The sequence below is a fragment of the Xenopus laevis genome, chromosome 7S, assembly GCF_017654675.1.
Source record: "Xenopus laevis strain J_2021 chromosome 7S, Xenopus_laevis_v10.1, whole genome shotgun sequence".
In the NCBI taxonomy this organism is placed as follows: domain Eukaryota; kingdom Metazoa; phylum Chordata; class Amphibia; order Anura; family Pipidae; genus Xenopus; species Xenopus laevis.
The window spans coordinates 13,268,858-13,413,036 of record NC_054384.1 but is presented as its reverse complement, the minus strand read 5'-3'; the positions used below and the strand labels follow the sequence as shown (position 1 = coordinate 13,413,036).

Here is a 144,179-nt window from a genome sequence, read left to right as displayed (position 1 = left end):
CGGCCGGGTTGCCTAGGGCATCAAGGAGAGTGGCAAAAAACAAATAATCTTTCTTTTGACATCTCCGAGTGCAAACAACACAGCTCTATGGCACAGATCACCACTTAAATTTCAGTGAAAAATTTGCGATAATGACAATATTTTTAAATGGAGTAACATGGTAGTACTTGTGAGCCAAGATCTTTAGATAATGTTTTTCCATCTGTTAAGGGGAAGCAAAATCCCTGGCCAGTCACTTTTATGATAATGTTAAAGCATGCATTCAGTCAAACTACTGGAGTTACTTGGCACAGTTAGGGCCCTAGGAACAAATACTTTCACAGAAGAACTCCTAGTGATTTATTTACAGATATTGGGCAGGTTTATAGGACCTTATTGCAGCAGGATTACATAGTTGGCCAGCACTTGTGAGTTAGCACTTATTTGTATTGTACTTATACATATTGTAGTGAATCTATTAGTAGTTGCTGTGTATGTGTAAATATTATGAATCTTTGGAAACATAATAGACCTGCATTAAGAGGAGTGAAGAGGTGGGAATCATAAATCAGTTGTTGAAAAATCTTTGGCCAAAGAATCAGAATGGTCGTAGGTGGACGAGGGGACCCTTCCAATTGCCTTTCTACTGCCTGCTTAAATGAGAGCTAGAGGATTCAGACGATCCCCTTTCTTTTTTTCTTTTTTTGTGGTAGTTATTTGGCTTGAAATAAGGAAAATATATTATGGGGAAATGTTCCTAAGAGGAGTTAGAGGTTTGTGCTTGCAGAGATGGAATTAAGTAAGAGATATAAGAGTAAGTTGTGGCTGGGTATAAAGTTCTCATATTTATTATTTTATGGCTATTTTTGTCTAGTGGTGTATTGACTTGCCATCTTATATACTTGGGTATCTTCTGCTATCATACAAAGTATGTGCCTGATAGGTAATCACCAAGCTCAGTTTCTGGCAGACCTTAGGACATTTTGCTTGATATAGCAATTATTACACAGAATGGGATGGTTATGAGTGTCCATGAATATGTATAAGTGTATCTATTTCATGGGTATCATATGTGAACATGCTTAGGGTGACTCATACAACACAGACAAAGAACAAATGCTAAAAGCACAATTATAGTGAATATATTAAGGGAGGGATATACACCTGAGGGTAAATGGCAGTAAATCAAAATACAAAAAGGGGTTGCTCCTCGCCCCGAAGAGCTTATATTTGAATTGATAGAAAGGAAATTGCTTCTTACCAGTTGACAAAAAAAGGTCTCATTTACATGTCAGTCATAATTTGTGGCATAATAATAAGTATTGTGCTACTGTGTCACAACAATTACCATAGAAATATAACTCTACTGTTGTATGAATGCTACAAATATATAAAATAATTCAGTATCTTCAGTAATACAATACTTCCCAGATATTTTTTACAACAGGGAGAACATTGCCCAATGTGATTGTTTTGCAATCAACATAGATGCATTACATTACTGTATTTAAAAGTGTTCTGGATAATGAGATTCTGAAAAATTGTCACATAATCTTCAGCATATTTATAAACTTGTGTAAAAATGTTTTTTTGCCACTTACATTTTTCTCATTGACTCGAAGGGGCAAATTCATCAAGGGTCGAATTTCGAGGGGTTAAATCCCTCAAAATTCGACTGGGCAATAGAATCGAATAGGCAATTTGGGCGAATTTACACGCTGGCAAATAGTCGAATTGGCGAATATTCGCCAGGCGAATAGGCGCTCGATCGAATATTCGCTCGAAGGATTTTCATTCGATCGAATGCCTTTTTATTCAATCAAAAACTTGGAAAACAAGCCTATGGGACTTTCCCATAGGCTTTTAAAGCAATTTGGTAGGTTTTAGGTGGCAAAGTAGGCAGTCAAAGTATTTTTAAAAGAGACAGTACTTCGACTATCGAATGGGCGAATAGTCGCAGCGTTTTTGATCTATTCGAATCATTCTACTCAGGCGAATTTACGCCAATTCGATAGTCGAGGAGCACAAAAAACTACTCGAAATTCGAGCTTTTTTTCCCCTCTATTTATTCACCCGAGCTTGGTGAATGGGCCCGAATTGTTAACCCAGGTTTAAAATGATTTAAAATAATTGCGTAAACTATACATAAATCAAAGTATAGTGATGGGCGAATCTGACTCCTTTTTTAGAAATTGATATTAGGTTCATGTTTTTTCCTCAAATGCTAGAATATTTTCAAAATGACTTTAATATGAACAATTTACAATTTCAGTAATCTAAAAATGAACTCTTCCGCAAAAATCAAATTGTTAAATTTTCAAAAAAATAAACATATTATAAAATAGCTTTATTACTGAAATACTGAAAGCTGACCAGTTTTTATTTAATTGTGTTTGTATTAGAAATGTTGAAATTTTTTTGATTGATAAATTTACTTTTGACAAAAAGTCTAGCATTTCATACATTTTGCAGCTTAGTGTTTGATGTAAATCATTTTTTGGTTAACAAGAATCCCTGTGCAAATAAAAATATTCAAGCACACCGACAAATTTGTTAATGGCTGCTTGGGAAAATACCACTACGACTGGCTTTTGCATTGTGCTTTCTTTTGTGTTTTCGTTTATTTTCAGCCCTTATTATTACATAGTCCTTCGAAAATCAGCAAGACTTGATACTTTTATTTCTTGGTAAAAAATGCCAAGAGTTTCTAGCGTGACGCTGATCAGATGTGAAACTTCATACTTTCTTAATTTAATCCGTTATTGACAGTAATATATTTTAACTGGAGAATGTGTTCTTTCCGTGCATATTGACTGGGCTTGTTAAAATTTCCACTGTACACGCTAACATTGGATGTTCTGTCACAGTAACTTAAGACATGGGGACAGCAATGACTGATTCCTGCCAGTCAATGAACTTTCACTGGAACCCTACTTGAATGGTAATAATCTGCTCCAGTAATTGCTGTGGAAAAGAACAAAATCTCTGGGGATTTTACATCTAATAATTTATTTATAAATCTGTAGATAGCAGTCTACAGAATGCACAGGGGTCAACTTTGTGCTCAAAACCGTTGCCTGGTGTTTACATTTCACAATGTTTTTTTTTTCCTTCTTCCCCCCTTACTGTAGTTTCAGCCTACACGAACAGTCAAGCACTTTGGTTCACTGCATAGATACTCTGCAAATCATTGTGTCGGACCAACTACTTCATTACCAATGCCTCAGTTGAGTCCATTCCCTCCTGTATTAGCTGATATATGCATGTTTTTCCATCTCATTAATTCAGTCTACATACAATTGATTTTCGCCTATTAATAAACCCCTCGGTGTTAGTGACAGCTATCTAAATCTTTCTACCTTATGTTGAGCGTAATAAATATGCCTGATAGAATTGAGTTAGGCGTGTGTCATACACTTTTGTAACAATGCAACTGTTGCTGTCTTTGTGTGATATATATTTTTTTTCCTACTAGACACTGCCTCACAGGGCAGAACACTGATGGCTCTTATTGTTTGTGGAATAGATACAAGGGGATAATTTATGAAGGTGTGATTTTTTTGTGGCATCCATTTTAACGCGGAAAAAGATGTGGCAAAAAAAGATTTTATTTAAATAAAATGTATTATGCCCCAAAGCTGCTCCAAGTCCAAATCCGAAAATACTCCATCCAAAACCTGACAAATTCATGTAATATGCAATGGCAGATGTTCCCTTAACCACTTGAAGATGTTTTAACCCTCAAGAAATGTTTGGAGTTTTTGGGGTCTGATGCTGGTTTTCCGTGGCTAATCGAATTCTTCGTGGTTTTCTGGTGTCAAACTTGAAAAATGTTTTTTTCCCCAGATTTTTATTAATAAATAAGGGCAAATAATGAATTCTAGTATGGTCAAACTATTTTTATTTAAAAAATCAGAAAAATTTGAATTTTGATAAACAACCCCCCAAATGTAACATTCATTGTCAGATGATGTTTTTCCATAGGGAAGAATTTATAGTACAGGTATAGGATCCCTTATCCGAAAGCTCAGAATTACGGAATGGCTTTCTCCCATAGACTCCATTTTATCCAAATAATTAAAATTTTTTAAAAATTATTTAATTTTTGTCTGTAATAATAAAACAGTAGCTTGTACTTGATCCCAACTAAGATATAATTAATCCCTATTGGAAGCAAAACTAGCCTATTGGGTTTATTTAATGTTTAAATTAATTTCTAGTAGACTTAAGGCATGAATACCCAAATTACAGAAAGATCCGTTGTCCGGAAAACCCCAGGTCGTGAGCATTCTGGATAACAGGTCCCATACCTGTATATGAAACTGGAGTTTTACTGTTCATATATTTACTTACAATACTTTTCTAGAGAGCGGTTCCTTTTTAGAGAAGTAGATTTGATTTTATGCTAAGTAGGCAGTGGCTGGCTTAAAATATGTGGGTTCATTAAAAAACAATTTATCAGGCTGCCCATGTAACAGGAGTAAATGTTAAATTAAGCCTCGTACTCGCAATCGACTTGGTTAACCAATAGTATTACAACATTTTAAACATATTCAGTTTTGGTCAGTTTTGATCCATTATTATTGAAAATACAGCAAATATTTTGATAATGAAATAACATGCTGCAATTTGCTTTATCGTGAATCCTTACTCTGTATCCTACTTAAGTGCAAGTAGAGAGCTCCTCAAAATTGTCTTCCCTTTGTTCTTCTATGTCATCTTGGGCCATCCCCTCCTCTTCTCTTCCTGTATTCCTACCCTTTCTCTCTCTTACCTTTACTTCCCTTTCCCAATGCTCCAAACTCCATTTTTTCTTTTCCTTATGAATGACCTTTCCCTCCTCTACTCCATTTACTTTCCCTTTTCCTATTTCACAATTTGGCAATTTATAATATTTTTACTGCCATTTTTATTTTTCTTGGCCTTCTCTTCAAAGATTTTTTTGCACTGGCTCTCCTGCTTTTTTGCTTCCTGCTCAACCTCTAGCTATGCCTTGGCCATTTTTGTACCTTCCCTTCTTTTGTGATCTTCTTTCTCGTTGTCTCATGTCTTCATTTATATTTACCTGTATTATTGTTTTACTTTTTCCCTGCTTATCTTTTCTGTTCTCTTATTTGTCAAATGTTACATTTCCTTTTCCCTCTTTTCTCTTAATTCCCAACCACATACTCCTAAAAAGGAAGCAAATAACAATGAGGGAGACTTGACTTTGGAACTTACAACCATAGATCAGGTAATATTCACTGGCCATGTAAAAAAAGTGGGTAATTATAGGCCCTTAGGGCCCCAAGAAAACAATCTGTAAAAAAAAGGCCACTGAGCACATAGACCTGTGTGCTTCTTATGAATACAACTTGTTTTTGCACTGCGGTATACATGAGTGATGGATTAAAGGGACAGGAAACTAGACTTCCCTTGGAGCACCAACATGTGCAAGGAAAGGAGTGCACTGTATATGTCTATGGCAGGTATTGAGTAACAGAGCACTAAGGGAATGAAGGAGCCATAAAGGTATGTTTTATCCTTTAATTAGAGTGTGATACATATTTAACTTAATAGTTTATGCTTACACATGTTTTGCTGTAATTCCCTAATACTTATAACTGAAAATATAGTTAGGCTGTAGCACATTGTAATTTACTGGCAATACATCTGCCTTTCTATCTATATAATGACCATGTTTTTAAGGAGCTCATTAAAATTGTATACAGTGCTTATTTTATGCATGTATTGTAATAAACCTATTTCTGTATTCTTACTTGCCTATTTGACTGCTGTGCTGTGCACGTTCCCAAACTCATTCTTATTCTTCCTTTAATGAGAAGTTTCAAAAACTTGATCATCTAGCTTTGGTGAACTAACGTACCAAAGCCCTGCAAATTTAGTCAGGATTAATCATGGAAGAGTAGACAACTTGTTTCATGAGTCAAAAGAAGGTTGTAGGAAAATTTGCGCAAAAACCTTCAACTTCAATATTCGAAGGATTTTCATTCCCCAGTCGAATATCGAGGGTTAATTAACCCTCGATATTCGACCCTTGATGAATTTGCCCCTAAGTGTTAAGAATACCTTAATTTGAGAGGAAATAAAAAGCCAGTGCAGAGTTGTATATATATATACAACTCTGCTGTGACAACTCTAATTTACAAAAATGCAAAGTTTTGCTAGCGTTACTTTTGGCAATGCGAGCAGATCAAAGTGAAGATGCACTAGCGTTCAATTCTGCCTAGCAAAAATTCGTTAGAGGTCTTTACATGTACACTGATAAGTAATGTCCAGGGAAATATCTCCTAAATAAAGACAATAGAGTTGTTATAATGTCCTAAACATGAGCCCACTGTAAAATAATGTTCCATATGTTAGGGGAGAATGTAAGGGGAAAACCAGTTACACAAAAACATTTTTTTAGGACTTTTGCAGCCTCTCACCCTGATCAAAGGTTGTGTGACAGAGTTTTTTTTGCCTCAAATTGAACTTGAATGTCCTCGAAACTCGTTTGGCATCTTATTTAAGAAAAATGACGTGCCCGTTTCGCGAATTTTTCCACCCGCGGCGAATTGCACAAATTTGCCACGAATTTGCGACTGGCGAATAAATTCGCCCATAACTAGTCACTGAACCTCAGCAATTGACTTCTACATAAACTCGGCAGGTTTTAAGTGGCGTACTATCGAATTCGAGTTGTTCCTAGGGTCGAGGTATGATACATCTCAAAATTTGAGTTTGGATTTTTCCCAACTCAAATTTGTACATTTTGACCAAAAATCCAACTCGAAAATGTGAATTCAAATTTACCATTCCAACCCAAATAAATCTGCCCCTAAATGTGACAGTATACAGTTCAATGCACAGTAAAAACTTGTTTGAATAATCCTGGTTAATTCAAAATCCAGATGGTTTACTATTGACAGTCTAGATTTTAAACATACCTACTATTACCAAAGAATAAGGATAATGCCATACAAAGTAGTCCGTGATGTTTCTTAGTGAACGAAAACAGATTCATACATCTATACACATATGGGACCTGTTAACCATAATGCTTGAGACCATGGGTGTTCCATATAAGTAGTGATGGGCGAATTTGCGCTGTTTCTCTTCGCCGGAAAATTCTAGAATTTCGCACGAAATTCGCGAAACGGTGAAAAATTCGCGAAACGGTGCCGGTCTCGTTTTTGACACCAGTGCCCGTTTTGACGCCGGCACCCATTTTTTTGACGGCGGCAAATTTTTTTTTTTGATGCCAGCAAATTTTTCGGGCGAATTTTCGCAGGCGTTTTGCGAATTTATTCGCTGCCAGCGAAACGCGCAAATTCGCCACAAATTCTCGCCTGGCGAATAAATTAGCCCATCACTACATCTTTCTGTAATTTGGATCTCCATGCCTTAAATCTGCTAAAAAATTATTTAAACATTAAATTAACTCAGTAAGATTGTTTTGCCTCTAATTAGGATGTATTATATCATGGCATCACCTACAAGTACTGTTTTATTATTATAATGAAGAAGGAAATCATTTATAAAAATTGTAATTATTTGATTAAAATGGAGTCGATGGGATTTAGCCTTCCTTTAATTCAATGCTTTCTGTATATCAAGTTCTGGATAATGGATCCTACACCAGTACGTGAATTGACAGACCAACATCCTACAATAATGGGTCTAACCTGTGCATTGTAATCTCTATAAACAAATGAACATGTAATTGTTGGAAACAGAGAACTGCTTCCCTCTGAGGATTTTGTTCTGATAACACATATTTTTAACTTGAACCTTACCCTGTGAGAATTATTTGCTCTGCTTTTAATTGTTGTCTATCTCAGTAAGCTCAAGAAAATGTCCTGAGTTTTCTTGTTGAGGTGACAGTTTATTGCGTATACTCAAGAGATCATAGGAATAACTTATTGAAGGACTTGTTTTGCTCACTAAGGACTCTTAGTTAGCAATTTAAATAGAGATAAAATGTGTTTAATATAATGTTATTCCTCTAGAGTAGGGGAAATCCCAAAACATTTTCTCTTATTTAAATGCTTTTATGTTCACTTAACAAAAAAGAAAGTATTACGTTATGTTGGGAAAATGGGATCACAAGAGTTCCAAGTGGGAGAAATTAGTAATCTATTCGTATAGATTAGGGGATTTTACATAACAACCTGAGTATAAATGAATAACAAAAGCCTCTGGTTATTTTAATTTGTAAATCTCCAGTGATATTGTGCATATAGTGTGTATATACAGTATATATATACAGGACTAAATGCATAAATTCTGGTGTTTATTGGAGCAAAAAGCTAACGGTTCCTTTATAAAGATTAAGGGGATTATTTATCAAAGTCTGAATTTATCTCAATATTTTCTGAAAAAAACTCAGACCAAATCCGCACGGGTTTTTTTGGGCTTATTTATTAATACACTTTGGCTAAAATTTTGTTTGCAGGAAAAAATCGTAAAAGATTTGATTTTCACGATTTTTTCAGATTTTTCGCTGAAAACTCCAAAAACTTTGGGGTATTGCCAAAAACCCAGTTTACATCAAAAAAATCATTGAGACTTCTCCTATTGACTTATATGCAACCTCAACAGCTCTGAGATGCCGGATTTTCAGATTCTGAATTTTCCATCCTCAGGGCTTAATAAATTCTGAAAAATTAGTGATTTTTTTTTTAAAAGCCAGATTTTATATAAAAAAAAAAATTCTAAATTTTGCGTAATTTTTGCATTTGGAGTTTAGTAAATAACCCCCTAAGAGTGCTAACTGAAACATTAGCTTTTTGCTCCAATAAACACCAGCATTTTTGCATTAAGTCCTGTGAGTGTGATCCTCTGTCCACATTGTACCCTATTTTCTGGCGATTGCACTCAGGCACGATATACCTACTATAGTGCCTCTCTCTCTCTCTCTCTCTCTCTCTCTCTCTCTCTCTCTCTCTCTCTCTCTCTCTCTCTCTCTCTCTCTATATATATATATATATATATATATATATATCTCAATCTCTCTATCTCTCTCTATCTCTCTCTCTATATCTCTCTCTCTCTATATATTGTATAATAAAAAGGAATTAAGTATTTTTATATATGGCTGTAATGAATAATACTGTTATGATGTTACAATGATTTTTGTGCTATGGTAAATTAACTCATGCGTTACATAGAAAGATAAGACTTTTTCTTATGAGGATATATAGTAGAGAGATGACCTCAAATACAAAGATTCATATTACCAATAATTATTAATGGTCATTTACTATGATCCTAACACTAGTGCCAGTGCACTAAAGGAAATAAATACATGGGGGGACACGTAAACTCTCACAAACTCTAAAACCACGAATATCATTGAATTTATCAAAAGATCCAAATATAAAAAATACGAACAAAAAAATACTGAACAATGCTGAATACCTCAAAAACCTCAAAAAATTTTCAGACAATTCCAAGAGAAAAAAAATCTGGAAACCTTATAAAATCTGTATGGATTAAAAAATTTTATAAGATCAGCACAGCTTCCTTTGACTTCTATAGGACCTCAACAACATTTACTTGGCAAATTTTTAATTTGAATTTTTAGAGCTTTAAAGAAATAGAAAAACCACAAATTTTTCGAGCATTATGGAAAATGTTTTTTTAGTTTGTTATGTAATTAAACAATATTGTGTTTCCAAATGGGAAGCACTGTATTCATAGTTCCCATGCAGGTCTCTGCACAATGTAAATAGTGTAGGGTACAAATATATTTTAGTTCTCTGCCCTGCATTTTGTAATTGACCTGTCTTGAGTTTACTTTGTCCAAACCCACTTGCCATATAAAATCCAGTATGACTGGATCCACAGTAATCATTATCAGTTCATTTGCAGTCAATATCCTGTGCATTCTGTTGACTGTCAGAAACTGGAAGTTTTTTGATTGAAGAGAGTCCAACAACAATGTAGTAGCCATGTAGTCCCACAGACAGTGATGATTAGCTATTTTGTTCCAACACTAAGGGGGTTATTTACTAAACTCCGAATGCAAAAATCATGAAAAATTTGGGAATTTTTGCATATAAAATCAGACTTTTAAAAAATCATGAATTTTTCGGACTTTATTAAACCCTGAGAATGGAACAGTCAGAATCTGAAAATCCAGCATCTCAGACCTGTCGAGGTTGCATATAAGTCAATGGGAGAAGTACCAATGATTTTTTGATGTGCGCTGGGTTTCATGCAATACCCCAAAGTTTTATGGAGTTTTCGGGTGAAAATTCTGAAAAAAACGTGAAAATCGGATGAAATAATTGTGAAAATCTGAATTTTTTCCCGCAAAGCAAATTTTCAGGATAATGTAATAATAAATAAGCGTAAAAAACCCCAGCGGATTTGATTGAAGTTTGTAGCAGAAAATATTGAGATAAATTCGGACTTTGATAAATAACTCCCTAAGTATTTACTAAAACTCAACTTTTTCTTAATATGATAAAAATAAATGTCCAAACCCCCAAACCCAAATACCCTTAATTTACCAATAAAACGTCTCAAAAAAATTGGTGTGAGAAAAAGTCGAAACATACTACTTTTTCGAATAGTCATCCCAAAAACTTGACTCCATCGAATTGTTGCCTCACCAACTCAAATATTGGTGAAAAAAAGCAGTGCAAACAGCCCAAAACTGCAGAGAATCCTGAAGGTAAAAAACATGTTCCAATTGTTAAAGGGACCATCTGCCATTGACTTCTACATGATCTTAACAGGTTTTAGCTGGAGTATTTTTTGGATTTTTTGCAGCTTCAGAGCATAATAAATCTCTAAAAAAAATTTCCCTTTGAAATAATTGACCAGCAAAATTTGAGGTTTAATAATTAATAATTAGAAAATATTATTATTATTTATTATTTCTCAGCAGCACCTTTGATAACATATATGGGAATAGACATCTGTTCAGAGAAGAAGTATTCTAAATTTTGTTTAAGGGCAAATAAATTCCCTATAGTCAATACAGTATATCCAAGACATGGTTTCCTTTATGTCAAGCCTATATGTCCTACATGGACTTTTCAATGAACATATGTACCTAGCAAATTTGTATGAAAAAATCAAAGCGGTTTACTTATCTATTCTGTTTCCTAGATGAAATAGGAGCATAGTCTCATGTCACATGCCATACATAGGTAAAGAAACATCCACCGTAGTTGATAACAGAGAAGTTTGTATTATTTATATGGAACAGTACAAACCAATTTACAAGAAAGGCTCTTAAGTGGTAGGATTATTTATTAATGAAGAAGAACACAAGTTAATGGAACTGCAACACAAATTCACCTAAAACCCTGTGGAGGTCAAATGAAAAATAATACACTTCTCTGGAAATGATTATACCTTTAGAATGTGTTTGATGGCTAAAAAGATTCATTTATATTTATATTTCATGTGATACTCCATCAATATGATCTGACCTGCTTTGGAGTAACTTTCACTCAAGGCTGCAATCCAACCCTTAACCTGCTTTTAGTTATGTGTGTGTTTTACTTATTTAGTGTTATATAGACAGTGAAAAATAATAGCAAATATATATTCTTGCAAAATCTCTGTCTTAAATGCCGTTCTTATTGAATGTTATTGAAATAATACAAATAAAAGTGGCAAGGCATTTATTGTTGCAACAATCCACCATTTTGCCCAGCTAGGATTATGCCTCAAGCATTATTGTTGTGTAGTGTAATTAGTTCTTGTCTAACTTCAGTATAGAGAGTGTCCTATAACCCAGCCCTTCAGGGGCTGGACAAAATCATGTAAACACCATGGTTGCATTTTTTTTATTTTTAGTTTCCTATATAGTCTTGCTAAAGCTTGACTTTTTTTCACTATATTAAAAAGAAAAATTCGGTCCAATGGCAAAAATTTACCCAAAAAAAATTAATGAAGAAACCATGTGCAAGTTGCGACAAAATCGTGCAACTTTTTTGATATGACGGCCGACAAGCACTACTTTTTTGGATTATTGAACAAGCCCAAAACCCTTGAAGATCATGAAGGCAAATTGTTAAAGGGAACATCTGCCATTGACTTTTACATGATTCCGACAGGTTTTAGCTAGAGTATTTTCTGATTCAGATTTTTAGCAGCTTGGGAGCATAACATAAAATCAAAATTAGATAATTTTTCCCCCTCTAAAAAATTAGAGTTTCAGAAAAAAATGGAGGCTTCATAAATAGGCCCCTAAAACTGGTCTTCCAAGAACAAAGTATTCTAACAGTCCACTATGAATTTTTTTTTTTTAAAACATTCAAAACCAACAGGGTCATTTATTAACTGCACATGGCAATCACCACGTTTTTTTTAATCCAAAATGCATAATTGCGCTTACCATGGGGAATGCGGCTTACTCTGTTGTGGCTGGTGTGCTAAAAATGTGCACAATTGTTCTTGCACTTTGACGCATATCAGATGCAATTGTGCTGTAGATGTCATTTCTGGCATTCAGCATGTGCCCAGTTCTTTAGGTGCAACTGACTTTCAATGAGTGATGTAGGCCACAGTAAGAACCCTGGAGCTACCGCCTGGATCCGAGGCAGCAGTGGCTCTAGGGTTCCACAGGGGCCTTTATCAATAAGCGTAACAATGCTCAGTTCCTTCCCCATAGGCTTTTAGGTGGCGAACTAGGGGGCTCAAAGTTTTTTCTTAAAGAGACAGTACTTCGACTATCGAATGGTCGAATAGTCGAACGATTTTTAGTTCGAAACGTTTGATTCGAAGTCGAAGGTCGAAGTAGCCCATTCGATGGTCGAAGTAGCCAAAAAACACTTCGAAATTCGAAGTTTTTTTACTTCGAATACTTCACTTGAGCTTGGTGAATTGGCCCCATACTGTACAAATCATTGGATTTTTTCAGCCTATGCTGTTTTTTTCTTAAATAACACGTGTATTGTAGTTGCCACGTCCAAACAACTGAAAATATCTGGTTCCATTCAGCATACTATTTATGCCCTTTGTGACTCCTCATAATGCAAGATTTCAGATTCACTTGTATCTGGTGTCATTTTACCTGCCCACATATGAAATTACCAATGATACAACACTAGATGGAACATCTGTGTAGACTCAACTGTGTAAGGGGTAATGGGACATTTGTTCTAAATGTCACTCTGTTAAAATGTGTAGGTTAGGCTGCAAATGTCAGCATAGTTCTGGATATTACTTTGTTTATCATTGTTTGGTTCTTGCTTCTGAGTTTTTCCAATATCTCTCTTTTTAATTGCATGGTATAACAATTTGCTTTACAATCTGGCTTCCATTTCTCTACTCCCGCCCTCATATCTCCTTGATAATGTCACTTTTTCTGCCTATGCTTTAAAAATATTGTGCCGTCTCATTTTTTTGATTTACTCAATTCTCAACACTCCTTCCTTGAATGGATTGTCTTTGGGGGTTTTATGTTTTTCATCATGCCCAAGCCATCTGTCTGATCTCCCATCACCACAGTCGCAACTGCATGGCCCTTGTGAAAAAAAGTCCTAATGACTTTAGACCTTGAATGCTACAAGAGCTGAAAGATATGCAAATTGAGGTTTGAAGCATGTATTTGCAAAATCAATCCAGAGTATATTTGTATATTTCATTACTGGATTACTGTATATAAATCTAAACTATGCAAGAATTTAGAAAATTGAAACATGAAAATGAGTTTAAATAAATTCATGGCTCATTGCCAATGTATTCATGATGGGTGTAAAAAATAAATAAATAAAATATGCCGGCTTCAAAAAAAATATTGCGAAAACATTATTTTGAAATAATATTGCCAAAAACAAGAAGAAAAGTCCAATTATAAAGCAAAAAAGAAAAGTACAGTTCAAAGCTATTCAACTAAACTAGAGCCTTAGGGGGTTATTTACTAAACTCCAAATGCAAAAATCACGAAAAATTTGTGATTTTTTTTAAATAAAATCTGACTTTTAAAAAAATCATGAATTTATTTGGAATTTATTAAACCTAGAGGATGAAAAAGTCAGAATCTGAAAATCCGTCATCTCAGACCTGTTGAGGTTGCATATAAGTCAATAGGAGAATTCCCAATGATTTTTTGATGTTTTCAGGTGAGAATTAGATGAAAAAGTCTGAAAAATTAGTGAAAATCAGATTTTTTCCCGCGAAACAAATTTTTGGGAAAATGTAATAATAAATAGTAAAAAAACCCAAGCGGATTTGATTGGAGTTTGTAGCAGAAAATATTGAGATAAATTCTGACTTTGAGAAATAACCCCCTTAATGTTGTCAAAAGGGTTATTTATATCCATAACAATATTGGTATAAAATGAAATATGTTATTCTTTGGAGGATGGTGGATAGGGAAGACTTGTAAGCTTATGTGCTTTAATTATGTAGATGTTCTCACAGACTGACATTTATACTGCATACAGTAGGTGGCTCTAACCTTTGGATATTAGTCACTACCTTCAGCTGAAACCGCCTGGGTTTATTTGTCTCCCTGTGTCTTTACTGAAGGGGAAAAAAATCATACCCACCACTTACGAACCAGTGCTTTTTACTATTTTAGTTTGTGAGCATCCACAACAAATGCACCAATTTGCCCAGCAGCTAAATGATTAATATTTTATGGCATTTTAAGTGGTTCTCACTATTGCTATGGATGACTACAACACATAACCCTTTATTCCAATGTAAAAGCTGAATAGTGATTGCTCAATGCATCATTCCTTATTTAACCACTTCTCTGCTTGCTGGAAAGAGGGCTCCTATTTGAAAATGCCTGAATGCAGGGCACGAATGGGAAAATTGCAGTAACAACCATATGGCACAAACGGATAAACCCTTATGTATGTATGATTTACTGCACAGGACAAATACACCCACTCTTCAGTTATGTATCACGTACATGAAAGATTAATACCTTCACTTGCCTGGAGGACCAGTTATATAATGTGGTGCAATACAGCAGTATACCTTCTACCAGTAATAGATGGCATATACTGATCAAAAAACAAAAAATTTAACTCGCTCTTTTGCATCACTTTCTTGTTCATATAAATAATGATATTCAAATCACACTGACATATTGGGCATCAGATCATTTGCATCAACTGTGGGCTTTTACATATAGTTACATAAAGTTAATTCAGGTTAAAAAAAAACAGTCCATCAAGTTCAACCTCTCCAAAGTAAACCCAGTGCTCATACATACATACACTGACACTGACCCCTCCTTACACTCATAATATGCATATCTATACTAACTATAGATTTTAGTATCACAATAGCCTTGGATATTATGTCCGTCCAAGAAATCATCCAAGCCATTCTTATAGTCATTAACTGAATCAGCATCACAACATCACCCGGCAGTGCATTCCACAACCTCACTGTCCTGACTGTGAAGAACCCCCTACGTTGCTTCAAATGAAAGTTCTTTTCTTCTAGTCTAAAGGGGTGGCCTCTGGTACGGTGATCCACTTTATGGGTAAAAAGGTCCCCTGCTATTTGTCTATAATGTCCTTTAATGTACTTGTAAATTGTTATCATGTATTTGCAGTTCCATTGTTATCTGTAACCCATTACACTTACAAAGTTGACTTAATAATTGACCCAGTGTTCTGTTTCGGCTGTTTGACTTTGGAGTGACGGCACTAGGGGTTGTTAAATGGTAAATTAATTGTTTTGGATGGAACCCATAGGCAATCATGCAGTTTGCTATGACAAATGCCATGCCATGGTTCTTAATTACTAGTGATAAAATGGTACGAATTATATAAACATGTCGGTATCAATTTAATAGGCCATTTGTCAGGTCATGTAAAGAGTCTGTCAAGCCCTTAAACATAATTTAAACATTATCCTGTCTTGCCTTATTTGTAGATGTGACATCAGTATTGTTCAGTGAAGATTGGGGCGGTGGTGGACAATGTATTTTACGCATAATCTATAGCGGGGTTTACGACATTCAATATGTATTTTATCATTACTCAAAGGGAGTAGTGCTACTTACTGTACACTAGCAAAAAAATCCATTGTAAATGACACTACCATCTCTCAGGTTATTTGTAAGACCCAAGGCAATGGTCAGTTGACTTGTTTGATGTGCCTACCAAAACCCATTTGTAAACTGTTTGCACACTTACAATAATTCACTTACATGAAGGTTTACAAAATGTGTTCTCATTCTCCTTGCTGCAATTTAGGTTTGCTGTACATTCAAGGGAAACTAATAATGCAATAAATAAAAAATAAATACATAGTGTTAAGAATATTAGTTGCTAAGTGGCATGAGATGCAGTAGACCCTACAATGTAAGGCTTACAACTTTGGCTGCTTAAGTGTGTAAGTAACTTTCCGGCACAAGTAAAGGAGAATTCAGGGATGGCATTCCAGGGGCAGCAAGAGAGAAAGTTTTAGGTATGTAGGTGGTGGTTGATGTACAGTGTGAAAAGGAGCTGAGAAGAATGGAAAAGATGAGCAGGGTCATATGATGATATTGTGAGGTACAGGATTTTGTATGGTGCATTATGCTTTGCTTAATAGGAAACCATGTTAAACAGTGGAAGAGTTCTCTTTGGGCTTAGAGCATGAGCATTCTCCAAAACAGATAGGGTATTAGAAGAAGGGCTACATAGCAAACACTGAGGCACCCCCACACTAAGGGGCAAATTTACTTATGGTCGAATATCTAGGGTTAATTAACCCTCGATATTCGACTGTCAAAGTTAAATCCTTCGACTTCGAATATCGAATTCGAAGGATTTAGCGCTATTCGATCGAACGATTAAATCCTTCGAATCGTTCGATTTAAAGGATTTCAATCCATCGATCGAACGATTTTTGTTCGACCAAAAAATACTTAGAAAGCCTGGGGAATGAAAATCCTTCGACTTCGAATATCGAAGTCGAAGGATTTTGCGCAAATACTTTGATCAAACGATCGAAGGAATAATCGTTCTATCGAACGATTAAATCCTTCGAATCAAAAATCATCCTTCGACCAAAAAAAGTCAGGCAAGCCTATGGGGACCTTCCCCATAGGCTAACATTGACTCCGGTAGCTTTTAGGTGGCGAACTAGGGGGTCAAAGTTTTTTTTTAAAGAGACAGTTAGTGATGGGCGAATTTGCGAAACGGCGAAAAATTCGTGAAAAAACGGCACCGGCGTCTCATTTTTGATTTGCGAATTTTCTCCAGTGAATTTTGTGGTCGTTTCGCAAATTTATTCACCGGCGGCGAATTGCGCAAATTTGCAGTGAATTCACGCCTGGCGAATAAATTCTCCCATCACTAGAGACAGTACTTCGACTATCGAATGGTCGAATAGTCGAACGATTTTTAGTTCAAATCATTCAATTCGAAGTCGAAGGCGTAGTCGAAGGTCGAAGTAGCCCATTCGATGGTCGAAGTAGCCAAAAAAAACATTCGAAATTCAACGTTTTTTTTCCTCTATTCCTTCACTCGAGCTAAGTAAATGGGCCCCTAAGTTAAACCAGAGAATAGCATTTGTTACCATACGAGACAGAAGTGTTGGAGATTGGAAGAAGAGAACCAAGAGCCAGAGTTATCATGGATACCAATGAAATAGAGAATTTGCCCTTAAATCTCAATCACTAATAAACTTTTTTTTTTTGTGAAGGCTCCTGCTCCTTCACAGTATGTAAATTATCAGAAGGAGGAGAACTCAATAAGGTACACAAGTGAATAAAATTGCTAGAATGAAATTGAATCAAAATACAAAAGTATTCTTTGCTGAAAAATGAATTAGATTGGAAAACAAATCTCCACCAGGGTAAAGAGACATGATTTGCTCTAACAGACATGTATAACTTTTTGATTTATCCTTGTTCTATTCTGTGACTATAATGCTGGTAATGTTAAATTTATACATGAAATTTGAACATCTGACTTTATTAGATGCAGGATAAAAATATTGCTTATTTTATTTCTTTATTTTTTTTCTTTGCCGTCGCTGTGCAATGCCATTTTTAAATTATACATGATGATGCTATGCAAACTAACAACAAAATGTCAATATTCAGCCTCCAATTACTCCACATCGGTAGTAAATATCAAGAAGTACAGGCTAAATAATATTGGAGGTGACAGGTAACCAGTAATAAAATACAGCTTTTCTTTTGTCAACTGACTGTCCAAGGCTTGCCCACTTCAGATTATACACAGCCTTGTCAAGCCTGCCTTGCTGGGGATGTTGACAGCTATGTACATGTTTTCACCTCATATGTTATTAAAATTGAAAAGTGTTCCACCTTATTATTACTGAAAAATGTCATGTCAAGCAGGTAGGAATGAAGCAAACAGATACCAAAGATGAAACAAAATGACTTGTATAGTTGCCCGTTGTTATTCTGCTGTTTGGACTATCATTCATTACAATTTGATCAACTTGATCATACAAGTCTAGAGGCACAAAGGGGCAAATTCACTAACTTTGCCGCACTTCGCCAGGCGTAGTTTCGCCAGCGCTCCGCAAAATCCGAAGTTGCGCTCAGGGGTAGCGTAAGGTTGCGAAGTTGCGCTAGCGTTGATTCGCAATGTAAAGCGAAGTTACGCTAGCGAAGGCTAATTTGCATACGGCGCGAAATTCAAATTGCAATGGAGGAATACATATCAGCACTACAAATGCCTAGAAAACCTTCAAATCAGCAAATAAAAATTTTATTTTGCCCTACACATGTGCCCACTGTCTAGGTAAGTTGCCATGAGTCAGGAAATGTAGGGGGGGAGCCCCAAAAATTTTTTCGATCTTTTTCAGCCTATCACCCATAATGTAGAAAACACGCCAGCGTTTTTTGGGACTTAGAAAAAATTTTGACTTTTTTTCAAACAATCCCTATCTACTCTATTGCGCTTCACCAGGTCTGAGGTGGCGAAGGAAGTCTAGCGTAAAAGGTAGCGTTCAGTACACTGCGCAAGTTAGTGAATTTGCGTAGTTACATCGCTAGCGAAAATTCGCCTGGCGTAAGGGTGCGAAGTAACACTAGCGAAACTACGCCAGCGTTCGTTAGTGAATTTGCGCAGTAACGAAAATGCCAAACGCTAGCGAATTAACGCTAGCGTTCGGCGCTTCGGCGCTTAGTGAATTTGCCCCAAAGTATCCCCCTTCCCTGTAGAAGTTCCAGGGAACCTTTTGGAATAGATGTAAAAAAACTTCAAATTTCAAAGTGTTTTTTTGGCTACTTCGACCATCGAATGGGCTACTTGGACCTTCGACTACTACTTCGACCTCGAATCGAAGGATTCAAACTAAAAATCGTTAGACTATTCGACCCCCTAGTTCGCCACCTAAAAGCTACCGAACTCAATGTTAGCCTATGGGGAAGGTCCCCATAGGCTTGCCTGACTTTTTTTGGTCGAAGGATGATTTTTGATTCGAAGGATTTAATCGTTCGATAGAACGATTATTCCTTCGATCGTTTGATCAAAGTATTTGCGCAAAATCCTTCGACTTCGATATTCGAAGTCGAAGGATTTTCATTCCCCAGTCGAATATCTAGGGTTAATTAACCCTCGATATTCGATCCTTGATGCATCTGCCCCTTAATGTTCTGTTGGCCCAACCTTACTTAATATGGTACCCAAAAAATCTAAGATGCTTCATCTTGCAGGAAATGCCCCAACACTCTCTTTTATTCAACCTCATCTTGTAATAAATACCCCAATCAAACTTTTGCTCCTTTATTAACCTACAGTAAGTTGCATTCACATTTTAGTCCATGTTCCATCGTATGGTATGGAACCGTATTTTCTGTTGGCCCATCCAGAAAAAGCTGCTAAGATGCAATCATGTTTCGTTTGCTCTTTAATACAGCTGCATCTCTAAAATTGTTCAGTAAGTCTTTTTTTTAGATAACTAACCAGCCAATTTGATATTATGAGGATATTGCAGTACATGTTCCAGTCAAGCATTTTCCCTTTTTGAAGAACCACAGTCAGCCTGGTAGCACAGGAACATGCAAACATGCATACAAATGGAACCAAATGTTTCAGTATACCATCTGCTCTGTTACCATAACCAGAATCAATCTGGTAGCAGAAGATCTCGAAAAATTGCTTGTAGATTGCATTAACTGTTCCAATGTGCCATATACTATAGATAACAGTTACACAAAAAGTATGGTAACCTACCAGTAGTTACTTAAAGGAGAAGGAAAGGTCTTTTAACTTGGGGGGGCCAAAAGTTAGGCACCCCCAAGTGATTGCATGTACTTACCTGAAACCCCGGGCCGATGCACCTATTAGGAGAAAGCCGGAAAGAAGCCAGAAGACAATCACTCCGCTGGAAGAATCCCGGACCTGTGCAGTTTTCTCCTAGTAGATGCACTGGGTTTCAGGTAAGTACATGCAATTAGTGATGGGCGAATAAATTCGCGAAACGCCCGCGAAAATTCGCGGCAAAAATTCGCCAGCGTCAAAATTTTTTTCCGAAAAAACGGACGTCGGCGCAAATTCGCCCATCACTACATGCAATCACTTTGGGGTGCATAACTTTTGGCACCCCCAAGTTAAAAGACCTTTCCTTTTCCTTTAATTTCAAATAAAGTTTCTTATTGAACCCTAGTGCTATGGAAAGAACTGTCACATTCGTGCAGAGTGTATAAGAGAGTTGTTGTGTGAAGAAGAAGTATGCTCCAAATCCAATTAGCGATCTTCCATTGAACACTAAACCAAATACCCTTATTTGCCCATTTGTCCATTTTAATCTGAGAAAAAAACGTATTTATTTGTCAACAAAAAGTTGTTATAGTCAGATATCGAGATCTTAAAGTAACTTGGGTTAAAGGGTTTGGATTATGTTTGGCTGAATTCAAATCCTTTTAAAATTACAATCATCTGGTCAAACCCAGAACTGATCATGTATTTGGTGCATTGTTTATTGTTTTGCCCACTACCAAGATGCCAACCAGGATCTGAAGTGATCTGGGGGAATTCTGTTTGTGCCTATCATGCCCATGGCCCCTTTCCACTCTGCTCCTACCATGCCCCCTTCTGTGCTCTTTGCTCCACTGCTACAAATGATATCAGAGGATGATAATGATTCTATTAACTGCAATGGAGCGGGTTAGTTAGGTTTCAGTTGCAAATTTCTGACAGCGGGAGAAAGGCCTTTTACTACTGGAAAGCGGAAAGTTGACAGTTACTAACCTGATAATTCATAGATGTTCAGGCCTCTTGCTGAGCTTGCTGATTATAAAGAAATAGGTAATGACCTGGAGAACTTGTTAGTCAGTGTGAAACAAATTCTGTCTGATTGTAATGGAATATGTTAGCAAACAGGCCTAGAAATAGGTGTCTCATTAAAGATTGCCTGCACCAGTGTGCACTGTATACAAAAAGAATGATACAAAACAATAATTTACTTCCAGTTAGTGTCAGGTGCAATGCTGTATGCTCCACTACCAAAAAATGCAGAGCTTAACACTGTAAGGGGAATAGCTACATGCCTTCTCCCACCCCTCATGAATACACCACTGATAAATGCAGGCAACACTGTATTCATGGAGGTGGCTGCAGGTCTCTGTGTTCTGTTTGGAACAATTTAACTAGTGTGGAAGGCAGGGTGCATTCCATGCTGTAAATACCGCAGTTGTAGTGCAGTTTCCTTTTTATACCTAAAAGACTTTTAATGAACAATGGGTTGGAAATTGTGCTTAATAAAGTGGGAATACCTATAACAACATGATAAACTTGGTCGTCGGCCAAAGCTTTTGGTTTGTATTGCTCAAACTGATGTTATACTGTACTGTAGGTAAAACTAGGCCACTCTCTTTTTAGGGAATTTTAACACCATGTGAAGGCTATGAGGGAAATGAATACAATTTGCAAAGAGCAAAACTTTGCGAATAAATGTAATTAATTTAATTAAGAATAATATAATATTCTTTGTTGGGCTTTTATTGCATTGCAAATCTTAATTGCACATTCCAAACCTTTGACAGCTGCTTTGCAGTTTCAAAATGTTTGCAATCACAATCAAAATGTTACGATAAAATGTATTTTTCACCTTGTCAAGCATGTTTTGTGGAGAGGTGACCCCATTTGAAAACAAAAATTGGGAGAGACTTGGGGGCAAATTTACTAAGGGTCGAAGTGAATTTTCGAATTTAAAAAGTTCGAATTTTCAAACTAATTTTTGGGTACTTCGACCATCGAAAAACGCCTAAATTTGACTTCGATTCAAAGTAAAAAAGTTCGACTTCGAAAATCGAAGTACTGTCTCTTTAAAAAAAGGTTCGACTTCGACACTTCGCCATCTTAAACCTGCCGAATTGCTATGTTAGCCTATGGGGACCTCCTAGAACCCATAGCCAACATTTGGCTAAGTCTTTAGAAGCCGAAGGAAAATCGTTCGATCGGTCGAGGAAATCGTTCGAATAGTTTGATCCGGAGGAAGTCATTGTACGATCGAACGAAAATGGCCAAATTCGATACAAAAAAACTTTGACTTTGACATTCTAATTAATCCAATTTGATGGTCGAATTTTGAAGTTTTTTCCACTTAGAAATTCGAATCTTGATAAATCTGCTCCTTATTAAGTGAAAAAGAGGAGCTCAAATGATATATATATATATATATATATATATATATATATATATATATAAAAGTAGAAAATCTTTATTTAGGACATGCTTAAGCCTGATTCGTTTCGTGCCAAGGGTGGGCTGACCCCATTTGAGTCTTAGAGGTAAAAATAGGTTGAGTCTCTGCCTTCTCCTATATGTGCAGTGGCATAGGCCTACCTTTTATTGTTGTATCTTATTTAAAGCTGACTTCTTCATTCAGTCTCTTTCCAGACAATACCTATCTTACTCCTCATTAACCACTAACCCAGAAACAATCTACTCAATGATTCTGTTCCTAGAGAAAATGTACTTTGTTTCCTTTTAAAGCAATTAAACTCTTTGTTCATTGCTGTGGAACACAACATCGCAATACAATTATTTGAACTCTTGATTTTCTACATTTGCTTTGTTAATACCTTGGCTTCTGAAAGTTGTCACAACGTGCAACTGATCTTCATTCCAAATTGCCTGTTGGGGCCAGGCTGATATGGGATGCCGGCGTTTTTATAAATTCCACTCTCAAGTCATTTTTGTAAATAATTAGCTTCAGTGGAAAAATAAGTTGGCATATTGTATGCATCTAATGTTGCAAATGTACACACAGCAAACTTTCTATTAATCAACAGTCAAGCAATGTACGTTGGGTCTCATACATAATGAATTGTGTTTAAATCTCATGGGTTTCATTGATAGAAAAATAAGAGAAAACACAAGTGCAGTAAGCTTTTGAATAAAATTTAACTAGATTGCTCTGCATCCTGTAATTGTTTTGGAATCGCTGGGGAGCGGATAATTTATCTGCAGTTTGGGTTTTTTTTGTCTTCATCTATCACACAGGGAAGGCTGTTTTAATGATATGTTAAGGTGTTGATAAAAAGTGACTCTTATAATTTCGACATTGTTGACTGTAAAATGCTGTCTGGAAATGTTATTAATAAAACATTAAATAGAAGCAAATGGAGAAGCTCAAATTGAGAAGCCATACATTTATATTTCTCTTCTCTGTTACTCTTGAATATCAGAAAAATAGGCCTTGTTTGTACGTGTTATTTCTCTATATAAAGCAGTGAGTTTTTGTTAAATTTTAAAATACAGAAGACCCTGGTTATTTAATTTATTAGCAGCACTAATGGGTGCTCTTTCATTGTGCCAATTAACCTCTTCCTGCCAGGGTGAAAAGGTTGAGGTACAGAAGTTATATTATCCTAAATAAATTGATGGCGTTCTTTCCCATTGTAGCCTGCTAGAAATATGTCAGAAACATTTCTCTGTTGCATTGATTTTTCTGGGATCTTGAGGTTCTTTGGGGAATAGATTGTTTCCAGGGAGAATGCTGAGTTCAAGGTCTTGGTCAGCACATTAAAAAAACTTTCCATACATCATTTGTGGAACCCTCCTTGTTTTGCACAATCTGGCCACAGAGATAAGGTCAAGCTGTAGGTCAAACTCACAGTCCTAAATGCTTCCTTGCTGGAATTGTGTAAGTCGATCTTTATATTAGGGCCTTCTTTGTGAAAATGTGCTACAGTTAACAGAGCTTGGGTAAGCGGTAAATATATTTATGGGATAATGCCTGAACTTAAAAGCCAAACACAGTGGTTATATTGCTTTCCCAGCTATTCTGGCTTTACATAGAGCTGTACAAAGACTTTCTGCAGTCTATTCCCCATAGATTTTGTAATTGAAATCTTTTTGGGTGCAAATATAAATAATCAGAAAAAGTGCAGATAGTATCAAATTTACAAAAAACAAGGATGACACACCCCCTCTGCAGAAATACCAACTTAGATTTATCCCTTATATGCTACCTTCGCTTGAGTCCTGGGTCCGGATGCCTACAGGTACCAGCGGAATACCCATAAAGTGGTCAGGTTTGAATCAAAAAGTCCCTGGTTCCCTAGCCGTGCAGGCAGTCCATGGGTAACCCGACTGGGTACCGGACAAAGGTACAGACTTGAGCCCTCCCACCCTACCCTATAGTTGTGGCATTTTTTTTCTATATTTGTGCGCCGGAGTGATGTAACTTCCAGTCGAAAATGAAATCAGTTCCAGTTTTGTGTGTCCCGGGTCCGAAGGTAAGTAAGCCTATTGTGGATCAGATTGGGTAGTGGATCGGGGGGGTTGTGGGTTGCGGGTCATGGGTAGCGGGTATGGTTCGGGTACAGATAAAAGAAAATGGACCCGTACAGGACTCTAACCTGCGCAATTGTTTGTGACGGAGATTGGAGAACTTCAGGTGAAGTGCAATTCTATGCAATTCAATGGAGCAAGTAAGATAGGTTTCAGGTGCAAATTCCTTAGTGCAGCTGACGGACGCAGGGTATGAATCAGGGTGACTCATGAAAAATACATGACTGCCTCTGAGTGTACCAATTGTGTTTCTATCACATTTGTAGCTATGCCTTGGAAATGGAAGAGTATTCCCTCTTGTTTTCGTTAAACATAGGATATGGTACCTTTTTCAGTATTGAGATTATATTGAATGAGGGACATCAACACCATAATTGAAATGCAGGTGTTTGCTTTGAATTCCTCAAAACCATCCAGTAATGTAGTTTGTTGGTTCTGAGCAATTTTGAACTGAAAATAAGGGTTCAGAGAAGCTTCAGTATTTGGATGAATTTGCTGTGGAGGGTTTGGCAACATTATGAATGTGTGTACCCTTAGAGAGAGCGAGTTGTTCATTGGTCAAGCCACTGGAGTCAAGTCCAGGGCAGTCTGGATTTATTCCACTTCTAACTAGGCAAGAAGAACATAAAAGATAAAGCACTTTCACTTGTGTGTAAGTTCCTGAAAGTAAATTAGATCCTTGACACCCTAAAATGCCCCTGTGCCTCTTCAAATGTAAGTAGATCTTCCCTGAAGTGATATGTCACTTTTGGTGTGACAGCCACATGCACAGGGCATATACACAAGCCACATACACCGCCGCAGCTCATACTTGGCATCTGCTTGCTGCTGGCACAAGAGACATGGCCGAAATGATGAATAACTTACAAATATCACCCACAAGAGCTATGAGGTGTATTTCTTTCAGAGATAAGAGTAATGTTTGGTTTTAATTATCATTTAATTTCCCTCTGGCTTAGGCACATATGGTTTGATTGTAAGCTTTGTGTGACATCAGAATCATAAACCAGAGAAAATATTATTATTATTATTATTATTATTATTATTATTACAGTTGTTCTATGCTTAGGGGCCTGTGAGAGGGAGTGGTTCACTTGGCAAAGTCAAAAAGCTCTGAATTAGGAAAGCCTTATTGGGTTTCTATGCCAGTTCCTGTAACCTTTTCAATTTTCCAAGATTTTTGTTCCACAGGCAATAAGGTGCCAGTTCTATTTATTGTGCCTACATCACTGTGTAAGATTGGCAGTGCTAGCTACAACTTTATTAGGCCAGGTTTGGAATACAGTAGCATATACTTCTATTCCAGTAACAATCATCTTCTAAAGACAATGGGGCTTTTTTACTAAGCTGATTGAATTGCCCAGATGATCTAGTGATCAGAATGTTTGTGGAAAAGGAGGTGCAGCCATGATGCGGGGATGATTATATAGCACTGTCAATCATTATAACTCACAATAAACTATTTCAGCGGTAACATCTTTTCAGGGGCATTTCATCCCAACCAGATGTTTGCTTTCAAACAGGTAAATTCTGCTTGCTGATTAGTTGGTATAGTTTACTAGACCTACTGCAAACTTTTATAATAGTGCCCCCAAAATGATTAAGGAAAAACCCAATGATTGTAGAATCCCACCCAGGCAAACCTCTTATTGATCTGCCAACTGCTCTTCAGGCAAAATCCTGAATATATTAGTTATTCTCTCTTACTGTGTAAAGAGTTGTATTTTGAAACCTTCCCAACTGCTAAAAAATGCTAATGACAACATGTTCTGCAAATAAATTAAGCAATGATCTTATTCTGTCTGGAGACCGAACCATGAGTGAAGGGCGGGTGTAAAAAATGGATGATTGGAAATAAGTGGAAAAATAATTTGGTAAATACCCAGAGTGAGTTCTACTTATAGACAATATAGATAAAGTCACTGATACCACTGATACCACTGATACAGAAGGCAAAAAGCAGTGTGCTGCAGTTTATGACATGAGGGCCCATTTACTTAGTTCGAGTGAAGGAATAGAGGAAAAATAGTTCGAATTTTGAATGGTTTTTTTTTTGGCTACTTCGACCATTGAATGGGCTACTTCGACCTTCGACTACGACCTTCGACTTCGATTCGAACGATTCGAACTGAACATCGTTCGACTATTCGACCATTCGATAGTCAAAGTACTGTCTCTTTAAAAAATTATTCGACCCCCTAGTTGGCCACCTAAAACCTACCGAGGCCAATGTTAGCCTATGGGGTAGGTCCCCATAGGCTTCCTAACAATGTTCTGATCGAAGGAATATCCTTCGATCGATGGATTAAAATCCTTCGATTCGTTCGATTCAAAGGATTTAATCCTTCGATCGAACGATTATTCCTTCGATCGTAGGAATAGTGCAAAATCCTTCGACTTCGATATTCGAAGTCAAATGATTTTACTTCGACGGTCGAATATCGAGGGTTAATTAACCCTCGATATTCGACCCTAGGTAAATGTTGTGAAATCAAATTTATTTTTCAGAATGAACTCATTACATTAAGCAAAAATGATACTCGAGATTCAGTATGTTTCATGGGGTTTCTTGGCTGCCATGTTGTGTACTGTTGTAACTGAAACAATATTGGTTATTATAATATATGTATTTGTTTTCCTAAGATTTCCTATTTTTCTATGTTTAGACAGTTTGCTAAAATGTTTAACTTCTAAATATTTATGAGCCCGTTTGCATGCGATCTATTTTTCAGAATGCTTAGGACCTTGGATTTTTAGGATTTCTAAAGTTTTTTCCGTGCCTTAAGACTACTAAAAACATACATGTTTTTGATAAGCCCAATATGGTTTTGTCACCGAATTGGATTTATGCATCTTAATTATATCTGTAATATCTGTACTAAAAGGCACAACATGTAATTATTAATTTTATATTGAATATATTTTATATTGGCCAGAAGTTAATAATTTTCAATAACAGCAGAAGTAGTAGATGCAATAGAAAGACTAGTACTTGCATACCAAGGGCTATGAGCATTGATCCACAATTTTCTTCATTCCTTGCAACCAAATGCTCTTGTCCAAGGTAAAAGGAGAATACAAAGCAAACCCAAGGTCCAAAGAATCACAGTTCATTCCATGCCTAGGTAGAACTTTTCTGTAATTAAGCTACAAATAAGAGGCTGCTATGTGATCTAAGAAACAGTACAATTAAGTAAGCCTTAATGTCCCTATAGACGCAACTATCCTGTGGAATGTTAGCAGCCATGTTGTACAACACCAGATCAGTTTCAATATATGATGAGTTTTTGTGATGATGACATTAAGTGGGTAATTCTATAAACTCAGATAAAATCTTCAGTTAAGGTCGCAGTGAGACCTTATAATAGAACTTCCCAAAATGCCCCTTTAAGTTTATAGATTCCAGCTGGAAAAATTCTTTACTGGCGATTAGTTATAGAATAAACCAGTGTTTGACAGAAACAATGAATTTTTCTTTAAGTTTTTCTTTCCATTAATTCTCCCCTGCTGAGGGTGAAGTCAGTAGAATACTGCAATAGTAGATTTTAATTTCTGTACAAAACACACCAGTCCATTGTGCGAATAGCATGTTACTTGACATATGAAAAAGCTTTCAACAGTTACTTTTAACAGGTTAAAGGGATCCTGTCATCGGAAAACATGTTTTTTTCAAAACGCATCAGTTAATAGTGCTACTCCAGCAGAATTCTGCACTGAAATCCATTTCTCAATGGAGCAAACAGATTTTTTTATATTCAATTTTGAAATCTGACATGGGGCTAGACATTTTGTCAATTTCCCAGCTGCCCCTGGTCATGTGACTTGTGCCTGCACTTTAGGAGAGAAATGCTTTCTGGCACGCTGCTGTTTTTCCTTCTCAATGTAACTGAATCTGTCTCAGTGAGACATGGGTTTTTACTATTGAGTGTTGTTCTTAGATCTACCAGGCAGCTGTTATCTTGTGTTAGGGAGCTGCTATCTGGTTACCTTCCCATTGTTCTTTTGTTTGGCTACTGGGGGGGGGAAGGAGGGGGGGTGATATCACTCCAACTTGCAGTACTGCAGTAAAGAGTGATTGAAGTTTACCAGAGCACAAGTCACATGACTTGGGGCAGCTGAGAAATTGACAATATGTCTAGCCCCATGATTAAAAAAAAATCTGCTCTTTTGAGAAATGGATTTCAGTGCAGAATTCTGTTGGAGCAGCACTATTAACTGATTCATTTTGAAAAAAAAAAAATTTTTTAAATACATTTAAAGGGATTTAAATCATTTAATTCAGGGCTTTTTTTTATTTAATTCTCACACAAGTTACAATGACATACAGACTATGCTTAAGTCATAATTATATAAAGATGCCCTACCAGAGGATAAATAGTTTACTCTTGGCACATAATTCAGGTGTGAAAATGTCATCCTCTGGGAGACCAGTGTTACTGTACAGACAAGCAAACTTTATGGGAAAATGAAAGCTTCAGGGGAGTATAGAAAGGGCCCTCACCCATTCATAAGACCAAGAATTCTCCTGAATCACCAACATAATCTTGACTTCCAAAGGGAACCTGCAAAATTAAAATAGGTTGATTACAACAAGTATTATTGGAAACAAGTGAAAGTAAATGGTTCCTATCTAAAAAACTGAAAAGGGCTGGTTCCAAGTAGGCAGTCAAACAGGAAAAAACACTACTTTATTATTGTACAAGTATACCTCAGTGGTACAGGTATTGTATCTGTTATCCGCAAATACGTTATCCAGAAAGCTCTGAATTATGGAAAGGCCATCTCCCATGGACTTCTTTTTATCCAAATCCAAATTTTGTAAAATTATTTATTTTTCTCTGTAATAATAAAACAGTACCTTGTACTTGATCCAAACTAAGATATAATTAATCTTTATTGGATGCAAAACAGCCTATTGGATGTATTTGATATTTAAATGATTTTCTAGTAGCTTTAAGGTATGCAAATTGCAATCAACCAAAATTTTTATCGGGTTTTGCCGTGAAAAAGATGCCCATAGACACCAATGGGTGAAAAAATTGTCAAGTGTCAAAAAATTGTTGCGTGACAAAAAATATTTTTGGATCTGATTCGCTGATTCGCCCATCATTAACAGCACGACGTTGGCTCCCCATGAAGTCACAAGGACATAGAAGCTAGTTCCTTTCAACAGGAATTTTATTTCTTTCTTGCTTCCCTGTAAAACTATTTGCACCCCACATGTTCCACAGATGTATGCACTTACATATCAATTAGTTGACAAAAAAGTTTGTGCATGCTTGCATTAGCTAATGAACAAACTAATTAAGCAGTTATTTCACAACAACGTCTGTTTGCTTAGCAATAACTTTATTGTCAGCAGTTACAACTACTTACAGAAGCTAAGCACTTGGTTTAACAATAGATGCTTCATGATCAAAATGTGTTAAAGGAACAGTTCAGTGTGAAAATAAAAACTGGATAAATAGATAGGCTGTGCAAAATAAAAATGTTTCTAATATAGTTAGTTAGCAAAAAATGTAATAACTTTTCAACCAAGCATCTTGTGTACATCTTCTATTCAATAAGAACAGCCATATAACAATTCTTTGTTGTTTATAATTGTATAACTGGAACATGAATGGCCCGGTAATAACCGTAAACTAATGTCACTAGGATCTTGATTTCCTCCCACTGAGGTTAGTCTACAATACTTATTTGATGCTGGGGCACCATCTCTTTCTGAACATATAGGGGCTGATTCACTAAGGGTCAAATATCAAGGGTTAATTAACCCTTGATATTCGACTAGGAATTAAAATCCTTCGACTTCGAATATCGAAGTCGAAGGATTTAGCGCAGATAGTTCGATTGAACGATCGAAGGATAATTCCTTCGATCGAACGATTAAATCCTTCGAATCGAACGATTCGAAAGATTTTAATCCAACGATCGAAGGAATATCCTTTGATCAAAAAAAGTTAGGCAAGCCTATGGGGACCTTCCCCATAGGCTAACATTGAGTTTGGTAGCTTTTAGATGGCGAACTAGGGGGTCGAAGTTTTTTTTAAAGAGACAGTACTTCGACTATCGAATGGTCGAATAGTCGAACGATTTTTACTTCGAATCCTTCGATTCGAAGTCGTAGTCGAAGGTCGAAGTAGCCCATTCAATGGTCGAAGTAGCCCAAAAAAAACTTCGAAATTCGAAGTTTTTTACCTTTGAATCCTTCACTCGAAGTTAGTGAATCGGCCCCATACTGTATGAGTACTGATTGTAATGATCTTATCTGACCTGTTTTGGTTCACCAAAAATTTGTAAAACAGCAAAAAAATTTGGCAAACGCATTGAAGTCAATAGGCAGTTTTCATGCAGCAATTATTAAAACCACACAACATTTTTTTTAACTATTCTATGTGTGACAGTTTCACAAAGACATTCACAATCGGCGGAATCCGGAAATTTGCCGCAAATCCATGCCTGCCAAATAAATTTGCCCATTACTTTAAATTATACTAATATATAACCAGAATATGCTAAATCCAAATGTGTTAAATGATCTTACAGTGGGCCCAGGTGCACACGCCCCAGACCTTCAGCAAGGGGAGCAGACACTAGGAAACTTGAAAAGAGGCTAGCACAAGCCTGGACCCACGAAATAGTGAAACCGGAGTCAGATTGTAAAAAGGTTAAAAAGCTTACATTTTATTTTCCATAATTAAGAACTATGGCCTGACACATTTTGGGGCTGATTCACTAACTTCGAGTGAAGGATTCGAAGTTAAAAAACTTCGAATTTCGAAGTTTTTTTTGGGCTACTTCGAACATCGAATGGGCTACTTCGACCTTCGACTTCGGATCGAAGGATTCGAAGTAAAAATCATACGACTTTGAATTTCGAAGTTTTTTTGGGTACTTCGACCATCGAATGGGCTACTTCGACCTTCGACCTTCGATAGTCGAAGTACTGTCTCTTTAAAAAAACCTTTGACCCCCTAGTTCGGCAGATAAAAGCTACCAAAGTCAATGTTAGCCTATGGGGAAGGTCCCCATAGGCTTGGCTAACTTTTTTTGATCTAAGGATATTCCTTCGATCGTTGGATTAAAATCCTTCGAAACGTTCGATTCGAAGTTCGATCGAAAAATCCTTCGACTTCGATATTCGAAGGATTTCAATTCCTAGTTGAATATCGACCCTTAGTGAATCGGCCCCTACGTGTCCTTGGTAGACACAAAATGCATCAGGCCATGGTTCTTAATTATGGAAAGTAAAATGTAAGCTTTTTAATTTTCGTGCATAACTAGTTGTAGCTATATGTAAGATTAAAAATAATAATATTAAAAGTCATTTTACAGAGGACTGTTACCATTTCCTTAATTTATTTCTGGTCTGAAAGGCCAGTTTGTTAATGTTCGATATATCATTTTAAAGGCCAAGCATATTTGCAAATCTGTTGCAGCACAAATATTTTGGGAACTAATTCTCTGTGGTAGTTGCCAATTAAACATGTTAATAAGGCTGGATCTTCCCTTCATAGTGGCAGCTTGGCCAAACACAAAACCTCTCTGGACTTCAGACTTCTGTCTGCATATATATAGAGAAGGAAAATGATGAATACCAAATAAAGTCAAAGTAATGCTGCAAAGTATTTTTTATTATTATTGCTTTTTACATGCAAACCGCTGAATTAGTGCAGGGCACTCATTAATAAATGTCAACGTTAACAAGCCCATCTCAGCATGTAATGTTTTTATTTTATTTATATGTTTATTTTCCTGGAATAAATATAATATAGGACCACAATTGATTACCCCTCAAGGCTCAAATACACATTCCTACTCAGTATACTTACAATCTGAAGCATGGTAAGCTTTTACCTCCATCTCATTGTTCTCATTTCATGGTAGAGTAGGGAATGGCAGAAAAAAGTGCAACGCTATTGATGTGAGTGGGTCCAGTTCATAGACACACTATTTATAGGCATTAAAGTTGTGCTATAGTTTCCATCTTCTTGCACTCAGTAGGGAACTTGGTTTGTTTGCATAGAAAATGCAGAATAAAAGCTGCAGGCAGGTGTAGTATTTTCTATGCCCCAAACATCCAGCCTCCATCAAAGGAAAAGCCACTCCATATTGGGCGTTTTTCTGCTGTAGGTTCATCTTTGAGGGATCAAGGAATTTTCACTTTTAAAATGGTGTAAGCATAGATAGCTTCTTAGACAGTAGTCATTTGGTATCATCATCAAACTTTAGACACCCATGTGTCAGTTTATTTTGTGTGTGTGTTCATTTAGATTCGGTTATTTTGTTAATAGCTTATGACAATAAATAGTGATGGGCAAATTTATTCGACAGGCGAGAATTCGCGCGATTCACCGCTGGCGAATAAATTCGCAAAACGCCGGCGTCAAAAAAAATGTTGTAAAAAAAAAAAACTAGGGATGGGCGAATTTGACCCGTTTCGCCAAAAATTCGCCACCAGCGAAATGTCGCAGACGCCCATTAAAGTCTATGGGCGTCAAAAAATTATATTTTTTTTGTGACGCACGCTGCCATACAAGTCTATGGGCGTCAGTTTTTGGCGAAACGAGGCAAAAAATCCCTACCCATCACTAACAATAAACTAATTCAAACATGTCAATATCTCAAACTTCTCTCTCTGTTATAGAGTTAAAGGTACCTCTGTATCGTTTGAGCTTGTTGGAGGCCCTCGGGAAATGATTGCACCACTAAAGCAGTGCACGGCTTGGCTAAAGGCCTACTTTTGTGAACCGTGGTTGACAGAAACGCTCCCCATCCCTGAGTTCCACCATACGCTGTTCGTCAAGGGTAACTAATATGCTGTAATATATCTTTTTCCTCTGGCAATAACTTATTCTATAGTCTTGATTAAAGGACACTGTATGATCTACCCTATTGATATATATTATATTGCTTTTACAGACAAGTGCACGAGCTGATGTATTTACAAGGGTCTTTATTATCTGTATCCCAAATGCTTTTGTTAGTTTTGGCAAGGACTATTTTAATTCTTGGCTCAAGACATTAAAATGACGCTGCTCAACTTTTGACTCTAGGCCGGGGTGGGGGGAAAAACTGGGTTTGAAAAAAGGCAGATCTGATAGCCAATTATAATGTCAATGAGTTTATTGTTCACAGTATCCAATTCCCATCTGAAGTAATGCTCTATCCCAGGGATCCCCAACCTTTTGAACCCGTGAGCAACATTCATAAGTAAAAGGAGTTGGAGAGCAACACTAGCATGAAAAATGTTCTTGTGGTGCCAAATAAGTGCTGTGATTGGCCATTTGGCAGCCCCTATGTGGATTGTCAGCCTACATTGAGGCTCTGTTTGGCAGTACACTGGTTTTTTTACAACCAAAACTTGCCTCCAAGCCTGGAATTTAAAAATAAGCACCTGCTTTGAGGCCACTGGGAGCAACATCAAAGGGGTTGGAGAGCAACATGTTGCTCACGAGCTACTGGTTGGGGATCACTGCTCTATCCTATGATTTAAGCCAATGGGTGGGTATTTTATACCCCTGTCATATGACAAATGAGGCTTACTAATAGTCAGTTAGATAGTTTTATAAACACAGTTGGTTAGAGTAACATCACATTAGGTAGCTGTGGTATAGCCCCTGTAAACAGATTAATGTTCACTATCCAGTAATTATAGGAGCAATTCTATACATTGTTAAAAAAAAATACCAGAGCATTTTCTGTAAGTAACCTAAGATAACAGATTGCCTTAATTTGCGGTTTTACACTTTGATTAAGTGCTATACATTGTTTGTATTCTAATGAAACTGAAAATATGATGTTTATTTATGTTTTAAGTACGTGTCACTGTGCTGATGATAAATACCCAGTTCCCATATGGATAGTTATAGAAGCGGAACAGAGAATTATTCTCAAATTTGACTGTTGTTTATTGTGGAATAAACTGACCTAAAACCATGAAGGAGCAAGATGCAATGCAGAATTCTGTCCGTGGAGTATGTTTGGGGTTAAATAGAAATGCATATTCCATTATTGGGGGTAATGTAAGCACAGCCGCAAAGTTGGTTGCTATAGATTGCCGCAAGTGGCACAAATGGCAGAGATGGTTGATATGCATTAATGCACCTCAATCGAAATTTGCCTGTATTATTGCATTACCCTCTTGTGCTCATTGCCCCATTAATTTGGATAGTACCCCTTTACTAAATTCCCCCCCATGTTATGTAAATGAGGATGCATGGTAGATCTCATTGCCCATTTATTTTGTATATAGTACCACATTGCCCCATTTATTTTGGATAGTACACAGCATATCTCATCTGTTTCTGAAGCAGCCATGACTGAAGGTCAGCATCCAAAACTGTAAAGCAAAAGTGGGGGCTGGGAGCTTGTAGTGTAGTTACAACCGCAATTGTGGGTGTGTTCAAATAAAGGCATATTTGGAAAAATATTGAGGATATCTGTTAAAGGACACTAAGGGGCACATTTACTAAGGGTCGAATATCGAGGGTTTATAAACCCTCGAATTCGACCCTCGAAGTAAAATCCTACGAATTTAAATATCGAATTAGAAGGATTTAACGCAAATCCTGTGATCGAACAATCGAAGGAAAAATCGTCGAACGATTCGAAGGAGTTTAATGATTGATTGAAGTCCAATTTATATATATATTAAAAAAAATGTGATTTTTGCATTCGGAGTCTAGTTAACAGCCCCCTAAGTCATAGGCTTAAATTCATTACATATGGGGGCACATTTACTTAGATTAAGTGAAAGAATTTTCAAAGTATTTTTTTGGCTACTTCGACCTTCGACTACGACTTCGACTTCGAAACGAAAGAATCGAACTAAAAATCGCTCGACTATTCGACTATTTGATAGTCGAAGTATTGTCTCTTTAAAAAAAACTTCGACCTCATACTTCGCCACCTAAAACCTACCGAGTATCTATGTTAGCCTATGGGGAAGCTCCCCATAGGCTTTCCTAGGTTTTTTTGATTGAAGGAAAATCGTTCGATCGATGGATTAAAATCCTTTGAATCGTTCCATTCGAAGGATTTAATTGTTCGATCGAACGTTTTTTCCTTTGATTGTATGAACAAAGGAAATGCGGTAAATTCTTCGACTTCGTTATTCCAGTTGAAGGATTTTACTTCGACTTTCGAATTTCAAGGGTTAATTAACCCTCGTTATTCGACCCTAAGTAAATGTGCCCCATGATGTCAGTATTTAAAGACCCAAACACCAATAGAAAAAAGGGGAGGGAAAAACTGACTGGTAAGTCCAATCAAAAAATGTAAAAGGACACTTCGAAAAACATCAATGAAAATTAAAATACACATTTCTGTACAAAATATGCTTTATAAACAAATGCAGAAAATTCTCCACGATAAATTCTTCAGGATCCCTCACTTCGATATTTGATAGATCAGCCCCATATAAGGTTGAAGAGGCAAAGGTGTCAGTGTGGGTAATATTCAAACAATCTATCTAACCAACACTTATATTAATTCCATGTATATATCTTGAAGGGTGCAGCTATATAACAGATTGAACCTTAGAGATAAAAATTATAGCAATAATTATATTTGCACATTGAACATGCGTAATATTTTTTTTGCTCCAAATGGGCACCACGAATCTCAATCAATTTCCTTTTAAAATACTCCATAGATTCCTCCTTACAACAATATAAATGTGTCTTCTAACCATATTTGACAGCTTGAATTGAGTTGCTCTAAATCACATAAATAAATGTTTTACACCATGAAAACGATCTTTCTATTTCATTGTAATGTTCACTAAATTCTTGGATGTAAAGGCCAAATACCAAATAAAATGTTACGCTGTAAAACTGCAATGCTCTGACAGCCTCCATCAGGGCTTCCTTCTTTGATATGAACTGATATGAGTGGAAAAAGATGGGACAAGCGGGTGGAAATAGATGGGACTAACCCCTACTGAACTTTCGCACTTCATGGGGTAATGCAATAAAATTTGCAAAGAGAGCAAATTTGCGAATAAAATTTGCATGTCACAATTTAATATTCTTCATTAGTAAGCTTGGGCGAATTTGACCCATTTCATTTTGCCAAAAATTCACCACTGGTGAAATGTCGCAGACGCCCAGTGGCAAACTTTTTTTTTGGATGCGCAACGCTATACAAATCTATGGGCGTCAAAAAAAGATTTTGACGTGCGGCGAACTTTTTTTGATGTGCGTCATTTATTTTTGGATGCACAACGCCATACAAATCTACAGGCATCATTTCTGCAGTGAAAAAAGGCAAAAAAATTCACCCATTCCTAATAGGGATGGGCAAATTTGACCCGTTTCGCTTCGCCAAAAATTTGCCGCCGGCGCAATGTCGCAGTCACCGATTAAAGTCTATTGGCGTCAAAAATTTTTTGTCAAGCGGCGAAATTGTTTTGACGCGCGTCTTTGTTTTTTGACGCACGCCGCCATACAAGTCTATGGGGCAAATTCACTAAGCGCCGAAGCGCCGAACGCTAGCGTCAATTCGCTAGCGTTGGGCATTTTCGTTACTTCGCAAATTCACTAACGAACGCTGGCGTAGATTCGCTAGTGTTACTTCGCATCCTTACACCTGGCGAATTTTCGTTACGGACGTAACTACGCAAATTCACTAACACGCGCAGTGTACTGAACACTACCGTTTACGCTAGACTTCCTTCGCCACCTCAGACCAGGTGAAGCGCAATAGAGTAGATAGGGATTGCTTCAAAAAAAGTCAAAAATTTTTCTAAGTCCCAAAAAACGCTGGCGTGTTTTCTACATTATGGGTAAAAAAGATCGAAAAAATTTTTGGGGCTCCCCTCCTTCCCCCCTACATTTCCTGACTCATGGCAACTTAACTATACAGTGGGCACATGTGTAGGGCAAAATAAAATTTTTATTTGATGTTTTGAAGATTTTCTAGGCATTTGTAGTGCTGATACGTATTCCTCCATTGAAATTTGAATTTGGCGCCGTATGCAAATGAACCATCGCTAGAGAAACTTCGCTTCGCTTGGCGAATCAACGCTAGCGCAACTTCGCAAACTTACGCTACCCCTGTACGCAACTTCGGATTTTAGTGAATTTGCGGAGCGCTGGCGAAACTACGCCTGGCGAAGTGCGGCGAAGTGCGGCGAAGCGTGGGCGAAGTTGCCTGGCGCAACTTCGAATCTTAGTGAATTTGCCCCTTTGGGCGTAATTTTTTCAGCGAAACGAGGCGAAAAAATTTGCCCATCCCTAATCCCTATTCATTAGGATTTTATTGAATTGCAAATCTTAATCGCACATTGCGAACCTTTAATACCTGCTTGAAGGTGTAAACTTGTTCATTAAGAAGTTTTATTACATACACTGCACAAACTTTAAAATACACAATCGCTATTCTTCTATTGTATGAGGGGCAAAAGTGTTGTATTATAACCATCTAGCTAGCTATCTACCTACCATATATCATCTGCAAGTATCTATCAATCATCTATCTATGGTTATTAACTTCATTTCATTCCCTCTGCATATATTTTTATAACACTTTGCCACTACATATTTAAAACGTGTGTGTTAAGGTTTGGTTTCCCCACCCATTACCGTTATTAATGTCTTAAAAAAAAACCTTTATTGGTTTTGTGAAAAAACTAATCAACCATTCAGGAATGGAATGGGTGGTACTTATCCAGTCGAATATATATTTATCCACATGGTACAGAATCCAACAAATGGTCCTTTGGCAGTCAGTTGGATGTGACGGTTTGGATGGTTTAGCTTTAAATATACAGGGTCAGCCCAGACCCGCTCCCTATTCGGGCGAAACTAAAAAAAATATGTGTGGTGTGGAGGATTTTGTGCATTCAGGTATGAATTCTTGTTTGCGTGTTGACGTTTCGCACATGCGCACAGAACGCCAGATTTTGTCCATGCACTTGTGGCGTTTGAGGTTTGGAACCCAGTGGACCCCAAATACGCCAGTCCAACCCTGAAAATATATTTTAAAGTGTTTTTCCATTCCTTTTTAAGTCCTTTACTATTTTATGTAACTTTTGTTATTCTTGTTTTATCTAAAAAAGTACCAACCCTGGTGTTGCTTTAGGAACTGTTAATGTACGACGCTTCATTTTGTAGCATGTGTTTTCCTAGAGTTTCAAAGGCAAATACATCTTTAAAAAAAAAAAGACATGACATGACAAAACAGACAAATTACCTTGTCATTTCAATGCTTGCCTTGAATACCTTGCTGTGGTCAGCATTTTGACCTTTGTTTCCACGTCTCAGCCAGTATAATGATTTTGGATGTCTCTATAAAAGCTATTTATCTGCATCCACAAACCATCATGAGTACACTCGTATCCTCTTAATGGTCTTCACTGGGCACAAATAAATGGCAATACACGTACATTCAAATGCATTCGCATGAAAGCTCCTAACCCAGACTCTTAGCATGGAATATTTCATCAAAGTCTGTTCTTGCTCTTTTGCAGTTGTTTTAAGTTTAACCTATACTCACGTAGTCTGCTGTATAACATTAAAAAAACCAATTACATATAGGGGCAGATGCATCAAGGGTCGAATATCGAGGGTTAATTAACCCTCGATATTCGACTGGGAATGAAAATCCTTCGACTTCAGCTTTTTACTTTAGAGGGGTTTCAATCTCCTTTAATTTAATTTCCAAACTGCTATCTGGTGCCGACAGTACTTTAGACCCAGCAACCAGATAGCAGTTGACATTCTAAACTTCAGGAACAAAATTGTAAATGTAAAAAACAAACACATTTCTGAGAACACTGATCCCTACATCATGCTAAAGGTTTATTTTGAGGAGGAATGCAACTGTTAGTTGAAGAAATGTGCCACCCTTTTAATGCCTGGATACACAATGTTCCCATTTTTTGAACAGTACTGTAAGGGCATTGAAATACCCAGAAATAATAAAAGCTAACAATCATAGTACAATGTATTTTTCAAGAAAAGATACAGAGAGAAGGCCACTGACCAAGCTAACTGTCAGGGTAATTCATGTTGCACAAGTGCAGTTGGTAACGCAAGCTGACATTACTGAAGAAAATGTTATCTATGGATGAACTGCTGTTGAACAATTTCAGAGCATTGAGTGCGTTTACTCTCCATTAGCATCAGCCATGCAAACCTTTCCGAACATTTTGTCTACAGTAAACCTGTTTAAAGTATTACACACAATGTAAGAAGCCACCTTCTTTCTCCTGCCATTTGCAGTCATTAGGCAGTTGACAGAATGTTTAGTTTCCGTAATCCTTTTGCTGGCAAATTCATTTCTTCTATTTAATATGTTAATTCGACTTTTTATTCTTCCTTGTTGTTGAACAAGTAATGTTGTCACAAAGAGAATATTAGCTGCTCAGTGGCAGATGAAACAAGAATTTACAGTCTTGGTAATTTCACAGAGTGGGATTCCTTGTAAAATATTTGCATTTGTGTGCAGATAAAGAAAAAGAAAGCCACTTGCGGAGTTTCTTTTACCAGTTTTTGTTTTACATTGCCTTATTTGGACAGATTATACCCATATATATATAGTCCTCAGAGATGCCGGCACTCACGAAAATTAGTTCACAGGCCTGGGAGCAAATTCAGCATATTGTTATCTGCATCCGACAGGAAGGATTCACACTCACAGGTCTCAAATATAGTAAAAAACTTTTATTACAAAATATGGAGACTGACGTTTTGGTATGCTCACAAGCTGAGAAAGGCTTGAGTGGAGGCTGAATTGTTAGTCTCCATATTTTGTAATAAAAGTTCTTTAATAGTGATGGGCGAATTTATTCGCCAGGCGCGAATTCGTGGCGAATATGCGCGTTTCGCCGCCAGCGAATAAAATCGCGAAACGCCTGCGAAAATTCGCGGCAAAATTTTTTTCCGAAAAAACGGACGCCGGCGCCAAAAACGGGCGCCGGCGTCAAAAAGGGGTGCCGGCGTCGAAAAAACGGGCGCCGGCGTCAAAAACGGGTACCGGCGTCAAAAACGAGACGCCGGTGCCGTTTCGCCAATTTTTCGCCGTTTCGCCAAATTCGCCCATCACTATTCTTTAAAATATTTAAGACCTTTGAGTGTGGATCCATCCTGTTGGACGTGGATATAAATATATATATTGAGAAGACTATGGGGCTGATTCACTATGGGTCGAATATTGAGGGTTAATTAACCCTCAATATTCGACTAGCAATTGAAATCCTTCTACTTCGAATATCGAAGTCGAAGGATTTAGCGCAGAAAATTCGATCGAACGATCGAAGGATTATTCGAATCGAACGATTTGAAGGATTTTAATCCAACGATCTAAGGAATATCCTTCGATCAAAAAAACTTAGGCAAGCCTATGGGGACCTTCCCCATAGGCTAACATTGACTTCGGTAGCTTTTATCTGCCGAACTAGGGGGTCGAAGTTTTTTTTAAAGAGACAGTACTTCGACTATCGAATGGTCGAATAGTCGAACGATTTTTAGTTCGAATCCTTCGATTTGAAGTCGTTGTCGTAGTCGAAGGTCGAAGTAGCCCATTCGATGGTCGAAGTAGCCCAAAAAAACCTTCAAAATTCTAAGTTTTTTTACTTCGAATCCTTCACTCGAATTTAGTGAATCAGCCCCTTAATTTTATTTCCAGGTGTACATGAATTGCAAGTAATGACATTGACAAACCTGAGAGTGGCTGCCAGCTGGCTGAGCGTTTGAACAGAGGGCTCTGAATCCTGTAGATGTTTTGACTGGCACAAGTTCCTTGTAAATTGTGCAGTTGGGAGTTTGTCTTGTGAAAACCGTGTCAGATTTTTGTATGGAGACTTTAAAGAGGATAATAAAACATGTTAACAGTTATTAAATAGTTATACTACCCAAATATGCTTAAGGGGAAATCTTTGTGTGAGTTTTTATATTAGTAAGCCACAAAAATATTATTTATTGTCCAGCTGATATGCATAGAAATCCCTCTAAGGACTGTTGGGATTTCTTACCTATCTGGACATTCGATTCACCTACAACAATAACGTTTGGCTCTTATATCCCCTCTACTTTGGCACTGAACATGATACGGGACCATGATTGAAGCAAACACTATATTGATTTTAACAGAGGCATTAGGCAAATCCCTTTCCTTATGCAACACAATCATTCATTTCCTCTAGATTAGACAGGATCTAAGAGTCCAGCAGATCTAGCCAAGGCTAGTTTTTTCATCTCAACACAACATATCACAAGATGAAAGCTATGAGAAGCCATAAGAAAAGCTTTATTTTTGCATAATAACGGTATTGACAGTGCACAAAAAGTATTACTCGTGCATAACCTGCAATGACGAATAATCACACCACCTAGGGAGTTCTTTACTAAACTCCGAATGAAAAAATCAAGAAAAATGTGTGATTTTTCTTTATAAAATTGGACTTTTAAATAATCATGAAACTTTGGAATTTATTAAACCCAAAGAATGTAGAAGTCCCAATGTTTTTTTTTATGTGCGCTAGGTTTTGTGCAAAAATCAGAGTTTTTGGGTTAAAAATCCGAAAAAATCATGAGAATCGGATGACAAATTTGAACAAATTGTGAAAATCTGATTTTTTTTTTCCCGTAAAGCAAATTTTTGTGAAAATTTTATAATAAAGAAGCCTAAAAAACCTGAGCGGATTTGATCGGAGTTTGTAGCAGAAAACATTGAGATAAATTCAGACTTTGATAAATAACCCCACTAATGTTATAACAGGTATCCATGGAAACACGCTGGCATACAAGAATCTTGTTGCTGGTTAAACCATGCACAAATTTTTAATTCGTAAATGCGGTGCAATGTTTTGGGGCTACGCCCCTTTCTCAAGCATCAGGTATCCAGCCCTGAGATCCAGGGGTTACATTTTATTAAGCTACTGTGATAAAATATATTTCATACTGGTGAACTATAATAAGGTGAACAGAGTCTGATTATAAGCTGAAATTTTGGCTGTGCCACAAAATCTATATATATGCAGGGCCACCATACAACAAACTTTTCAGGGCCCCCTGGACCCCCCAAGCGCCACCCCAAATCCCACAGACATCAGCACAAAAACGCTAAACTCCCCCCCACACAAGTTATAAAAAATCCAGGGCCGCCCATAAAAGCTTTTTTTTTAAAAAAATCATTGGCGCCAGGAACCCCACCCTTATTTTTTTTGTTTAACAAAAAATCATTGATGGTCAGGCCCCCCCATAAGTAAATAATCATTGGTGGTTAGGTGCCAGGGCCCGTCTTACAAGTTAAAAAAAAATTGGGGACCCAGAGAATATTTTTTTAAAAAAATATTGGTGGCAGGGGCCTGTAGATTATTAAAATTATACATTGGTGGCTAGGGCTTTAAAAAAACACACACATAGCTGCTCAGTAGAACTGAACTCATGGCTTCAGGACTTCAAGTTCTGCTACTTTCCTGACTTTGGGTCTTTCCGTGGCTTCAGGACTTCGAAAGTTCTTCGGTTCACGACTTTCAAAGAGGTGGCACATTTTTGACGCTGCCAAGGAGCGCCTGGCTATTTCAAAAACTGCAGCACAGCTGGGCCCCCCTTTAGGCTCAGGCCCGGTACACTTGTACCCCCTGTGCACCCCTGATAGCGTCCTGTATATATCATGAGACTGAAAAATATGCTGCTTTGTGAATGAAACTGTAAAATGGCAAAATCCAGCAGTATTATGCATTTTTGAAATAGGTTGAGGCTTAAATGTAAGCCTTGTGTTTCCCTTTTAATTGCCTGTGTATGTTTAAGTACCTTTTATATCAAAATAATTCATTATGTCCATGTAAAATAATGCTAACTCACTATAGGCATATAAATATACAGTAAAGGCTGAACACCTCTGTACTGTATATGCTTTTTAAATGCTGATCGGGCTTGGAAAGGCCAAACGAGAAGAATATTAGAGAAGACACAAAAGAAGGTTTTAAATAAAAATAGGGAATTGTAAACCAGTTGGTAGTTATGACTTGATCTGGTAGTAGACACCTTTATATGAATGTCTCTAATTTTTACCTGATTCAGGCAAATCATTTTCTATACATCTATTAAAAGACTTGAGTCTATAGGCCATGCTGTAAACCAGTAATGAATCCCATTTTGAATTCTCTTGGGGGCTGATTCACTATGGGTCGAATATCGAGGGTTAATTAACCCTCGATATTCGACTCGGAATTGAAATCCTTCGACTTCGAATATCGAAGTCGAAGGATTTAGCGCAAATTCTGCGATCGTACGATCGAAGGATTATTCCTTCGATCGAACGATTAAATCCTTCGAATCGAAGGATTTAAATCCAACGATCGAAGGAATATCCTTCGATCAAAAAAACTTAGGCAAGCCTATGGGGACCTTCCCCACAGGCTAACATTGACTTCGGTAGCTTTTATCTGCCGAACTAGGGGGTCAACGTTTTTTTTAAAGAGACAGTACTTCGACTATCGAATGGTCGAATAGTCGAGCGATTTTTTCTTCGAATCCTTCAATAGTCGTAGTGGAAGGTCGAAGTAGCCCAAAAAATACTTCGAAATTCGAAGTTTTTTTACTTCGAATCCTTCACTCGAATTTACTGAATCGGCCCCTTGATGTGCATTAGACACTTGTGTAGCTTGGGGAAACTATAGTACTTAAATACTGCCAGTGAATTATATGCAAATCGCCCTGGCAATTTTTCTTCTTGTCTCTCTTTTAAGCAACTGAGTCGCCGATTTTGTTTCATGTTCTTTTATCACCTACAACAATGTCTTGTGATCAGCGTAAACAGGTCTCTCTCTAAGAAGACAGAGGGGAAAGAGCCACATTATTATTCAGTGGCTGAAATATGACAGTAGCTTGTAGAACATGTTTGCATTACAGTTTATATTTACCCACTACGGGTATCGACTGAATAATATTAACTGGTTACGGCTCTTGTAGTTGTTCAGTGTTTACTCACATTGACTCCGGCAAATATTTTATCTTCCTAGATTTTGTCATGTACACAGCGTTGGGAAGTAGGGAGTGAATAAATTACTAGGACGTCTACAGAAGCAATCCTTTCTGAAAAAATCCCCACGAGATTGTTTTCCTATTAAAGAATTATTGCATAGTGCTTTAATACAGAAACCAGAGAACGGCAAGGCAATATAAGAAATTCGCCATTTGTTTTTCATTTTACTGGACAGATTCAGCTGTAGCGAGATGACAAGTTATCATATGTCAGTTGGATTCCATATTCCTGCCTTACCATCAAAGTCATAATTAATTGATTGACAGAAAAATAAGCTGTTCTCATGTGAGACTCTGTTTGATTTAAAAAGTGCTCTTGTAAAATCCCAGATAGAAATGTGATATTTTTTTTTTTCAGTGTTTCTTTATTTACTTTTTTTTAATATAAATGGTTTTGGAAATCGAAATATTAATATAAAATATTGAAAGCAATAAATTGTAGTTTTTTTACAGTATCATAAAATACCATATTTTCCGAAAATGTTAGAGTAGCATATCTACCAGAAAACCATTGTTTTACTGTACAGGAATGGGACCTGTTATCCTGAATGCTCAGAACCTGGTGTTTTATAGACAATGGATCTTTCCTTAATTTGGATGGATCTTCATACCTTAAGTCTACTAGAAAATCATGTAGATATTTAATAAACCCAATAGGCTGGTTATATACTAAATATTTATATACTCACCACGTAGACGTTCATGGACAGGCTCACACGTTGAATGCAAAAGTACTCTAAATGCCTTTCTTTACATTGACATCTGTCTCTGTGCATTTTAGATCAACCTCTAGATTCTTCTCCATACCACATACCTCTAGCCATTTAGGATAGTCTATCTTAGAAAAAAAGAATAAATAAATTAAGCAGCCTTCTGTTTCAGAACTATGTTGTAGATACATAGCTAGTCTTCATGTGTCAACTCTAGAATGTGTCTTCCAACATAGAGACAAATTCACTTACCTTGAAAATTTGCCAGCGACAGCTTCGCTCACATCGCAATACTTCGCCAGGCGTAGATTCTCCAGGACAACGCTAACTCACTAAAATCCAAAGTTGCGTCCAGCGCTAGCGTTACTGTGGCAAGTGAAATGAAGTTACGCTAGCGTTGCCTAATTTGCATATGGTGGGAAGTTAAAGTTCAATGGACGTATATGTTTCAGCAAATACATTACACTGCACAAGCCCAGGAAACCTTAATAAAATAAAATAGGGTTGTTATATTGCCCTACACATTAGCCCACTGTATAATTTATGTGACATATGTTAGGAAATGTAGGGGGGGAGCCGGGTACCCCAGAAAAAATTTACGATCTTTTGCAGCCTATCACCCTGAAAAATTAAAAGTCGCCAGCGTTTTTTGGGACTTAGAAAAATGTTCAACTGTTTTTTGAGGAAATTCTATCTACTCTATTGCACTTCGCCTGGTCTGAGGTGGCGAAGGAAAGTCTGGCGCAAGAGGTAACGTTCAGTAAAATCCACATCTTAGTGAATTTGCATAGTTACGTCCATTCGCCAGGCTTAAGGGAGTGAAGTACCACTAGAGTCTATCTCCTTCGCTAGTGAAGTTACGCCATCATTAGTAAATCGGCAAAGTAACGAAATGACGTCACGCTGGCCAATTATCACTAGCGTTAGTCACTTCACCCTTTAGTAAATCTGCCCCTATATAGATTTGTAGTGCGTATAGTATCCTGAAAGTCTGCAACTTGAAGAGTATTTTTAAATAGTGCTGCTTAAACTATTGAACATAATTATCACTTACTGTCCACGTTGTACTTGCCAATGACATATAGATGAAAATGGTCTTTAAACTAACTTATTTCAGCTTGACTAATATCTTTAGATTAAACACGTATTTCTCTTAAAACCACAAAAAAAAAGTATTAATGGCACCTTGGAATGTACGTCTCTCTGAAGTGGTCTTGGTCTTTGATGTTGCTTAAAACCCTATATTGTGTAGCTGTTTCTATAGTAACATCTTTTTTATATATATTTTTTTTACTTTACCCATTTGTTAATTGTTGCCCAAAACACATTACCTCTCATGCTGGCTTTGACACAGGTTAAATTGCTTTTCAAACAAACCGACTATTTACAATAGAGCTTGCCATTTGCCTTGTCCTCTTCTTCTTGTATGTATTTTGCTTCATCTCAACTTTAAAAGAGAGAACTGTCCCTATCAGCATGGAAAGAAAGCAGTTGGTGGGAGAGATCCTGAATTTCAAAGACATATACATTATACTAGAAATTTGCATCTTCCACTCTTTTCAGTGTAAAATATGCAAGGACCTACACAAAAGGAATATTCTTTTTTTTCCTTCCCCTGAATTGGATGTTTGATGTTCAAGAGGCAAAAGTATTAAAGGACATCCCTAGAAGGCTTTAGAAATGGTTCCTATTTATGACAAATGCAAAACAGTACAAATGTAGCAGAATACGATGGTGTCATTAGTTTGTGCATCGCCTCCTTGAAAATAAGAGTGAAGAAGCCAAATCGGTTTAAAATAAGATAACAAAATGGTTTAAGCTACTTAGGTTGAATGCCAATTATATTTTAATATTCAGCTGAGCATATTTTACTGTGAAAAAAGGCAGCGTAGACGCATGCATAACTCATTGGCAGCATCGACCAGCTGTGCCACTCTTCTCTTCAAATCACTTTGTGCATTTTAGTAGCATGGTAATTTAGTAGAGAACTACCTGAGTGATGGCATTTTCAATGAGCAGGTAATCTACAGAGAATTTTTATATGGTTATGAGTTCTGTGCTTTAGCCTGGCAACACAAAAATACATCAAGACCAATTACGGTATCAACTTTCAGTGTGATACCCTTGCCACGCAAGTGCATGTATTTCCGCCCCAGGCATTTCAAATTGCATCTAATTTGAAATCTTTGGGGTTTTAATTACATTTCAGAATATATAGAATTCTTCATTAGTACCTGTTCTGAATAGCAGATTATACCTCTCTCTGTCTCTCGTTAAAGAAGTAGGCTGTGGTAAATAGCATATTCAGGAGCACATCATTTGTGGCGCATGCATATTAGGGAGAGATATAGGGAAATGCAAAATATTATCAAAAAGAGATTATTAGTCCGGCGAGGCACTCTTGATTTGTATTTTAATGGAATTGTACATTTCTCTTAATGATTTGCAAATTGTCCTCTTATTATAAGATGCATTTAGCTTTTCATTTTAATAGTAATACATAGCCATTAGAAGGAATTTTTTTTCAGTCCCCTTTTTAAGAATGATTCCCTGCAGCAGATAAATATTGAAACCTTTATCACTTTTGATGTACATTATCATGCTGTAGCTCGGGCCAAGGCATGAATGAATGTGGTCCTTTCGGTTTTAGCACATTGCTTAAAGCTCATGAGTTCCATCCATGGATGAACCATAGATAAAAAGATCACACTGCCTTTACTGTTAAATCTGAATTTGTGGATGATTATTTAAGAATATGTAATTGCCTCAATACCCATGTATAATATTTTTATATTGATGGATATTTTGTATTCACTTAGGGGCCGATTCACTAACTTCGAGTGAAGGATTCGAAGTAAAAAAACTTCGAATTTCAAAGTTTTTTTTGGGCTACTTTGACCATCGAATGGGCTACTTCGACCTTCGACTACGACTTCGAATCGAACTATTCTAACTAAAAATCGTTCGACTATTCGACCATTCGATAGTCAAAGTACTGTCTCTTTAAGAAAAAACTTCGACCCCCTAGTTCGCATCTAAAACCTACTGAACTCAATGTTAGCCTATGGGGAAGGTCCCCATAGGCTTGCCTAAATTTTTTTGCTCGAAGGATAATCCTTCGATTGTTGGATTAAAATCCTTCGAAACGTTCGGTTCGAAGGATTTAATCGTTCGATCGAAGGATTTAATCGTTCGATCGAAGGATTATTCCTTCGATCGAACGATCAAACTATTTGCGGTAAAATCCTTAGACTTTGACATTCGAAGTCGAAGGATTTTAATTCCCAGTCGAATATCGAGGGTTAATTAACCCTCGATATTCGACCCTTGGTGAATCGGCCCCTTATTGTACCATGTAAACTGTAAATGTGCATTTTTTGTACATATCCTACATAAAAAGACCTCTAATAGTGTATGGGATCTGTTATTCGGAAACTAAGATATGATTAATCCTGATTGGAAGCAAAACCAGCCTATTGGGTTTCATTTATGATTAAATGATTTTCTAGTAGACATGGGTATGAAGATCCAAATTACACAGAGATCCCTTATCCCAAAAACCACAGGTCCTGAGCATTCTGGATAACAGGTCCCATACTTATATTCAGGGCAGTTCCTTGGGCTGCCTGAGGCGTTCCCCCCTGTATCAGCATCGGAGTCGATCAAAGAGAGGCTGCATCGTTAGTGCATGAGCGCAATACCACAATAAAGCTACAAGAGGCTTTTTACCTCCCCTTGTAACTGGCGCCCATTATACTAAAAAAGGGAGGCTTCCTGGATTCCATTACTCAGTGACAGAACAAGACCTATTGTGGACCCAGAACAAATATTAATTATTATTAATTAATCCTTCTCATCACACTTTTGTGCCATGCATTTATATAGCATTATACAGTATGTTTATATTAAAATTATTCAGTCTGCAGTCCTCCAGCCTTATTTCTGCACTATTATTCCTCTTTTTTTATCTGTTAGACGATAGTAGAAGCTAAAGGAGTATAACGTCATATAGTGTATGGGTGATGTCATACTTTTTGTATCATGCTTTCACATAGAATTATGGGGTTTTTACATTAATTATATTTAGCTTGCAGTTCTCCAGTCTAATTTTTGAGCTACAGTTCCTCTGTTTAGCCGTTAGATAATACAAGTTAAACAAACATACTGTAAATGCCTATAGTTAGTGATGGGCGAATTTGGGGGGTTTCAAAATGGCAAAAAATTTGCGAAACGACGGCAGTGTCCGGTTTTGGCAAAATTGTGCCGGCGTCCAAAAAAACAGACACCGGCGTTCATTTTTTTTGACGCCGGCGAGTTTTCGCGCCGGTTTCGCAAATTTATGTGCTGGTGGCGAATCGCGGGAATTCAACGCAAATTCGCGCCTGCCGAATAAATAAATGGGGTCTTTTATATTACCATTATTCAGCCTGCAGTACTGAAGTCTTATTTTTGAACTACAATTCCTCTTTTCAGCTGCCAGATGATAGTAGTATAATCAAGCCCATAATTGTTTTGTGGTTGAGTTTTAAAGGATAAACAAATCTAAATTTTTAGAAGAAAAAAATTGCATTTTTTTTCTAGATTTATTATGCTCCTGAACTGCTAAAAATCTGAAGATACTCCAGCAAAAACCTGTCAAAGTCATTTAGAAGTCAATGGCAAATGGCCCCTTTAACAACTGGAACATATTTTTACCTTCAGGATTCTCGATAGTTTCAGGCTGTTTGTGCTGGTTTTCACTCGAAAATCCATTAAATTTGATATTTGGGGTGACAACTCGATAAATTGAAGTTGGAGTGATAATTGAAAAAGTCGCACGATATGAATTGATAGTTTTGTTGTGACCTTTTTTCACACTGATTTTATTGAGAATAATTATTGGTAAAATAAGGGGATTGGGAGTTTGCCCGAATTTTTTATTTTTATTTTAAAAAGTTGAGTTTTAAAAAAACAACCCTCATAGAGGAACATGAATTCTTATAGTATATGAGTGACATCACAATTGTGCCTGGCATCTGATTTTGCATCATGCTTTTATATAGGCTTATGGAGTTCTTTTATACCAATGTTTCTCTGCATACGAACCTACAGTTACAATTCATTTCTTCAGCTGTGATATGACATACATACATACAGTAAATCCTTATAGTATATGAGTGATGTCACAAATGTGTCTACCAGACAATTTTGCATTAAACTTTCATATAGAATTGTATTTGTTAAATGAGAACTAACCCCTAAAAATGAATGTGGTTGAAAATGCCATATTTTATATACTGAACTTATTGCACCAGCCTAAAGTTTCAGCTTGTCAATAGCAGCAATGATCCAGGACTTCAAACTTGTCACAGGGGGTCACCATCTTGGAACGTGTCTGTGACACGCACATGCTCAGTGGGCTCTGATTGGCTGTTGAGAAGCTAAGCTTAGTGCTCGTCACTAATTATCCAGCAGAAAATGAGCTTCCCCTGTAATATAAGCTGATGCTACAGGGTTGACTATTAAATTCTGATGCTAATTGCACTGGTTTCTGTGCTGCCATGTAGTAATTATCTGTATTAATTACTAATCAGCCTTATATTGTGACATTTCTATTCTATGTGTACTGTATATTGTGAGTGGGCCCCTAAGCTCAGTAAGTGACAGCAGCACAGAGCATGTGCAGTGAATCAGCAGAAAAGAAGATGGGGAGCTATTGGGGCATCTTTGGAGACACAGATCTTTACTGCTAAATGGCTGTGGTTACCTTTGGCTGGAACAGAAGCACAAAACATAATGTACAACATTTCTACTCTACATCTTTAGTTATACTTTAGTTCTCCTTTAACTACAATTCCTCTGTTATATACTTATAAAAATGATACTGTGAGGTGGCGATGAAATGACGCATGCGCCAATGCTATTGCATGTTGTTCTTATGCTCTATAAGTATTGTCCTTAATAAATATTCTGCAATTTTAAAAATTATTTATGAATGGTCATTTTGTGAGCAAATTCATTTATCTATATACGTTGCATGCTATATTCGTCTCCCTGCCTAATCATGACATTTATTTCTTGTATTTGCAATACAAATGTTAAAACAAACCATGTTCCAATCAGCATTAATGCTGCACACAGTGGTGTTTAAATGTTGAACGTAATTGTCATTTCTAAGGTTATATGTAAGAACTAATTGAGAAGCAACACAATGTTATTGGCTGCGTGACTGTTGGAAGCAGTGGTGCATTCTAGCCTTTGATTACTACAAGTGTCTGAAAACAGTTTATTTGCAATAGAACAACAAAGGAATTTAAAAAATGCTTGCTTGTAATACATTTCATGAAATAGCTCTTTCTGATTATAAAACCTTAACCTTACTCTAAGTTCCCCTATACCAACCTCATCCCCCAAAAAACAAAAGAGCCTTTATTTGACCCTAAATTATTTGTTTTGTCATGAAAAGGTTCAATTTTTTTGGCTGAAAGTATGGCATGAAGGAATGTGTTGTAGTTTGTTTAGTGCTTTATTTTCTGAAATGTATATAAAGAGACATTCTTTATTTATTATAAAACTTTTTAAAAAATCTGGTTGAATTTAATGTTTTAATTAGCGATGGGCAAATTTATTTGCCAGGTGTGAATTCACTGCGAATTTGCGCGATTCGCCGCCAGCGAATAAATTCGCGAAACGCCCGCGAAAATTTGCGGAAAAAATTTGCCGGTGTCAAATTTTTTTTTTTTGTTGAAAAAACGGACGCTGGCGCCCGTTTTGGGCGCCAGCGTCAAAAACGGGCGCCGGCGTCAAAAACTAGACGCCTCCGCCGTTTTGTGAATTTTTCGCCGTTTTGCGAAATTCGCGGATTTTTCGGCGAAACGCCGCAAATTCGCCCATCACTAGTTTTAATTTAGTTTTTAAACATTTGAAAACCAGTTTTGATTAGTGATGGGCGAATTTGGGGCATTTCGCATCGCCGAAAAATTAGCGAATTTCCCGAAATGGCAAAAAATTTGCGAAACAGCACAAGCATCTCGTTTTTTCCGCCGGCGTCCGTTTTTTGGAAGCCAGCGCACATTTCGCTGGCGAATTTTTGCAGCAGTTTCACTAGTTTTGATTATTCTTTCTACTCATTCTTAGTTATTAGTGCTATCCAGTTTTGTGTTAGAGATTCAGATCTGCCTTGAATAGAATTAAAGTTGGCCATACATGTGAAGATCCCCTCGTTTGAAGAGGCCAAATGAGCGGATCTTTCACCAATATGCCCAACGTGAGATGGGCAATGTTGGACTCCTCCAATCATTTTTCCCCAACAATTGAATGATTTTGGAGCTATGTAGACCATTGGGACAAGGATCTATCAACAAGCAGCGTGATCCTCAAGTTAACAGTAAAACAAAACATGTCCAGTCAATCAGTCAATATCTGCCTAATTTTGCCCAGGGCAGGCCAAAGGCCAGTAAGCTGCTAACTTCTGCCGAAAATAAGTTGTTTTTTGTATTATCTATATCTTTTCAACCATTTATTTTTTTATACCTTCTCTGTTTTTATTTTTCAGTTTCATATTTGTAACTGATATTTCATACCATGTGCATTTTATGTAAGTATATGGAGGCAGAAGCTGCTGGGATGGTTTTTGTTTCTCTTTTTTATTTTTGAGTTATTTATTTGTACTTTCAGGCCTGAATTTTATTTATTAGTGCAAACTTAAAACTCCTAATTCTGCTTTAAAATGTCCCATCCCTTGTCAGGGAAAGTAAGAGTGGATGTAGAGGGTGTATGTGCTTTGGGTTAATTCTTTCTCTCTGGGGTCGATGACTGAATTTTATTTTATCACTTAGTTGTAAAAATACTAAATAAGTGATATATTATTCTCCTTGCTACAAGCAACAATATTTTTTTTCTTTTTGGAAATTTTTAAAGTGTGTTCAGTTTCTATTTTTCTCTATAAGTTTTATTTTGATTAAAGAAAAAAGTATATTCTTTCAAACTATCTTAATTGGCTCTTTTCAGTACAATTTCCTTTAGGAAACACGGCAAAAAACGCAAAGAATTTCTAGCCGTCTCCTTGGCAGATTTTCCGTCAATCAAAAATCACACATTTCTCCGAAAAAGAAAAAATGAACTTAAGCCCCAAACTAACACATAAATAATAGAAAAAGAACATGGACGCTTAGGGCTAGAGAGCTCAAGCAAGCGTGTCCTTTTCATTTGGCATTCGTTTCTCTTTGGCATTCGTTCCCCCAACAATCCATTGTTTTTCTTGCTTCAGCTGATCAAGTTTGGCAGCAGGACATTTTTATTTATGGTTTTTTTTGTAATACTCTGTGGTAATAAAAGTAACCCTTGGAATTCAGAAAGTTCTCTGTAGAGCTACACAGTAAAGCTCTTTTTGTGTAATTATTTCTAGATGCTGATTGGAAGATCTGTAGGTGCTACTGAGGAGGTCATGAGCCTTCTTCCACATAGTTATAAAACCCCACGACCACTGTAGGTCTCTTTAGCTGCTTTGCCTGCCCTTGGAATCTTCAATGCTGCTCCACTGTTCACTTCCATCTTTATTCACCAGAAGGAATATCATTCACATTCCAGTGTGGCAGCAATGCAGCATCAGACTGGGACTAGTTAATAAGTTGTTGAGCACTGCTACACACAAAAAAGGGCCACTACTATGGCATAGACATTTTTCTAGGACTCTGTAGACTGTAGATGAAAGATGTAGAAAATATCTACCTATATATCAATATGGTCTGTAACAAACATCAGCCTTCTCCATATTTCGTTAGACTCTATGGATGTTAAAGCTGGAAAATGAAAAAGCAGGACAAGAAAAGTATTGAGGTATTTGTGAAGACTTTTATGAATAGTGTCGACGACACAGAAAACAAACAAATTGATTCTTGGCCAAATTAAGCTTTGCCTTCCACTTGAAACACAAATAGCCATATTGGATATTTCTCATGGCATATCTCATTGTGAGAAGACCTTTGTAGTTCATTAAAAAAAGAGAATTATACTTTACGGGGCACATTTACCTAGGGTCGAAGTAAAATCCTTCGTCTTCGAATATCGAAGTCGAAGGATTTACCGCTATTCCTACGATCGAACGATCGAAGGAATAATCGTTACATCGAACGATTCGAAGGATTTTAATCCATCGATCGAAGGATATTCCTTCAATCAGAAAATTGTAAGGAAGAACATGGGGACCTTCCCCATAGGCTAACATTGGCCTTGGTAGGTTTTAGGTGGCAAACTAGGGGGTCGAAGAATTTTTTAAAGAGACAGTACTTCGACTATCGAATAGTCGAACGATTTTTAGTTCGAATCGTTCGATTCAACGTCGAAGGTCGTAGTCGAAGTAGCCCATTCGATGGTCGAAGTAGCCATATTCGAAATTCGAACTATTTTTCCTCTATTCCTTCACTCGAGCTAAGTAAATGGGCCCCTACAAGTTGAATGGAAAGAAAAAAGAGCGTGACATGGATAGATTCAATCATAGCATTCTATCATCATAAAACAACAACAAGTCCCAAACAGAAGGCAGGATAATTTGGATGAACACCATACATATGGTCATCAGGATTCAATTTAATGGCACTTAGTGAGCAACTAGAGTCAAAACCACATCCCAGAACATAAATGTTCTTAAAGGGATCCTGTCATCAGAAAACATGTTTTTTTTTCAAAATGCATCAGTTAATAGTTCTACTCCAGCAGAATTCTGCACTGAAATCCATTTCTCAAAACAGTAAACAGATTTTTTTATATACAATTTTGAAATCTGACATGGGGCTAGGATCTGTGACTTGTGCCTGCACTTTAGAAGAAAAATGCTTTCTGGCAGGCTGCTGTTTTTCCTTCTCAATGTAACTGAATGTGTCTCAGTGGGACATGGGTTTTTACTATTGAGTGTTGTTCTTAGATCTACCAGGCAGCTGTTATCTTGTGTTAGGGAGCTGTTATCTGGTTACCTTCCCATTGTTCTTTTGTTTGGATGCTGGGGGTAAAAAGGGAGGGGGGTGATATCACTCTAACATGCAGTACAGCAGTAAAGAGTGATTGAAGTTTATCAGAGCACAAGTCACATGACTTGGGGCAGCTGGGAAATTGACAATATGTCTAGCCCCATGTCAGATTTCAAAATTGTATATAAAAAAATCTGTTTGCTCTTTTGAGAAATGGATTTCAGTGCAGAATTCTGCTGGAGTAGAACTATTAACTGATGCGTTTTGAAAAAAACATGACAAATTTTTAGTTCGAACCGTTCGTAGTCGAAGGTCAAAGTAGTTTAATCAATGGTCGAAGTACCCCCAAAAAAACTTCGAAATTCTACGTTTTTTTACTTCAAATCCTTCGCTCGAGCTTAGTAAATGTTCCCCAAATTGAAGCATTTTGGGGTGCATGAGGTCCCTGTACATAAAGCTGGTCATCAGAAAGTAGTAAGCCCCACAACATCTAGTTTCTATAGGTAATCCTGCCTCCTGGTTGCATTGAGCAGGGTGGGAACAACTTGTACCCAATGGAGTTACTGGGCTCTACAGCAAGACTATGGCACTATGGTGTAGGTTGCTAAAATGACTTAGTCTATCTGCTATTCCAATGTGTTTTCTAAGTTTGTAAACCATGAATTGTAATGTTGTGCCCTTTGATATGTTTAAACCACCCTGTTGAGTACATTCACTTTTCCAAATAATGAGTAACTGAAAGACTAGTTGGGGGTTTTGCTTCTTCCTACCTTGGTTGGTGTTTATGCTACCCCACTAAGTAGAAAAAAATAATAAAGTAAGAATAAAGTATTAAAGGTACTAAAAGGGAACTAAATAAGTATCAGATAGCTTCATTATAAATTAGTATGTTTTATAATATATACAAATCTTGAATAATGCTTTCTTATAATATAAACGCAAGAAGTGACACAAAATGCTGCCAATATTCAATTGCTCATACCATATAACAAGTCAGCATGATTAAATATTGTGTATTCGATTCTCAGAAACGGTAATATAATGCACATTACCGAAATCTAATAGCACACCCTGTGAAAAGCACATTATTTTACATAACTCATTCTGCGGGTTTTCAAAATTTGTCTGAAATTAGAGTAATTTAAAGCCTGGGTTTTGGTTGGTTTTCTCAAATCTGTCACTTCTCATCTAGCGTGAAACAAGCTGTTAAGTTGAGAATTAAATAAACGGCGGCAACACTGAATCCGTTCTGGCAGAACCCCTTACAAATCATTTTATTTTACTTTTATCTAAATACCAGGTTTTTGTCTTTTAACTATTTTTAAATGTGTGCAGTGGAGTTCAGGGCTTAATATAAGTGGCAGTCGGAGGAAACTTTGCACATTGACGCTGAAGTACAGAGAAAGTAACCGAACATGTTGTACTCTGTGTCAGGAGGCAGTTGTACTGGGGCTGCAACAAAATCCCCACAGATTTAAAATAGGGCACTAAAATGCCCTGCTTTTACTGTAAATGAGATCCATATGTTTAAAGGGATACTGTCATGGGAAAAAACAATTTTTTCAAAATGAATCCATTAATAGCGCTGCTCCAGCAGAATTCTGCACTGAAATCCATTTCTCAAAAGAGCAAACAGATTTTTTTATATTCAATTTTGAAATCTGACATGGGGCTAGACATTTTGTCAATTTCCCAGCTGCCCCTGGTCATGTGACTTGTGCCTGCACTTTAGGAAAGAAATGCTTTTTGGCAGGCTGCTGTTTTTCCTTCTCAATGTAACTGAATGTGTCTCAGTGGGACATGGGTTTTTACTATTGAGTGTTGTTCTTAGATCTACCAGGCAGCTGTTATCTTGTGTTAGGGAGCTGTTATCTGGTTACCTTCCCATTGTTCTTTTGTTTGGCTGCTGGGGGGGAAAAGGGAGGGGTGATATCACTCCAACTTGCAGTACAGCAGTAAAGAGTGATTGAAGTTTATCAGAGCACAAGTCACATAACTTGGGGCAGCTGGGAAATTGACAATATGTCTAGCCCCATGTCAGATTTTAAATTGAATATAACAAAATCTGTTTGCTCTTTTGAGAAATGGATTTCAGTGCAGTATTCTGCTGGAGCAGCACTATTAACTGATTCATTTTGAAAAAAATGTTTTTTTCCCATGACAGTATCCCTTTAAGGATTTCAAAGTTTGGGACTGTTTTGTGGAATAAAGGAATGTAATAAGGGTCTGGTCCATTTTCATGAATTTGCTAATTATGATTACTGTTTATGTAAAAGTCCTGGAGTTATGGTGACAATAGCATTCATATTCATACATAACTTTGGAACATACTTTTAGGTTCTGGCCACACGAGGAGATTCAGGTAGAATTTCCTCTTCTTTGGGGCAACAATCTCCCCGAACTGCCTTCCCCCTGCCCTCCGCCGGTTAAAATGAAAATCGCCTGGGGGAAGGCACACGTGCTGCTTCGTTTTCTGAAGTCACCCAAAGTTGCCTCATGAGGAAACTTTGGGCGTCTTCGGAAAATGAATCGACGTTTGTGCCTTCCCCCAGGTGATTTTAATTTTAGCTGGAGGAGGGCAGGGGGAAGGCAGTTTGGGGAGATTGTTGCTCCGAAGAAGAGGAGATTTGTCGTTGGGGTGACTAAACTCCCCGAATGTGCTTATGTGGTCTGACCCTTAAAAAGAGAACTAAACCCTAAAAATTAATATGGTTAAACATGCCATATTTTAAATACTGTACTTATGAAACCAGCCTAAAGTTTCAGCTAGTCAATAGCAGCAATGATCCAGGACTTCAAACTTGTCACAGGGGGTCACCATCTTGGAAAGTGTCTGTGACACTCACATGCTCAGTGGGATCTGAGCAGCTGTTGAGAAGCTGAGCTTAGGGGTTGTCACAAAATATCAAGCCCAAAATAAGGTTTGTCTGTGATATAAGTCAATGCTACAAGGCTGATTATTAAATTCAGATGCTAATTGCACTGGTTTCTGTGCTGCCATGTAGTAATTATGTGTATTAATTACTAATCAGCCTTATAGTGTGACATTTCTATTCTATGTGTACTGTATATTGTGAGTGGGTCCCTGAGCTCTAAGTGGCGACAATCTCCTCAAACTGCCTTCCGTCTGCCTTCTGTCTGCTTGAATGAAGAATCGCCTGCGCGAATGCACTCTGAAGTCGCCCGAAGTTGCCTCGCGAGGCATTCTAGATAACAGGTCCCATACCTGTCAAGTTACTGTTGTATTATTACAGAGAAAAAAGAAATCATTTTTAAACATTTGGATCATTTGAATAAAATGGAGTTTAAGGGAGACTGGCATTCTGGAATTTGGTGCTTTCTAGTAACACATTCCATACCTGTCTAGCACAAGTGAATGATGGCTGAAATAAATTTTGGTGCAGCCTATGGCACATAATAAGAACTTTTTTACCATCTACAGTACTTAACCCAGTCCCTGAATTGTGTTTTTTAACTCAATGTTCAATGTGACCTGCTTCTCACTGTGGCAACATCTGCAACTTGCCTCTAATGTAATATGGAAGCAATGAAGAGGACCATAAACTTCCATGCTGTGTATTTATTGCAGTGCCGGTGGCGTAGCTACAGAGGAAGCAGACCCTGCAGCGAGTGAGCCGTGATTCTTGCATTGAAGGGGGGGCGGGAATTTTGCGGAGTTGGGACAGGTCCCCTTAGTCATTCCACTGAATTGCACACTTTATTTATAACATTTGGTACAGGTATGGTATCCATTATCCAGAAACCCATTATCCAGAAAGCTCCAAATTACAGAAAGGCTGTCTCCCATAGACTCCATTATAATTAAATAATCCAAATTTTTAAAAATGATTTCCTTTTTCTCTGTAATAATAAAACAGTAGCTTGTACTTGATCCCAACTAAGGTATAATTAATCCTTATTGGAAGAAAAACAGCCTATTGGGTTTATTTAATGTTTACATGATTTTCTAGTAGACTTAAGGTATAAAGATCCAAATTATGGAAAGATCTGTTATCCGGAAAACCCCAGGTCCCGAGCATTCTGGATAACAGATCCTATACCTGTATAATCAAAATTTTAACTTAAAAAATTGCTCCATTTGCATTTAGCTTTATAATTTAGCAATTAGCCATGGCGCATAACGTACTACTTCTTTTTACACCAAAACAATGTTAAAAATGTCCCTCTTAAATGGCATTTTGCCCACAAAATTCTTAAAGACGGGGTGCGGTTAAAAATTTCAGGATACATTTTAGTTAGTGATGGGCGAATTTGGGGCGTTTCACTCCCTCGAAATTCGCGAAACAGTGAAAAATTTGCGAAGCAACGCCAGCGTCCATTTTTTTGATGCCAGCGAATTTTCACAGCATTTTCGCAAATTTAATCGTGGGAATTCGCTGCGAATGAATTCGCCCATCACTAATTTTAGTATTATAGAGCAAAGTGTAACTTAATCTTGGGACTAGATGACAGACAGGAACCAGTTATCATTTTGACATCAATATCTTAAAGTCATATTGATGACCTAACAGACTGATAATTAGAGCAGGGTTCCATCCCTATGTCAATGCTAATTGCCAACAGGGAATCTTAATTCAAACGGATTTTTCCACATTGCATTCACTTCAAAGCTAGCACCAAATGGGCTGCAACTGAGCTGAAAACCTGTATCTTTTAAAGTGTCCTGATTTGGTGTTTAAGGAAAAACTAAACTTGTCACATGGGTTTCCCACCCCGGATTTTGTTAGGAGTGTCTGACTAGCGATGGGTGAATTTGCGCTTTTTACCGGCGGCGAATAAATTCACGAATATACCGCAAAAATTTGCAATGGTTTCAACTCCTGCTTCAAAGTTTTTTCGTCGCTAGCGCCAATTTTGACGCTGGCCATGATTAATGGATGCCCATTGACTTTACTGGGCACCGGCATCAACTTTGACGCTGTTGCCATTTTGACGCCGGCGAATTGTCCCTGCCGTCAAAATTGGCATTACGCGAATTTCCCAGAAAATGTACGAAATTTGTGGCCAAGCAAAACAATTCGCAATCAATATCAGTGACACACACATGCTCAGTGTGCTTTGAACGAGGGATGCACCGAATCCACTATTTCGAACCCTCGAATCCTACGCGAAAGATTCGGCCGAATACCGAACCAAATCCGAATCCTAATTTGCATAAGCAAATTAAGGGTGGAAAGGGGAAAACATTTTTTACTTCCTTGTTTTGTGACAAAAAGTCACGTGATTTCCCTCCCCACCCCTAATTTGCATATGGATTCGGATCCTGCTGAAAAAGGCAGAATCCTGGCCGAATCGTGGATTCGGTGCATCCCTACTTTGAACAGTCATTAAGAAGCTAAGCTTAGGGTTTTTACAAATCATCAAGCAGAAAATGAGGCCGGTCTGTCATACGCTGATGCTGTTAAATTATTCCAATTGTGTTGGTTTCTGAGCTGCAATTTACCAAGGATCTGAATTATTTATTAATCAGCCTTATATTGTGACATGTATATGATATCTATTAAGTATATTGTGAGTGGGTCCCTAAGCTCAGTAAGTGACAGCAGCACAGAGCATGTGCAGTGAATCAGCAGAAAAGAAGATGGGGAGCTACTGGGGCATCTTTGGAGACACAGATATTTATTGCTAAAGGGTTGTGGTTGCCTTGGGCTGGTACAGAAGCCCAAAACGTAATCTACATCATTTCTGCCCTAAATCTTTAGTTGAACTTTAGTTCTCCTTTAAGTAAATACTGGGTGTGTCCTTGTGGGTGTTGGAGTAAATATATAGAGGCATATATTAAAGATCCCTAAAAAAACATTTTAGAGAACCATTAAAGATTTTCAAAAGGTTCTCAATAACACTGTATATAATATAGCTGTCTACTTACTGATTGGCCAAGTTCAGCTCCTTTGTTCTTTGTGATGTTCTACAAGTGGCACAAACATGCTCCTTTGCTCACACTTTTCTATTTTAGAATGAAAAGATGCGTGTAGATGGATGTCCAAAGCTTTTTGCTTTTAGGTATCCAAAGTAGCTTCTGCCTCAGACATACAATCACCCCTCTATCCATTTCACCTTCTGCTCACTGGTTCTCTTGTAGGAAATGACAACTTGATTGAGCAGTGCCCCCAATTAGCATCCCAACAGAAAAACAAAAACATTCCCATTTTCCAGAGAAATAAAGCTGGGCAAATGTTTGTTCTGTGCATAATTACACCTGTTTTGGGGGTGGGGGGAGGGGAGAATAACCTTACTAAGTTATTTTTGAAAATGACTTCTTGCCTTAAAGGAAAACTATACCCCCCAAACAATGTAGGTCTCTATTAAAAGATACTGAGTAAAACAGCTCATGTGTAAAACCCTGCTTTGTGTAAAAGAACCATTATCATGATAATATACTTTTTTAGTAGTATGTGCCATTGGGTAATCATAAATAGAAAATTGCCATTTTAAAAAATAAGGGCCACCCCCTGAGATCGTAAGATTCACTGTGCACACATACAAACCACATGTAAGGTCACATGAGCCAATTAACAGACAGAGTTGTGCCTTTTGCTTCCTCACTTCTTCCTGTTACAGTTAGTGTTGTAGTATTTCTGGTCAGGTGATCTCTGAGACAGCACAGATAGAGTCACGAAATGGTGGTTCAAGGCAAGAGATGTAAAAGGGCAATATTTATGTAAATATATATTCCAGTTTGGTAAGATTCTTTAATATGTCATTCAATTTGATATAAACTATCTGTTGCTTAAGTATTCATTTTGGGGGTATAGTTTTCCTTTAAGAGGAAAGCCCAAGGAATGGATCCTTCATGGTCTAATGTGTTTGCTATTTTTGCTATCAATAGTTTCAGATTTTCTTTGTATGTAGTGGGCCTTAAGAAAAAAAAATCAGGACCACAGAAGGGCTCAACAGCAGTAATTAGCACTAGCATCTGCAGTGACATGTGACTAAAAATGATGGATGGTACATCCCTCTGACATAGCCACAATTTTTCATTGTACTGCTGGGATGGATGATTGTAGTTGGCAGTAGATCTGACAGCCTCATGACCATAGGGTGTGATGACAACAAAAGCCCAAACGTTAACACTTTAGATGAGATTTAGGTTTCTAATATATCCCATTGACCTCTGTTTTATAGGAGTGCAGCCTCACTTTCTCACCCTAAAGCTGTGTGCCTAATACATTAAATATCATCTCAACTATATCTAAAATAAATCAGGATTTCATAGTGAAAAGGAGGTTCTACAATAAATGTGGTTGAATTGTAGTACATGTACCTTTACCATATCATTTGGTATTTAATGGTAGTGGTAGTATTTGATAGCACTAGACAAGGAGGAACCAGTATTTGAAATATTAGAGTAATCGGTTCTTGGGATTGATTCCGTGGTTATTTTCTTGACTTTCTAATTTAATTAGCTGTCAGTGGAAACACGTTTCCAAAGAAACTTATTGAAGGTGATAAAGCTAAAAAAGTTTGAAGGGGAAAAACTTATCAAATCATCAAAGTTTATGCCCAAATTTGACAAAAGCCTAATGACCAAATTAACATTCCTGGGGGAATGTAAGTAATTACCCGCTTGAATGATTATTCTTGAGGTAAGGCAATTTCCCTGATTGATGTTTGCTGTTGATAAAGAAACGTTATTAGTCTTCAGGTAGAGCCTTGAAGGCAGATGATAGGCAATCCATGATTGGTAGTGATGGGCGAATAAATTTGGCAGGTGGCGAATTTGCTGCGAATTTCCGCATTTCACAGCCAGTGAGTAGATTTGCAAAACTGCCACGAAAATTCGTTCACGTCATAAAATTTTGGACGCACGAAACCATCACACATCAACATTATTCGGACGCCCATTGACTTGAACATGTTTAAATTGATGTGGGCATCAAAATTTGCATTTCAAGAACTTTTCACCGTTTCTCGAATTTTGTGGGAAATTCGCAATTTTTTCAGCAAAGTAAAATGGGACAAATTCGCCCATCACTAATGATTGGCATTGCAACAACCATCTGTTAGGAGCTTGCATAAGACAATGGCAGTACTCCTAGAGTTTGTACACTCTTCTGCTCACTTCCCTTTAGTAATCACACATAACTTTGTTTCCAGTAGTTCATTTAATGATATTTAGTCTCTGTATGTAAATACAATTTTGGGTTTCATTACTATAGAATGACCTTGATGAGCCATTGTCTTTTTCAGTCTTGAAAACTATGTATTATTATTCATTGTGTTGATCTTACAAGGGAGTAGCTACAAAGGTAGTTTTGTTACCGTGGCTGTTGGGCATCCTTACAATTATAATAGAAAATAAAAATTGAAGTAAGAAGCTACCCCGTGAGGAAGCTCTGGAATAGCTTTTTGTTGTATGGGGGATTGGCCAATGAAGATCATTAGTGATGTCCAAGCTGTCCTTCATAGTAACTGGATAATCCAAATGATTGCTGTGATCAGCCTATAGCTCTGATATTGTCATCTGCTGTGTAAAGAGTAACTTTAAATTCACAGAAGTTGGAGCCAGAGCTAAAATAAAATAAAAATTCTATGGCAACACACCTACTTTATAAGAATTATATTTAGCACAGACATTTGTTTTTTAGATGACTTGCCAGTGCCATTTTGTAGCTGCACCTTTCTTCTTGCAGTAACTCAAAAAGAATACACAACGAAATGTTATTCCAAGCAGTATACTTATTTGTAAAATCAAATTGCAGTTGAAAGCTGTTTCTGTCTGTCCATTGCTATTCCCTTCTCTATTATCCTAACTATGGAAACAATCAATGAGAAATCCACTCTCCCCAAGCCAAAACTCTCCACAATGCTAGATACAATTCTGTTCTTTTTCTAAGTATGGTTTGTTAATCACAGAATGTGTAAAGAGTGTTTCTCCAGTTTCTCCAGTGTTTCAACAATATAATGGAGTAGTCAAGGAAAGGAAAGAAGAGAAGAAACTGCACTTTCACGTGGTTGCCAATAAATCCATCCAGCCTCATCTGATGAGTGGTGTCCAATTGTACGCATTAACACTGGAGAACCTTGTAGCTAACTCCACTCTGGAGCAGGCAGAAGCTTCAGGATTCCCACAGCGGGTTGCATCAATAGGTGCACTAGACTTGTGTCCTATCCTGATGAGCATTAGTAAGCCATAAACTGGTGTTTGAAATTTTATGATTTTCAGCCCTAGTTTGCTTGGTAAATGATAGCTACCTCCATACAAGGAGACTGCCTGCATGCCGCCTTAGAAATGTAGCCTGAATTCTTTTCATTCCATGTTCTAACACTTACATTTCCATTCAGTGCTTTTGATTAATGCTGTACCTGGACAACTAAGATTCACCTTCTGCTGCTCCTACCTGAGCCTTGACTCCCTCATTTGAATAGGTGAAAAACCAAAGTCAGCTGCACAATTTGAACTGGATTCCATCACTCAAAATTCAGTCACAATTTCTTTTGAATTTCTCAGCTGCCCTGAGGCAAAGGCTCAATGTTGATACTGAGATTAATCCCCAAAGAGCCCCTTATTTCTCAGCAGAGAAATTAAAGCTTGCCAGTTTTCCTTTCACCTGTCCTTCTGACAGCTCTGTCAGTAATGATATTCCTTCTGCGTGGCATAATCCCCTTCCTATGGTAAAGAATAATTTATTAAGAAATTAAGGGGCTTAGCTCCTCTCAGTCTGGTTGGTCTTCAAAAGTTAGCTGATAGCACAGACAGCATGATTATCAATGAAAAATTATTTAACAGTACCTTGGGGCTTTTTTTAGACAACACCTAATAAGTCACATGGGTAGATATCAATCAAAATTATCCCCATTAGATTTTGTAAATATTCCCTAAAGTTAAGTCAAATTATGTTGATTATGTGGCTTCTCTCTGTGCGGTTGTGCGTATCTGTGGGGCACAGTCCCAGTTTAAGAAGAAGCATATTTTTATATACAAGGTATCATCGTGACTTGTTTGGCTAATAAAGTTCATGCAGTTTCCTACAGCTCTTTAAATGTTACTCAGGCCAACGGGAGGTAACAATATAAACTGTTTATTGCAAATTCCATGAGTTATTGACAGTTTTTATCTGTGTAATTCTGAGTTCCTAATAAAATTTTAATGCCTATTAGCATATTTAACGTACAGAAGTGCTGCTTAGGTCGGTTATGTTTCAGCGCCGTCATGGTGATGGAGTGGTGTGATTTGACAGGGCTCCACTGTCAACCGCTGTCAGGGTAGGATAAAGAAACATCAGTGTCGGATAACATTGCCTCTCATGCATAAAGTTGGTGTCATTTTGAATAACACGTCCTACCTTTTTATTATTTTGATAACAAGGTTTTGCCCTGGAGGAGACACCTGCTCTTGTGAATCAGCGAAGGTGTGAAACTTAATCCCACTGAGAACCCTCTTTCTCAGTTAAGATAACAAATATCTCTGGTAAAAACCAAGCTCTAGTTTCAAGTACCCTTACTCAAATAAAGTGAATGTTGCCATCATACTTTGAGGTATTTCTAATATGGATACAGCCCTGCTGTTGTATATTTTAGGTTAAAATGCATAGTTTTGCACAGATTCTTGCATTTGGAGGGCATGGGTAGATTAATAAGGTGAAGGCTGCCTTTAGAGAATTGTGCTAGGGTTTTTGGATATTTAGGGGATTTGCAGGATGATTGTCTTGAAAAAGTGCCATGAGGAAAGGGGAAGGTCATGAGAACAAAGTCAGTTACAAGAAACAGAAGTACTATTAATCCATTTTAATTCAGATACCAAGGCCTTCAAATGAAGTCAATTTATGGAGTTAATATATGCTATTATCTTCTTGGAAAACATTTGTTCATCAAGGACCACTGTATATTAAAATCCTTTTAGAGGTGGAGCCTATTGACTTGTTGTCCTCATCTAACGGACCTCCATAGTCTACAATGTATTGCCTCACAGCCTCACAGATTATACTAATTTTTCCTTGCATGTGAGTGCCCAAATCAAGCCCAAATCTGCTCACTTCGCCAGATGTGCCACCTCACCAAATGAATGAATTTGACAATGTATGGCCAGATTTAGACCACAACTATCCCCATGTTACAACAACTTATCCATAATATCATTATTCCCTTAAATCAACTGGAATTGGACCAGTAGTCTACCAATCAGTGAGACATACAGTAGTTAAATATCTTGGGCTGGCATAGTTTAAAGGTATACTATGAAACTATAACATGCATTTAAGGTGCAGTAGAAAGACCCTATTTTATTTGCATTTATTGTGTACTATATTGCTAATGCCATTATGGGTGGCTCCCTCTCCCATACATTTTTTAATAAGCGGGGAAGTTGCCATGCTTCTTACTCTGCTGATATAACATGAGATATCATCTGTAGTCTCCAAAAAAAACATTGCCCTCTAGCAAAGTGTGCTTTTGCTAAGCAATGCAGTTTTATGGGAGCTGAATACGGTTTGGGGCAAGAGACTCTGCAATGTCATTATAAAGGGCTGACGGGTATACAAAATTATCAACCTTATAAATAGCTGTACTTCTGGAACAGACCCAGTACCCTTTGCAGCCTCAATATAAATAACCCCCAATCACTTACTATAAATTCTGTCAAGATATGGAAGCGTTTATATGTATATCTGAGCATTTTACAAGATGCGCTTTCATGTATAAGCAGCTTTTATGTGTTTTAAGTATTAGTACCTCATAAAACTAAATACACTTTTAAAGCCAGAAGGGCAGGAGACTTTTGTAGCGAATGCTTTATTGCCTTCGTTCTCTCCGGTGGCTTTTGTGAACCCTGTGCCAGGCCAAGGTCAAATTAAACATCTCTGGCGGAATCCTATAGATACAGAGTTTTATGGGGTTTATCACTAAACCCTGATAAATACCAGAGATTCAGTCTCTATGATTCATATGGCTATGGGTCAAGATGTATACCTGCAAATGTCCTAGTAACTGACACAGAATTTTAATTTACTAACATGACCATCGGTTAAGGAGCATTACCATCCCACCCAAAAATAAAGATTTGATGTATATCAGTAACCAGTATTGCACTTCTTTCCAGTCATTGACAGCTGCTGTCTGCAGAGCTGAAAATGATGCCTGGCCTGTGGACCTTAAAGGAGAACTATAGCTAGAAAGGCTGTATTTTATATACTGGATATAGTGTACCAGTAAAGAGATTCAGCAGTCCTTTAACAGTACTGATGCAGTCCTTTAACAGTAGTGATACAGTCCTTCAAATCTGTCCACAGGAGCTCACTATCTTGGATTTATTTGGGCAATCTTATGCTTGGAAGACTCTCAGCAGCAGCTGTTCTTAAACTAAAACTGGTCATACACTGCCAGATCCGCTTGCTTGGTATTGTCCAGGACTGGGCTTGATTTGGCCATCCACGCATTGGGCCAAATTGGGTTGATTGCCTTGGCCAATGATCAAATGATACCGTGGGGCATGCAATGGTCCGATGAACAAGCACTGCATCTGTGCACCAGTGCAGTAATAGTTCCATAGGACTTTCAAATCCACCTGATTTATACCTGGCCAATTTTCAGCTGGGCATTGGATAGGTTGTCCTATCTCTGGGCCACATACACAGGCCAATAAGCTGTCAACTTGGTCTGGAGTAACAAAGTGATAAGCTTTGATCAGCCCATGTATGGCCACCATTGTGTTAGAATTTCCTACAGGCATTCCAGATTCTTTCTACACTCCAAAAACCTATAGGCTGGTAAATTGGCACCTGAAAAAAATTGACCATATGGTGTGTTAATGTGATAAAGCCTTAGATTTTACGATCCATTTGGAGGGACTCATGCTATCAACGTATAATATCTGTAATGTGCTGTGTCAGTGCTATATAATTACAAATAATATAAATAATTTAACATTTAGACACAGATGGTAAATATAGATTTCATAATTTAGCTATTAGCTGCTTTTGCTTTATTTTATTCTGAACAAGTGATTAGTAATATAGATTTGACTCAATTTTTGAGGTTCGTGTTAACTGACTGATTCCTGATTCAAATGACATTGTTTGATTTTAACTTTAGAGACCTTCCTTGGTGCTCTTACAGCTGAACTACACATGGTGTATTTATCATAATTGCTTCTCTCTTCAGTGAGAAAAAGTATTCATTTCTAAGGGCTAATACTACAGTACTTCCTGCCAATAGGAGGTGTGGGATTAAGTTCCACGGCGCGGAGATGGAGACCGAGATTGTGAAAGCATTTATATTCATGAGAGTGAAATCATGTTTTTAGCCTAAGTAGCCTTCCTGATTCCTTAAATAAAAGGATGTTACAGTATGTTAACACAATGCACTTTCTGACTCTTTTTTTGTATTGTACAGAATGATACAGGAATCAGCTTGGTAAATAACAGAGTTTCACAAAGTAGCTGGCCCATTTTCATTCTATCATCTCCTCCTCTACTTTCTCCTTCGCCTTCCTTATACTTTGTTCATACCCCTGCACAGTGTCGGACTGGCCCACAGGGATACCAGGAAAACTCCCGGTGGGCCCAGGTGTCAGTGGGCCCTCATGCTGCTAAATATTTGGCCAATTTCATCACCATTCCCTATTTCTATGAGAGCATAGAGACAGAATAATAGATTATAGTATGTAAAGAAAAGAGAATAGAAAAATAGAGGTTGAGTGAGAAGAAAAATAATACTGTAGTACTGAGAGTGGGCCCCTGGTCTAAGGATTTTTGGTGAGCCCCTGGTGTCCCAGTCCGATACTGCCCCTGCATCTACTTTCAACTTTCTTGTTTCGTATCACCTTTCATCTTACTCTAGGAAAGAGGTGTTAGAATTGTGGCCCTACAATGTTATAAAACTAACATTGCTGCTTTCGTAACAGCTCAGGAATTTGCCAACTTCGTATTAAGAAGACTAAAAGCATAAAAAATATCCAGTTCAGTAAGAATAACCCAAATGTGCATCTCTTTGGTTGATATGGGTTCAAGTACTGCGTGAAAATTTGCCCATGTTTCTACCTAATCCCCTTCATCCCATTCTTGGTATCAGCTCATTCCTCTGTTAACCACTTTCTTTGCTCACATTTGTTCTACTAAAAATTCTCTTGAACCTACTCCTTGCAGTCATAGATGGGTCTTATCAAGACCAAAAAAAGGTCTTACCAAGACCAAGAAAAGGTCTTACCAAGACCAAAAATTATTCTGTATCCCTTTAACGGCATTGTTTACTCAGTTTTCAATTTTATTATATGGAATTACCAACCATCTTCTGTTTTTGTAATCCTCTCACTCTTGCTGCTTGCATTCCCTTTCAACTACCTCATTACTGAGAGCTTCATTAAATAATTAATTTATTCTGCTGTCATGATTCTCCTCTATACTAAACCTTTTAACTTACCGCTTTCCTCCTTACCATTTGCCTAATCATCTAAAGGGAGTCATGTATGGAATGTAGTAAACTCAACACTCAACACTCAACCAATTGCCAAATCAACTAATATCCATTAAACATGGATAGTGAGAATTGGATGGGCACCACATTAGCTCCAATCATCATATGAGACAAAGTTCATTGATATACTGTATTTATGGCCAGCTTTATTTTTTTCTATGACCATCTACATTCTTTCTTTTTTCTTAATGTCTTCCTTCCCAGGGTTTCACTTGCACGACTTTCAGTTTTCATCTCTTCTCCCTCTGCCAACTCCTTTGTCTTTTTGTTACCACTTTTTTTCCATTTACACATCAGGGGTTATATGGACTATGCGGGTGATGCTTCTGGTTCTTTAGTAATGCAAATTAAACAGAAAGTCACATGCTAATTCATATCTTTAGGGAAATTGCTGAAATTGGATCAGAAATTAATGCAATTACGTACTAAAAAATGATGACTAAAATGCATATATAAGGACTGAGATAGAAAGAATTCTATAGAGCAGGTGCTTTAACTGCTTTTGTGAATTATGCCATCAAATCATTTTCTGTTTAATTCTATGAAAATGACTTTACATTATCTGTATCCCCTGTATCTACAGTATGCAGTTGTCACAACCATATAGTATTTATCTGCTGCACATTACAGGGTGTCACATTTTTACCTATGACATGCCATTTTCACAGTTGACTAGGCCTATATTTGGGTCAGTGACCTAGTCAGCCACACTAGTGCTTTCTATCTGTTTCGGTCCATTGTTTTGTTGAGGGTGGGGGGGTCCATGACACAGGAAAGAGAAATGCCACTTGTCATTCTATCAACTTGTAACTTCCAGCACACAGGAATGTGATAGAGATGAGAAATTCCTTTTTATATATTTTTATAATAAATAAACTGTTTAAAAACTATTCCTGCAAATGTGTGTTTTCTGGAAATATTTATTAAAATATAATGAATATTGGGGTTTGTTTTTATTCTACTAATAACACCTGCTGTGTGTGTGCATGGTGAGAAATCTCACTTTTCTGTATTATGCTGGTCCATTTATGCAGCTCTACAACAATAACCATTTTTTAAGGGTTGACATGGTTTTTAATTAAAGTACTTTTGCAAGATTTGATTTTATTCTTTAAATAAGAAAACTGAAAAGCACTTTGCCAAGTGCAATCACTTGGGGGTGCCTAACCTTTGACACCCGCAAGTAAAGACCACCTTTCCTTCTCCTTTAAGATGCGCTACTAGTTTGGCACAACATAGGTGTATTAAATAAAGCAGAATTTGTGTTTTATTTGTAAAACCACAGCTGATTATGTAACGCCAACTTCACTCCTCAACTTTTTTAGGAGCAAAAGAAATCAAAAGTTTTGCTTTTCCAGCACTTTCTGTAACTACGTTTTCGCTGATGCTGAATAATAATGGCATGTCTGTGTGTTCCATGTCTATTGATAATTCTTGTTGCCTCTGCATTTACACTATGGATATTAATGAAACAGAATGTTATATATGGGATATAATGACTTTAAATCTGACAATCTCATGGAGTAAATTACACACACACACACACACACACACACAAATTTCGTTTTACACAGCATAATAAATATGCCCCTAAACAACCTGAGCCATTTATTTGTTTGTATTTATATTAGGGATGCACCGAATCCACTATTTGGGATTTGGCCGAATCCCCAAATCTTTCGTGAAATTTGGCCGATTCACCGAACCGAATCCAAATCCTAATTTGCGTAATCAAATTAGGGCTGGGAAAGGAAAAAGTGAAAAAAATTTGTAATTTGTGACGAAAAGTCACGTGATTTCCCTACCTGCCCCTAATTTACATATGCAAATTAGGATTCGGATTCGGTTCGGCCTGACACAAAGATTCGCTGAATCTGAATCCTGCTGAAAAAGGCCAAATCCTGGATGAATCCCGAACCGAATCCTTGATTCGGTGCATCCCTAATTTATATACTGTCTATATATATATATATATATTTATATATATATATATAATTACTGCCAGGAGGTCCGCACTCTCAGGACTTATAAAAATAATAGTATTTATTGTATAGGACTAACGTTTTGACTTGATCCCTAGCCTTTCTCAAAAATTTTGGATATTTTTTGGGCTCTGCACCCAGGCAATCTCAACAGCTTTATCGAGAGTGCCGGCATCCCTTGGACTATATATATCTATCTATATATATCTATATATATATCTATATATATATATATATATATATATATATATATATATATATATATATATATATATATATATATATATATATATATATATATATATATATATATATACTCTGTATGTGGATGTATATGGATGTAAACATCAAACCCCGCCAACCACATTGAAAAGGAAACATAATCATTGACAAGGATGGAGAGAATATCTAATAACACAGTTACTGCTAAATAAAGATGTGTAGTTTTTTAAAGGGAAATATTAAAATACTGTCTTTAAGTATGCATTTTAAGTGTACTCATTAACTACTAATTAACAGTAAATAACGTCACCTTTAGTTGTTTTTATTTTTACAAACCCTATTTATGCAGAATAAAAACAATATGTGAATATAATTACTGATCAAAATGTGTCTAAAAATAAACAACATAGGAAAGGGAGCAAGAGCCGCAACGCAAGGACCATGGTGGATTTGCCTGATGGATTTATAAATCTCCGTGTATGAACAATACAGGTGTGACAGGCCTCGGGAGAATCCAAAACTTCACCGATCAGCCATACACAAATCAGCTTCGGTATTGTTGACGACAGTCATTACTCAGAGGACTAAACAGATGGAGAAAAGGGTTCACACGAGACGATTCCGCACGAGGATTGGAGTGACTGCGATGGGGACATAATTAGTATTTACTTTATATCTTTGTATTTGTTCAGGGGGAGCAAGTTAACTGGGCTGCGGAAAGCTATACATAGGACAATACAAAGCAGCAGGTGAACAAAAGCCACAATGGTTTAGAGTCCAACAGAGCTCAGAGGGCTGTACTGGATTCCAGGGGAAAATATGTGCATACAGATCTCTCTGCGCTTTCCAAGACTAATTTTAACTCTGAAAGATTTAGATAGCTATTTGGCGGCAGCTGCCATGTTGGGAGAGAAAACATATAAGAGCTGGAAAATTTCTGTCAGGTAATCTGCGGATAAGCCATTTAAGCAATGGTACATCATAATTGCTAAGCGCATGTTCCTTCTTAGTCATTTATTCCCACATCCCGACTGCTATTTTAACCTCTTTGTTAGAAAAGGTGTACCTAATGGGGAGGAGTGGGATTAGGCTTTTATCTGCACAGCTCACTCATGAAGAGAGGGGTTTGGCAAACCACAAGAGGTTTCATGAGCACTGAGCAGAAAAGCCATATTGCTCAGCCTGCGAATGTCTTTCCGTGACTGCGTTTGGATCCCCATTGCATGTCATCCGTGTGATTATTATCATGTGCAGTGCTTTGGCCTGTATACATGCATTAGGCAGAATTTCAGGACAAAAAATGCTTAATAATAGTGTTATGGATAGATATATATACAGGAGCCTGGGCTTTTTCCGCACTCCGGCTTTCAGTGGAATAATTGCAGCGTCATGGGCTGATTTTAGAGTCCCTAAGCATCACAGGGCCACCTGGGGGAATGATAATAACAGTAAAAAGGAATATCAGATAATTTTAGATATTTGTTGCTATATATCTCTCCACTCTGGCCCCCCAGTGGGTTCCATACTGCAGCTTTATGCTCGGGTGAGAAAGGATTGTACCAGTTACATTTGAGCAACAGCTGGTTGACCACATATTGTCAGACTGAAGACACAAGGGTCCTCATCTCCAGTGCTCCTCCACCACTGAACACAACTCTACACCATATTGTTGAACTGAAGACACAAGGGTCCTGATCTCCAGTGCTCCTCCACCACTGAACACACCTCTACACCATATTGTTGAACTGGAGACACAAGGGTCCTGATCTCCAGTGCTCCTCCACCACTGAACACACCTCTACACCATATTGTTGAACTGGAGACGCAACGGTCCTGATCTCCGGTGCTCCTCCACCACTGAACACACCTCTACACCATATTGTCGGACTGGAGACACAAGGATCCTGATCTCCAGTGCTCCACCTCTGACCATACCTCTGTGCCAGCGACCACCCCTTGCTGCAACCAACCACCCCTCTCACCACCTCAACCACTACCACCACTGCAGGGGGCAACCACCACAGTACATATTTAGTATTTAGTTGAATATTAATTGCTTGTCTTATGAATTATGCATGTACAGGTATAGGATCTATTATCCAGAATGCTCAGGACCTGGGTTATTCTGGATAAGGGATATTTTTATAATTTGGGTCTGCATACTTTAGGTCTTCTAAAAATAATTTAAAAAGTAAATAAAATTATTGTTTTGCTAACTACTGTATATGGATTCATGCAACTTACTTTGGATCAAGGGCAGGGTACTGTTTTATTTTTACAGAGAAAAATGAAATCACTTTTAAAAATGAGAATATTTGCTAAAAGTGGAGTCTATAGGAGATGGCCTTCCTGTAATTAGGATCTTTCTGGATAAGAGGTTTCCAGACAATGGGTCCTATATGTGTGTCAGCTTTGCATACTGTTCGGAAGGGCTTTTGGCCCAATTTTCCAATTGTTAGTTGGATGACATGATTTGGTACTTTGGGTCTATTAGAGAACTTGTAGTGGTAGAATCCACCAAAGTCAGAATCTTTGGTTCCATTGTGGTAGCAGCTGAGAAATTGCCCCGATGTGGGGCTGTGGGAAAATGACAGGGTTAACCCTATCACGTTTCTGGAAATCCGCATAAACACTACAGGGTCACAACAGTCTGTGCTCCAGAAGTGGTGTTATTTATTTAAACTAAATGGATATGTGACCTTTCACAGTTTTCATTCCACTTTAAAAAACCTATTTTATTCAAAAATAGTTTGAATAAAATAGGAGTCTGAAACTAAGGGGCCGATTCATCAAGAATATCGAAGTCGAAGGATTTAGCGCAGATAGTACGATCGAACGATTATTCCTTCGATCGAACGATTAAATCCTTCAAATCGTTCGATTCAAAGGATTTAAATCCAACGATCGAAGGAATATCCTTAGATCAAAAAAACTTAGGAAAGCCTATGGGGACCTTCCCCATAGGCTAACATTGAGTTCGGTAGCTTTTAGATGGCGAACTAGGGGGTCGAAGTTTTTTTTAAAGAGACAGTACTTCGATTATCGAATGGTCGAATAGTCGAACGATTTTTAGTTCGAATCCTTCAATTCGAAGTCGAAGTCGTAGTCGAAGGTCGAAGTAGCCCATTCAATGGTCGAAGTAGCCCAAAAAACACTTCGAAATTCTAAGTTTTTTTACTTCGAATACTTCACTCGAAGTTAGTAAATTGGCCCCTAATTAGTGTTCCCTTTATGACTAATAAATGAATGTGAGCATTTCTTACTACATGGTACTTCAGGTACTTTGTTTTCAGCAGGGAGACAAAGCATGCCCATACGCCATTGTCCTAAAAATGGAAAGGAAAGAATACCCTGTCTGAACTCAATATACTGTTGCAAAAAAGTTCAGCCCTGCTCACAATGTAAAATCATTCCCTGGCAAATATTACATCGCTCATTATCTCTAAGCAAAAGTTAGCGTTAACACCTGCTCTGGAGTTTTGGTAAATATAATGTTTGATAAACATTTTTTTGCGATTGCAAAATGTTATTACGAAACATATGACATGCCCCCAATAGTTTCTTAGAAAATCCACGTATCAATAAAGTCTATTTTGTAGCTACGACAAGTAGCTGCTACTAGTAGTTCTATGTTTGTTCACCCTCACTCTAATACTATGATAATGCACTCCATCTGTTGGCAAATTCAGCTGCTCTTTTGGCCAGTGCCATATATATGCTGATGACAATCAATTGTTGTCCTAATGCTTTCTACACAACATGACATGACTAAAGGGAGCTCGTTAAGACTCATTAACCAGTGCTACAGGCACAAGTACTGGAACACTAATTGAACCCATTCAGGGAGAATTGCAGTAGTAGTATGGAAGCTACAAGCAGCTCTTTGCCCCTACACTTTATGCTTTTGGCCTCCAGTATCATCTTTATGCTGATGATCCTTCCCACGTGCACATATAAGACTTCATCTGAATTGTTTCTTACTTATGGAATTCATTACCACTCACCATCAGACATCTACCCTACAGAGTTTCAAACCCATATTTCCAAGCCTATACACTATAGGTTGCCATACACGATAAGATCCACTCTTTTGGTGAGGTCGTCAAATGAGCAGATCTTTCTCCGATGCCCACCAATGGCAGGGTTGGATGATCGGATTACAATGAAGAGAATGGGTGCCGACGGGACGAGGACTGCATCAACTAGCTGATCCGGTCCTTGATCACCAGAAAAATCAAAACTTCCTCGATCAGTATCTTGGCCAGATACAGATTGGGGAAACCCATTGGAAGCCCCCATACACTGGCAGCTTTAATCTTCCCACCTTAAGCTCTTAACTCTTACCAAGTGCCCAACAAAGCCTTTCATTCTCACAATGAACACAATAGCCTTCTTGCATCACATCTATCACAAACCCAGTGACTAGTGATGGGCGAATTTCTGCCACCTTGCTTCGCCGAAAAATTAGCGAAACTCAAAAATTGATGCCCACGTCAATTTTGATGTTGGCATTAGATCCAATGGGCGTCTGAATCACGTTAATACACAAAGGTTTTGACACCAGCGAGTAAAATTATTAAATATACGCATGTGCCGGACAAAAGTTGGACCTATGCGACCATGCGTTGATAAATGACCCCCACTGTGTCAAGTTCGCCAATGGAGGCTTCCAACTCTTGTATATAACCATGGATGATACTAATTATATTCCCATCAATAGATTCTTTTATTTAGGAATTACTAGGCATGTAATGTACATCAGCAGACAAATATAAATGGCAAACAATGCAGCGTGGAGACACTATTCGGCGAACTTGACAGTGGGGGTCATTTATCAACGCATGGTCGCATAGGTCCAACTTTTGTCCGGCACATGCGTATATTTAATAATTTTTCTGATGTGCGTCAAAAACTTTTTGACACTGGCGCATTTTCATGGGAGATTGGCGAATTTATTCGCCTCCAGCAAAATGCGGAAATTCGTCTCAAATTTGCGCCTGCCAAATTTATTCGCCCATCACTACCACTCAGGTATTTCCCCATTATAAATCTCCCCATACAACTCCATACTTTTATGCACTCCATTTAAATTGTACCCCCTTAAATGCAAGGCCCTATTGTAAATCTCAGTTTTGTTCTGCTGTTTTGTGCTCTGATGTATAAAAATCCATGTAATACAGTTTATACAACATGCATCTTCTCATTGTCAAAACTTATGCTTAAATTCCACTTTTTCTTTAAGAAACGTGTGAACTTAATGTTAAGGCTGGCTAGCCACAGCATTATCTTGTTCCGTATCAGCCTTCATGGAAACCTAAACCTTAGTTCTATCTGAACGGAATGCAGTTAAAGAATCACTTAGGATAAGGCTCAGCAACAGATAGGAAAATAGGCAGACTAGGTGGGCTAAGTGATTTTTATCTGCAATCAATTTCTTCGTCTCTGTTTGCTTTTACTGCGTGCCGGATCGAGAGCGCCAGACTTGAATGTGCATTTCTACTAAATCAGCAGCATTTGGCCAAATTAACTCCTGGGTAATTGGGAACATTAGAACTTTACATTTTCCAAAACCAGGAGAAATCCAAACATATTTGAGCACAGGCAGATATATTTTCGGGTAGGGCAGTGATTTACTGGAAACTTTATAACAGCAAAAATGATTTCTGTTGCCTTTGATACATCAAAATAGTGTCTCCACGCTGCATTGTTTGCCATTTATATTTGTCTGCCGATGTACATTACATGCCTAGTAATTCCTAAATAAAAGAATCCATTGATGGGAATATAATTAGTATCATCCATGGTTATATACAAGAGTTGGAAGCCTCCGTTGGTGAACTTGACACAATGGGGGTCATTTATCAACGCATGGTCGCATAGGTCCAACTTTTGTCCGGCACATGCGTATATTTAATAATGTATCACACAAATGTTTTAAAGTGCAATTAATGTGCTACTTTGGACGCTGACATTTGTGTCGCAGGAAACGGAGACTTAATAAACGATGCGCACATACTAGCGATACTGGACACAACTGTGTTAGAAGTAGGTCACCAGGGCCGGATTTACATAGCGGGCGCCCCTAGGCCCCCTGGCGTTCGTCGCCCCTGTCCCATTCCCTTTATTCGTGCAAATCTTCATGGAGATTGTATCTCCTGTGCATCCCCAGTGTTTTTGAACCAATGTGGGTGTGGTTGAGCAGCATGCCGCCCCCCTAAAATCCTGCCGCCCTAGGCCCGGGCCTAGGTGGCCTTTCCACAAATCCGGGCCTGTAGGTCACAAACTACCAGTCGTAAAACTATCAGCGCCGCTGTGTAGGCACATGTCCACTCAAATTGTCTAACTCAGACAATACTTCCGCACTGTAGCCACACCCACAGCCACACCCCCAAGGAAGATGTTATTATTTGCAACATAATTGCCCAATATTTGCAACATGCCAATAAGCAAAACCTTCAAAAAAATAATCTTTATGGGAATTTAACGCAATGCACACAAAATGGCCCAAACATTTGGTTGCGCCAGATTAGGTGCTGAGCTGCGTTAAAGGAACAGCAACACCAAAAAAATAAAAGTGTTTTAAAGTAATGATAATATAATGTAGTGTTGTGCTGCACTGGTACAACTGGTGTTTGCATCAAAGTCTGCAATATATATATTTATATAAAGAAGCTACTGTGTAGTCATGGGGGCAGCCATTCAAAGCTGAAAAAAGGCACAGGATACACAGCAGATAACAGATAAGTTCTGTATTATACAATGTGGCTGCCCCCATGGCTACACAGCAGCTTGTTTATATAAACTATAGTAGTACTTATCTGTTATCTACTGTGTATCCTGTGCTTGAATGGCTGCCCCCAAGGCTACACAGCAGCTTGTTTATATAAACTATAGTAGTACTTATGTGTTATCTACTGTGTATCCTGTGCTTGAATGGCTGCCCCCATGGCTGAATAACAGCAGCTTGTTTATATAAACTATAGTACAGGTATAAGATCCCTTATCCAGAAAGCCGATATCCAGAAAGCTCTGAATTATGGAATGGCTGTCTCCCCTAGACTCCATTTTATCCATATAATCCAAATTTTTTAAAATAATTTCCTTTTTTTCCATAATAATAAAACAGTAGCTTGTACTTGATCCAAACTAAGATATAATTAATCCTTATTGGAAGCAAAACCAGCCTATTGGGTGTATTTAATGTTTAAATGAATTTCTATAGACTTAAGGCATGTAGACCCAAATTATGGAAAGATCCGTTATTTGAAAAACCCCAGGTCCCGAGCATTATGGATAACAGGTCCCATACCTGTAGTACTTATCTGTTATCTACTGTGTATCCTGTGCTTGAATGGCTGCCCCATGGCTACACAGCAGCTTGTTTATATAAACTATAGTAGTACTTATCTGTTATCTACTGTGTATCCTGTGCTTGAATGGCTGCCCCATGGCTACACAGCAACTAGTTTATATAAACTATAGTAGTACTCATCTGTTATCTACTATGTATCCTGTGCTTGAATGGCTGCCCCCATGGCTGAATAACAGCAGCTTGTTTATATAAACTATAGTACAGGTATAAGATCCCTTATCCAGAAAGCCGATATCCAGAAAGCTCTGAATTATGGAATGGCTGTCTCCCCTAGACTCCATTTTATCCATATAATCCAAATTTTTTAAAATAATTTCCTTTTTTTCCATAATAATAAAACAGTAGCTTGTACTTGATCCAAACTAAGATATAATTAATCCTTATTGGAAGCAAAACCAGCCTATTGGGTGTATTTAATGTTTAAATGAATTTCTAGTAGACTTAAGGCATGTAGACCCAAATTATGGAAAGATCCGTTATTTGAAAAACCCCAGGTCCCGAGCATTATGGATAACAGGTCCCATACCTGTAGTACTTATCTGTTATCTACTGTGTATCCTGTGCTTGAATGGCTGCCCCATGGCTACACAGCAGCTTGTTTATATAAACTATAGTAGTACTTATCTGTTATCTACTGTGTATCCTGTGCTTGAATGGCTGCCCCCATGGCTACACAGCAGCTTGTTTATATAAACTATAGTAGTACTTATCTGTTATCTACTGTGTATCCTGTGCTTGAATGGCTGCCCCATGGCTACACAGCAGCTTGTTTATAGAAACAAGTTTCAGAAGTAAACTCACCAGTTTTACCAGTACAGCAACAGTATATTATATTGTCATTCCTTTAAAACACTTTCATTTTTTTGGTGTTGTTTTCCTTTTATAAATGAGTCCCAGATGTATTTGAGGGTGTCTGTTTTTCTATTTCGAGGTGCTGATTCCAGTAATAAAGAAAGAAAATATACAGAGATACACGTGTGTTGGCATGCACCATATCAGTTCCTGGGCTGAACCTAGTTTTGTGCACAGCAAATTTGGCACCTAATGTATAAAAGCTCTGGCTTGAGTTATATACAAACACCAATGCTCATATGTATATTTATAGTGATAGTGGCCATGACCTTTGGCCATGAAATTTGCCTGTTTTGTGATGCCAGTTGCTGTATGATACATAACAAAATGTTAGCGCCGAAGTCCTGTGCAAACTCAGAGTTGATAAATGTTGTCTTTTCCCCTCTCTAGTGGCCTTGTTTATATAAACAAAGGGTAACTTTGACTTTTTGCATATTAACATCCTGTTCCTAACGGCAGCGCAAGTCACTATATGCGGTTATTGCTTTATTTTCAGTTTAAGGGACAAATATCATTTGAACGGTCAATTTGTGCTTAAAAAGGTTTCACACAATGGGCCAGATTCAATTCCGTGAGAAAAAGGTTTATCACAGGAAAACTCTTGAACGCGCTTCAATTTGAGATGCAATTCAATTCAGAAAAACGTATCACATGAAAACTCTATTGAAGTCTATGGGAAAAAAACTGGATCTGAATTCGGAGAAAATATTTTTCTCCTTGAATTGAATCTCATCCATGAGAAAGAAATATTTTTCTAGTATTTTCTGTTTTCTTAGTATTTCTGCATTTGACTTTCTAAAAACACAGAAATTACAGCTGATGACCGAGGCTGTCACTGCCCATTTTGATGTCCCAACTCTAGTGGTCCTATCATGGACACCCCTGCATCTTATAATAGGCTGTCACTCAGAATCATGAAAAAAAATGGAAGATATATAGTTGCCCACTTGACCCATCCTCGACCATTTCCAAACCCAACCTCTGCTCCACCAAACCCCCCATCCTTTTTGTGCCCATTAATGTTTATCTGTCCTTAGATGAAGTTTAACCAGGCAATGACCTTTAAATATCGAGGTTATAGCATTGACTTGTGCCAGTTAATCTATTGCCCCAGCTGGTTAAATACAGGTATGGGACCTGTTATCCAGAATGCTCTGGACCTGGGGTTTTATGGATAAGGGACCTTTCCGTTATTTGGATCTCCATACCTTACAAAAAATCATTTAAACATTAAATAAACCCAACAGGCTGGTTCTGCTTCCAATAAGGATTAATTATATCTTAGTTGGGATCAAGTACAAGGTATTGTTTTATTATTACAGAGAAAAAGGAAATCATTTTAAAAAATGGAATTATTTGATTAAAATGGAGTCTATGGGAGATGGCATTCCTGTAATTTTTTGGATAACGGGTTTCTGGATAACAGATCCCATACATGTACTTATATTTTCTGCCTGTTCAAAACATATTGCTTATTGGCCACTATTCATAATTGCAGTGAGGTGATTTAGCACCTGTGGGGGCTAAGTGCTAAAAGGAGCAAAGTATGTTATACCTATATCTAGTTGCCTATACCTGTATCATATATATACACCCTACTATATATAATGCAAATCCATTTCTGTTTTTAACTAGGTTTTTCTTTGATAAGGGCTTTAGCACACGGGCAGATTCGCGGGGAGATTTAGTCGCCTGGCGACTAATCGCCTCTTCTTTGGGGCGACAATCTCCCAGAACTGCCTCCCCCCTGCTAAAATGAAATATGAAATGCACTTGCGACTCTTCGATTTCCGAAGTTGCCTCACAAATTCAGAATTGCCCACTATTATTCAATGAATATTGCAGTTATTCTGTACTAAAAGAAACAGAATATAGTTTTTTTTTTCCACAACGATAACTACATTTTTTTTTTTTAGAATGCTGCTTTATTATTATTATTCTGGGGCTGAGTCACTAGAGCGTTGGCATCGGTTCCTGCTCTTCGTGAAACTCTTTACATTATACTTGTATCACACGCCGCAAATTGAACTGTTTTTCCTTCTAGCAATAATACATGTTGCAAATTAGAGTTAACAATGTTGATGTTGAAAGATATGGATATATCAAAGGGAAGGGCTTTTGAAGAAAGGATTAGTATGTATAGCCTGGACTATTAATAGTAAGCAAAGCTTCCTGCATTTTCTCACATGCAGAGTAACTTATCATCCTTGTATGCTGAAAGATCTTTTATTTTAATCACCTTGCTTTGTTCTGTTTGGCATTTGGACACCTAGATGCTTCTATTTCCATGTGTGTATATATATATATATCTATATATATATATATATATATATATATATATATATATATTAATATTATTAGATATGGAAGTTGCCTGTTTGTAACACTCACTGAACCCAGAGTAGAACATAGGGCCTATTTATTAAACCCTCAAAGTTTTACAAGGAAAACACATTTATTATTCTTTGAAGATGCTAAAAATTTGAATCTGAAAATACTCCAGCTAAAACCTGTCGAAATCATGTACTAGTTAATGGCAGGTGGTCCCTTTAACAAAAGTCGGGCGAAAAGAAAATAAAGTTGAGTTTTCGGAGTGAAAATTTCAACACGTCAAACAATTCTAATTGAGGCTAGATTTTGTCGCAACTTTTCCCTGCACTGATTTTTTTGAGAGCTTTTGTTTGGAAATTTAGGGGATTTGGGTTTGGGAGTTTGGTCAATAGTACTGTAGAAATCATATTTATGGCACAAGTGCAGAAATGGGTGCAAAAGTGAGTGCACATAAATGTTTTTTTTTTTTTTAAATAAGGGTTATGTGCCCATAAACATTCCTTAAAACTGCCAATGTGCTCCCTTCAGTCTGCTCCAATTAATTAAAAGTGCACAAATTGATGCAAGGGAACCCTAGAATGACTGGTTGCATTGCTGCATCAGTAACTAGGGACTATGGGAAAAATGGGAAGCTAATTATGCTATTAATGCCACACCCAGCAAACTTTGCATCTTTTAATATACATCCTAGATATCTTGCGTAGTGATGGGCGAATTTGCGCCGCCGTCTCGTTTTTGATGCCGGTGTCAGTTTTTAACGTTTTTTCCGACGCCGGCGACAATTTTTTGGCGAATCGAGCAAATTCGCAGCGAATTGGCGCCTGGCGAATACATTCGCCCATCACTAATCTTGAGAAAAGAAGACAAAGAAGGAATGTTCTGTGATCCCACTGACCTACGCCTTCAATACTGGTAACTTAGCAAATCACCTATGGAAGGTAATCCCTATTTATAATTTGGTTGGGCACATGATGCTGAACCTGGTGTATAAGTAAGCAGATACATATTCCCTTAGTTACCCCAGTTTCTTTGTTCCCTCCTATGAACCCCTTTATTTCCTTCTGTGCTTTCTTTCAGAAACATGCCTTCTGCTCTTGCTCAACTACATCAGTAAAGTTTTCTTTCGTTATTTCCAGGTCTGTTCTGGCCACAGCCCTTGTTCAACCAGCCGATTTCCACTTTAAACAAAGAAAAATCCCTTGCTCAAAGCATTGATGGTTCCCACAATTTCATTACCCCCCATTAAGCTACAGATTGAGCAAACTGATGTCTGATGTCACAGAACATTCATTTCGATGGAAAAACTATTACAATCTCTGTTTAAATGGTGGGTCATGATGAACCATCCAAGCCATGGACAGCTCTAAAACATTGAGGAAAGCTCATCAAATACAATACCATATGGAATTTACACAGTGATTTTTAAGATCAGTGTTCAGATAATACAAATCCCCAACACTTAATAATATAATCAGTGCTGGGATTACATTGTGCATAATTTTTCTCCAGCTATGTCCATAGCCAATAATTTTCTTTCCTTGAGTTTTTTTTTAAATCTGTTCTATTGCTATGTTAATTCGATTCAGCGATTTGGACATTTACTCTGTGCTTACAGTAATGCCCTTACTGGTGAATGATGTTTCTGGAGCCATTCCCTTGTTTCCTCTAACCGTTCCATGCTCCAGTTAAGTTTCCACAGACTTCTCATTTTATTCGTACAGGTTTCCTAAAGTCTGATTCCAAATCTCCTGCTGAGTCTTACCCCCCTTTTCAGTCCCCTCTGCAAAAAACATAAGAAGGAAAAATAGAGACCGATACTGGCTGTGCTCAATGACGTCTTTTCTTTAATATTAATAAAAAGAGAACCTCCAAATAAAAATCCTATCATGGAAGTCAATATATTCTGGCAATCATTAAAAAAAAAAGGCTAGTGCTAATTTAGCTGCCATGAAGAGGAAATAATTATGTAAAGTAACAACGTCCTTTCAAATAAGCTCTCTTGGAAAAGGAATCGCAGTAAACAAAATATGTTTGCCTAAAGAAATTCTCCCAGCAATCACGGAGTGGCACAAAACGTCGGTGCTAATGAACCCGATGCTTTTAATGTGGTTTCTCCAGTTAAATTGATTCATGAATTTTGAAGAGAACATTATCTAATGAATTTTCTTTGAATAGAAAGCAATTAAAAGGACAAATCATTCTGATTAACCCCACAGTCAACCTACTGCCACAAATGGTGCACGGCTTGAAATTATATCATATAAAAAAAAAAGTGGAACAGATTTGCTATCTTTTTTTTTTTTGCCCTCTACTAATCCATGTAAATTAATGAACAAAAAAGTTAATTTCTTTGGTGACCTTCTTCTAATATCACCTGGATTATGCTTATGTTTAATTTGCTTAATGTTATAATATTAAAGACTAAACATATTTTTTTCCAACAAAGTGATTATCATTCCCTACAGTCTCAAATAATTTCTCTCTCACTCTCTCTCTCTCTCTCTTTCTCTCTCTTTCTCTCTCTCTCTCTCTCTCTCTCTCTCTCTCTCTTTCTCTCTCTCTCTCTCTCTCTCTCTCTCTCTCAGTTGTTTTGCTGTGCCACGTCACCCCATTATAAGTTGGGTATATACCAGCAAATCTACCATGGCTACTGTGCAGGATGGCTTCACACACTGGTAGCCAAATCTTCCAGCCCTTATGAAATCTTTTGTCAGTTTTGGCCTACTGAGAAGCCTTTGTATAATGAGCTGCTCCTCATCACAAAGTCTAATTAAGGCTACAGCTGGGGAAGGGAGGGATTTGTTTATACAGAGTGCTTCTCTGTGGATTGGTGATTTGTTTGGTGGTGCTCATCCGAACAGGAAGAATTATGTGATATTTACTTTCAGGTTTGTCCGGTTTAGTGCATATTTCTTGTCAGTGACATAATTATGGGGTCTGGTATTTTTTACCACTGGTCTTCACCCCCCCCCCACAATGAAATCATATCTGGCCTGCAATTTTGCATGAGCCATCAGTCAGCAAAGGGCCCCCTACAAAAGAAGCAGACCCAGCCTTCCCCCTGCAGCCATGGGGTCTGTTTCCTCTGTAGTTATGCCACTGGACCCTGGAACGACAGACACCTGGACCTAGTGGTAGCTCCAGGCTTCCAAAAACTGGTTGTGTTTATATCAACACCAGACTTGCACCCGGAGAACGTGGGTCAACCTTTTAGAGCAATTGTGTCTGTTTTGACACATCTGATGTATTTGTGGTGGAAGCAACTTGGGGAACTATAGCAATTACACTGGAATTATGAGAGGAACTGCATTATGGGTAAACGTGTTAATGTGCACACTACATATGCCTTTGTAAATGACCCAACGTTTGGCACTAGAAGAAGCACAATACCCCAAAAAGGTGGCACGCAAAAAGACCAATTCATGTTTGTTGCCTTTGGAATCTTCTTAAGGGAGTTTCAGTACTGATGAACATGTGTTTAAAGGACATTAAATAATAAGCTACAAATACAATCTATAACCTGCTGTCTTCCAAACCCCAACACTACAAACAGCAGTAGATACCAACAACCCACTAACCAATCCATTAAAACAGTAAACTGGTGACTTTTGGGGAAACCTATTTAACACATTCTGTTTTTTTGTGCTTTAATCTATACTTTTCCACTTATCAACTGATTTCCAGGGCCCCCTCCTGAACTGCTGATTCAGTAACCACACAAATTCCCTAATGAAAATACAAGAGTGCTGAGGTCATCAACCCACAAGGCAGCCTAGTGCTGACACCAGTAAAAGGGTGGGGGGAAATAAAGGAAGATATTTTGTTCTTTTCCTTTTATAATTTAACGTGAACGGTTTACCTGGTAAAAAGCAGTAATGCCGATAGTAAATGGTCATTATGTGAATAATATCAATTTTACAGTGTGAAGGCATAGCAAAATACTCTGCTTGAGATTAATAAGAAAGTTTATTATTTCATTGTAATTCTCCTTTGTGTTCTTAAAGAGATATTGACACCAGAAATTATGCTTTTTTTTTACATCTATCATAATATTGGCTTTGCATGCTACTTATAATTTTTACAAAGTCTGCGAGCACTCCAAGTCCACACAGGAAGTTAAAATCAAGAATTTATTTCAACAGGTTAAAAACAAAACAACTGACGCGTTTCGTATCCACGATGTCATAGGCAAAGCTTTTTGCCAGCATAGATATTCATCTGTAGTAAACGCAGTTCTGTGGTGGCCTTCACCGAACCATCTCTAAGTTCTCGTTGTTTATCTAAGGCTTGGATGTCATTTTATCAAGCATGTGATGGTAGGACTTTGGCATGTCCCTTATTAACCAATTCATCCACGCAAAGGCCTAGCAACAAAGGGCTAAAGAGGAGTGGACTTGAAGATGGAATATGGTTGGAGAGCAGGTGGCTTACTATGCAGTGTTGCATACTATATACCAACAGGCAGAATGGCTCAACCATAGTTTTGGTTAGGTATGTGCACTTGAAGGAGGGATCCAACCATAATAAAAAAGGATGTCCATGTGTAAAATAAAATAATACAAGAATTCCCATTGGGAGGAAGCACACCAGACACTTGGCTTTGCCTTTTAGAACATTTATTCCAGCAGAGTTGGCACAAGCTTTCGGGTCCACCCCTTCCTCAGGTGCAATGAGGAAGGGGTTGACCCTGAAAGCTTGTGCCAACTCTGCTGGAATAAATGCTCTAAAAGGCAAAGCCAAGTGTCTGGTGTGCTTCCTCCTTATGGGAATTCTTGTTTGAAAAATTGGCTTGGAAGTAGCTGGAGGAGTTGAATGCACCCTATGGAAAGAAAGTAAGTGGTGTGCCAAAGAAAATGTGTTTTGGTAAAATAAAATAATCAAATTCCAGTCCTTGGTCAGGGCCCCCTTAGCTAAGAACCAGTTTACAGATATAGGGGAACATTAGTTTATCAGTCTTTTAGCAGTAATGGACCCTCCCCTGTAACTGCCCCAAGCCTCCCCAGGTGCACCCTGAGAATTTGTGATCATTGAGTAAACATAGGTGTGGGAGATATATAGTACAAAGATTGTTGATCAAAATCTAAATTGCATCATAACCTTTCTTCTCAATAAGCTGAGACGATTCTACAACACGATACAATGTAAACAAAGTAGATTGAAACTGAAACATACGCCAGCTAGGATTAGGAAAAGTGACTTTGCTATAAGTATAATACTTTAAAACCCAAAACTCTAATTTTCCCAACAGTGGGAGTAGCATGATTTATTTTCCTGTAGGATAAATCATTTAATATCATTAAAATGTATCCACTTTAAAAGCTTAACTTCTAATTATTTCATTTCACCAGATGATCAACCAACACAGCTGTCTTGATGATTGAAGTGAAAATTTCAAAATATACCACACCAAATCAATCTTTTAGCCTAATGTCTTTAAATGTCTTTGATATGATATATTTTTTACTATACCATTATTTTAGCTGTCATAGACTTTTTATAATAGACATAGTTCATTTTTGTGGAAGAACAAAGGCCAGATGATCAGTTTTAGAAGTAAATACCCTTGCTTTTTTAAAAGGATTTCCCAATTCACTAGTGCTAAAACTATTTATGTTATTTTGTTTACATAGCAAAACCCAAATAAGAATGTAGAATTCTTCTTTTCGGAAAATGTGTAACCGCTAAAAAAAATGGAATGTTTCGTTAGGGAATACATTAAGAAAATAAACATTGTGGGTCAATTATCCCAGGCTCCAGGGTGAAGACATTTTTTTTCAGTTTATTGAGCAACAAAATGTTGATATGCCTGCAAACCACAGTTATGTCAATGTTGAGAAAGAAAAAAAATGAATGAAAATCATATATTTATAATAGAAATTATATTATATTTTGTCATTTTCAGGTGGAGCAAAGTTTGGTTCTGCAGTGGGGAAGTTTACTTGAATGTTATGCGCATCCATTTCTCACCTGTATGTACTTACCATTTAGCTCATGGTCATACAGTGTTTACCATCTGCAGGATGGGCCGTAAGTGGATAGGGAGCAGTCGGTCATAAAAATGCAGATATGACATCTGATCAACAATGAAGAAGACAGCTGCTAACCAGTGGGTGAAACAAACCCTTCTTATTGCTTGAGGGCACCATGGGATCATGTCTGAATTTTATATATGTGAAAAGATCATGCTTCCAATGTATTTGTGGACCCTAAAATGATGTTGCTGTCAGAGTTGCTTTTAGTTATGTCACTGTCACTACTCATGTAAAGTTAGCAAATTAGCAGTGACAAAAAAGATAGCAAATACTGCCCTCATTACACTTGAGGTTTGTGCCGTGTGAGCCTTCTGTGTTGTTTGGGGTTGCTCTCAGTGCCCTCGCCCAATTGCACCCCCAGCTTCCCCGGTAGTTCCGTCACTGGTTGCTGTTGGCATATACAATTATTATATGTCATTGGTTCCCTTAGTCATGTCTATTGGGACCAGGACCGCCATCAGAAATCACAGGGCCACGTACAACAACATTTTCTGGCCTCCGCACAACAGTGGCCCTGCTCCAGACTCCACACACCCTCAAACCACAGTAAAACATGTAAACTGAAGTAAAAGTTAAACCAAACATACTGTAAGCATAAACGCTAAAACTCATTGGTGGCCAAGGTTCCCTCCACCAAGTTAAAAAAATGGTAGTCAGGGCCCACCCATAAAACTTAAAAAAAAGCTTCACTGGTGGCCAGGGCCCCCCTACAAGTTAAAAAACCCATTTGTGGCTAGTCCCCCCTAAAAAAAAAATTTTGGTGGTCAGGGGCCCCCCTTACAAGTAAAACAAAAGCATTGGTGGTCAGTGCCAATATAAAATTTAAAACAACACTGGTGGCCAGTGGTTTAATTAAAATAAAAAAAACACTGGTGTTCAGTGGAATTTACCTTAGATTCTCCTTCCTTGTCCTAGCCAATGGCAGCTTCTTTGGCTCCTTTCAGAGCTTCGGGTCTTTCTGCCACTTTGGGTCTTTCCACTGCCGCCGCTTTGAGTCTTCCTGCCGTTGCCACTTCGGGTTTTTCCACCGCTGCTGCCGATTTGGGTCTTAACGCTGCCCACTTCGGGTCTTATCTCTGCCCCTTCCTTCGCTGCTTCGGGTCTTCGCAGTTTGCACACTCTTTTAACCTTAGATTTTGCCGGGCTTGGGACAACTGTCCCTGTTGTGCCCCCCTGATGGCGGGCCCTGATTGGGACTATTGGGCAGTGCGAACTTGACCTGCTTGAGTTTGTCTCTGGAAATCTACTTTCACTTTCCAACTTCTGCCTGTTATTTGACTTCACTCCTGCCTGCCCAGACTTCTTCCTGGTTCTAGACTTAAGGTGACCATACATTGGCCAATAAAAGCTGCCAATGGTCTGATTTGGCAGCTTATTGAGGCACTCAAATGGGCCTTCCTGACCGATATCTGTCTGATAATCAGCCAGATGTCGAACATTTCAAAATCCCATTGAGTGAGGAGCTGATAGAGAGCTCAACTTGATGGCCTCTTTCCCATCAATAGGATCCTCAAATTGGGCATATCTGGGAAAGAACCACTCATTTTGGAAACCTCACCAAAGGAGTGGATCTTGAAGTGTATGGACAGCTTTCCTGCCTGCTGTCTGCTGAAACCTCTGCCTGGTTTTGACTTTGCTCCATCCTGGACCACTGCCTGTTACCTAATTCCACTCCTACCCCCTTTCTGCCTAGGCCCCTGCAAGATTCAAGATTGTGTCCACCCTGTCACCTTCCTGTCCTGACTTCTGTGAATTTGCTGACTACTGCTGCATTAGCGCTTCTACCACATTCATTTCTATCCTAGCCTTGCATTGAGTGAAGGGTGTAGGTGGTGCTACTTCTCTTCAGTCAGAATCCAAGAAATCCCATGCATGGCTGCAATGTGTATGTTTATTTTCTAGTATTACCATTCCCTTACTGGTTTGCTCACCTTAAAAAGAACAGTACAAGTACAGAACTAGCTGCCAGGATAAAGCTAAGATTACTGGGGGAGCTTCTGTATAAAACACACTATATTGTGTACTAATTAAAACCCAGGCCTACTATAAGAGTAGAAGTTGCTGACTTCACAAGGCTCATTTATTAATCAATCTAGGAGAATTACATTTTGCAAATTTAGCAAAATTGTTTTGCAACAGTCACTGACAATCTGTCAATAGCTTTCAACGCACTCTTGAGTGTTTGAATTCCCTTATCATTTTCTATTATTGTATCCTTTTGTATTTATAGTCAGATGATATTACACTTTCACCACCCTTAGAAATATTCTATTCATTTAGGTAAACTGTTCATATTGACTGTGAGTTCTTATTTTTTGGGAGTGAGTTATTTTGCATCATAAAAATTAGAGGTACAGATACTCATTTAACATCACAAGCTGCACTTATATAACACAAAAAATATGTTAGAATACAGAGTGACCATTGAGTATACAGCCTAATGTTCTGTCCGTTGTAGTGTATGTCAGAGATAATTACTTCACTGGGTCATTCATGTCATAAAGTTTTCCAGCCAAGGACCTTGTGCCCCTTACTTACACAACTCATATTATAAAACAGTTGGGTGTCTGTCCTTTTCACATTCTCACTCATTCCTACCTCTCATTTGCTCTACCTGGTCAATGTACATAATGACAAGCCATTCAGATGCTGACGCATGTTAATGATTTATGAAGCATGTTTGATGAAATTGCAAAATGAACTAAGTTGTGGCGGTCACTGGTGCATCCTATTCATGAACTGCTCTGATACAGACATGCACCACTTCATATTTTAAAATAACCAAGGTTTATATCATAATGTATCGCAGCTATTTCTCTAATAAAGGGGTAAATGTCTTTCTCTGCATGTGACAAAGGGATGACATTAGATATGAAATACTTGGGTTCTTTTTCAGTTTCTTTGGAGGGTCCATGCACAAAGAGAACATAAACCTTCATGATTGTGTTATTATGCTACTCTGCATTACTCTTGATATATTGAGATGAAATATCTCTGGCATCTTGACTTCCTGCAACTGCATTTCATCCATAACATTAACGAACAAGCATTGTTAATTGTTTGAACGATTTCTTCCCCAACAGACTCATTCACTAAAGCTGCATTGATGGCACTATTGAAGAAGGTGAAATTTGGAGAAACTGTGTCCTACAAGGAATTAGCTGTCATGGCGGGGAATGAGAAAGCCGCGAGGGCTGTGGGAGGAGCGATGAGGAGTAATCCGGTAAGAAAATGTGTATTCCTAAAGGCTGAATTATGGAAACAGGTTCTACACTGCACCAGTAGTGTTATCCATATCAACCTACCAGATATTTGCCTTCATTCTCTAACTAGCAATAGACTGTTCAAAGCTCATCCCAATTGGTTACCATTGCCAACTACAGTTGTGCAATTTAGCACCTATACTAGTAGAGAGCCCCGCTGTGTATTTGCTATGAATGTTTGATCACACATCTTTTACATGTACAATAACACAGGCATTACTCTCTCATACAAACAGATGTCTTCCATTTGAATTACTCACCTAGGGCTACCATACTCAGCAGTTATAGTGAATAAATATAAACTCCTCACTATTCCATATGGCATTCTCTTAATCTGCTTGATTACTCCTACACATGCCCTACAAACAATTGGTTCTCTCTCTTTTGTGCTCTGGGAGTAGCCATGTTGTTCATTTAATTGGTTGGACTAATTGCAGTTCATATAACATCATTCAGCCAGACCATGCTCAAGGGATTACATTATGGAGAGCACTTATTAATATAGATTACCAGCAATTATTACTCTAAAATATTGTTGAGGCCTTACCAACTGGAGGTCTGTGGGCTGGTTGGGGCCTTCCAAGATATATTTTGTATCCTCCCCAGTCTGCCCAAAGCTTTTTTGAGTTATTTGTGTTGCATTGTCATGTTACGATAATCAGACCCCTGGACATTTAGTATTTAGGTTTATGAACCTACTGTATGGGAAAAAAATAAATATATAAATATATACTGTATATATATTTTAAGTTTCAAGATTTACAGTATATTTTCATCTGTTTCAGTCTAAATTCATTACTGCTCTTGTGCTGCTCATGACATTGTCAACAGATGAACAAAACATTTTTTAAAAACCCATTAGTACAGCCAACCACATTCAACATTTAGACACAGTTTTGACCCGCCTGCAGACTCTTCTGTGTCCCGGTTTACAGGTGTCTCTCTAGCATGACACTCAAAACAAAGAATACAATGAAATATTTTCTCCATCTGGATATAAAGCAGTCAATACTATTTAATAACAATTGTTAAAAGACCACTATATCTTGATAATACACAAAAAGCCATGAATATCCTGTGAACTACATCCTTATAAATGGCTCTTAGGGGGTTATTTGCTAAACTCCGAATGCAAAAATCACGGAAAATTTGTGATTTTTTTTATAAAATCGGACTATTAAAATAATCACAAATTTTTCAGAATTTATTAAACCCCGATGGAAAAGTCCAAATCCATCGTCTCAGACCCCCTAAGAGCCATTTATATGTTGAATGTGGTTGAATATGAACTGTATTAAATCACCCTGTATCATGGGTTCTTAAAAATGTTTTGTTTCTCTGTAGTGATGGGCGAATTTATTCGCCATGCACGGATTTGCTGCGAATTTGCATGATTTGCCGTCGGCGAAAAAAATTCGCGAAACGCCCGCAAAAATTTGCTGTCAAAAGCGGATGCCAGCGTTGAAATAACAGGCGCCAGCATCAAAAACGAGATGCCGAGCACCATTTCGCAAATTTTTCGCCATTTCACGGGAAATTCGGGAATTTTTCGGCCAAGAGAAACAGCGCAAATTCGCCCATCACTATTCCTCTGTTAACAATGTCATGAGCAGCACAAGAGCAGTAATTAATTTAGACTGGAACAGATGAAAATATACTGTAAATCCTGAAATGAATATATTTTTTTTTCAGCCTGTAGTTTTCTTTTCCCAAAATGCATTTCTGTTTTTTTTCATTCCACGCAATTCCAATTTTAGTAACGTTTTGCAGAAAAAAAGGCAAGGGGAAAACAATTTACATGCAGAATGTAGCAGTACTGCTTGTCAATACGTAACGTAATTACGTCACCAGCATACAACGTCATAAATACGTATATGCGAAATCCATCTCACGAGAGTTTGGCTGCCATGTTGAAAATACGCAGAGTATTTCAGCAAAGTGTATTTCCAAACCTGTGGATCCCATAGAGTTCAATGTGGTGTTTCCTTGGCGTATTGGCGATTCTGCTAAAAAACCGCAAATACTGGCATCTTGAGGTGGATGTTGGCTTGCAAGCGCCGCATGGGAATTGCTATAGTGCGTATTCCATTATTTTCAACAGGGCTTCATTTTGTGCATATTTATGCTTGGCTGTACGTTTTAAATAAAGCAACGTAAAAACGCCACGTGTGACCTTCCCATTAGCGTATGAAAAGTAGAACAAAGATCTGGCTTTGTTGAGCCTGCTGTTAACCAAGGACCTACCACCAGATCCAGACTGGAATTCAAAACATGCCTTGGCATTTCAAGTACACAGAAGCCCAAACAACCTCCTAAATTGTAACTGTCTGTGGCATCTTACAGCAGCTCCATTGCCATTTCTCAGAATCTACAGATTGCCCATTAAGGCCTGTTAAGCAAGTTGGCCAACACTGGGAAATGTACGTGAACAACTACTTTTTAAATTACTGAACATTGTTTATTTAGAATAATTAGTTGGATCATATTACAATGAAATACACCCACACATATATTTTTATACACACAAACATATGGGGCCGATTCACTAACTTCGAGTGAAGGATTCAAAGTTAAAAAACTTCGAATTTCAAAGTTTTTTTAGGGCTACTTTGACCATCGAATGGGCTACTTCGACTACGACTTCGAATCGAAGGATTCGAACTAAAAATCGTTCGACCATTCGACCATTCGACCATTCGATAGTCGAAGTACTGTCTCTTTAAAAAAAACTTCGACCCCCCTAGTTCGCCATCTAAAAGCTACTGAACTCAATGTTAGCCTATGGGGAAGGTCCCCATAGGCTTGGCTAACTTTTTTTGATCGAAGGATATTCCTTCGATCGTTGGATTTAAATCCTTCGAATCGTTAGATTCGAAGGATTTTATCGTTCGATCGAAGGAATAATCCTTCGATCGTTCGATCGTACTATTTGCTCTAAATCCTTTGACTTCGATAATCGAAGTCGAAGGATTTTAATTCCTAGTCGAATATCGAGGGTTAATTAACCCTCGATATTCGACCCTTAGTGAATCGGCCCCATATGTATATATATATATATACAGTATATATATATATATATATATATATATATATATATATATATATATATAGATATATATATATATATATATATATATATATATATATCGATAGAGACATTTTTTGACATGCAGCTATTTTGGTTGTATTTATTTTTCTATTCCTGACTTGTTCTCTTTGCTGCTTTCCTTGCTAGCTCCTCCCTTAGCCGCCCCCCCCGTGTCAAAACCACATTCCTTCCCAATTATTTTAATTGTTGACAGATTTCACTCACACGTTTCCAAAGTTTTCAGCCTGATTCTGATTTCTCAACAAAAGTAAAACTTGGCTGTACATGGGTGGCGATTTAATGACTACACTGTCCATTTTACATTTGTGACTCACTGAGGAATTTTGGCACCGACCTGACCCACATAACCAGAGTGGGAAAATTTAAGTCTACTGGGCAGATTACAGCAGAGAAGCATAAAGACTTTGGAGACGTGCCATGCATGTTTTACAAAGGAGCCATGCATATGTTCGTGTATGGAAAGTGCATCGCATCTAACGAAGGATTAAAATTAAAAGTGTCTGCGCCAGCATGTTGCAAGTGGCAGGGCTCAGCAATGTAACACCATGGCCATCGTTATTAAAACATCTTTCAATAAAAGCAAACTGTCAGCAAGAAAAATAATAGCTCACTTTTAGAAGAGAAGGAGAAGGCTGAAAGGCACAGCCGAAATGAAAGAACCTAATGTGTTTAGAACATAAGTTAATGTAACAATTTACATTTTAAAAAAAGTAATTAAAATATCCTGTTTTCATGCGAAATACAATTCCCAGACTTTTTTTTCTGTATCTGCAGCCTAATGGTCAGGAGGACAATTGCATGTTTATTTTATCTATAGCCAGGCTTTGGACACCAATATTTATGACATATAAGGGTGATAGTCTGCATGACTATAGTAAGCACATTGAGGTTCATCAATACGTAAACAGGTATGCCAAGGGTTTACCTTTCCTAGTTGCTGCTCTTCTTTTGCCCAGTATACCTAACTGATCATGAGATTTACATTACTTTGATTAAACAAGATGTTAAAGGGATACTGTCATGGGAAAAAAAACATTTTTCAAAACTCATCAGTTAATAGGGCTGCTCCAGCAGAATTCTGCACTGAAATCCATTTCTCAAAAGAGCAAACAGATTTTTTTATATTCAATTTTGAAATCTGACATGGGGCTAGACATTTTGTCAATTTCCCAGCTGCCCCTGGTCATGTGACTTGTGCCTGCACTTTAGGAGAGAAATGCTTTCTGGCCGGCTGCTGTTTTTCCTTCTCAATGTAACTGAATGTGTCCCAGTGAGACATGGGTTTTTACTATTGAATGTTGTTCTTAGATCTACCAGGCAGCTGTTATCTTGTGTTAGGGAGCTGTTATCTGGTAACCTTCCCATTGTTCTTTTGTTTGGCTGCTGGGGGGGAAGGGAGGGGGTGATATCACTCCGACTTGCAGTACAGCAGTAAAGAGTGATTGAAGTTTATCAGAGCACAAGTCACATGACTTGGGGCAGCTGGGAAATTGACAATATGTCTAGCCCCATGTCAGATTTCAAAATTGAATATAAAAAAAACTGTTTGCTCTTTTGAGAAATGGATTTCAGTGCAGAATTCTGCTGGAGCAGCACTATTAACCGATTAATTTTGGAAAAATGTCCCTTTAAGTTTAGCTGGTTGGAAGGTTGAAAAAATCCCACCAGACTGGGTCAGACTGGGCTGGTGGGACACTGGGAAAAAACCTGGTGGGCCTCGCTCCTCATGGGCACTGTCGACCCAGACCTGACTGCCACGACCTTTAATCTGATCACAGTAAAAGCTCCATTCAAGGTTGTGGCGATGGGTATGCCTTGTGGACGAGCTCAGTAGTGTTGTGGGGGATAGTTCCTGAGGTAGCAGTCCTGGTGGAACCCAGACATTCCAGTCTGATGCTGCCATCAGACTTGAACTGCATTAAGCTATACATTCAGCCATTTTGTAACAGATGGAGCACAGCCCATTATGTGATCAAATCATTGGTCGGGGGTACACTCTTCACATTTCGGGGGTACACTCTTCACATTTCTGCTCATTGAGCAACCTTGCCAAACAAACAGATCTGTTTATGTGTGTACAGAAATGGGACCTGTTATCCAGAATGCTTGGAACCTGGGGTTTTCTGGATACTGGCTCTTTCTGTAATTTGGATCTTCATACCTTAACTCTACTAGAAAATCATGTAAACATTAAATAAACCCAATAGGCTGGTTTCGCTTCCAATAAGGATTAATTATATCTTAGTTGTGATCAAGTACAAGCTACTGTTTTATTATTAGAGACAAAAGGGAAAGACTTTTTTTAAAATTTGGATAAAATGAAGTCTAGGATAGATGGCCTTTCTGTAATTCGGAGCGTTCTGGATAACGGGTTTCCGGATAACGAATCCCATACCTGTATCTAGTTAGACTCTTCTTCAGAGTAATTTTAATATTGAATTCCACTCTAATCCACCAAACAGTAAGTACTCGACCTGCTGCAACCTTTAGCAATCAAGCAGAAATAAAATATGATCAAACAAGTATGAGCAAATTGTTACTGTGGGCATCTGCTCTTATTGAAGTGACTTTCCACACTACTTATGCATAGTGATGGGCGAATTTATTCGCCAGGCGCGAATTTGCACGATTCGCCGCCAGCGAATAAATTCGCGAAACGCTCGCGAAAATTCGCCCGAAAAATTTGCCGGCGTCAAAAACGGGCGCCGGCAAATTCGCCAATCACTACTTATGCATTATTATTCCATGGATATGGAGCATTCAGGTGTTGTTATGCTTGATTCTGCTGCTATGAGTTCCACTAATCCAAAAAGTTCAATATTTTCCTTTTGTGGGGCCATTGATACCCACAGGGTTAAACTAAGCCCAATAGGTTGCACATTTAAATAGAAACGTACCTTGAAGTGTGTTGAAATGTTTTGCCATAATATCACAGTATAAATAAAACATTTCTGTTTTATAGTGTTAGTGAGTTTCCGCTGCAGACTGAAAGTAGGGGAATCTGCAAAATCCCCTTTTCCCACCTAAAGCAGCTCTGAATTCTGTAATATAGTATATAAACAAACGGTGGAATTATATTAGTGAACACAAATTTTTTTATACTACCACCGAGGGATAGAAAAATAACGGAAATAAGATTGACCATAGCCTGCTCCCTATCCTTACTCTAAGAGACCGACGCTTAAAAAACAAATTGCTCAGGCTTTACTGTGCTATTTTCATTTCTGCTAACAGGAGAGCTGAGCTGTTCACACCACAAGCCGCTGTTCCTCTAGTTTGGATGCTGCTTCTCTCCTGCAGCCTCAGGGCAAAGTTAGGTACATTTCTAGCAGACAGCAATTACATATTCCTTTTGCAATAAACTACATTGTTATTCTGCAAGAACTGTCTCCTGTTGGTTTGCATTATATTTTCCTGTAATATTCTATACTTGATAATGCTAGAAATACAAACGTATGTAGTATTCAAATCGACCCCACAGCGGCATTTTTTTTTCCAGTCTAATCCATGCTTGTATTTCTCTATTCGAGGAGAGCACATTCAAACCTAAAGCTTAGGGAGAAAGGAATCGGCGTTGGCATGTCCTTGGACCTATTTGATTTTGTACTGTTTATAGTGTGGGACTGAGCCATATTATTACTTTTTTATATTATATATTTTGATATATTTCATAGACACACTCATTTCAAAAATTAAAAAAATGTATTTTAAAAAAATTATTTACTTTAGTTTATAGGACAAGGAAAGGCAAAAACATAAAATCCCATTTTTACTTTCTTTAATGAAAAAGAAACCTATCTCCAATATACTTTAATTAAAACATGTGTACCGTTTTTATAAGAAACCTGACTGTATGCAGTGAAATTCTCCCTTCATTTACAGCTGTAGATAGGAATTGTCAGATGGTCCCTAACTGCTGAGCAGGGAAAGAATCATACTTATGAACAGCGGGGGGAGCCCCCGCCTTACTTCCCAGCCATGCAGAACTCAAGCAGCTTTGTTTATGATGATCCCTAAGCAGCCCAGACCACACTGAGCATGTGCAGGGTCAGGGTCAGGCAAAGATATTTAACAAAGTTACAAGATGACAGCCCCCTGTGGCCAACTTTGAAAGCATAAATTATTTGTTTGATTAGGCTTGTGGTGCAGTAAGTTCATGTTTATGTTTAGTATACAAAATACAGCATTTCTAGCCTTATTCTATTTTAGACTTTCCTTGTCCTTTAATACATTTGTAATAAATATGTCCAACACAATCATATAAACACTGTAGGGGGCATTTGCCACCACAAGTCTCGTAGCAGGGCTGAAAAATTGCTGAGCAAAAAAATTCCATTCATTAAACTTATTTGTGTAAGCGTGCACTTCTTGCACTTCTATATAGTTGTACTAGGCACCACTCGTTCTTTCCCTTCTCCTGTTTCAAATTTTGGGCATTTGAATCCTGGAGCTACCACCACCTCTGAAGCAGGTGGTAGTTTCAGGGTTCCCACAATGACCTGCAATGATTGCCATTGTTCCCAAAAAAAAAAAAAATAGGGAGCATGTCACTTGGATTCTGAACACCAGAAATAATACCTGCCGGATTTGGGAAATTTTCTGTGCAATTGCATCCCATTCACATCAAAATGCAAGCGCAATTATACTGGAATTAAAATTGCACTAGGCCCACTGCACTTGAAGACATAAATGCCCCCTAGTATCTCATGTTCTGTTCAAACCTTATCGTTGACTTGGTCCAACAGAACATCTACTGGATGGCCCAATCTTTATCGGGTCCTGTACTACTCTTCTTTTTCAGAAATTGTCATATATTTAATACTTTCTGCATATTTTTATGCCAAAATGCCATTTCTCCTTCAAAACTGGTCCATTTTCTCATTCGTTTTACTTATTTTGAGCTCCGACTGGAAAGATCTTGTGAATCTATATTTCTCTATTTTTCTCCTGAAGAACTTCCCTCCTGTGTATACTCTCTTAAACACTTGTACGTTTGGCTGTTTACTATTTTCACACTTCTTTGGCATGTAGACAAGCAAGAAGAGCAATTCTTTCTTTCTTTAACTTGAGGGTCATTTTACTTATGTGATATTTGCAGCTGTTGGCTGTGATAACAAAACAAAAGTACAAAGGTATTAGAGCTGGGTTCTGTGATCTTCTTTTATGTTTGAGTGATGTTATAATGCCTGTCTGTTTATAGCGGTCTGTTCATTAGGGAAAACAAAACAAGGCCATTACTATAGGCAATTCATAATTATTCTCTTTAGTATTGGTTGTTGCAATAATTATTGAGAATATTACAATTCTCTACAGATGTAGAGGGAACTTTGAATGAATAAGGCTGGTTTTTAATCAATTACAATGCAAGAGATAAGTAAATATGATTAGTTGATTTGATAAGTTTTATGTAGCAGATGGAGGAAGGATTGCCTTACAGTCTTCATTAGACTTGGATAGCAAAAATGTTATAAACGTTAATATCTGTTACAAAATGGATGGTTTACATATAAATCCTGATGATCACAGTCTTGTTGACACAGCAATGGACATTATATTGAGGGTAATTATGTAATAGAAGTCACAAAGGGGCCCATTCACCAAGCTCGGGTGAATGAATAGAGGGAAAAAAAGCTTGAATTTCGAGTAGTTTTTAGTGCGCCTGAGTAGAATCATTCGAATAGATTGAGCGCAAAAACGCTGCGACTATTCGCCATTCGATAGTCGAAGTACTGGATCGAGCGCAAAAATGCTGCGACTATTCGCCCATTCGATAGTCGAAGTACTGTCTCTTTTAAAAATACTTCGACTGCCTACATCGCCACCTAAAACCTACCGAATTACTTTAAAAGCCTATGGGAAAGTCCCATAGGCTTGTTTTCCAAGTTTTTGATCGAATAAAAAGGCATTCGATCGAATGAAAATCCTTCGAGCGAATATTCGACCTATTCGCCTGGCAAATATTCACCAATTCGACAGCGCGTAAATTCGCCCGAATTGCCTATTCGATTCTATTCCCCAGTCGAATGTCGAGGGATTTAACCCCTCGAAATTCGACCCTTGATACATCTGCCCCAAGTGTGTCTAGAAAATTGTTCTGTTACCCCATATACAGAAGACTTATTTTTCGCTCCACTTTACGACACTTGTAACAATGAACCTTCCCATGCGTTGTGTTCTCCCCGCAATCCGGTAACTAAGTAATTTAATAATACCAATTCATTCCAGGACTCTTTCCAATTTGGATAAATCAGAATCTCCCACGTGTAAGAAATGTATTCACTGCGAGAGGTCCAGCCACCCTAGATTATTTAATTAATTACAAACTTCTGTCTTTGCTTTGTTACACGGTGCTGGAGCCAACGCATCCCTGATTCAGTAAACCAGACCCTTATCGAGAAATGGCGTATTAAAGAGGCTATACCCCATTGAAAGCTATCACATTCGTATACAGACATATCAATTCTCCCAAGCAATTATCAGACCTTCAATACATCATGGGAGAAAGAATTAGGAAAAACTTTTTTTTTAATTAATGTAGGGCCCTATAGGGATACAGGCCCTATAGAGATAATCTTTTCACCATTTCCTTGGGTTATTGGGTAGAATCCATGTTACAGAATAACCTTTACAGTGATAGGCTGAGAGATTTGATGACACTGCTCTGACTCACTCCTATATAGTGTGTGCAGGGAGTGGCCTCTTCCTCTTTTGCCTCTGGATGTGATTCCAGCTGGATGTGCTCAGGGGGACTGAGTGCAATAGGCCCAGAAGAAGTCATGTGTCCAAGTGGGGGACCAGGTAACCCCGTGAATGAGGAACAGATATACTAGGGCAGACTTGTTATAGTCTCTCTAGGAGAGAAAGGCAGAGAGGATAGAGAGAAAGAGCAGCTGAAGCTCCAACAAGGATTTGCAGTAAGGGAGGAGCTTCCCAGAGGCTCTGTGTGTTGCCTCCAGTCAGGGACCTCAGTGAAGAGGGACTGTAGGGTAGAAGCTGCTTTCCTGACAACTTCCAGGAGGGAAAGGTTGTACTGCATTTGCCTGTGTACTCTCTGTGTGAGCCTGCCTTTGATCTGTGTGAACTCTCAATATGCTGTTTTCCTCAAGCTCCTGCGTGAGTATTAAACCTGTGCTCATTTGCCCTTTTTGGCATAATAAACCGTTCCTGATTGTTAAGAACCTCCTGGCGCCCAAGTTGTTTTTGTATGCACAGTAGCCTGGGGGGGATGTAGTTGCACTACACCATAGAGGGAACACTTCCACTTAGCGAAGGCCCTGCCCTGGGTGTAAGTCGCGTGTAACCCATGCTCTAGTGTTCTAGCTGGTGAATTAACCCCGGGTTATTTCCCAATAGGTGTTACATTAAATTATGCAAGAAATTAAGGAGAAGCTCGAATAATACTATCTTACTTGAAGCGGACTACAAAGTACTTTTTAGGTGTTACCTCACATCCAATAAATTAGCACTTATATACCCAGAGCTTAAGGATAGTTCTCCACACCAGGAACTATGGTCCACATATGGTTTTGTTGTCCTCAAGCATCTAGATATTGGATACAGGTGTATAATTTGATATTTGTGATTTGTGGGGGCACATTTACTTAGAATAGAATAAAAAAAACTTCGAATTTCGAATGATTTTTTGGCTACCTCGACCATTGACTTCGACTTCGAACTAAAAATCATTCGACTATTCGACCATTCGATAGTTGAAGTACTGTCTCTTTAAAAAAAATTCGACCCCCTACTTCGCCAAGTAAAACCTACCGAACCTCAATGTTATCCTATGGGGAAGGTCCCCATAGACTTTCTAACAAATTTTTGGTCGAAGGAAAATCGTTCGATCGATGGATTAAAATCCTTCGAATCGTTCGATTCAAAGGATTTAATCATTCAATCGAACGATTTTTCCTTCGATTGTTCGATCAAAGGAATTGCGGTAAATCCTTCGACTTCGATATTCGAAGTCGAAGGATTTAACTTTGACAGTCGAATATCGAGGGTTAATTAACCCTCGATATTCGACCCTAAGTAAATGTGCCCCTAAATGATAATTTACAGAAATATCCATATGCTACATTGATGGTAGCACCACCACAAGGTGCGACTTACGCACAAAAGTGATTAATGAACCAAATATTTTTAGCTGCTAGAAAATGTTGGATCTTCACATGAATATGGTTAAAAATGACATAGTTTACATACTGAACGTATTACTATCATTAAGTTTCAGCTTGTCAATAGCAGCAATGATCCAGGACTTCAAACTTGTCACAGGGGGTCACCATCTTGGAAAGTGTCTGTGACACTCACATGCTCAGTGGGCTCTGATTGGCTGTTGAGAAGCTAAACTTAGGGCTCGTCACTAATTATCCAGCAGAAAATGAGCTTCCCCTGTAATATAAACTGATGCTACAGGTTTGCTGATTATTAAATTCTGATGCTAATTGCACTGGTTTCTGTGCTGCCATGTAGTAATTATCTGTATTAATTACTAATCAGCCTTATATTGTGACATTTCTATTCTATGTGTACTGTATATTGTGAGTGGGTCCCTAAGTTCAGTAAGTGACAGCAGCACAGAGCATGTGCAGTGAATCAGCAGAAAAGAAGATGGGGAGCTACTGGGGCATCTTTGGAGGCACAGACCTTCCTTGTCTGGTTGTCTTGGTCTGGCACAGAAGCACAAAACATAATGTACAGCATTTCTAGCCTACTTCTTTAGTTATGCATTAGATAAGCTGTTTTAGCAACCTTGGCAAATGAGCAAATCATTGGTTAAAATAGCCAACAAATTGTTTGGCTGGCCACCAATGAGATTACATGGAAACCCACTCCAGACCCATTGGATTTTCAAAGCTTCCTGACTAATATCTGGCAGACCCCCAGCCAGATATCCCTTAGTAAGGAAAGCACGTTGACCCCATTCACCATCTGGTTGAGAGTGGCTAAGTTGGCAGGCAATAGCATACAATGTGTGTCCAGCTTTAGGCATTCTTCATAAATTTTAATAGAATAGTTAAAACAGAAGGTTCTCTTTTATTTTATTTGCACTTAACAGTACGGTAGCTTCTATACATGGTTATATATGAAAAGATTCAGTGAATAAATGCTTTCTTTACACAGTAAGCTATATTATGATCCTTTATAGACTGTTACAGGAAATTGAAAGAAACCCCCCTGTTTATTAATAGGCTATGGTTTACCTTAATAGTCCAAGGAAGTGTAAATGTCAGTGCTATTTCTCTTTAAAATAATTTTATTTTCTCATGATTTATTGGCACCAATATATGGATTGAAAGTTGTACAGATGACTTGGAGGATGGGATGTTAGGAGTATTGATTGGTTGTCCTTGATGTGTCCATCCTGCTTTTTCTTGCAGGGTGCACGATATTAAGCACTTCATACAATAAGAGACATGTGTCTGCTTGTCCTTCACCAGGAACCTGATATTATTGTTAAAAAAACTTTTTTTCTATGAATCATTAATGAATTTCACCGCACAACAACAATCAAATACAAATATCTGCTGGTATAGGTGTTGCAAAATGATTGAAAAATAGTAATAAAACAGCATTCAACAATTACCGATATCTTTTCATAGAGTTTGTATAAAGCATTGTTCTCGCTATAATTATTTTCTTTATAAATTGGACTACAATTAACTTTTGTTTTTTGGCTATTGTGTTGTAACAGAGTGATTGATTTTCTTTTTTAGCTGTTATCAGGCTTTATTTCCAATAATAGAGCTTACAGGATAAAGCTGCGAACCAAAGATGACCATTTTAGGGATAACCTCAAAGGTAATGTTTTTAGGTCATGTGATTCTGCATACACCAAGCTGACTTCATTAAACCAGTCAAATGAGCTCTGTAACATGCCCGTTTAGATATAAATATATATTTGTAAGAGGCTATTTTACCTATTTAGAAAAAAAATTGTGTGTTATAGCTGCCCATTGTTAGAAAAAAGCACAAGGTAAGAGGGCTTTTAACTGGAAACTGTACATATAGTTTAGAGCAGTTGTTACGCCATTTCCTCCTTAACCATAAACAACCCACCTACTTGCAATGCTGCAACTAGTGATGGGCGAATTTGCGGCGAAATTTGCGAAACGGCGACAAATTTGCAAAACGGCGCCAGCGTCTCGTTTTTTGACGCAAGCGTCCATTTTAGACGGTTTTTTTCTGACGCCGGCAAATTTTTGCCAGCCAATTTTCGTGGGCGTTTCGCGAATTTCGCACAAATTTGCAGCGAATTTGCGCCTGCTGAATAAATTCGCCCATCACTAGCTGCAACCAGAATTGGATTATTTCCGCCTTTTTTTTTACATTGCGTCTACAAAAAATGGACATTATAGAAAAGTATATTATATAGCAAGTGAGTCTAAGCAATGCCTTCTCCTCACACTTCTCAGTATAATTACTTATGTTTTCCATGATCATAGTATGTTAAATATACCAAATTGACACATTTATATAAAATAGGCAAAACAAAACTTTGTTGGTAAGTCCGCACATGTCCTAAGCATGGGCAAAGTAGTTATTAATGAAACTAAAATGAGTGTTGTCTTGATGATGCTGGAAAATTAACCAGAAGTGATTTACACCCTAAGGGGCAGATTTACTAAGCGAATGGTTTGAATTTAAAAAAGTTCGAATTTCGAAGTAAATTTTTGGGTACTTCGACCATCGAATAGGCTATATTCGACCATTCGACTTCGATTCGAACGATTCGAAGTAAAAATCGCTCTACTTTTTGACCATTCGATAATCAAAGTACTGTCTCTTTAAAAAAAACTTCGACTTCATACTTTGCCAAATTAAAGCTACTGAAGTGCAATTTTAGCCTATGGGGACCTCCCAGAGCACTTTTCTATGTTTTTTTTTTGGTTGAATAAAAATCCTTCGATCGATCGCTAAATTGAATCGAACGATTTCTATTCGATCGTTCGAACGCTAAATTCGGTGAAAAATCCTTTGACTTCAATATTCGAAGTCTAAGGATTTCAATTAGAGGGTCAAATTTTTTTAACTTCAAAATTCGACCCTTAGTAAATCTGCCCCTAAGTCATAAAGAAGTAGGGATGCACCAAATCCAGGATTCGGTTCAGGATTCGGCCAGGATTTGGGGTTTTTCCAGCAGGATTCGGAAGAATTCTTTTACCTGGCCGAATCCTAATTTGCATATGGAAATTAGGATTTGGATTCAGGTTCGATATTTGGCCGAATCTTTCGCTAAGGATTCTGGGATCCGAATTCAAAATAGTGGGTTTGTTGCATCCCTATAAAGAAGACATATAGGTGGTCATTTATCAACACTGGGCAAATTTGCCCATGGGCATTAACCCATGGCAACCAATCAAATTGCTGCATTCATTGTTCTACTTGCAGCTGGCTTTAAAAAGCTACTCACTGAGTGGTTGCTATAGGTAACTGCCCATGGGGAAATTTGCCCAGTGTTGATAAATGAGCCCCATACTGTTTAACATCATCAATAATCTGGCCAGTCTTGTAAAACAGTCAGTTCATCATCAATATGGACTAACTTCAGAAATCTTTAGCTACCAGGAGCAAAGAGAGTGAGCTACATATAAGAGATTATTGCAAGCACTAAGGATGTCCATGAAGGTGCACAGAATAAAATGAATCAAATTCTTAACCTAAATTCTAAGACATCAAAGATATTCGGGGGGAAATTTTGACTGAGAATGTTTAAAATTAGACAATTATATTTTTAATATTGATAGGTCTGTACTAGTGACGGGCGGATTTATCCCACTTCTGCGAAACGCCAATTTTGATGCGTGTCAATTCTGACTCCGGAATTAAAGTCAATGGGCATCCAAATAATGTTGACACGTGACGGTTTTCAATTTTCTGATGCACGTCCACAATTTTTTGACGCTGGTGACAGGGAAATTTGCCGCAAGTTTGTCTGCCAGATTTATTCGCCCATCACTAGTCTGTACTGGTATGTGTATGGATATATACTGTGGGTGATTTGGAGGGGGCTATTTGGGCTATTATTATATAGTTGATTATATAGTTGGCTTATTTTCTTTCTACAACCCAAATTAACTATGTAGTGAACATGCCTATGTTATTGGCCACATTGTCTGGCTTTCATGTTTATCAGCCCACAAGGCATTTCTGAAATCTGACAAACCAGCCTGCTGATCAGGCAATCAGATTACATGGAAGTGCACAACCCAAATCACTTATTCAGGGGTCATGCACACAAGGTAAAACATATGGAAATCAGTTAAAAATAAACTTAGCTGTATTAATCTGAGGGCAGTATAGAGATCTGAAGCTTTCTTGAAAAGTAAATTGACTGACCGAGAGTTGATACATAACTAGTGATGGGCGAATTTGGGCCATTTTGCTTCGCTGAAAAATTTGTGAATTTCGCGCGAAATTCGCAAAACAGCGAAAAATTCGCAAAACGGACGCCTGCGCCCATTTTTTCGACGCCAGCGTCCATTTTTTTAGAAAAAAGAAATTTGACGCCGGCGAATGTTTCGCGAATTTATTCGCTGGCGGCAAATCGTGCAAATTCGCTGCGAATTCGCGCCTGGCGAATAAATTCGCCCATCACTATACATAACTAAAGTAGGACAAATCATTAAGGTTCAGTGTATATGCAATGTTCTTCAACATGCCATGTTTGTATGACATTTTTCAACATTGTTTATGCTAAATTGTAAAGTATCTAGCCTGTTTTCCCATGGGATTGTAGGTCGTATATCTTTATGAGGGGTGGTCTGAGCAATCTGTAAAATCAGAGTCCATGCAGTTCCAGAAATTTTAACAACTTAACATGTGAAAAAAGTCAGTTCCTTGACCAGTTGCTTTATTTATACACTGATCTACTTAGGTTTGATACCCCCAGAGATGGATTTAGTCAAACAAATCATTTTAAAGATGTCATAGACAATCATGCTATTAAGCCATGAGATACCAAAAGTTTGCTTCTTTGAAGAAAATCTATTGATAGTGGAGACCTCTGTTCCTTTCTGAACACCTGCAAAAAGAAAAATATATTTCATTGTCAACAGTTGACCTCTGGAGGCTTCCATGTAGGCCATCAGCTTGTATTTAAAGGAGAAGGAAAGCTACGGAGGCATTTTATTGCTAATAGATTAGCTACAATAGTGCAAGCTAGAATGCTATATTTATTCTGTAGAATATTTTACCATACCTGAGTAAAAAGCTCTAGAAACTCTGTTTGTTTAGGATAGGAGCTTCAGTATTAATGTGGTGTGACATCACTTCCTGTCTGAGTCTCTCCCTGCTCTGGGCTCAGATTACAGTAGAGAAGGGAGGGGGGTGGGGGGAGAGGAGCAAACTGAGCATGCTCTTGCCCTGGGCAATGAGGTTTAAGCTGAAGGCAGGAAGTCTAATACAGAAGCCCATGTGTACACAATAGAAGGAAAGAAATGCAGTGTTTCTTTTGATAGGGGACTCAGAGCAACATTACTTTGGGGGTTTACTGGTATATTTAGATGGACCTTTCTGATAAGGCTTACTTAGTTTTAACCTTTCCTTCTCCTTTAAAAACAATACATTGTTGGAAATGTATATTGTAAATACAGTATATACAATGTGCATTGAGAAAAAAATCTATTCAAACCATGTCATTTAAAACCATTTAACAATTTAAATGGGACCCGGCTCAATGCAATGCAAGAATGTAGAGGCTGTAATTATAAATTCTATTGAATTAATTTTAGGTGTGATGTAACAATAAACTTATCAGGTCAAGATATGCTGAGAAAAAAATATAAAGTATTAAAACACTGAAAGCATATTTCATTTTGAGAAAGAGACTGAAAGAATGGGGTCAGAAGAAAATACCTGTCACAGGAGGGAGGTGGGGGAATTAGTTCAACAGAAGTAAGACAGCTAGAGAGGAGTTTATTTAAGATCCCTAGTTTTAGAAAATGAAGCAGTTTTAGTTACCCCTTTACGAATCTGTAATAAGTATTCCAAATTAGTAAATATATGTCTATTCTATTTTTTCTGGTCAGGTTTTTAAAGGTGCTTTACTCAAGATGGCCATAAGTAGGGAAGCAGTAAGTAGTAGATATTCCTCAATTCACTTTCACATAAATTCCCAGATGGTCGGGAGACATCATTGAAATTGGTCAAACTCCCAACCAAATCTATGTATGCGTGGCCAGTGTTAAGATTGTTCGACTATACAAGCAATTAGAGAAAATTGCTCTAGAACCGCAACAAATAAAAATCGAAATCTTATTCAAGTTCTAGTTCTTGGGTTTGTTTCCTGGTCAGCGTTAGATTGTGAGTGAAGTGTAGTGTGATTTCATTAAGGAGTATCATGACACCATTGCCTGCTGGACAACAATCATTAAGCTCCCAACACTGTAAAATCTGATTTACCAAGGCAATTACATAACCCCATAATTAACAAGTGGTCACACTGAAGTCTGTGGGGTCTCTATAAAAACCAGTGTAATGTGCCCCGCCGGTTGCCCATCTGTGCTTACCTCGGGACACGCTGACCGGTGGGTTCGGGATGAGCTTCCGGCACATAGGTGCCCAGTGAATATGTGCTGTGCACATCTCCTTTCGGCACATGCATGCCAGACGAGTATGCGCACAACGCATTCAAACTCAGCGCATGCACACCTGGTTCCTCCTATTACTGGCGCCTATATTCCCCTGCCATTGGTTCCCCTTTGTGTTCATCTCTAGTTCTCCTTTCCCATTGGCCCATTTTTGCCTTAAATATGTTCTTCCCTTTCCCCTCCTTGCCCAAGCTGGCTTCTGTTTACTCATCTCCTGCTCAAGCTTCGTATAAGTTGTTATTCTGGTTTTTGACTCCTGCCTGCCATTGACTCCAATTCTGCTCGACCCTATTTGTCTCCGTCAATTCTGGTTTTGACACCTGCCTGCCTACCGACTCTGATTCTTGCTGCCTGTCCCGAACCTTGCCCAGCCTGACTTCTTTTATGCCTTTTCCTTGTCTGTAGTATTGGTATCCTTGACGTGTTCAGGTACCCTGATTGATTCTGCATCAGAAAGTCTGGGGCCCCAAAAGGGTGTCAGTGAACACCAGTATCATCAAGTGGGACCTTGCTCACCAAAAGATACTTATTACCAGTCTCCGTGGGCTCCTTGTCAACTAATGTAACATCCAGGTTGTGTTCCCTGATTGATTCTGCATCAGAAAGTCTGGGACCCCAAAAGGGTGTCAGTGAACACCAGTATCTTCAAGTGGGACCTTGCTCACCAAAAGATACTTGTTACCAGTCTCCTTGGGCTCCTTGTCAACTAATGTAAAATCCAGGTTGTGTTCCCTGATTGATTCTGCATCAGAAAGTCTGGGACCCCAAAAGGGTGTCAGTGAACACCAGTATCATCAAGTGGGACCTTGCTCACCAAAAGATACTTATTAGCAGTCTCCTTGGGCTCCTTGTCAACTAATGTAACATCCAGGTTGTTATTCTTGAGCTTGGGCTCATCCACTAAATGGAGATCCCAATACACAGTCTTCCTTACTCTTATCATCTGCCTAGTTAGCTCCAAGGATATTAAATAGAAAATATATTTACCTGCCACAGAGAGCTGGTTTGCTAATCCCTACTTTGAGTTGCTCCCTAACCCCCCCGCAACATACTTCTTACCTTGGTACTTCATCTGAAATGGTAACTAACAAATACTCAGGTTGTCCCCTGTATCCAAAATACTAGTGATCTGCAAAATAATGTTCCATTTTTATGGAGTGCAGTCCATCAGAAAAATATCTACAACCACAGCATTATGTTGAGATTTCTGCTTAACAAGTCTTCTGAACATAAAAAAGAGATTTACAGCTCACCTAAAATCATTGTTTCCTTTTGCTAGAATTAGATGCAAGGACAAAAATAAAAGATTGCTCTTTTTTGTTGCAAACAGCTGAAAATCCATAATAACTGTCAAGTGTTGTCAGACTGATGCTTAATTCCTGGTGTAAACAGACTACAAGTTTGCCTTTGTAGTTCTATTGCTCCACATAATTCATACAATGACCTTCAACTTTATGAGAAAGTGGAAAAGGTGCTGGCAGCAGCCGAGAAACGCAGCGTCTTTACTTCAAATTATGCCAAGGACATGAAGGGTGTCTCACCTTTTGCAAGAAAAACTTCAAATAGTTTACAGCACTTCAGATTGATTGTGAGGTCTGCAGGCCTCAAAGGGTACCCATAAAGTTCAATTAAAAATCTCATTAGGATTGTATAGGAGGATCAAAAAGGAATCAAAAAGACTCATGGGAGATAAAGAATACTTGACTGATTAGTCCAAGGTCTTCATAAGTGATTATTCTGATACTCAAATTAGAATTTTTTTGTGGCATGTTAACAGTAATAGTAATTTATAAATTCTACTTTTTCATAAATTATTGTTATAGGTAAGGCACAGTAGAATATGCATTCCATCATCTTTGGTTTAGGTGAGCAAGATTCCAGAATTTTTTTTCAAAGGAAATCTGATACATAATGATTATAACTCAAAACCACATTTTTTTTGCAATTCAAAAAAATTAGGGCCAAAAAATTATGATCTCAAATTTTTTTGAATTTAAGATTTTCAAAGTACCATTTTTGAGATATATCATTTGAAAAACATCAAAGGAAAAAATGTGGTATCTAAAGCCTGGAGAGCTTCTATAGAAGTAAATGGGGAGGGGTGTATTTTCAACAAACTGTTTTATTTTTTGAGTTATTTTGTTTTGTAATTTGTAATAATGAATAGCTGCAAAGTTCACATACGTGCACAAATGAATAGAAAATGTGTAATTATTGACACCATTCACTAAAAGTTCTTTTAAATACACTCATTACACTTCTGTATAATTGTGCATTGCATCTGTCCTGATTAATGGGAAACCGCATGCACAATTGCATCAGTCGGATGCAATTGTTTCAAGTGCAACTTGGACCATTGCTGAAACTACACAGCAATTCTGGTGAAACACAATGTATTATGGGTAAAAAAATGACAATTTGTGCCAAAAAAAATCACTTTGCATAGTACACTCTGTACGTAAATTCTCCTCCTGGACTCTTTAAGAAACTCCAAATAATAAACATGACAGAACATAGGTACTATTAACTATAAAACATAACTTTTTTTTTTTCTTGAAGGTGGAAACACTATTTCTTTAAATGACTTAAATACACCTCCCCCAAACCCAGGGCCGAATTTAATTAGCGGGCCCCCCTAGGCCCACTGCCATTCGTCACCCCTGGTAAATGGAACATTTTCTAATTGGACCAGTGGAGTACCGCAGGGCTCTGTACTAGGTCCCTTGCTTTTCAACTTGTTTATTAATGACCTGGAGGTGGCCATTGAAAGTACTGTTTCTATTTTTGCAGATGATACTAAATTGTGCAGAACTATAGGTTCCATGCAGGATGCTGCCACTTTGCAGAGTGAGAACTGGGCAGCAAACTGGAAAATGAGGTTCAATGTTGATAAATGCAGGTTATGCACTTTGGCAAAAATAATATAAATAGTTATACACTAAATGGCAGTGTGTTGGGAGTTTCCTTAAATGAGAAGGATCTAGGGGTCTTTGTAGATAACACATTGTCTAATTCTGGGCAGTGTCATTCTGTGGCTACTAAAGCAAATAAATTTCTGCATAAAAAAGGGCATTAACTCAAGGGATGAAAACATAATTATGCCTCTTTATAGGTCCCTGGTGAGGCCTCATCTGGAGTATGCAGTGCAGTTTTGGACTTCAGTCCTTAAGAGGGATATAAATGAGCTGGAGAGAGTGCAGAGACTAAGTGCAACTAAATTGGTTAGAGGGACGGAAGACTTAAATTATGAGGGGTGACTGTCAAGTTTGGGGTTGTTTTCTCTGGAAAAAAGGCGCTTGCGAGGGGACATAATTACACTTTACAAGTACATTAGAGGACATTATAGACAAATAGCAGGGGACCTTTTTACCCATAAAGTGGATCACCGTACCAGAGGCCTCCCCTTTAGACTAGAAGAAAAGAACTTTCATTTGAAGCAACGTAGGGGGTTCTTCACAGTCAGGACAGTGAGGTTGTGGAATGCACTGCCGGGTGATGTTGTGATGCTGATTCAGTTAATGACTATAAGAATGGCTTGGATGATTTCTTGGACAGACATAATATCAAAGGCTATTGTGATACTAAGCTCTATAGTTAGTATAGATATGGGTATATAGAATTGAATTAAAAGTAGAGAGGGATGTGTGTATGGATGCTGGGTTTTCAATTGGAGGGGTTAAACTTGATGGACTTTGTCTTTTTTCAACTCAATTTAACTATGTAACTATGTAACACATTATTATGTGTCCTTTGAACCTCATCTACTTTTTTATCCTAAGAGGACATTGTGATGCTCCCTGTTCCACCATAAAAGACCCCTAAATGTCATATCCAAAAAACTCTATCAACATTAACTCTATCAACAGTTGTTAACAGGATGGTTCCATCTCCAGCTGTATCACACTGGAAAGCCCTAACAAGCTGCTTTCAAGAGCTGAATGCCTTTGTGTTCCATCCTTATAATTTGCTAAATGCAATTCAAATGCAATCAATACGCTGTGTGAATAGTTCCCTGCATACCCTTTTTTTTTGACCATCCTTCTCATAAACAAGAGCGATATAGAGAAGTTTGCTTATTCTCAGATTGCTACTAGACTTAATGACTACCCTACTTTTGTTCTGCCGCTCACCTAGAAGCCTGTTGATAAAGATTTAGCATTGTGTTCTAAGTGTCAGGCCTGTCAGTAATGCTGAACCATTAAACCAAAAAGAGGAGGAAAAAAAGAAGCGTGCAGCTATTGATTACAGCTTCTCCGTGTCACTTGTTCACCAGGATTTAGGTATTGATGAGGTTGCAAGTGAAAACAAGCTCTGTCTCTTGTGAGGATTCAGCCCTCTAGAACAAAATGCAAAGTTGAAAATAAAAAAATAAATAAATCAGCAGCCGGCAGAAGAATCAGAAGGATTCCGCTATTGATTGAGTGACTCCTTGATGTTATTTTTGTAAGAGACAAATCTACGGGTTTGGAAGTTTTATAGTAGTTGAAAAAAATAAGGGACCAGTGTAATTGATGGGTCTGCGTATAGACTGAATTAGATTTCACAGCGTGAGAATTTCACTGCTGCTTTAATATTGCAGCTCTTAGGATATTGATAAAAATTACATTTTATGCGGTTAAGGCTTTCAGATAGAGAAGTAGGGTAATTTTCTCCTAAAACGGCCTAGGGGCTCTAATAAATTTTAGGAAGTTTAATTGTTTTAGAAGACTGAATATTTGCACCAGACATTGACCCAACTAAACTGAATTTAATATTTTAAAATTACAAATCTTTTATACATTATAATACCTCGTTTATTAACTTCCCCATGGTTTCAGATTAGTTCGTATTTTCCATCTCATCTAGTTGCATCTCCATTGCTAATCATAATTATACTTGTGTATGGGGCTTCAATATGGAACATAAATTGGATTACAGTGTATTTAAAATACAAAATCTCATTTAAATCCAGTTGATTTAACATATATATTGATTTATTTGAGGAAGGGAAAAGGTCTATTCATTAAATATTAAGAGGGTTATTTATTAAGCTATGAATTTTTCTGGCCGGAATTTTAAAGGGGAAAATACAATTTTTTTCTGAGAAAGAAACTTTAATTTTTTCGGGTTTTATTAAAGTCCAATGGTGTTAAAAGTCAGATGAAAAAAGTACTCTTACACCCGACTTGTGCTGGGTTTCCCAAAGAACCGCAGCTTTCTGACAATTTTACGAAAAAATCCTAGAATTTGCCCCTATAGCAACAATAGTCTGCTCCATATTAAAGGAACAGTAACACCAACAAATGAAAGTGTTTCAAAGTAATGAAAATGTAACATTCTGTTGCACTGCACTGGCACAACTGGTGTGTTTGCTTCAGAAACTCTACAATAGTTATTGTGAACAAGCTGCTGTGTAGCCATGGGGGCAGCCATTCAAAGCTGAAAAGGAGAAAAGACACTGGATACACAGCAGATAACAGATAAGCTCTGTAGGATACAATGAGATTCTTCAGAACTTATCTGTTATCTACTGTGTATCCTGTGCTTGAATGGCTGCCCCCATGGCTAAACAGCAGCTTGTTTATATAAACTATAGTAGTACTTATCTGTTATCTACTGTGTATCCTGTGCTTGAATGGCTGCCCCCATGGCTACACAGCAGCTTGTTTATATAAACTATAGTAGTACTTATCTGTTATCTACTGTGTATCCTGTGCTTGAATGGCTGCCCCCATGGCTACACAGCAGCTTGTTTATATAAACTATAGTAGTACTTATCTGTTATCTACTGTGTATCCTGTGCTTGAATGGCTGCCCCCATGGCTACACAGTAGCTTGTTTATATAAACTATAGTAGTACTTATCTGTTATCTACTGTGTATCCTGTGCTTGAATGACTGCCCCCATGGCTACTCAGCAGCTTGTGTATATAAACTATAGTAGTACTTATCTGTTATCTACTGTGTATCCTGTGCTTGAATGGCTGCCCCCATGGCTACACAGCAGCTTGTTTATATAAACTATAGTTGCTTTTCTGAAGCAAACACACCAGTTGCACCAGTGCAGGGCAACATTACTTTATATTGTCATTCCTTTAAAACACTCTCATTTTAAAGTAGCAAAATCTAACTGACATACAGCATATGAAGTTATCTTATATTATTAACATATAGTGATTATAATACAAACTGCATTCTTCAGCAGAAAGATTTATTTATTTTGTAATAATCTTTATACATTGTATTTAACAATAATTTTGTGTTTTGCCTGATTGATTTTAGGGAGGGAAAAAAAAACTTTAATTGGGGTCACAAATGACTCAATATAATTTACTCTGAATGGTGTGTTTTGCCGAATCTGATTACAGAACAGTGAAGCGGTGCACCCCAGAGTTTTTGAGATTATAAAATAGATCAATATTGTAAGAATGAATCTTCAGCTGTAATTTCCTCCGTGTATTCCGACAGACTTGTAAAGCTCAAATTCTGTACAGGAACCAACTAATGATATGAAGATTGGATTTTTAAGTTAACCCAGTTATATGGAATAATTGTATTAGTTAATGAACATTTAAAGCAGGCACTGCTAAATGCTAAAGCCAATCTATAATAGTCATATCTAGGAATTTCTAGGAATTCTTGTGTTTGGCATATTAGAAAATGCCTTAGACTAGGTTATTTGGCTTGTAGACATACATTCTTGAACTGAAATGTACAGCTGTGCCCAACGATCTTCATGTTTTCACAGATTACAGCTGTCAGGGGCAGTATGGGTACTAGATTATCTCCAAAATGCAGAATTCAAATGTAATTGCACCTACAAAATAACCATCATACAGACTGGGCATAGGTGTATACTTTTACCCCCCAGAGGATTGCATTATTGTTGGAGCACAAAAAAAATGGAGATAGTTGGGTGCTGTAAACAAAGGGAGGCCTGTACTTTAAAAATCATGCACCTTGTGCATATTTTTTTGGGGCAACAGGTATATTGATGCTATGTACATAAAAAATTTATCTGAAATCACTTAGGGGCAGATTTAGCAAAGGTCGAAGTGAAAATTCTAATTAAAAAATTTTGAATTTCAAGCTAATTTTTATGTACTTCCACTAGGGAATAGTCCAAATTTGAATTGAACTTGAAAAAAAATTCGAAAATTCAAATATCGAAATTTATCATATACTATCTCTTTAAAAATTAAACTTTGACCATTCGCCATCTAAACCTGCCGAAATTACTGTTTTAGCCTATTGTGGACCTCAGGTCTGGACTGAGAATCAAAATAGCCCCTGGCATTTCAGGTACACAGAGGCCCAAACAGCCCCCACCAGCCCACTTAACTGACTGACTTAATACTGACTTTCTATGGCAGCTTATAGCAGCCCCTCTGGTATTTGCCAGAACCCACAGATTGCCAGTCCGGGCCTGGGGGACCTCCTAGAATCAATTTGGAGTCAATTTAAGTTTTTTTTGGGAAAAAACGTCTAATCGTATTCAATCAATTGTGCTGTTACTTCGATTAATACGATTCGAATTCGTGCGAAAATGGCCGATTCACCTGAAAAAAAAACTTACATTTTTTTTAATACATTGTGGTTGGTCTTTTTTGATTTGAATTTCGAGTGTTTTTTTAATTTGAAGTTCGACCCATGATAAATTTGCCCCTTAATGTAGAAAATGTGACAAATAAGCAGTTCTGCTCTGTTTTTAGAGCTGGGATTCGATTTATCATTAAATATCTCTATTGTGGCCACTGTCCAGCATTACACTCATGTAAAACATAGATTATACTGTTTAGTCTTATATGGGGCATTCATTTTATATCAGAGGAGGTGTCAGGCCCCAGTGGTCCTTACCGAACTTGATCACTGTTTGAGCAATATAAACAGCTCAGGTGCAACAGTAGAATAAGAGTCCCAAAGAGATACAAAATTGCTTAGTTACAGTCAGCAATATAACTTAACCACAAAGTAATTTCATGGTGAACCCCAAAGGAATTATCTACCATGAGTCTACACACTTGCTTGAGTTCATGACACAAGCCAAGAGAACCAATCCTTCAGCCATTTTTGAGGTGCTCACTAACCATCTCTACCTTATAGCAACTACATCAGGATCTAACCCTCTTAAATCCAATCTCAAATGGTGCAAACCTTGCCTCAGGCGGCAATTTATTAGGGGCATCAAAAAGCTACCCCTACTCAGAATTTTCTAGAAAAGAATTTCCATTAAATCCTAAAATTCTGCTTTGTTCACATAGCACTAGCAGTCCCACCACATGCATCTATCTGACCACAGTAGAGGTTAAAAGGTGGGGAAGAGGAAGCAGCGTCATGTCCACAATCTCTTCAGCAATGGGCTTAGAAGAGCTTCTGCTGATCCTGATTCAAAGGGTTCCTCTTGCTCATCTTCCTGTGAGGTTAAATTGTACCTCAGGGCTTGATCTTTTCTAAGGTATTATTTACCCCTGGATTCCAGCATCAGCCAACCTACTCCACGAGAGAGTTTCAAGAGGACAACAAGGCTGCTGCCCTCATTTTTATACAGGTCTCCAACTTTCACCAACCTCAATGCTAAATTGTCTCTGTTTTGGAGAACTGGGTGCAAAAATGCAGTGTCCAAAATAATTCTGGAATAACGCTGTATTGGGGATTAAAAACATGGCAATTAAAAAAAAATCTGATAAAAATAACCTTTTCATATCCAATTATTCTGCCACTCTTTGCATACAAAGTCAAGTGAGCAAAATGTGCTCGATTTGCTAAAGGTTTTCCCCTCTTGTCAAAATAAGATTAACTATTAGTCTTGGCTGAGAGCTCACATCATTTGCGCAACTATTACAAGCAATTATTGTGCCCAGTTATAGCATTTACATTTGTTACAGTGCAGGCATCTTGGTCTCTGAGTTATTTGTTACTACCTGCCTGTTACCTTCTACTGCCCCACCTCCGCCTCCATGTCACCTTTTTATACCCTTGCGCCAGTGTGCCCCATCCCCCTCCGTGGCGTCACAGCAGGAGAGGCACAGGTATAAAACAGGAAAATGCACCGGGTTAAGGTTACTGGACTGGGTTAAGGTCAGGTGCTGCTTGACTTTTAGTCGACCCGCACATCACTATTCTGGAATGCTTCATAAACCAGAGAATCAACACATGTATAACTCTCCTCAGATGACACTCCTGCATGGAAAGCAAATATATTTCTGCAGGAAAACATACAAGCCCCCCTTGAAACACCTATATCTATAAGTCCCCCCTTTTTGTAACCTGACGTTCAGGAGGTGGACAGTGCAGAAACCTTCTCCATACTAACCAACTCCAGGACCTTTGGGCTGCAGAATGGCCTGAGTACACCCACATATCAGATAATGCTGGCACCACGGCAAAATCAATTTTGGCTACAGAAGTTAATGCAGTGTGCAGCTATCCAGACTAATGTCAGGGCACTGTTCTAATTTTCTATGTGATTTCTAATGATACTGAATGTAATACCAGAAGCAATAGCAAGAAGCCACAGAAGGGGAAATCTAACCTATATGGCAGAGCTAGTAAGCTGAATCTGGTGCTGTGCTGTTTCACTACTTATTACTTATTTATAAGCCAAGCGCATCTATTCTAGCGACTAAAAACATTCGTTTGCTGCATTGTTATTCTATATTTCCAGTTCTGAGGAGAAAAAAAACGAATAAAAAATTTACCATGGTTCCTTTGAAAGGAAACTGCATAGATCGGTAAGGCCGTAAATATCAGCTCCATCGGAATAAATACTTTGATTTCATTAATCAAATATAGATCTTTTTTTATGCCAAGTTTGAATGACCAAGTTGTGCGATTAATACAAGGACAAGGCAATAGAATAAGAATTCGTTTTTATTTGCATATGATTTATGGTCTGATTTATTAAGCAGCTCAGTGTCTTGTTGTTTGAGCAAGATCTATTTGTGACGGTGCCGCATACGAGTTCACAGGGCTATATACCAATGTGACATAAGTCAGGCTGCAAAGTAGTGGCTTGGAAATTATGTTGTAAGGAACAGATTTGCATGACCTTTGAGCATAAAATATTATCCAAGATATCAGGAATTTCTTCATGTCTAAACTTATTGCATTGAATAGTTGCATGAATTGGGTAATGAATGTGTAATTATATAATACAAAGAATAATATACTGTACTGTTGGTGAGTAAAGAACCACAAAGGCAAAGGACAGAGAGCTAGGGTATGAATTTTAAGCAAAGTCTATTTTTTCATAGTTTTTGTTCATGTTTCTACATCCCCTTGTATTCACAACTGTCTTTAGTGGTCCAAGCAAAAGCTTATGGATCCCAGAGATGCAACAGAAGCAATACAGAAGTTCTGCCATACCATACAAATGTACCTGTTGGCTGAATAAGCAATACATGTGACTGTGGGATAGCAGGTATAGTAGGGAGAGATGGTGCCTATAGTAACAGTGGATAATAGTCTCTGGGAAGGGAGTGTGACTGTGGGATAACAGGTATAGTAGGGAGAGATGGTGCCTATAGTAACAGTGGATAATAGTCTCTGGGAAGGAAGTGTGACTGTGGGATAGCAGGTATAGTAGGGAGAGATGGTGCCTATAGTAACAGTGGGATAATAGTCTCTGAGAAGGGAGTGTGACTGTGGGATAGCAGGTATAGTAGGGAGAGGTGGTCCCTATAGTAACAGTGGGATAATAGTCTCTGAGAAGGGAGTGTGGCTGTGGGATAGCAGGTATAGTAGGGAGAGATGGTGCCTATAGTAACAGTGGATAATAGTCTCTGGGAAGGGAGTGTGACTGTGGGATAGCAGGTATAGTAGGGAGAGATGGTGCCTATAGTAACAGTGGGATAATAGTCTCTGGGAAGGGAGTGTGACTGTGGGATAGCAGGTATAGTAGGGAGAGATGGTGTCTATAGTAACAGTGGGATAATAGTCTCTGGGAAGAGAGTGTGACTGTGGGATAGCAGGTATAGTAGGGAGAGATGGTGCCTATAGTAACAGTGGATAATAGTCTCTGGGAAGGGAGTGTGGCTGTGGGATAGCAGGTATAGTAGGGAGAGATGGTGCCTATAGTAACAGTGGATAATAGTCTCTGGGTAGGGAGTGTGACTGTGGGATAGCAGGTAAAATAGGGAGAGGTGGTGCCTATAGTAACAGTGGATAATAGTCTCTGGGAAGGGAGTGTGGCTGTGGGATAGCAGGTATAGTAGGGAGAGATGGTGCCTATAGTAACAGTGGATAATAGTCTCTGGGAAGGGAGTGTGGTTGTGGGATAGCAGGTATAGTAGGGAGAGATGGTGCCTATAGTAACAGTGGGATAATAGTCTCTGGGAAGGAAGTGTGACTGTGGGATAGCAGGTATAGTAGGGAGAGATGGTGCCTATAGTAACAGTGGGATAATAGTCTCTGAGAAGGGAGTGTGACTGTGGGATAGCAGGTATAGTAGGGAGAGGTGGTGCCTATAGTAACAGTGGGATAATAGTCTCTGAGAAGGGAGTGTGGCTGTGGGATAGCCGGTATAGTAGGGAGAGATGGTGCCTATAGTAACAGTGGATAATAGTCTCTGGGTAGGGAGTGTGACTGTGGGATAGCAGGTATAGTAGAGAGAGATGGTGCCTATAGTAACAGTGGATAATAGTCTCTGGGAAGGGAGTGTGGCTGTGGGATAGCAGGTATAGTAGGGAGAGATGGTGCCTATAGTAACAGTGGATAATAGTATCTGGGTAGGGAGTGTGACTGTGGGATAGCAGGTATAGTAGGGAGAGGTGGTGCCTATAGTAACAGTGGATAATAGTCTCTGGGAAGGGAGTGTGGTTGTGGGATAGCAGGTATAGTAGGGAGAGATGGTGCCTATAGTAACAGTGGGATAATAGTCTCTGGGAAGGGAGTGTGACTGTGGGATAGCAGGTATAGTAGGGATAGATGGTGTCTATAGTAACAGTGGGATAATAGTCTCTGGGAAGGAAGTGTTACTGTGGGATAGCAGGTATAGTAGGGATAGATGGTGTCTATAGTAACAGTGGGATAATAGTCTCTGGGAAGGGAGTGTGACTGTGGGATAGCAGGTATAGTAGGGAGAGATGGTGCCTATAGTAACAGTGGATAATAGTCTCTGGGAAGGAAGTGTGACTGTGGGATAGCAGGTATAGTAGGGAGAGATGTGGCTATAGTAACAGTGGGATAATAGTCTCTGGGAAGGGAGTGTGACTGTGGGATAGCAGGTATAGTAGGGAGAGATGGTGCCTATAGTAACAGTGGGAATAATAGTCTCTGGGAAGGGAGTGTGACTGTGGAATAGCAGGGAGACAGTTGAAGGATGGCTGTAGTTCAACAACAACTGCAGGTTTTTCATGTAAATATTTTAACCCACCACCATGTCTTATTGTAAGACACACTGTCAAAGTGTATAGGCTATATTGTGCAAAAAAGCTATATAAAAATCTGCAGAGAACTGCAGCAAGTTAATAGATTGTGCCTTATTTGGAGTTTGCAATCCCCTCATTGATGAGCCCAACTCTGTTTAGGTGTAATATTAATAACAGGGTATGAGCGCAAAATTGTAGCTGCTGAAAGAGTCTTTGCTAATAGGTGGAAAATAGTCACAAATATTCCCAGTCACAGTTGGAGACCATCTGCTACCTTTTTGCAATAATGCCACATCATAAATCACCTCAGTAGAATGTGATGAAAGATAAACAGCCTCTGGCCCACATTGCCTGCTCATAGTCTTATCTGAAAATGTGTAGAATATTAGAAAGAACATAGAATAGACTAAGGACATTTTTAAAGTGAAGCAGCCATTCCAGCTGGTTATGAGTTCTAAACTGTATATCCACCACCATTTCTGAAATACATTGTAAGAACCTGCTCTCTAGACTTCGCTAGGACCTAATTACAAGCTGCCAATAGCAATGACTTTTTGCTTTGCTACATCAAAATATGTTCCCTTGTCCTTTTGCTTAATATTATGAGTTGAACTAATAGGCTCATCCCACCAGGCCTCTTCTGGATTCAGTAATGACCTTGAGCAGTGCAAGGTCACATTACAATGAGATCACTTGTTCTCAAGACAATTTCCAAAGTTAATAATGTGAACACAAACGGTCGCCCTCAACCTCCAAGTATCATCTGTGTACAATGCTCCTCAAAATTTACATTGTACACCTGAAAACAATGGAAAGTCAAGGCAAAGAGGGTTTTTGAAGAATAATAATCTATTCGGGAAGAGACGTATTTGGATCAAATTTGTATTAGCTTTGTCCGTCAAACATTTAGTTTGACTTTTGACCCCCTTCAGTACATGTTTGGGTCATGAGCTGAACTGTATAGACCTGACTAGGAATTTCTAAGGTTGTGAAGTTTAGTAGTTCCTAATGAATTTGGGCTTATCTACCTTTTTGGATAGGTGTGTCCACTCTCAGCAGCCTCATAGGTTATTTAGGTCCAGCCCATTACAGTCCCTTCTATATAAAACCTACACTATCTGCTCCTGGCCTGAACATTGAGGTAGAGTCTACTATAGTCTTTCCTTAGCTCTTCCTACATTTGTCTTGTTCTTTATAAGACTCCCTGCCTTGTCTAGTCTGTTCTCCACTCACTCTGCCTTGCTCTAGTTTTTCCTTCTGCACTCTGCCCTGCTTCGTTTTGTACTTTCTTCCACCCCACTGCATTCCACTCCAGCCTGTCCATCCCTCCACCTACTCCTTGCCCCAGTCTGGTTTTTCCTACACCGTAATTCGATAACAGGCAGGCACCACTCCAGAACACCAATCGTAAAAATAGTAGAATCCTAGAACCAGAGTTTAAATATAAAAAAAAAATATGTCTAAAAGATAAAGCCTTTGCATGTTTTGTGTCATCCAGGGACACTTAACCATAGGCTACAAACAAGATATTTAAGAGAAAAAGAACCAATAGGAAATTACTTTGGCAGAGTTAGTAAAATTGCCTAAAACATCATTGTCTCTAGTGGCTGATATATAGAATACACAATATCATTTGTTACTAGATTATAAAATAACAATACATTTCAACAATAGTATAGTTTCACAAAATTTTGTTTCATGCAAAGTACACTGTATATACATAATGTAAAAGATTTGATAAAGTCAATATGATTATATAAATATATAAATGAATGCAATACATAAATAGATATAAATGTATCTGCACCCCCTTCATCCTGCTCCTGTTTATCCTGTTGTCTACTTGCTCCAGTCTGTCCTGCTCTATGCTTTTCCAGGCACTGATTTGTGGAAAGGCCACAAAGGCCCAGGCCTAGAGTGGTACAAATTAAAGGAGGGCATGCAGCCCAGCCACACTTGAAACTTGCATAGTACTGGATCACTAGGGACTAGGCACACAAGTGATTTTGCCCATTATTTCAATCTATGCGCACCCTGTCCCCTGTGCTATGGTTGTATGAACAAAGGATACACGTGTGTGCAGAAGACAGAAGATGCCGGCCTCTTGGCTTTTCTGTACTCCACTCACTCTGTCCTGCCCAATGTGTCCAGTTCTCAACCTACTTAGCCCTGTTCCAGTATGATCTGTTCTCCGTCTGCTCTTTCCTTTACCAGTCTATATCTAGTCTAGTTTACAGATTATTCCACACTGATCAATTACTGTTAGCTCACACTGGTCTAGGGAAATTTGTATAATAAAAGCAAAGCTCTGTCCTGCTCTTGGGTAAACTTTTTTTGTTCATGAAAAAAATTAGTACGGTGGTGCAGTGACTAATATTGCTTCCTTGCAGGTCCTTAGTTTGATTCCAACTGGGACACTATGGGGCCAATTCATTAACTTCGAGTGAAGGATTCGAAGTAAAAAAACTTTGAATTTCGAAGTGTTTTTTTGGCTACTTCGACCATCGAATGGGCTACTTCAACCTTCAACTACGACTTTGACTTCGAATCGAAGGATTCGAACTCAAAATCGTTCGACTTTTCGACCATTCGATAGTCAAAGTACTGTCGACCCCCTAGTTCGCCACCTAAAACCTACCGAACTCAATGTTAGCCTATGGGGAAGGTCCCCATAGGCTTGCCTAACTTTTTTTGGTCGAAGGATAATCCTTCAATCGTTGGATTAAAATACTTTGAATCGTTCGATCGAGGTATTTGCGCAAAATCCTTCAACTTCGATATTCGAAGTCGAAGGATTTTCATTCCCCAGTCGAATATCGAGGGTTAATTAACCCTCGGTATTCGACCCTTGATGAATTTGCCCCTAACTGTGTTGAGTTTGTGGCTTCTCCTTGAATTTGCATGGGGTTCGTTCAACATTGTGCACATTAAACAGGCATAGTCAGTCTGTGACATGGACATTTTACAGTGTTCATTCGGGAATCTGCAGTCCAAGTGGGAAATATTCACAGCAGTGGCGCAAAGTGTGTGTCGAAGTTTTCCGAATGCCTTAAATTAAACCTGCTTTATTCATAAGCAGCCCTTGTAGAATATTTCATGAATTATTGTGTGTTTGCTGCAAGTTTAGCGTAATGCTTACGTCTTCAGATTAGTCTAGGTGCCCTTCCACAAATGCCTCGCACTACGTTTCCTACAAACAGACAAAACAAACGGCAATTTTTCTCCTTTTTTTATGTACTGGAAATTCGTGTGGATTATTACTATTATTTGTTATTTATATAACGTCAACATATTGCACAGCAATTTAGAGAGATTATATATCATACACATCAGCCCTGCCTCTGAATCCTTTTCATCTTCTAAGACAGGCTGCACACACCTCTCCCCTCCCCATCATATAACATATTTTGGACGTTACTCATATCAAGGTCATCAATCACAAACATCAGTTAGCTGCTTCCTTATCATGAGCAAGTACAGAATTCCGTATTTCTTTGGAACCAGACTCCTCATGTTTACAGCTTCTTGCTCCGTAATTATTGGAATCTTTTATTCCAGGATTACTCTTGAAGGAAAATGATTTGATGCCCATATATTGGTGTAGTAAAAAGCTTATAAGATGACTAGGAGGTGTTATTACACTCTTAAACGGGGTGGAATGTATCTTAACCATTTCGCATAACCTTGCCTTTAGCCATGGAATCCCAGCCGAACATTTATTTTTAACATGATTAGCAGTGTCACTGTTTATTTTTCCTGCACGCGTAGCAGCTACATCTTACATTTCATACCTCTACAAACCTATTAGCAAGTGTCATTATTTCCACATGTAAAAATATGTCGAAAGCAACATTAAGCACCGTGGATTTATTTATATGTGTGCGTGAATAGAGGTGCACAAATTACTGGAATTGCTTTCAGAAATAGGACAATCTGTTCATAGTAACACCAATGCCATTAGCACAATTGTTACTAGTGATGGGCGAATAAATTCGCCTGGCGCAAATTTGTGGCGAACCTCCGTATTTCGCCGCCCGCAAATAAATTTGCAAAACTACTGCAAAAATTCACTGGTGTATTTTGACGCCCATTTACTTTAACGCGGGCGTCAAAATTGACGCGGGCGCCAATTTTCGAGTTTCGCTAATTTTTCGCCATTTCAAGAATTTCGCAGGAAACGGGAGATATTCCTATATAAAAATATTCTTATATGTTTCCAAGATATATATTCTTTTAAGTTTCCAAGCACCAATCCCTTGTATAATACCCCAGAACACATGGAAGAATAAATTTAGTCCATGTGCTATAACCCAGAACATATAGCAGAATAAATGCTGCTCCAATTCCATGTATTCTAATTTTGAAATGTATTATTTACGGTCCCTTTTAGAATTCAAATTAGACTATTCCCCATCTAAAAACTGCCAAATTGGTGTTTTAGACCATGGGGGACCTCCTACAATAAATCTGGAGTCATTTGGCGGACTTTTGAAAAAATAAATTTGTTTGTTTTTTAATTCGAATTTGAACTGCAACCCTTGATAAATCTGCCCCTAACTGTCAGGAATTTCTAGCTATTTTTTGTGTACTTCGGCTAGGGTATAGTCCAAATTGAAATTGAAAAAAATCCAAAAAAAAAAAATTTGGACTTTAAAAATTCAACTTTGACCATTCGCCATCTAAAACCTGCCAAATTGCTGTTTTAGCCTATGGGGGACCTCCTAGAACCTATTTGAAGTAATTTTTTTTTCTAAAATTCAAATTTGATCGAATGCGCTTTTACTTCTATTCGTATAATTCTAATTCGAACGAAAACGGCCTATTCACCCGAAAAAAATAAACCTTACATTTTTTTTAATGAATTTCGATTGCTCTTTCTTTATTCAAATTTCAAAGTTTTTTTTTTCCCGAAATTCGACCCTTATTCGATTGGCCTTTTTTTCTCTCCAAATTTTGAGTTCATGGGAGTTTTTAAAAACTCCCATAATCTCGAAATTCGATCTGCCCCTAAATGCCTGTGCATAAACTTTACGGTATGTTTAGCAAAATCGCGTGGGGTTTAAAACAAAGCAGATTTATTCACCTCTAATTTCTAATTTTACAATATCTCTAAAAATAAATTCTGTTTGATCACTTTAAACTCAGCAAGTCGGTTTTTTCAGAGCTATGACATTAGAAGTGTTTTTTTTCTGGAGTCATGTTTGGATGGCTTACAAGAGTAAGATTAAATCCATGTGTAAATTAATAGCCCTCAGCTTTCTTGAGATGTGAAATAAACGAATGAGTTTGTTCACACTGCTTGCTGTAAAAAGCCCTCTGTCCTCCGAAAGTCTGTCTTTTAAGAACATATTATAAAGAAATCTGCTGTTCGGGCTTACCTACCTTTGGAGTAGTAATGAACAGGTGGCCATAATTTGCAGGTTTTACAAGTAAATCATAGGTGCAGCCTTGCAATTCTTTGTTATATTCCATAGGAGGTCTCCAGAACCAGATGGTGTCATTTAGAGGAGGCTGCTATGAAAATATGAAGGTGCAAATCTTTGGCTCTAGTGTGAAAAGAGGTATCAATGTGCACAATTTCTATTAGTACTTGGGTTATTTTAATACAATATCGAGCTGGAAGAACATTGAGATGCTATGATTAGGTGCACTTCCAGCAATTTCACTGCAGGGAATCATCTCTCAGTATTTTTATTTTCTCTTAAAATGAATATAGACTTTGCAAATTGAATTTCATTGTTTAAAGATAAGTTAAATAAAAATAAAACAGTGCTGTCTACTGTTAATAACTGTAGCTACATTTTACAAACTTGAGTAGTTCAGATATTCACGAATGTATGGGATTAGGAGACAGTTTGACCGCCATTTATTTTGGGGTGAAAAATCCAGATTGAGAGCTAAGTGTATTGCTTGAATGTTATTAAGGTCAACAAGCAGCTACACTCTGAAGGCCACAGTTGCACTCATGAATATATTTACTTGTGTCCAAAGATACTCCTTGCACTTCCCTATTAGGGATGTAGCGAACTGTTCGCCGGCGAACTAGTTCGCGCGAACTTCGACTGTTCATGTCCGCCGCAAGTTCGCGAACGTCGCGCGACCTTCGCGTCAAAATCGTTCGACCATTCGACCATTCGATCGCTAAAATCGAACGATTTTCGTTCGATTCGAACGAAAATCGTTCGATCGAACGATTAAAATCCTTCGATCGTTCGAATCGAATGATTTTCGGATGTTCGAAGTTCGCGAACAGTTCGCGAACTGTTCGCATTTTTTGCCGGTGTTCGCGAACGGCGTTCGCGAACACATACTCGGCGGTTTGCTACATCCCTATTCCCTATAGTTGTACTTGGCACCGGGGTGCTCACCTGGATTTCTATTCCAAATTGCACCTAAGTGCTCCAGTTGAAGTAGGGGAACCCTGGAGCTACTGTCACTTTAATAATGGCAGTAATTCCAGGGCTCCCTCTGAAAGACTGTGCCACAAAAGACTTAAGCTCACATAAACGTTAAGATTTTACTCTCCTTAAAGGGATACTGTCATGGTAAAAAAAAAATGCATCAGTTAATAGTGCTGCCCCAGCAGAATTCTGCACTGAAATCCATTTCTCAAAAGAGCAAACAGATTTTTTTGTATTAAATTTTGAAATCTGACATGGGGCTAGACATACTGTCATTTGTCAGTTTCCCAACTGCCCCAAGTCATGAGACTTGTGCTCTGATAAACTTCAGTCACTCTTTACTGCTGTACTGCAAGTTGGAGTGATTTCATCCCCTCCCTTCCCCCCCAGCAGCCTAACAACAATGGTAATCAGAAAGCAGCTCCCTAACACAAGATAACAGCTGCCTGGTAGATCTAAAATCAGCACTCAATAGTAAAAACCCATGTCCCACTGAGACACATTCAGTTACATTGAGAAGGAGAAAGAACAGCCTGCCAGAAAGCAGTTCCATCCTGGCTCTTTCTGAAAGCACATGACCAGACAAAATGACCTGAGATGGCGCCTACACACCAATATTACAACTTAAAAATGCACTTGCTGGTTTAGGAATTAAATTTTATATTGTAGGGTGAATTATTTGCAGTGTAAACAGTGTAATTTAGAAATAAAAAATACATCATAAAATCATGACAGAATCCCTTTAAAGTGGACCTGTCACCCAGACACAAAAATCTGTATAATAAAAGTCCTTTTCAAATTAAACATGAAATTCAATTTCTATTTTTTATTTAAGCATTCATAGCTGTTGTAAGCTCATTTAAAAATCTCAGCTGTCAATCAAATATTGTCTGCCCCTCCTCTATGCCCGTGGCATAGAGGCAGGGCAGACAATTACTTTCACTTTCAATTCAGCACTTCTTAGATGTCACTGCTCTTCCCACACATTCCCCTGTTCTCTTTACCATATAATTGTGTAGCCAGGACATGGGGATGGAGATCAGGTCCCCCATTCTGGTGCACAAACAAGATTCTGAGATGATACAAGGCTTTTCTTAATAACAGTGTCCACAAAATGGCTGCTGCCTGCTTGTTATAATTATGAATTCCCAGACTGAAAGAAACAAGATTTAAATAATTTATATAGTGTAGTTAAAGTTCATATTCCTTGACTAATCTTATAAAATAGGATTTTGAATAATTTTTTTGGGTGACGGGTCCCCTTTAACAACCATTTTTAATGCGATCCGATAAATCGTCAAATTATTGTGAGGTTAGTAGGCACCGAACAATCGTGCATCTAACAATTTTGCGTCCAACATTGGTCAGAAAATTGATCAGGCAGGGTAGAAGATTTTCATCTCTCACATCTATCCATTGTCCAATTGTTTGCAGGGCCAAGCAGGCAGCCACCCACAGTTTTCCTGGCTTAAACTAGACAACATCGCTTGAAATGGTCTTTTTAGTTGATGAACAAATCATACATTTAAACGATTATTTACAGATAAACTCGGTCTTAGGATAACGGAAAGTTATTTTAAAATCATAACATCTATGGCCACCTTTAATCAGGTCCGGACTGAGAATTAAAATAGGCCCTGGCATTTCAGGTACACAGAGGCCCAATCAGCCCACACAGAGGCCCAAACAGCCTCCACCAGCCCACTAAATACTGACTTTCTATGGGACCTTATAGCAGCCCCTCTGACATTTGCCAGAACCCACAGATTGCCAGTCCAGGCCTGCCTTTAATGACTGGCGACATATATTGTATAGTCTATTTAGACTCTTACCTGGGAAGTCAGATGGGGAGTGGATAGAGTCGGACAGGTAGTGGGCGGAGTTGGGTGGGACAGAGACTGGATGTGGGCTGGGCAGGAAGTGGGTGGGAGGATGAGGATGGGAGTGCGTCAGGCCCTTCTGAAGATTTGTTTGCAGGGGGCCTGGCGCACTCTAGTTACGCCACTGAATACATTCCCATCAACAAACAGCATTACAAAATATACGAGTGTTGGAATTATTATTCAGAATGCTTGGGACTTGGGGCTTTCCGGATAAAGGGCCTTTCCGTAATTTGGATATTTATATTATGTTTACTAGAAAATAATGTAAACATTAAACAAATCCAATAGGCTGGTTTTGCTTCCTCGTTTTCTACTTCTAGGTCTAGCAAATGGAATTTTGTTTTTACTTTATGCATTGTGAATGGCGGGGTCCTTTCGGATAACTTATGCTCCTAACACAAAATGTAACGGAACGTTACAAATACGTCTTAAATCGAATAACAATAACTGAGACTTTCCATTGAATCCTGTTCATTTTTGTTCATAAATATTGGCTTTTCTAAAGGGGTTTGGATCTCTCAAGCCAAACCTCACTAGGGAAAGTTTTCAAAATAACTACAAACATATTTCTAAGTTACGAACATTGCAACAGTTAGGCATTTTTCTTTTCTAGGGGAAAGTACAATTCCTGTTTTTGCTGGGTTGCAAAATGAATACAATATGTGGGCAAGAGCAAAACTTGTCTGTAGTCATATCTGAGCTTCTGTTTAAGTAACCACAGATTCCAAAAAGATGTTTATCAGATCTCCAGAAAGTGATGACATCTGGAATAAAAAAAGGGGATGTGCAAATGTAAATTCAAAAGAAATGTAAGACAAGCCAAGTAGCACTTCTAATTTTCATCATGTGATGCCTGGAGACCTTTTGGTTATGCAGATGTCAGTCAGGGGCCTCTATGGCAGAACGTCTTTTGGTTCCGCTTTCTTTGCATTCTGTGTGAACTTCTCTCAAAAACGGTAAACCCTTCAGAATCACCACTTCTTAATTCATGGGGTAGAAATTACCATAACTGTCTGGCTATATTAGTCATTGGATTAGAAGGAAACTTTCAGGCAAAATTTCAGGCAAAGACCAAATATAGGCCATATTAGGAAGCATGTTCAAATCTGAGAGGGTCAAGGCAGGCAGTGATCAGTAAAGTCATCATAGAGGTTAAGACTAATACCAAAACAATAGGGCTTGGGGCATCAATGTACACTATCTAGAATGACAAGAGGATGCTACAGGTTAGAGCTTGGTCACATATCCCTTCAAATATCCCAAAAAATTAGCGAAATGGCGAAAAATTCACAAAACGCATTGAAGTCATTGGGAGTCAAAATATTGACATTTTTGATACACGCGACTATTTTGTCCAAATGCATTATCAATTAAGTCAATGGGCTCCCTGAATAATTTTGATGTGCGATAATTTTTATGTGTGCGCTAATTTTGACGTGCGGAAATTTTTTTTGTTGCAGCAAATTTTTTCTGCAGTTTCGCGAAAACATTAGTGAAAGGCGAAACACGGAAATTCATGCAAATCCATGCCTGGCGATTTTATTATGAGTTACAAGGACTCATATTACAATATTCTTAGGGACATGCACCCTAAATGCCTTGGGGAACATAAACTGTTTTACTTTTTTTGAAGCCTGTTTTAAAGAAGAGAAACCTCAACCAGTGAAGGACTTCCTGAGATAAAAAAAAAAACCACTTCATAATAGAGATGGACGAATCTGACCCTCTTCGACCGAAAATCCTTGAAATGGCGAAAATTCGCAGAAACATTTCTTCTGATGAACAAATTTTTAACAAGCACCAAATTTTTTTATGGGTGTTATTTTCACGGCAAAACTCTGCAAAAAAATTTCACTCATCACTATTAGAAATCAGGACTTTCCTCCCACCTGTAACACTCCTATACTTGTTAAACTACAATTCCCAACCCCCCTTCTCCGAATCAAAGGACATCAATAGTGCTGGGAATCGACAATCCCTGATGTAAACACTAAATATTTAATTTTTGCTTTGGCAAAAAAAATAAAAAATTCCCCCCAAGGGGCACCCTAAAGCTGGCCATGGTTTTCCTCATTATTCTGTTGACCTTACTACTATTTGGTTGGGAGTGGAAATTTTTTTTATGAAACTCAGTTTTATTTTATTTATTTTTAATAATAAAACTGGTCCTACTTTTATTATGCTGCCAATAAAAGCAAATATTAGCAGTGTGATAAAACTGTGTAAGGCTCTAAAAATAAAATCAGTGTGATACACTACTGTACAATAATACATTGAAAAAATATATAGTAATTTCTAGATATGATATATTTTTTTCATTTCATTTTCTTTTTGGCTTTAGAATTTTTGAAATACACTGTATACATTTGATTTTTTTCTTAACCTTACTCGTTTCTTGCCTACTCCATTACTCTTGCGCATGAATTTTATTCCTTTATTTACAGATACCGATCCTAATACCTTGCCACGGGGTGATTTGCAGCAATGGAAGCCTTGGCAACTACATTGGCGGCCAAGGAAATCATCTGAAACCGTGTCTTTTGGCACACGAGAAGCTTCTGAAAGAAATGTGTTTTTTGGGGGTTTTTTGTCGAGCCGCTCACCTAGAGCTGTACCGCAGCCAAAGCCTATAAACCTACACGCTATGTTCTAAGCTTTCAAATTACGCAGTAGAATTCAGGAAAATGGTAAATATTTGAGTGACATATAAATATAATACAACATCCGAAGTGAAATGTGTTTGGCACTACTATATTAAAAAAGCCGGATATGTCTTCTGGGACTCAGCTTGTGTGCCCTTTCTTGTTTTTACATTTTACAGCAGAATGACTACAGCAGCCTGTGCCTGTTGTATTTTGTTCCCATCTCCAGTCCTGTTTTGTTCTATTTTTAATGCCCATTAAAGCAAGGAAAAGGGGAGAGAGAGAGAGGGAGAGAGGCGTGGCAAATGTGGGGTTCAACTGCCCCTGTAAGGAAGCATCTGGCTTCAGAGCGCACGGCTATAGCCGGTACTGTATAACATTGCGTGTCACTGGAAGCACAATAACGTGTAGCTCACACCTCCCTATTCCTGCCCAGCTTTGTATTTATCCAAATTAAGACTCTGTCTCTGTGCCAGTTGCTGTGCCCAACCTTCCCCTCCTACTCTTTGATGTTACGCTGCTCGGAAAGGAAAAATAAATGTTTGGCGTAAAATCACAACTGTTTAAGAAACAAAAACAACAAACATTTTGAAGGAAATTGCTATTGTATTGTTTGTTGGGATAATTCTTTTTTCTCATTTTTTTTTCCACGTTTCAGATCTTTGGAGATGTTGAAAAGATACTGCTAACGGTTTCTTGTTTCGGCTCCTTTCATATTTTGTTTTGTTTCCCTGCCAATAAAAATATCATTGCATTTCAAAGAGTCGCCTTGTGAATTGTGGGCAAAATAAAAAAATGGTTTCATTGCCCAAATCTGGGTTTCCTCAAATGTGAGGAATAGCTGCTTTTATTAATGTGTTTTTTGTCATGTAATTCCAATTTCCTTCATTTCAGCTTTTGCTATACATGTATGGGATCTGTTATCCAAAATGTTTTTCTGTAATTTGGATCACCGTGCCTTAAAGATACTAAACACATTTAAATATTAAACAAACTGGATACGTCTGCCATAAGTATGGATTTATTCTAGGTTAGTTACAGTATTTAAGAACAAGGTATTGGTATTACAGGTACGGGACCGGTTATCTAGAATGCTCGGGACCTGGGGTTTTCTGGATAACGGATCTTTCCATAATTTGGATCTTCATGCCTCATGTCTACTAGAAAATCATGTAAACATGAAATAAACCCAATAGGCTGGTTTTGTTTCCAATAAGGATTAATTATATCTTAGTTGGGATCAATTACAAGCTACAGTTTTATTATTACGGAGAAAAAGGAAAATATTTTTAAGAATTTGGATTATTTGGATAAAATGGAGTCTATTGGAGATGGACATTCTTTAATTTAGAGCTTTCTGGATAAAGGGTTTCCAGATAACGAATCTCATACCTGTACAGATGTTTTTACATTATTTATATAATGATGTCTATATAACAGCACATTACAGCTAAGAAGGTACAGGCGTGGGACCTTTTATCCAGAATGACCAGGCTTTTCCAAATAAGGGATCTTTCCATAGTTTGGATCTCCATACTTAAAATTTAAACATTAACTAAACCCAACAGGATTGTTCTGCATCTATTAGGGTTAGTTCACACGAGGAGGTTCAGGGAGATTTTGTCGTCTGGCGACTAATCGAGGAAACTTTGTGCGACTTCGGAAAACACAGCACCGCATGTGCTTTAGCGCAGGCGACTTTTCATCATAGCGGATGGGAAGACACGAGGAGGCAGTTCGGGGAGATTGTCGCCTGGCGACTAATCGCCTCTTCATCTGGGCGACAATCTCCCCGAACTGCCTCCTCGTGTCATCCCATCCGCTATAATGAAAAGTCGCCTGCGCTAAAGCACATGCGAATCTCCTCGTGTGAACTAACCCTTAAGGATTAATTATATTTTAGCTGAGATCAAGTACATGGAACTGTTTTATTATCACAGAGAAAAAGAAATTCAATTTTAAAAGTCTAATTATTTGATTAAAATGGAGTCTGTGGGAGACTGCCTTCCTGTTATTCAGAGCTTTCTGGATAACGTGATTCCAGATGACAGATCCTATACCAATATTATATTATATCATATATATTATATTACTAAGATTACTAAAATAAATTATACTTTTAAAAAACAATATGCGTGTTTCACCTTTAAGGCAGAGACACACGTGGAGTTTCGGGGAGATTTAGTCGCTCGGCGACAAATCGACTCTTCTTCGGGCGACTAATCTCCCGAACTGCCTTCCTGCCGGCTAGAGTCTAAATTGCCGGCGGAATGGCACTTGGATTGATTTTGGAAACAAAGAGCTCTAAATGCCATCCTGCCGGTGATTTCGATTCTAGCCGGCGGAAAGGCATTGCGGGGAGATTAGCCGCCCGAAGAAGAGGCGATTTGTCGCCGGGCGACTAATCTCCCCGCAATGCCTTCCCACCCGAGATTAGTCGCCCGAAGAAGAGGCGATTTGTCGCCGGGTGACTAATCTCCCCACGAAACTCCATGTGTGTCTCTGCCTTAAAGGTGAAACACGCATATTGTTTTTTTAAAAGTATAATTTATTTTAGTAATCTTAGTAATATAATATAATATTGGTATAGGATCTGTCATCTGGAATCACGTTATCCAGAAAGCTCTGAATAACAGGAACACGTGTGTCTCTGCCTTTAATCTTCTTAAATAGAAATAGGAGAATGCCGTAATGTCCTGAGCATTTTGGATGAAGGGTTTCTGGATAATGGATCCCATACATACACTAGCATCTGGAGCATGAAAGGGTTAATCGGTGTATGGAATAACAGAGGTTGCCTAAAGAGCGAGATGCGAGACCTTCTCTTTTCAATAGAGGGCACCATAGATTAGAAGAATTAAGAGTGTGTTTTACAGCGTGTTTAGAAAATCCTCATTCACCACATTTTTTTTTTTTTTACCGTTTTAAGAATGAATTTCTAAACGAGCCGCGCTGTCAATGTCGGTAGTATTTGCACGGCTTCAGACAAGCCTGCCTCAGGATCGGCCTGTCTGATTCTATTACGCAGGTGCCTCCTGCAGCTCACATACATATTTTGAAAGGTGCTATAGTCAGATAGTGAGATGAAGAATGGCCTTTCCCTGCCAGTTATTGTAGAGACGGTTAATGATGCCCAAAGTGTGGCTGGTGTAGCCACTAATGAAGGGTGCTAGGACACAGGAACCTCAAGAGGGTCTATTTAAAAGAGAGAGGGGGGAAAGCACAGTGCTTGGTAAGTGCAATGTTAGCATTCTTCTCCGCACTACTAATAATGCTGATTTTCCTATATGATATCTTCATCCTCAGATGGATTGTACTTGGCAAGGTGATAGCAAGATGATAGACTACTCTGCACTACAGAGAGAAGTGTCTTCAGACATGGCAGCCATGCAGGAAATGCAAAGTGGACATTATTCACATACAGGGGAGCTGAATCAACTATTTTCTCGGAAAATCCAAAAGGCGAAGGCGACGGGGAGCCATTTATTAATATCACACGCAATTACATTGTGCGGCTGACACATTTATTTGCACCATTGTGTTATTAGGTGTTCGATCTTTGTAAGTTGTATAAACAAATCCTGGGGTTAAAGGGGATCTATGGGCCCTAGTGATGTGCTTAGATGTGGGGTAATCCTCCTATGGATTCTGAAACCTCCAAAAAGTCTCCTTTTTGGCTTCAAACCTTCTCTATATCTAACGTTACAAACACATTGCCAGATTGGCCCTACCACTAGATAAGCTTGTGTAATGGACAGGGATGATTGACTGGTAGTGAGCGCACATCGCTGCGAAATATGCTGGCGCTATATAAATAAATGTTAATAATAATAGTGAGGAGATGGGCAACTAACAGGGAAAGTTATGTTGCAGGGCTGAGGTTAACTCAGTCCTATGAATTGGAATCTATTTTGTAGAAATAACCGAGACTTTACTTTGTCATTTAGGGAAATACTTTGATATTTTACATGGTGCAGTGCAGATGCCCATTGTATAATCCATATTATGTACAGTTTAAATCAGTGTCGGACTGGGACACCAGGGGCCCACCCAAAAACCTTTGACTAGTGGCCCACCAATTAATCTTATTCCTCTCCTCACTCAACCTCTATTCTCCTAATCTCTTTTCTTTACATATTATAATCTATTATTCCATCTATTTAGCCTCAATGTTCTCATAGAAATAAGGAATAGCCATGAAATAGGCCAAATGTTTAGCAGCATAAGGGCCCACTGACACCTTGGCCCACCGGGACTTTTCCAGGTATCCCGGTGGGCCAGTCCAACACTGTTTTACATCTAACAAATGAATACAATGAAATATATATATTTCAGTATATTAATTATCTGGGGGCTGTAGTGCAGGTGGAATCATGTCAGAAGTAGTGATGGGCGAATTTGTCCCGTTTTGCCGAAAAATTTGCGAATTACGCATTGAAGTCAATGGGCGTCAAAATTATTTTGACGCGTGTCAATTTCGACGCCCGTGACAATCTTTATACTCCCGCTTATTTTGTCCAAATGCATTAAAGTCAATAGGCATCCGAATAATTCCCCCATGCCCACATTTTTTTGATATAGCAGATTTTTTGCTGGCAAATTTTCCCCACAGTTTTGCAAACTTATTCGCCGGCGGCAAAACGCATTTTGCCACGAATTTGCACCTGCCGAATTTATTCACCCATCACTAGTCTGAAGTCCTTTTTCTCTAACTCTATCTTGATTCCAGGGCTTTAGTGACTGAGTGGCATAACTACCAGGGGAGCAGTGGGTGCGATTTCTCCCGGCTCTTTGCCTGCCTCCAGTAGGGCCCACCAGAGGCACTGCAGACACTGCTAGATCCAAGGTGAATACAGGGACTCAGAGAATTTCCCAGTGGATGGGGGTGCAGACTGGGGGAGCAATTTTTGTACCCGGACCCATGGTCCCATAGTTACACCCAGGGCCGGCCTTAGGCCAATTGGACCAATTGGGCCCAATTGGGCCCCGCACCTCTGGGGGGCCCCGCACCACAGGGCAGCACAGATAATATTTCCCTCAGCACATGATGCTGCCTGGCCTGCCCCCAACTTTGAGAGTCCAGCCCATCCCCAAATCCATAGGTCTAGCCTGCCCCCAACTCTCATAGGCCCAGCTTTCCTCCAACCTTGATAGGCCCTGCCTGCCCCCAATCCAACCAAGCCTGCTCCCAAGCTGAATCGGCCCAGCCCCAAACTAATTGGCCCAGCCCACTCTCCTATTTCCTCCCTCTCTCTCTTACCCTGTGTGCCCCTATTATGTTACCTTGTCTGCCCCTTTCCTTTCTATTTTGTGCCTGTATGCCCTTATTTTCCTAAATACTTGGTGTGTCAGTAGCCAGCAACACTTTGTCTAGGGGCCCCGCCAACATGGTCCCAATTGGGCCCCACATGTGATAGGACCAGCCCTGGTTACACCACTGCTGAATTGCGTGGCTGGGGCAAGCTAACCAATATCACTGGAGCCCATTCACTCCACCTTGTGGATCTTAATATGAAGGCAATTGATTTTGTACTTATGGTGCTGCTGGTGGAGCTGCCTGTATACTTCCTTATGGGGTATTCAATTGCATATACATGGCCCCATGTGAAATTGTATTTCTGCTTTCCTTCAGCTTTAGAAAAATACCCTAGATTTTTAAAAATAAATTAAGAAGGATTTTGTTTCCAAAAATACCACAAAAAAAAAAGAAATCTGCCAGTATGCCTTTAAGCCCAGAACGGAAACAGCTCTTTAGACTTCCTTGAAGTGCCTGAGAAAAGCTGAGGGTAACTTAACTCTTTGTTAGAGACAAAGCAATGGGCGCAGTTCGAGACTACAGAGACTGTGACACACAGCCTGGAATTATTTCACGCGGCAGCTTTTCTTTTTCATTTTTTTTCCTCCTGCAGTTTTCACTTTTTTAGATATTTGCCATTAAATTCCCTGCTACTCACCGCCCAGTGATGGGTGGCTGCATATTTATGACAAAGTCAGTCAATAATAATGGCACAATAAAACATCTAAATATGCCCAGAGTTAGAACAAATACACATGAGAGCCGTGTTCCTCCGACTTGGAATTGGGTTCCACTGACCTATCAAGTTACCTCCCATTCAGTCTCTCACTTCTTTGAACTGCTGACACTGAGACACTGTGCAGCCAGGCACGACAGCTGGCTCCGCAGCATCTAATACCGACACATGCTGGTTTAGCCCATTTCCAGAGAGTAAGATAATGAAAGATTCAAAAAAATAATATTTGTTTTGGCGGCACAAGATTTGCAATGAAATAGATGCCCTTGACCATAAAGAAAGTGAAATTATGAATGGGTCATTTGAAAAAAAAAATAAAGAACTTTATGTTGCCTTTAAGGGACTAGATGATTAAACTGTGTAACTGTATAGGCATGCTAAAGTCAGCCGTCTACAGCATCCAAATTGACTTGTTTTTTTAGCCATAACTTCTTACATTTATAAAATACATCCCCGTATATTGTTTTCAGCCATGACGTCTTCATCATAACCCAAGCAGACCCAACTCTGTTACACATGATCGATATGAGCCAACTTGAGCAGAGCCAACACCCAGGACCAAGTTAGCAACAATAGTGATAATACACAACCACAAGAGTTGCTGTCTTGCTAAATTGAGAGCTAAATTGAGAGCAGTCACTTATTGATGCAGACAAACTCTGGAGCTATTACCACCTGCAAAGTCCCTGGGTTCCACAGCCTGGAGAAGCTCATGTCTACAGTCATGCATAGACATTCGGTGCACCAGAAGTGATGCCTAGTGATGGGTGAAAAATTCGGGAAAAATTGTGATAACTCCAACGCTGGCGACATTTGACGCTCAATAGTCCATGGGCGTCCGTTTACTGTTGCCGGCGACAAAAAAAACTGGTATTCGCTAATTTGCGTCTGTGAATACATTCGCCCATCACTAGTGATGCCGCCCAAGACTAAAAACATTTCCAGTACAATTGTATCTGATTCTTGTCAATTGTGTCCGATTCTTGTTTGTGATCCCATCCAACAACCAGATAGGCCTATCTCAGTTGTGTTTGGAAGCTGGAACCCCTAACCTAAATAATAGGCCCCTCTATAACCGCAATGCAGTGTTCTTTGCTATATTCCACTGTACTTGCAGTCAAGGAGGAAATGCATTTGATGCAAGTTTGAGAATCAGATGCATTTCCTCCTTTTCAGCTGTTCTTCATCATTTATTTTGTATGGACCTTTTTAATTCTGCCTCTTTTTGTTAAAATGCTAACTGTTTGTTGGAGGGGGTCACTGACCCAGGCAAACAAAATAAAAAACAGATTGACTCCACAGCTTCACTTTCATTGTTATTCTTATTTTTTTTTTCTTGTCTTTTATGGGCCCTCTGACATTCATCTTCTATTCTGATTTCAAAAGCTGCTCCCAGGGTAATTAACCCCTTGCAACAAGATTGAATTTGAAGCCCGAGAGCAGCTGAACAACAATAAAATAAATAATTTGAAAAACACAAAGAATGAATATAGACTAACTACCAAATTGTCTTCATCATGTTAAAATTTAGTATTCAGTTAAACTATTATTGCTGCTATGAGAATTAATTTCTCGGGAGGCTAAATTTCCCAAGTCAATTTTTTTTGGAAACTTTCCAACTCTTTTGTTGACCTTTGCCAAAAATGATGTAAAAAAGTATGTTCTGGTGTCATTCTCATTTTGTATTATTAAGCTATTTTTATGATTATTCTTATTATTCATTGAATGTCACCCCGCTGGTATGGTGGACCCCAAAAAGTGTTATTCAGCAAGGCACACCCAGACCTCCTTCAACTGGTACATCAGGGAAATTAAATTCTTGATTACAATACAGGTATGGAATCTGTTATATAGAAACCCGTTATCCAGAAAGCTCAGAATTTTTGGTAGGCCATCTGCCATAGACTCCATTTAATAATAATAATTCACATTTAGAAAAATGATTTCCTTGTACCTTGTACTTGATCCCAACTAAGATACAATTAATCCATATTGGAGGCAAAACAGTCCTATTGGTTTTATCTAATGTTTAAATTAATTTTAACAGGCTTATGATACGGTAATCCAAATTATAGAAAGATCTGTTATCTGGAAAACCCCAGGTCCCAAGCATTCTGGATAACAGGTCCCATATTTGTATAATACAAATTCTGTATTTCACGTTGCTTAACAATGAGAACAAATGAGGGGTCGATCTAGAAGCTCCGTGTCTGATTAGCTACACAGTAACAGCAAAGGCAATCCCTGTAAAGGGAACATTTATAACTAAAAGCACAGAGGTGCGCAATACGATTTATGTCCCAAAGTAATTGCTCTGTTAGAATCATACAGGAATATTAAAACCCTCTAAGAATTACACGGATGGATTTAGCCGTAATTCCTGCATGATCCCCAAATAAAATCCACTTGCACTGGAAATGCTTCTCATCTGAGCTATTGTATTCTCCATCAGGCACTCGGCATACGGCTTTCCTATTTACTGATTAATGACGGGGGCATTACAGACAGTGGAAAATATTACACACACTGGCACCATGAAACAAGACTGGATGAACTGGATATTTCAGCGGCATTCATGTGCAATCTGGGCATACAAGCTTTGTAGGTTCACATGTTATTTTTTTTTTTACTTTTTTACAAGGCAACCAAATAATAAATATTTCTTATGTGGAAGGCCTTTCACTTCCCTGGTTTGCTTATTTCTAGCCTCTTTTCTGGCCACAACTTACTGAAACCTCCAGGGAAACTGATTCTGTTCATACATGGGGGCAGATTCACTAAGCGCTGAATTTACTCTAGCCTCTGCTTCGCTCCGCAACTCTTCACCAGGTGTAAATTTGCCCAGACAACGCATATTCACTAACATGCGAAAGTTACGTCCAGGGCGACGAACGCTGGCGAAGTTGCGCTAGTGTTGGCTAATTTGGATACGGCTGGAAGTGAAAGTTGAATGGACGTATATGTTGCAGAAAATACATGACATTACACAAGCCCAGGGAACCTTAACAAAATAAAATAGAGTTATTATATTGCCCTACACATGTGCCCAGTGTATAGTTTATGTGCTATAGGTTAGGAAATGTAGGGGGGAACCCAGGTACCCCAAAAAAAAATTTATTGACTTTTGCAGCCTATCGCCCTGAAAAAGTGAAAAGATGCTGGCGTTATTTGGGACTGATTTTTCAACAAAAAAATTGAGGACGTCCTATACACTACATTGCACTTTGCCTGGTCTGAGCTGGTGAAGTCAAGTCTGGCAGAACAGCATCTTAGTGAATTCGCACAGTTACATCTGTTCACCAGAGTGAAAATTCACCTGGCTTTAGAGTGTGAAGTTGTGCTAGTGCCTATCGCCTTCGCTAGTGAAGGTACTCCTGCGCCCATTAGAAAATTTTCGAAGTACCGAAATGAAGTCACACTTCCAGCGTTAGTCACTTCGCCCTTTAGTAAATTTGTCCCATGGTCTGAAGATGGCCCAGCACAGGGTCGGACTGGCCTGCCGGGGCACCAGTAGGAATCCCGGTGGGCCCCAGCCTTGGTTGGCCCCTTGGACCTATACTTAAAGGGATACTGTCATGGGGAAAAAAAAATTTTTTCAAAATGAATCAGTTAATAGTGCTGCTCCAGCAGAATGCTGCACTGAAATCCATTTCTCAAAAGAGCAAACAGATTTATTTATATTCAATTTTGAAATCTGACATGGGGCTAGACATATTGTCAATTTCCCAGCTGCCCCTGGTCATGTGACTTGTGCCTGCACTTTAGGAGAGAAATGCTTTCTGGTAGGCTGCTGTTTTTCCTTCTCAATGTAACTGAATGTGTCTCAGTGGGACATGGGTTTTTACTATTGAGTGGTGTTCTTAGATCTACCAGGCAGCTGTTATCTTGTGTTAGGGAGCTGTTATCCGGTTACCTTCCCATTGTTCTTTTGTTTGGCTGCTGGGGGGGAAAGGGAGGGGGGTGATATCACTCCAACTTGCAGTACAGCAGTAAAGAGTGATTGAAGTTTATCAGACCACAAGTCACATGACTTGGGGCAGCTGGGAAATTGACAATATGTCTAGCCCCATGTCAGATTTCAAAATTGAATATAAAAAAATCTGTTTGCTCTTTTGAGAAATGGATTTCAGTGCAGAATTCTGATTCATTTTGAAAAAAAAAAAAATTTTCCCATGACAATATCCCTTTAATGACCTGCGACTGTATTATAAAAATTGTTTATTTTGTGTTCAGCGTGCGGTGCGAGATGTCACATGCGGTGCGAGATGTAATGGAAGGAAATGGTATGCCCCTTTTGTATTTGGAATGCAGCATGCAGGCAGCGTGTGGGCCTCACCAAAATCAGAAGTGCACCGCTCCGGTGTTTGGCAGTGGGCCCACGCACCGCCTCCCTCGTCAGTAGAAGCCAGGTAGTGTCCATCGATCGTCGCGTCACTTCGGCCCTTCGAGCCTGCCTGCCTGAGACTGCCAGTACTGCTGTGGGGTTGAAGCTGCTGCTGACTGAGGGCGCCGCCGCTGGTGTCACGTGATGTGCGTGTGTGTCATCATTTGCTATTGGCTGCAGGCTGCACGTTAAATGTACGATTGAGGCAGGAGGCAGCCAGCAAACCTGACATGCGCATTTAGGTGCGGATTTTTCGTGCACATTCTGGAACTGGAAGCGACGATCGTAGGTTTGATATCCTCCTCTCATCTTCTTCTTTACATCAGTTCAGCAGGCACCGCACCAGGCAGCATCAGCTTGACAGTGGCACTCCCTGTCCTCCTAATTGGCACTGGCACGTCATATCTAAAAAGTCACAAAGTTTAATTTAGGAGGAAACTCACCATGTTTTTCCCCCAGAATGCAGTGTTTTTTTTAACCACAATTCCAAAGAAATTACTACCACGAAGAGGAGTTGCATCTGATGCAACTGCACCATATTCATCTAAACACACACAATTGTTAAGTTTGTTTGTGAGCTGGAAATTGTTGGCATAGAGATTACATCATATTCACTACATCAAAATGAATGACGCAGCCCTTGAATAACCACCACCTTCAGGGTGTGCGGTATCTGCAGGGTTCCAGGTTTCAATAGGCGCACATGCCTACTTACTTTATTTTAATGATTGCTGTCAATACACATAACAACTGCATCTATTTTTTGTGTAATCACAATCATAACTGTGGCTGGAAATTACCCCACATATACTGTAGTGCAGGCCCAGACTGGTTTTATTTTACAATGGTATTGTACCCTTTATAATTCTTTAAACACAAAAGTTTGCTTCGCTCACATCGCAGAATCCAGGATTTGGTTCGGTATTTGGCCCTTTTTCAGCAGGATTTGGATTTGGCTGAATTCTTCTGCCTAGCTTAACCAAATATATACAATTAA

At 38.3% G+C, this 144,179-nt stretch overlaps 1 protein-coding gene across 1 annotated transcript; it reads left to right on the top strand.

Annotated features, from left to right (window-relative positions):
- Positions 1 to 27,667: 27,667 nt before the first annotated feature.
- LOC108697181 (methylated-DNA--protein-cysteine methyltransferase) lies at positions 27,668 to 133,033 on the top strand. Its single transcript, XM_018227105.2, has 4 exons — positions 27,668 to 27,723; positions 33,307 to 33,467; positions 91,612 to 91,751; positions 132,569 to 133,033. The coding sequence occupies exons 1-4, from the start codon at positions 27,668 to 27,670 to the stop codon at positions 132,755 to 132,757; spliced, it is 546 nt and encodes a 181-aa protein (XP_018082594.1). The 3' UTR covers positions 132,758 to 133,033.
- The last annotated feature ends 11,146 nt before the right edge of the window (positions 133,034 to 144,179 follow it).

Bases quoted from the DNA above. Each gene is read 5' to 3' on its own strand.
- LOC108697181 (XM_018227105.2), top strand. From the start codon at position 27,668: ATGAGCATTGATCCACAATTTTCTTCATTCCTTGCAACCAAATGCTCT. The intron at 27,724-33,306 runs GTAAAAGGAGAA...TCTCTGTTATAG, and splicing joins ACCAAATGCTCTTGTCCAAG to AGTTAAAGGTACCTCTGTAT. The intron at 91,752-132,568 runs GTAAGAAAATGT...CTTTATTTACAG, and splicing joins GAGCGATGAGGAGTAATCCG to ATACCGATCCTAATACCTTG.